Source organism: Melanotaenia boesemani, chromosome 14, assembly GCF_017639745.1.
Source record: "Melanotaenia boesemani isolate fMelBoe1 chromosome 14, fMelBoe1.pri, whole genome shotgun sequence".
Lineage (NCBI taxonomy): Eukaryota > Metazoa > Chordata > Actinopteri > Atheriniformes > Melanotaeniidae > Melanotaenia > Melanotaenia boesemani.
The window spans coordinates 23,928,185-24,072,363 of NC_055695.1; the positions used below are offsets into that span (position 1 = coordinate 23,928,185).

At 38.9% G+C, this 144,179-nt stretch overlaps 4 protein-coding genes across 7 annotated transcripts in view; 1 reads left to right on the top strand and 3 right to left on the bottom strand.

Moving 5' to 3' along the window:
* Positions 1-5,168: 5,168 nt before the first annotated feature.
* fgf22 (fibroblast growth factor 22) lies at positions 5,169-29,452 on the bottom strand. 2 transcript variants are annotated; one of them, XM_042006574.1, is made up of 4 exons: positions 29,371-29,431; positions 28,557-29,282; positions 7,163-7,266; positions 5,169-5,894 (listed from the first exon to the last, which is right to left on the bottom strand). In XM_042006574.1, exons 2-4 carry the CDS (start codon positions 28,927-28,929, stop codon positions 5,700-5,702), a joined length of 672 nt encoding a protein of 223 aa, XP_041862508.1. In that variant the 5' UTR covers positions 28,930-29,282; positions 29,371-29,431; the 3' UTR covers positions 5,169-5,699. The 2 variants fall into 2 exon arrangements, with proteins under 2 accessions (XP_041862508.1, XP_041862507.1); XM_042006573.1 differs by having other exon boundaries at positions 28,557-29,452.
* Positions 29,453-39,155: 9,703 nt separating this feature from the next.
* On the top strand, positions 39,156-90,910 carry polrmt (polymerase (RNA) mitochondrial (DNA directed)). 2 transcript variants are annotated; one of them, XM_042006647.1, is made up of 21 exons: positions 39,156-39,357; positions 40,536-40,634; positions 40,858-41,702; positions 41,886-42,019; positions 52,457-52,643; positions 55,120-55,269; positions 58,401-58,568; positions 59,061-59,231; positions 62,120-62,359; positions 64,231-65,016; positions 65,233-65,355; positions 65,999-66,121; positions 67,035-67,214; positions 68,247-68,333; positions 71,969-72,082; positions 80,794-80,846; positions 83,302-83,400; positions 83,643-83,715; positions 85,235-85,326; positions 87,276-87,352; positions 89,344-90,910. In XM_042006647.1, exons 1-21 carry the CDS (start codon positions 39,216-39,218, stop codon positions 89,391-89,393), a joined length of 3,993 nt encoding a protein of 1,330 aa, XP_041862581.1. In that variant the 5' UTR covers positions 39,156-39,215; the 3' UTR covers positions 89,394-90,910. The 2 variants fall into 2 exon arrangements, with proteins under 2 accessions (XP_041862581.1, XP_041862582.1); XM_042006648.1 differs by having other exon boundaries at positions 87,279-87,352.
* A 4,214-nt stretch (positions 90,911-95,124) lies between these two features.
* On the bottom strand, positions 95,125-141,421 carry hcn2b (hyperpolarization activated cyclic nucleotide-gated potassium channel 2b). The gene is made up of 8 exons (XM_042005459.1): positions 140,359-141,421; positions 137,789-138,212; positions 134,140-134,301; positions 121,667-121,885; positions 109,129-109,275; positions 107,860-108,100; positions 103,503-103,667; positions 95,125-100,212 (listed from the first exon to the last, which is right to left on the bottom strand). Exons 1-8 carry the CDS (start codon positions 141,213-141,215, stop codon positions 99,242-99,244), a joined length of 3,186 nt encoding a protein of 1,061 aa, XP_041861393.1. The 5' UTR covers positions 141,216-141,421; the 3' UTR covers positions 95,125-99,241.
* An 897-nt stretch (positions 141,422-142,318) lies between these two features.
* Positions 142,319-144,179, bottom strand: part of bsg (basigin) — a 15,438-nt gene continuing 13,577 nt past the window's right edge. The window contains exons 6-8 of one of the 2 annotated variants that reach the window (XM_042005461.1): positions 143,751-143,763; positions 143,592-143,664; positions 142,319-143,465 (exon numbers count right to left, since the gene is read on the bottom strand). In XM_042005461.1, coding sequence (XP_041861395.1) covers positions 143,604-143,664; positions 143,751-143,763 — 74 coding nt within the window. In that variant the 3' untranslated portion in view covers positions 142,319-143,465; positions 143,592-143,603. Of the gene's footprint in view, positions 143,466-143,591; positions 143,665-143,750; positions 143,776-144,179 lie in introns of both variants that reach the window. The other variant, XM_042005460.1, reaches the window with a different exon arrangement.

Below are 144,179 nucleotides of genomic sequence, written 5' to 3' on the forward strand. Positions count from 1 at the left end.
TTTAATTGTCTGGTATGCTCTTTTTTTTAATCATGCACCTTTAAGGTTTTCCTCCTTCAGTTTTATTATAATTGTACAATGACGATAAAGTCATTCTGATTCTGACTTTAATTGTACGTTCCTGGAGCTGTCATTGCCCTACAGTATCCCAAGACTGAGAAACTGCACTCACAATTTTCTTTTTCCAGCCTGGGGCATCACGAGTCATTTGTGTTTTGCATAATAACACCTTACATGCCAGCAACTGGATTTCATTACAATATCCATTTTGAATGCACATTGTGGCTGATTCAGCAAAGAAATACAAAAGGACATTGAGGAGGACGTGTCAAATTGGCTTTCATTATAAACAGACTTTGGCTAAATTTGGTTCAAATGTATTTAGCCGCAGACCTTGTTCATAGCATAGCTAAGCTCCTGATGGTATTTATGTCTGATGGTCCTAACTGAGAGTATGTTGAAATAGATTGACTGGACAGATACCTTACATATGACCTCTGGTAGCAGGAAGTGGGCAACTATAGATATACAGATCTGTGTGTTATCAAGTTTCATCAAACTCATTCGCTGGTTGATTTCAGAATTCAGCCGACGACTTATTTTCTATACCTACAGTTTATCTTCTTCTTGCTCTGCTCTGTGTATTTCTATAAATTAAAATCATAAACCCCCAGCACAATCCTGAGTTGAGCCATTTTTTGAGTGCGTGAACAGTCTCCCTGTGTCCCATCCATTTCAAATAAATGTGTCACTTTCTTCTTTTTTTTAAGTTTATTCATTTCAAAAATATGTCTGAACACAAAGAATTCAACTGTATCCATAGAGATTTAAAATTTACAATTCAAATCACCACCTGTGTTAAACATTTAAAGTAAAACATGTTATTATAAATGGATTATTCAGTGCATCTATGCTTCTGTCACAACTTACTTTTATAATGAGCAGGATTCTGAATTTGATCATATGCATAGTGTATACTTAATAACCAAATACACATGCACACATGCTCAAAAACTCACATCCACTCTCATCCATCATCCACCTTTCAGTCCATCTATTCAACATTATAACTTGGGCTGTTTTTGTAACAAAACAAGCCCTAATCCTAAATTCAGGGAGCTGTGAATGTGCCTCAACAAATGGCAGACAAATGAGAAGGATTAGCAAGGGCCTGTGAAAGAGTGAAAGGTTTGCCATTGATCTACGGTGGTCCTGTTCTCTTTCAGGGCCACTCGGTTTGAAAACCCCACTGAGTAAGAGCATACAGGGCCACTCCAGAGCCCCCTAGGCCACCGAGAGACACACAACAGCCACAATTAGTCTCAGAAGCTGTAATGGCAATTCAATAAGCGCTTTAAAATTGTGCCTTAGTCCGTCTGCCACCCTGCAACCCCTCCCATCCCTTCCATTTTCGTCTACATACATAAGATTGGTATTATGAGTGGTGAGGGGCTCTTTTTTCTTTCCCACCCACCACAGTTCTTTTCAGTCACTGTGAGAGAAAATGACCACACAGGGTTTCAAAGGTTCCAGAGGCTGCGATTTGTTGTCGCTGAAGCAGCATGACTTGTGCCCCTGTAGATATTGGCTGAGGCCCTCAAAATGGGCTTTTGTTATTACTTTTTTTTCTGTTACTCAGCTGAAAATTATTGATAAAGCATTCAAAGTAACTTTTTAACAAAGACCATCTCTGTTGATTTATACAGAATCGTTCCTAAAATATGGTCATAAACAGTAATTTGCAGAAATGTGAAGACACAACCTGTTGTGTAGTTTCGCAGGTGCAGCCTCGCAGACATTTCAGCCACATCACTTCATGAATCACTCCTGATTTTATCTAATGCAGCAAAACACCTGTGCAGGTGACATTAACATGTCACAACAGAAAATGAGCTAAGGCTGTATTATGGATAGCTGTCATGTACATTTACCTGCACCCTCTGATTTTGAGACATTCCACATTGATTTTGCACACTGTTTAGGTTTTTCCTTCTGCTTCATGATCAAAGGCCAAAGCTTTTGATGAGGACTTCCAAAGGATCCCTCTTCACTGGCGAGCACACTGACAGTACAGTGGTAGAGCAATGATAATTACAGGTCCCATTTGCTGTCCTCCGGAACTGGCACCAAAAGCCAGGCGCACCCTCCGAACAAGGAGAAGGAAGAGATTCTTGGATGGTTAAAAGAGGAGAAAGAAGGGATAGAGGACAAGAGATGGGGGACATTGACAAAGAAGCGAATCAGTTGAGAGAACAGGCAGAAAATGGGATTACTTTGTGGTGTGCATGTTTTAGTGTGTTTCTGCCAACCAAGGGTCATGTGATGATCATATGTTCAAAAGCACCTGTAAAGTTGAAATGCACAGTATACTGCAGTTTTGAGTAGTACTTTCATACAAGAAAGGAAAGTGTGACAAGTGCAAAGACTTGTGAAAACTAGCCCAGCTGTCTTAAAAGTTAACAAAATCCACCTGAACTACATTTATAAAGTATATCAGCTGTGTTTTCATGTAATTATCAAGCAAAATTATAAAGTCTTGCAAATGCAGTTAAAAGAAAAGGTGATTTGGGCAGGATTGTATTGGCTTGTGTAGAGTTACAAAACATGGCTGCATAAGGCTATCAGAAAGTATTGTATATAGGCTAGCCTTAAAGTAAAACAGCATTAAGCACAAAAGCCTAAATAACCTCTAGTGTAAAGAATTTGAAGGTATTCAATGCTGAGCTGCATGTTAGTATGCAAGCCGTGTCTTGTGAGGGATGCTTTGGTTTGATTTTTACTAAAAAAACTGGCAACAATAGTCAAATTCGATGGAAAAAGGGTTAAATGGAGATGAGAACTGAAAAGGAAAATAGGCATTAATAAAAGAACTTGAAGCACACTGCTTCAAGGAACAAAATAACCAACTTAAATCAATAGTGGACAGGAATTATTGACTCTGATTCTTACCTCTGCTTAGATTTTCTCACACTTCAATATTTTTTACCCATGAGGTTAAACATTACAAATGCAAACACTGATAACTGTAAAATGTACTAATTGATAAACCAGTGTTGTGACAAAATCAGATTTTTTTTTGGCTTGTTCAATAACAAAAACAAATTTAGCACTTTAATACATTCAGTTGTGTGATCACAAGATGGAAAGTTATTTACTTCATAAGTAACTATATTATGAAAAAACTTTGCAATTATCTTGGAACTAGTTACAAATGTGGACACAAATTTCTTCGCAGTAGACATCTGTGAAAGGGGCTAGCAAGAAATTTCCTGGTTTTGGATCTCAGCTGAGTTTGCGTGCTCTCCTCATGCATGCATGATCTGTCTTGATACTCCAGCCTGGTACTTCCACAGAACAAACACATGCATGCTAGGTTGATATTTCTTTCTTTATTTATATATATATATATTTTTTTAATTGACCTTAGGACTGAGTGTGACCCTACCAGGTTGTTTGTCACATTAGTCTAGTCTGTGTCTGTGTTGGCCTGGTGATGGACTGACAACCTGTCCAGAACACCTCTAGCTCGAAGGCAGCTTGAATAAGCCTCAGCCCGGCTAGTTTGACATGTTTGTGTTTTTCCTTTCTAGATCTAAATAGCATTGTGTTGTCGTGAAACTAAAGTGGAAAGCGAATCCTTATTTTCTTAAAGTTATTACTGCAAAGTAGTGCACAGCTGAGGATGAAGACATTTGTATGGCAACAGTATAACCAGACTTCCCATGCTTTGTGTGCAGACCTTTGGAGCTGAACTACAGTGTGAATTCACAGCATTCTGTCCAGAAATGTACCCAGTCACAGTAATTTCACATTATGACAGGCTGAAAGGTTAGCCTTTATTCACCCCAAGCAGTCACTAGTCATTCATGCCTCTCCTTTCTGTTCACTGAAAAGACCGAGCGGCCTCGTGTGGCACTGGAGGTCTCGTCTGCTTGTAAATGACGTTTATGCTAAGTTGCATAGTTCATAACTGCAGACCTTTCACCAGACAGGAGGTCCTCCGCATCAACATCTCTCCTGCTGTGACTTCTTTCATGATTATGATGAGGTGGGCTGTTATGTCAAGCAGCTCTGATGGAGATGTTACAAATACTTAACAATCAGTGCCATGTGTGCCATGAGATTAGCATGACACTATTGGTTTCAGAAAATTATTCAAGTAACACTTGTAAGCAAGAGAGCCATGACTCATGAATTCTCCACATTTTATTGAGGTTTAACAAACTCAGCATGGACCAAGGCACTCAAATGACTTAGCTGAAATGGATCTCAGGACTGTTTGTTCTCAGGAATGTGGCTTTATACAGTATACAACTGGCTTTCAATGTCCAGTAGCAGTAAGCTGTGTATGATCACAAATGTACCAATATCCAGTACTAATACCTTACAAACTGAGCTGAATATAAACTTGAATACAGCTATTATTTCCCTACAATCCAACAGAAATTTCAAGAATAAACACAAACATTAGCCTCAAACAGTTATAGAGTAAAAAATGTTTTAAATTAAATGTTTTAAATGTTCTGTTAGCAACATGTTTTCTAGTGTTAGCAAGTCTTGACAGAGAGGAAGTATGTCTGAAAACATTTACTACTGTGTACAAAATGAATGAAACTGCTGACATTTGATGTGCTACAGCTGCAGTCATATAACTGCATGACTTAAATGTGGAAACCACTTTAAAGACTAAAGACTAAGTAGGCTAGGTAAGGCTAGATAAGACACAATGCATGTTTTCTGGTACTGATTTCTCACCTATTATCTGTGGGGTGTTAGATGACAGGAGCATGCACAAACATACAGGCGACTTCTTAGGGAATCCAGCTCATTATCCCAGTCATTAGCTTAGTTTCTGTTGTGTTAATATAGACTAATTCAGATGGAACATTTCAAAGATCAATGTATTTAAATTGGGGAATATTCATGATTCAGTTCAGCTGGACAGTTTATTTCTGCATAGCTGCATTTAAATAACTTTAAAAAAATGCTTACTTATATGTACTATGTGACTTTATTTTATACTGTATCACACTGTGTTGAATATACAACATTTATACGTCTTAAATATTTTATTTTTCCTAATAGAGTATCATTATTTATCAAACTATACATATATGTATATATATATATATATATATATATATATATATATATATATATAGGGTTAATGTGCAATATTGTGTTTTTTTTTACTTTAAAGAAAGAAAAACTGCTTAAACAATATTTAGTTGTTCATTATGACTCTATATAAGAATGTGACCTCAGCATCTTCAGGTGTTTTAATTTTGATTTGCAATTATTTTGATGTCACAATTTTTAGACCCACTGTTTTTTAAATCTCTGTCCCATTTATTTCCTCTTACAGCCTTATAATACCAACTATACAAATTTTTTTATACGTATTTTACACACAGCTGGATAGTGTAACCTCTACTGATATTTCTTTTTTCTTTTTTCTTTTTTTCTTTTTTACTGTAATCAACTGCACGGTATTATATTAACATCATAAGAAAATGCAGAAAATAACTTAAAAGCAGATATCATACTAACTACAAATGTTACAGACCTCAGAAAATGTACATTTATGTGACATAAGGATGGAAAAACAAAAACAGACATTGCTATTGCAGCTGGATCAACACTAATGCGAGGTGGCAGGTGTGCCATCCAGCTGTTGGTCAGAGTTCAGACTTGTGCACTTAGGAGGGGAGCATGGGCAGGAAGTGAGTGGATGGGTGCCTTCGTCGAGCCTTGTGACCTCGCCGAGGTTTCCCGCGCCCGTTCAGCGAAACAAACATCTGTCTGCCGCCGTGCTTCCAGCGGAGCGAGGCATATGTGTTGTAGCCGTTTTCCTCAATGCGCTCTTTAAACTTGCAGCTCGGATTGTACTTCACCTGAGATCAGACGGAGGAAGAGGACATTTTAGGGAGGTTATAACAGATAAGTCTACAGCTATGGACTGACTACTTTTCCTGCTGTGCTGTAAAAGGTCGGCTTCCAAGAAATGCACAAAGGTTAATGTCTGTTGTTGCAGTAAAAGATTTTCCAGGTGTTTGTGGTTGTTACAGTGGGGCGCGTTTTTCCATCACATAGAATTCTGTTTATTTAACCTTCTAAGGTCACAGACATTAGAAGTGTGGTGAAATCGAATTACAAAACATTTATCTTCAGTCGTGTTTTCCATGGAAAAGATTTAAAGGAGATAATCATAAGAAATGTATATTCTATCAGCCCGGTAAAGTTAATGAAAGTGCAAGGACACATAACAATTTTCTCCTCCAGAATTTTCTGACTTGAAGTTAACCTGAAGGGTAAGTTTTCCTTGGCAGGGATCTTTAATCTTTGGCTCAAGATGATGACAGTGAGGTCTGTGAACTATTCTAAGGATTGAAGATGATGTTCTTGGAAGAACATTCTTTTAATCCAACATTTAGCTCACAGCAAAGCCATTTTTATATGGGTGTTTACCATTTCTTATCAGATAGCCAGAGAATCATGAAAGATATTGTAGTGACAAGAGATATTCTAGATGATTATCGTGCCGCCATAACGAGGCCCTCTGCATGATAGCATCAGGATAGTGTAAGCCTTCAGTGATTCTCTTGGCATTTTTGTGTGAGTTTAGTAAAGCTTTGGATTCTCCTGTCTTTTTATGTCTTGTTGTCTGTTTTGAAAGCTCTTTTCTTATCATTATTTGTTGAGTGATTGCTTGTCCCTGATTTCACTTCCCTTAAGATGTAAGTACTTGAGCTAGACACCACACACCTCCCGTCTGATGTTTGTCTGATTTTAACAAAGACAGGTGATTTCTTTTGAAAGCTTGCTGTGCAAAGCAACAATTGGCAGATGGCACGCAAGGACCTAAATGAGCCCAGCTGGCTCTTTGTCATTGCTGGTTGGGTTTATTTTCTCATTCTCTCTCTCTTTCTTCTCATCTATTTTGACAGTAAAACAATCCAAGTCAAGCTGCAGGTATCTTCAGTCGCAGCCCAGGTGTACAACCATGATTGATAGCAACACTCTGACCTCAATCTGGACTTTCCAGGAGAAGATTTCACTTCACTTTAAAATTACATATATATTCTCCCACCCTCACCAACTTCTCCTCTCCACTCTCAGTGTCTTGACCTCCAGAAACAATGTTGTCAGGTTGTATACGCACCGATCCAAAGAGTGTGCCTTTCTTGGACATAGCTAAGTACAGCCCTGTGCTGACAGATTTGATGGCAACAACTCCCACACTGACAGATCGGATTTCCATCAGGCCTGGAAAATAAAAGAGAGGACAAGAGTCTGGGTTAGAGACTTCAACCATTGTCAGTTTTGCCATCAAAAGCTGCTGTATGCAAACAAGATAAGAAGAAAAAAAATCCCATTCACGATATGTATACCAAAACCTACCTTTGAGGGAGCAGGACCCACATTCAGGGAATTACAAACAGGTAAAACTTTGACCATATGAGAACTTTTAAAATTTAAAATTATTTCAGTTTAAGTGAATCCTGAACAAGAGTATTCTGATTTTTTATCACACACTTTCACAGCAGACAAACACAATTTGGACCTGCACAGTCCAAGTCTGCCCTGTTACATGCATCCATAAAAGCCTCCTGACTGCAGATGTTACACTCCATCCTGATGACACCCAGTGTTGTTTAGTGAAAGACACAAAACCCGTGTGCTTGCCACTTAAGTGGCCTCTCCAACCCACTTAACCCCATGAAAAAGCTGGCAAGCTTATAAGATAATTGTTTCCTCTGGGCTCTGATTGCAAACAAGTCCCATGTGGCACTCTCCTGATCTGCTTTTTGTCTGCTTATAAAAATAAAGCCACACACCCTTTGTCATGGCAATGACAGGGAGATGTTTTGGAGATGACCTGTAGGCATACTCTGAATAGGAGCTAATTGCTGAAAATGAAGGCCTTTTTTGGATAACAATTTTGCCTTCAGTTTTTTCACTTGTGCCTCCAACATCATTTTGATGTGGTCGCCTATCTGATCAGAGTGTGAAACCCGTCTCCTCACTGAAAGGTAGATAGTTGTAAAAAGGAAAACAAGTCTCACGGGTCCATCATGCTTCTAATAGTATACCCTGATGTAAACAGTACAGCAGATAAAATAACAGATGGCATTAACATCATTTCAGATAAATTAAGCCACTATCTGCTTCTTTCCACAGCATGTTTGCTAATATCATTGGGCTATGTTCCTGGTTTTAAATACAACATGGGAACAGCTCCAGTGATTCAAAAGAAAGAAGAAATTTTAAAAAAAGAAAAAAAAAAACGCATCTGCCGCTCCCACTGCTTTAAGCTTAGAGCTATTTCAAACTTCTTTCCCCCCTGAACATCACTAGTCATGCCTACCAAGTGAGGTCATCTACTTTAGGCACCCACAGAAAGAAGTACAAAGTAAAGCGAAGGAAAGAAAAGAAGGGTAAGATAAACAAACACAAACTCCTGTTGTGCGTCTTTCTTCTCTGACAGGAGTGTGTGAATGAAGCTCCCCTCAGTCGCACACAGCTGCAGGAGAGACGGGCATGCCTTATTTTAGTCCGTCCAGGTATCAACCCAGCTGCACCCCCATCATTCCTGCGCTGCCTGTGATCCTCCAAGGAGACATTAACACTTTGAAGGCTGCCTCCTTTTTACAAGCTGTGTTTACAAACACCAGGTGTACTCTGATGGCACCTGGAGCGTGCAAGGGACTCGTAAGCAATTAGCTGAGGCTCTGTTGGTGATTGTGGCGCTCCAAGGGTTTACGGGGGATTAGTCCAGGCCAATGAAAACCGCTGGTGCCTGAAAGTGGAGCCAGCGGTAATTGCCACCATTTGCTGGTTTGAGTTCTAGGATGTGATAGAGTTTGTCACTGCAAGGATTTGAGTGCAAATAGTCACGTTTTCTTCATAACATTTCCCAATTTGATTAGCTGTTTAGAAAGGATGCATTTTGCAATCATTGTGTTTGCAAAACGTTTTCATTTAATTTTGTAAGCTACTCTTTCTTCTGAGTCTAATATATCCATGTTGTTGGAACAGTCTGCATACACAAGATCTAGACATGAAATGGGGATTTCTAGCTGTCCGAAGTGATCGCTTAGGATCTAGCTACTTGATCACGATCCAAAAATAATATTTTTCATTTTTAAATATTTCATGATAATATTTGTGATTATGTTAAATGTTAAGGATGTCCTAAAACTTTTTTTACACCACTGTATAAAGACAAGATTGATCCATAAAACTCACCATCCTCCTATTGAAAAGTCACACCATTGTGTTTTCAAGCTGTTGAGTTTCAAATATGACTTCATTAGAAGCTTTACACTCACTAAGACCCTGACAGTTCAAGTTTTCCACCAAAAGGTTACATTTATTTAGAAACTATTTAATAAATGATAAGAGAACTAAAATCTGGATTGTCATAGACATTTAAGACCCATTTTTGCTTGACTCAGAAGATGGACAGACATCCATCATTCGTGTCGTTTATATGATTGGTGCATTTCAGGAGACTTGCGGGTCCTTTGCTTGACGCAGCTAATGGTACAATACCACGAGAAACCGCAAGGTCCGTGTTGTGCAGTATAGCTGGCACACGACCAGCGAAATGAACAAACCAGAGAAGGAGATGAACAGGAGGAAGAAGAACATGATGATGAGGACAACAACTGTAAAGATGGTGTGAGCTTTTGAAGAAAGGCTGTGTGAGTGTGTCAGGTGTGTTGGGTGGTTGCAAACAACTTTATAGCGGAGCTATACTGCCACCAACCAATCTGAAGTCAGCACTTCCCTCTAGTGGATTAATTGACTTCATATACATGGAAATGTAAAAGGCACATGGAAGTATAAAGTGCAATGACTTATGACAACGGACATACCTATTACGTACATAAGAGCTTATGCTCTTATGTACGTAATAGCCTTTAGGCCTTTAGGCCTCTGAAAACCAGTCGATTTCCAGTGTTATAGAGTATTTTTAACATTTAAAAAGGTTATTCCAGTGTAATAAAACACAGTGGTTGTGAACGATATGGACAAATTAACTCTGTCACTGACACATGAAGTTCACTTCTTCACCTCGTTCTGCAGAGCTAGTATCAACTGACTGTCCCATTGAGCAAATCCAAAAAGCATTTTTGGCTTCCCACTTGCAGTTGGCAAGATCTCTTAACCTTTGACATGTTTTGGCTCGGGCTGTCAATAAGCTCAAGCTGGCATTACAAGCAAATCCTGCACCATACATGTCTAGTCAACTGTGGACTTGCCATTTATTTTTCTTTGGGATTTTTCAAAGCATAGAAAAAGTCTTTTACCCAATCTCACTTTTTTTTTTTCTTCATTTACTCTTTCTTTTCTTTCCATCCCTGTTTTTTGGACGCCAGCCCATCGTCAGATCATTCAAGCCTTTTCTGACCTTGTAGGAAAAAAAAAATGCAGAAAGGAACGAACGAGACATTCACTGGGTTCCCTTTTGTCAAATTCATGGTATTGGTGGGGGGGGGTTAAGGAGGAAGGAGGAGAGGGAGTAGAGGCTGAAGGTACTGGTAATAAGATGGTGGCTTTGGTGGTGGGGGCAGGTACTTCTAAAAGCCGCCCCCCATCAAGTCTTTGTTACTCACCTGAGAGGTGAAGAGCTGGACAAGATCTTATTAATGTCCAAGTGTTCTGAATGAGGCTCGTCGAACTGTGGCAAAATACCTCCTTCCATCACAAATTTAAAGCAGAAAAGATTGAAAGACTGAGCAAAGGGGAAGGGAAAATGAGATTTTTCTGCTCTTTTCCTCCTGTCTTCTTTTTGTTCCTTTTTTCGGGAATTTAATTTCTTGTGTTGCCCCCTTGAGCAACCCTCCATGGCTTAGTGCTCAACCAGAGCAAAGCCTGGGAATCTTGGAGCTCCCGCTGTGTTCCTGCTCTTGATTGACATACCTTTTCAATTATTTCACAGTTTGCTTGCTTTTTAAACGAAGAGGGCCCTGTTGTTTTTTTCCTTCTGCCCTCCTTTTCAAAACACAAGCTTTTCATGTCGGGTTTGGGCTGCCAGGCCTAATGGCTGTGACCAGCACCTTTGATCTGCCATGACCCCCTCGAAGGGTCTGGTACTGGGCAAAAGAGCCGCCTGTGTATCGGCACAGACAAAAGCTGCATCACTCACTGTTACTTTAAACACCTTGAGAGATTACCATGAGAAATGACACTCAGTGGAGGCTTTCGAGGTGCTGTGTTATGGACACTTGTATGTTAAACCTTTAATGTACAGTAATGAAATTAGACACTTTTGGATATGTTTTGTCTATTTCTAGAAGTAAATAAATAACCTACAAACAAGTCATATGCAAATTAATTAATTATCTTACCTTTTAACCCACCTTCAGTTGTGGACACGTAGCTGCCTCTAATGTACAAAAGACAATGAACTCCTGGACAAACAAATCAATAAAGTTTCACTGAGCCAGAAGGAACATAGCTTCTATGTAATTTATCAAATCATATAGTATGTCTCTTTTAGGGGTCAACTTATGTGACAATGATAGACCTTTTCACTCCAGCAAGGCGTGCTGGTTCCCAAACTTAATTTTGAAACAGCTGTCTGTTAAAATAAAACACAAGGTTGCTTTGGAACCTGTTGGAAAGTTCCCAACTTAAACAAAAAATATTGGTTCTTGTTCATAAATCATGACTTCATCATTGGGCAAAGTCTGGATTCACCCAAATGTCAGAACACATAATCAGTAAGCTAAAGAAAGTGAAGAAGGAATACCACAGCAGTAAAAAAAATATTCACTTTTTAAGCTGCTGGACAACATGATGGGTCATCAACCAGCAAGCCAGGTAACAAGGACATAGAATTCAGTCAGTGCAGCAGCAATGATGTCCACTGAAGTGACTAATTCACAAGCTACCATTGTCAGCCTTGAACACACCAGGAAATATGGTGTCCACTCTATCAATCAATCAATCAATCAATCTTTATTTATATAGCACTTTTCATACAAGAATGCAGCACAAAGTGCTTTCCATGGTTAAAACAACCCCCCTCCCCCACCCCCACAGATAACCCCCTCCCTCCCCGCTTGTGTACAAGCAAGCATACACATACACATACACACACACATACGTCTATGTCTATGGACTCTATGTATAAAAGGGTTAAAACAATAGGATGATTACATGGATGAAAAGTTTGCAGATAATCAACATGATCTACCACTTTTCCTCTGCATTTACTTCCCCAGAGTAAATTCCTCCCACTTTGGTTTTAACTGGTGTGAATGCAGGCTGGTTCACCAGACTCCAGGACAGAGCCGGAGGTGTAGCCAGGACCAGAACCAGGAAAAGCATCAACAATAGGCAAGATTTTAATTTCTAATTTTAGCCATCCTTGTTTATGCTTCACATATCCTTCTTAATCACTTTTAAAAAACTGAGAAACTCACTATAAATACCATCGACTGCAGTACACTACAGTTCAAAAACTGTTTTTTTTTTTTCATAAAATTTGGACACAGCTTTTGTTTTTCAGAGATATTGTACACTCCTGTTACTGAAGCCATTTAGAGGAGGTGTAACTAACACACTTTCATGGCTGATGTGTTAAACAAGCTTGTATTTAGACCTAATTTAAAAGCTGTCACAACCCCAGGTACCTACTTTTGTAACTTTTTCTGAATATCCTGACATTTAAACTTCAAAGAGTTAAAGCATTCTCAGAAGTTGTTCTTTTTTCTCCATTACATAAAGACAAGAAGGCATTATTATGAAACTGATTTGTTTTACATATGAGGTGAAAATAACCTGTTTTGTGACTTATCTGCAATCTGAGAGGAAAGCAAAAATGAGTAAGCAATATCTGTGAATTAAGTTGGTAGTAAAACATAACCAGACTTTCATTCAGGGCAGAGGCCAGTGTTTACACCTTGACACCAAAACTATGATTATGATTGTCAGATCAAGTCAACAGGTGAGTCAGCACCAGTGCCACTGTCACTGAGTGGGTCCAAGGACACACAGGAAGCTTGAGATGATCAAAGCTCTGTCTAAAAGAGGCAAACAATGTTGATTATTGCTCCGTATGTCCAAGAACTTCACCTTAAAAGTTGTCTGACAGATTAAGAAAAGCCATGTCAGGGGTCTTATGTAATAATGTCCTATCTTATATGTGACACTGCAGTGAGGATTGGTAATGAGTGTATTCCCCTTCTTTGCACTTGAAGCCATTTTAATGTGTTCTTTACAATTTTTGAGGAAGATAAACAGAGTAGCTTTCAATATAAGCCTCGACAGTTAAGCTATAACAACCTTCTTACATATTTAGGCACCTCTCTGTGTTTGCAAAGGTTCAGAAAATTAGGAAATGAAACATAAATCATTACCTTTCACGTCTGCATTGCTGTGTCACACCTTCACTGTGCTGTCAGTGTACTTTGCAACATTTACAATCATACTGACTATAATCTACAATCGTAAATGCCAATAAATGTGAATACAAATATATACACCAAGAGGATCCATATCCACTGTTTGCATCTTTGTTTCTTTGTTTGTTGTGTGTGTGTGTGTGTGTGTTTGTGTGTGTGTGTGTGTGCGTTTTTTCTTTAGAGTTTCTGATATCTTAAACATTTTGGTTTAATTCCCTTGTTTTACCAGAGCAAAGGACAAACGCAGTCAGGGAGGTAAAAACTTACTCACACAAACACACTCAAATCCGGTCAACACAGCAAAAGTAAACATACATCATCAGTGGTTAACTTAAAACTTCCTCAGGTTTATGCAAATATAAATATCTCAAGTAGACTTCTATCCAATGAAAATCACATACACTACCGTTCAAAAGTTTGGGGTCACTTCCCTATTGAATCCCATGGCAAAGTGCCCCAAACTTTTGAACGGTAGTGTATAAACACAATTTCATGCTCACCCTTACACATGGGGGTTATTAGTCTCTTTCTTTATATATATATATATATATATATGTATATTGTGAAAGTGCCAGACAAAAGAAGAAGAAAAAAAAAAGAAATTTCTCCCCATTTATTCTTGGGTTGGGCTTTAAAGGGGTTTATTAGGTATTTCCTATTCATGAATGCAAAAACACCCCAGTTGAGTTAATGTTCAAGAGGTTTAATTCACAGGCTGATGAAATGATGACATTTATTTTTGTCTGAATTTGTGCAATCAAGTCCAAAGTATAAATGATGCCATGCCTTGGACCAAACAGTTCTGGACAGCTAAATAAAATTTACAGCCTTTTTAACAAGGACTCTGAGTGCCTCTCTGGCTGCATGAATGTTCGTGCACTGATGTATACACCATATGTGTGTGTGAGTGGTTTTCTGTTGCAGAGCAAAGCAGCTGCTGATCTACAACATCTCTGTGCTTTTCCACGAGCTGTACTTGTCTTTCTCTTCTTTGCCTTTTCCCTCCATCTGCCAGCTTGCTTTCCACTGTCCGTCTGTCTCTTACATGTTTGGTCTCTTTGGCTCATTCTAGCTATCTTCCAGCCTGGGACAGCTCCCCCCTCATCCCTCCTTAGACTGTCTGTAGGTCTCCGGACATGCATCATACCTATTAACTCTCACAGGAATGGGATGATTTATTCATCTCATACCAGCAGCTATGAGGTATTTCTGCTATGAGCAAAGCAAAGCAGTGCTGGATGGTTTTCGCATAAATGTTTTTATTTATTTACTTATTTATTTATACATACATACACGGAAAAAAAGATAGGAGAAAGGAGGAAAGGAAAATGATTTCCATCTGTAAATGAACTGACAAAGCCTTCAGGTTGATCATTCAACACTTGTCATCCGAGACAGCCCATCCAGAGTAGCATGCTGAATATTTTGGTCCTGTATTCTGATTCTGTTCCTCAGATGAGCTCAGACTGTCTGGAAGTCTGAACAGTGTTTCACTTTCATAATTTAATCCTGAATTCCAGGACAGTTTGGAATCCTTCAACTCAAGTTGTGTTAGCTTTGATCAAAGAGCATCTAATCAAATAAAAACAAGGGAAATTAGAAACAGGATTACATTTGTGTCCTTTTTAGCCATTTCCCTTCTTTCCTTATATTTGATTTTTTGCAGATCTAAACATTCTGTCACTCTTGTAATCACTGCACAAACTTGTCTATAGATGCTGTCATTTGTCACTATACAATGGCTGCTCTAAATGCTAGAAATAGGACACAGGGAGAGCGGTTTGCATCTGTCCGTTGTGTCTGGGTGCATTCCCTTGCATGTGGCCCACCCTGTTAAAAATAAGGGAGGTGGATAGAAAGAACAGGAAGACAGGAGAGAAAAGACTGGAAGAGGGCTGATCCTCCCTGCCCAAGTATCACTTGCTGTTCCCACATTCCTTTGAAATCTCTGGAGAATGACAGCAAAGATGAGACTGATAAAATTTCTTTCCCCCTGTCTTTTTAATCTCATCTTTAGTTCGTATTCAGTGACCATGGCTCTTTGTCCAATATAATAATAATTATTATTGTTGTTTTTATTTCTATGGACTGAGGTGGATAACATCTTGCTGAAACCTTAGTTTTCTTGCTACTGGTTGTCCTCCGTGACTGGGTATTTCCATGATTTGTATTACTGGATGAGCCATTGTCACCCACGAGGAAGTACTTTCACACAAATTACAGAATAAGGAAACAGTGTTAAGTAGTTTAAGGGTATTTTCCTCTGTCTGCCAGACTGAGCAAGTGAAGGAGATGTAAAGCGGAGACAAGTTACTTCTGTACAAGTCGGGGCTCAGTTTTTATGAGCCTGTGAACAAGCCACATGGTGGTGATCTCTTGAAAGCCGACTCCTGTGCTTCAGTGCCCTGGCCCCGGCCGCAAGGGGTGACATTCTCTCACGCACAATCCAGAGGCTGGTCCTCTTTCAGGACTCACACTCGGCCCAGTTACCCCCACCTTTTTATACGGTGCTGCTGGGAGAAGTACCCCAGGGATTAGCCCAACTAGGTCTTTCAAAGGCCATTAGAGCAAATTACAGGTATCTTGTTACCAGTACGCTGGGACAGGCCAGGTGAGGGGCGCAGAGGCCAGGCAGGAGAGCAGGGGTCAGCTTGGGACAAAAAGACAAGGCCACCCTGGGCCCCACTCTATCGGAGTGTCTACCTGGCTTCACAAACTGGTAGACCAGCATCTATGAATGGCTCACTTGATGGGACCTCGGAGACATTGTCTCACGACCGTAACTTTAGCCTTTTTTTTCTTAGTTCACCCTCTACCCCCACACCTCACTCTCCCAATGCTGATTTCTTGCCTTTCAATTGATGTGGACATGACTTTACTCTGATAAATGATCACACAAGATGATGATAAAAATAAGAGCAAAATTCAGTGAGACATCCATCAGATGCTAATCATAACTACCATAGTATTGATGGTACAAATAATTCAACAGTGTGTGATGCAAAAAGAAGCACTGCCACAGGTTAAAATTAGATTTGAATTAAATTAATTATTTCCAGCTGAAACCTAAATTTAAATTGGAATGGCAGCTGCACAACCATTAATGTGTGGTCTGTCAATGTATCACCATGCTGCAGGCATCATGAGACTGATGCTGCTGATAAAGTTGCGTGGATGGCCATAGGGAGTTCCGCATCCTGCCATTTTCTCTAAACTACACAAGCACACACACACACACACACACACACACACACACACACACACACACACACACACACACACACACACACACACACACACACACACACACATATGCTTCTTGGACACTTGTGCTGGCCACACTCTCGCAAACACACACTCATGCCTCACCCTGTCCCAATCGGTGGATGACAATCTAGTGGAGGGTGCTGCGGAAGTGTTTCATTAGCCAATTACCGCTGGTAGATAAAGCCCGCGTTCCCACAGTCCTCAAGGCCAGGGGGGTCAAATGTGACCAATTATGCCCCATCCCCTCACAGGACAGATTAGTCTGTCTGATTTATCCCCAGACAGGCTGACCCAGTACTCCAGAATCACCCTCCACATCTGGATATCTGTGCATGTGTGGGGGGACAGTTCTGTGTGAGAACAATTTCACTGTTCTTAAACACTGCTCACATATACAGGGTCTACATATAATGTTTATTCACAAAAAAAAATTCAGTTTGAAATGTGAAAGTTTCAGCAACATTTCACATTGTCCTACACACAAATTCTTGAGTTCTGAAGTTTCTGGCATGTTCTATCTACATGCACTCTGTAGTCATTGTACCACCCAACACGAGTCTCATTGGCTGTGCTGAGCTGTGATTGTATGTATGGGAACATCAATCAGCTCATTAAGGACCTCCAGGATGTTAAATCAGACCCTCTGCTCATCAAACCCCAAATTTACAAGCCCAACGGGGGCAAGCCGGCCAGAAAATGTAACACTAGAGGACAACTTAAGGAAATGGGTGAGTGGTGGGGTGGAAGGCTGATGTTATAAGATTGGGGAATAACAGAGGTGAAAAAGGTTAACGAAGCCATCGGCATGCACCCTGCCAGCTTGTCTGTGCCTGTGTGGTACTGAGGGGCCGCAATCTTACCGACCAGGAGGCTTTCTCTTTAATCAAGGAGGGAGAGCAAGGAGGGCAAACTGCCTCCAAATTATGCATCACATCCATAACAAGCAGACGACAAGCTATCAAAGGTTTCACAGATAGTTAAGAGAAGATCTCCCCCGCCGAGAGCTTTGTGACTCACAGCCTCTGCATTTCGCATTAGGGAGGAGCAGTTAGAATGCAAGCTCCACATCAAACTGAGGTCATCCCCTGTGCCACTAAATCATAGTAAGCAGGCTTGGTTAGTTGTCCAGACCAGATTCAGTCCGACAGAGTGGAAACATAATCAGGAGAAAGCAAAGGCATGGGTTACAGTTTCCTACCTCATCCTCACAGGACAAAACCTCACATGAATCCGAACCACACATAGAGATTCTGTTGGCTTGAGCAGAACCAGTTTTTGCCTATTCCCCAACAACCTAAGTTATATATATCAAAGCTCTTATTTGATCCCCCTCTTTAATGATAACAAATAAGCACTCTCAAATCTCATAGGTTACTTGCATGCAAATGTGAGTCTGATAGCAATGAATTAAAATATGCTGTGTGTGCATTTAGCTTTGAATGCTAATGATCAGTTATGAAAAAAATACTATATTCCTCGAAAATAAAGTCAGTACAGTTACAAGTTTCCAACCATTAGATAGTAATCATTTTAAAATTCAATAAGTTATTATAAATCTTTCTCTACATGCTTGTTTTGGTTTTTGGTTTTTGGTTCTACAGGAATTACGGGTAAACTAAAAGCTTATGAAGTTCCCTAAAGCAAAATTGTGCTAAAATTAATTTAATTCTGCACAGCAAACTATTACTATTCCACTATGTTAATGGTGAGAATGTATGTTATATTTTTATTAGTAAGTTTTTTCAAGAACAGAATTCCGTTTTTGGTCATTTCTAGAGTTTTTGGTCAGTTTCTGTGCTATTGAACACAAAAATAACTGAACAGAAGAATCAAGTATTAAAGAATTTTGTAAAATTTTCACGAAAAAAAATTGTTGATCACAGTTAACAGGCAACAAAATCTGAATTCAGAGGTTGCAGAGACACAATGGCTCTCAGTTCATAAAACTAAGTTCAACTATGTATTCTGCTAAAATACATCATGCTGGATGGTACAAATGATATGATAAGTCGTTTATTTTTTAAATTGATTTATTTTTAATTGAATTTATTTTTTATGTTTCTTGGCTGTTTCACCTTTTCCAATAAAAACTCCACATTTGGATAAAATGCTGAAATTGTAGAGTGATACTTAAAACCTGATGATTGGACAAAAATATTTAAAAAAAAGATCTCCGAGCTCTAATCTAATTATGTTATTAATATTATAAAGATAAAAACAGCACACTGATCAGAAGTATTGAATCAAGCACACACTGACATGTGGAAAAAGTATATTGACTTAGTATTTTAGAATTTTATTCTATTCTACTGGGATTCTATTTTTGGAGCCAGTGCCTTCTATTGCGGATTTTAAGTATGCACGTGTGGCTCAGGTGTGCAGAAGGTTTCCAATGACTGAGCACCAGGATACAGAATATTCTCTGTGGCCTGACCTTGCCCCATATTTACATTATTAAAATGAGATAGGCATACAGGAGGTGACAGAAGGCACAAGAGTAATATCAGGGTCCTGTCAAAGCTGTCATTTGCTCCACTGGCCAAAGGGCCCTGAACCCAATCCTATCCACTGCAGGGGAGGAGAGGTGGGGAAATGGAGAGAGCAGTGGGACTGCAGCTGAAAAACTTCTGCTCTGACAACCACAACCTCTACGAATCAGTCAAAGTTAGGTGCAAAGTATCAAAATAACCAAGAAGAAATTTGCTGAAACTGTTAGAACAAAAAATTTCATTGGTCTGATTTATAGTGAGGACTGTGCTATCTCAGCTATGCCATTGCTTTGTGCCACCCTCTGAGCTGTAATAAGGAGCATGGCCTCCCAGATGGGGAAAACATCCATGTGTGCACAAGCTTGTACATGTTAGTGTGTGTGAAAACACACACAAACATGTATGTGCCTGAACTGTGTGCATGGTAAGGTCTGGTTCATATTAGCCATTAGGGAACGGAAACACACATCTTTTTCAGTTTAAGGTCTACTTCATGCTCCCACAATGGCACAAGTATAAACACAGACACATGCATTCTAAATGCACATGCACATTCACAACGCTCTGACATGATACTCACATCCTGCTCATGTTCATGTAGTGAAATGGCCTCAGCAAATATAAAGCAGGTACAATTAGATTTATGTAATTTAGCTCAGAGGACTGTTGATGTTCACTGACCTGTACTCGAGTGACTGTTTCTTATTTTCTCTCATACATATGTTACAACATCAAATGTCCATATTAAACATGGTCAAAGTTTCAGTTTATGAGGAAAACATATGTAAAAATAATCTTTGTGGGCCTAAAAGCATATGTTTCAGACATCTCTAAACACTCAGTTTCCAACAGTTTTTCTCTGCAAGTGCATTGAACTGATTTTCTAATTGAGACTTAATTGCAAATTTACAATTTCTTGCATTGAACTATTCAAGAATGGAAACTGATAAAGGGGTATCTCTCTTTAACAAAAACAAAGAAAAGTTATATCCTTTTCATCTTCTTTCAGTGAAAAAATACTTTCCTTTTCTGATATAGCTGTGTCATTTATGCTCAGAAGATGCAATCACTGACCATCATTACTGTGAATCATGATACTGAGCTTGTGAGTTCAACGAGCATACAGACCAGCTCACAGTGCTATTTTTTGACCAAATTTTTGGTGATCCTCTAAACTTCCTACTCAGGTAAGAACTTGATGATTTTCTGGACAATTATAGACTGTATTCAAAGGATGGATATACTGTTGTCATTTGGAGCCAGATGTGACATGTAAAGGATGGATTTAACAGAAACCTCAGGCTGCAGCATGACCTTTAGGTAAACTGTTTTCCACCTAAGCATCACCACTTCTAATGATGCATAATTCATACCTTCATTCATTTTCCATACCTATTCAGAGCTATTGGGGGGAGCTATGGGGGTGGTAAGCTGTCCAGGGTATGTCCTGGACAGGTTGGCACTCCACTGCAGTGTCAGCACAGAAACAATGACTGTGCATGTTCTCATTCACCCCTACAGTCAGTTTTGAATCACCAGTGTTTATGTACCCAGGGAGAAACTACCTTCTTGCTGTGAGATGACAGTGCTAACAGCATATCATCACACAGTCCATGTTGCATGATTTTCTGTTTAACTCAAAAGAATGAATAAGATGGGGAAAAAAATAGAACAAGTGCATGTCCTCCACCTTCAGAATTGTGCTGGAGTCTGACTCTTTGTTGAGGCCAGTTGGAGGAGTTTAATCTGATTGTCAAATCCAGCAAGGCACTGGGGATAGATGACATGACAGTGAACCAACAGTGGTTTCAAAGACCAAGTTGAAATAAAGAGTCATGCATCTGGCTAATCTGGACCTCACCTAGGCACCTTCTGGCACTTATGGCTCAATAATGTACTGTCAAGTGTTATATGGCCCAAACGCCCCAAAGAACTACAGATTTAGGCAATAAAATACACAATAGAAGATGTACCAAAACCTTTTTATGTTCCATAAAAATGTGTGTTTAAGTTTGGTTTTTTTTGTTTGTTTGTTTGTTTGTTTTGGGTGTTTTTTGTTTGTTTTTTTCTGCTGCAACGTTTCACATTGCAACCTGGGGTTATGTGGAGACTGACTAACTTTTAAATCCAATTTTGAGTGGCCATTAGAGGACCTGCAGTTTTTGGCACTTGTGTTGGTCTCATGTTTTTCTACCAAGGCTACCACTTGTTTCAGCCTTTAAGATCTACAACTTTAAATCTTGAACAACAATTATTGACAATCTTTACTTTCCCAAAACTGTATTAAATTCCTGGCTATGATTCCTCTGAATTCGGATGATAAAAAAAACATTTCCCTCTCAGGCCATGTAAAAATCAGCATGGTCACTTACTTGAAGTAAACATGAGCTTTCCAGTCTATTAAACATGACTTATGCATGCTATGATATCACAGTCTAACAGGAAGTCCATATTCAGCCTTTAGCTTGACAGGGCAGCGGTAGTTGTTTTGTTTATGCTTGTGAGAAAGATTAAAGTCTATCAAAAGTCTGTGTGCTTTTGTGGCTTAAACGTGGAAAAGAAGGGTGGAGGACGTGAATGCCACCTATTACAGACTTCTTTTACTGCCTTGCATTGCTCTCTTTATGATCCAGACCAAATGCTACAAGGATGGTCAGGTACATTACATCCCCCAGGCTTGACACAATTTTAGTTTAAACTTGTACTCCTTTATACTTTTCTAACTGTGTCAAGTCCAATAAGAAGTAATTATGTTTATGGATGCTTAATTTTTCCCCACATTTTCAGCTTCTTAATTTCCAAGTTGATGTTTAAACACCCTTCAAGATATGATGTCTGGCTCAGTTCAAGCAGGAAGGTGAAAAGTCTCATTGGAAGGGCCAAAACAAAACTATTAATATCCTTTAGTCTACTGAAGGCTGAGGCAAGACCTGTCTCTTCTGTCTCAATGGGATTACGTCAGTGTATATAAATTTGTCCATGTGTACAGTTCAAAATGTGAGTGACAGCTGCTCCCTTAGGACTATTTCTTTTGGGGAATGTTTTCAAACGTAGTGTCGAATGAGTAAGACTTGCTGCTCCCAGCTGATCTAATTAATACCTATTTTACACCTTTCAAAAAGAGCACACACAGTAATAACAGCAGATATGTGCTCTCATTGAGGAAAAGGGCAAACTATTCCACTTTAAAAACTTACTACTTGGCTGTGACTCCACTCAGTTATGCCACTCTACTGTAATTAATTGTTGCTCATTACATTCGTGTTTAAAGCTCCTAAATCATTGAGGCAGTAGCTTTTGGACAGAGCTGCTTGCGGGAAAATCCTGCAAGCTTAAAAGGAAGCATACTACGTTTTTTCTGGCCAAATTGATATTCCTTATAATTGCTTTCTGACATTTTCACTAAATCATTTATTAGAAGTTATTATCTGCTTTTTAAAAAAATTTAAGAAAAGCACTTCAAACATCTAAAATCATTAGATTCAAGCCGCTGGTTGTTGGCACTGTGAAGTCTTTGTGCTGCCTTCACACCCACAGGATGTCCAGAGCTGTGTGATGTTATAAAGGAGCTGGCTGCCAGAGCCAAAGTCAGACTCTATAAACCTGCTGATGAACCCAGTAAATCCAAGAGAGGAGCCAGAGCCAGACCGCTAAAGGTTGTTAGCTACTAATTGCTACATTTCTAGAGTCCATTCAAGATATCAAACCCTGGCGGCAGAGACCAGGGATGCTTGGCTAATTAGGCTGACACTGACACTCTTGTCCCAAAAAGTTCCCAGGATAGTGATAGTGTGTGCAATTGTGTGAATGATTTCACATGCATGTTCAACGGGCATGCATGTGCACATAATGTTTAATTTTATTTTCAAGCTCATCATAACAGTTGCAGCTGGCAAAATGTTAGTTTAAACTCCTCCCCAAACAGGCTGCGCTTGTGCAGCGCCTTTACTTTAATAAGTGCATAATTCCTGGGATTTTACCCTCCTACTGCCATCCCAAAATGTCCACGAATCCCCTCTCAGTTGAGACAACCCAGAAGAAACCTTAATGCCTAATGAGCAGCGGGAAGCGCTCCAGCACTCCTTTAGGCTTTAATTTCCACCTCAATACTAAGCAGAGCACGCCCCAGTCCTTCTCATTAACATGTGTATTCTCCAGATTCAAAACACCAAAGCATTTCCTTCAGCCAGGTGCTTCCCTCTTTAGCCCCTGCATTGGTGCAGTTGATTCAGTCCCCGTCTGAGTGCCACCAGAATTAATGATGAGTCATGGTGAGGATGAAGAAAGGGCAGGCAGAGTAAACTTCCTTACATCTTGAAAACTAACGGTAGTGTGAATTAGACACTTTAAAAAGTTTTGCTTTAACGTATAAACAGCATCGTCCTCAAATTGTAGCTTACAAGTAACACATGAGGTGATGAACAGTGGAGATAAAACTGTGTATGTGTAGACCTTAACAGTTCAATGTGTGTAAATATAATCAGGACTTTGATTTAACCCCAAATCAGTTTGGATAATGCAAATGAAACAAAATGCAGTGATTCTTATCTTAACTTTGACTTTTCTTTTACTGCAGATAGTACAAACACAAGTTTTGCGCCATCAGTTTCATATGTTAATATGCATCCATTTTTGCTTTTCATGTATGCAACACATAATAATAATAATAATAATAATAATAATAATAATAATAATAATAATAATAATAATAATAATAATAATAATAATAATGTTTGTAAGTAATTGTAATCACGATTTTGCAGCATTCTTGAAAGAAAAGTTCTTTAAAAATGTGTAAGAAAATATTTTAATTTTAATGCAATGTTCCTTTGTGTATTTCTCATTCTCCAGTGATATGTTAGTAAACTATTCTAGTAATCTGGAGAAATGTGTAAATGCAAGTTTGCAAGCTAAAGTTGGGCAATGCTTCTGGCAACATTTCATCACTTTTTCAAGGATGATGCAGATGAAATGAAGTAAAGGACCATCTAGACTGTTATCAGCACCAAGTCTAAAAGCCAGGCACTTGTTTACACTTCTGTAATGAAGGTATCTAGTCAGAAAGAGACTTTGAAGCAACATGTGCTGCCTTTAAGATCACATCCTTTCCAGGGACAATGATGTATTTTTCAACAAGAAGAAGCAAAACCACACTCTGTAGACATTACAAAGACATAGCAGAGGAAGAAGAGGGTGCAGGTAGAAGGCTGGCCTGCTTGCCTGCCTGCAGTCTTCACCTGTTTCACCTCACCTGATTGTTTGTAAATAAACAATTGAGCACGTGTGGAGAATTTTAAAAGGGAAAATGTAGCAATGATGACCCCATACTGTTGTACACCTTAAGATGTGTTTGGAGGAGCAATCAGACAAAATGATGACTGAAACTCTTCATCACTTGGTAGCCTCACTGCCAGACCTTCTTTTAAGCTTCTTTTTTTTTTCTCAAATTTGACTATGTTGCAGGCCTAGAATGCAAAAATGGATGCTCATTAGCAAAACAAAATTAAACTGACGATGAAAAACATGGGATATATTTAGTTTATATTGTTTGAAATTAAAGAAAATATATATTTTTTACCTTTGTATTTTCCATACCTTTCCAGCATCTTTCATATTTGGGCGGTCCACCATAAAAATATCTGAACAGTCTGAACTACGCTTTTGTTTTTGTTTTTTAATATCAATAGTAATGACCATTTTAACATTGTTGACTACTACTCCATGTCATCTTCTTTATTTTCATTACTGCTTTGATCAAAGCTGAATGAAGTCACGTTTGTAGCACTCCTCCTTTCTTTTATAAAATCTACATCACTCTCTCCTTCTCTGATTGACAGTTTCCCCTGTCTAAAACAAGTTTGAATAATTTCCACAACATATTTTAGAGGGGTGTACGATTTTCTCCCCAGGGTTTCCTTCCAAGTCAAATACACTCAAGAACTCGGAAAACTCTTACATCAAACAGGAATATGTGGCACACTGCGGGAAAATTGGTAAATACAACACACCCCGGCTGTGAGAGAGCTGAGCGGCTGCTGAGGCAGAGTAACGCAATAGTATGACTGCAGTGACTTGTGCAACTGTGGCAGTGTGGTGAGGCGACCTTATTTCCTACGGGTGAATTGGCTGACACCACCTGGAAGCTGCACAAGCTTTTGATGCCATTAGCCACACACACCCAAAATTTAACAGTCCATCCTTTTAAGATGTGTTGAAAAAAAATGAAGCTCAGAATAAACTATCTGCAGCATTGAGAGCCAAAAAGACTTTCTGAAACAAAACAGAAAGATGAGAATAAATGGAAAACAAGCTTGTATTGAAACTGCACAATTTCAAGTAGCTTTCATCTGTTAATTGAATTTGGCTGTTATGACTTGAGCATTGCTCCCTACTGCACTACTCAGCATTTGCTGTTGCAATTGATCATGAAGCAGTTGTTGGGTGTGCCTGTGCAGCTGTTGTGTTGCAGCACTGTCTAATTAGCAGGCTATGACCGATGACCCAGGACAGGATATGATGCGTACCTGCCTCTGGAGCTTTTATAAACACTTGGGTGTGTTTTTCCCCTCGATTATTTTCTGCTTTGCCATAGGTCAAAAGAAAAACATGTTGGAGCCCTCCCTTCTAGTCCCTGAAAGAACTGTACTTTGTGTCTCTGGGTGACTACTTCAACTAGTTATTTATAGTAACTTTTGTGATAAAGTGGCTTGCAATTATGCATGATCAGCTCTATATTTAGATCAGGTTGAAGTCAGACGGTAGTCTGGACATTTAGCTTGATTTGTATCTCTCTGGTTTGATTAACAAATACTTTCCGTCGGAGGTTAAGTAAGTTTACAACTTCCTTGACTCTGATAACAAACTTTAGGAATGGATACCTTAGTGTTTGTCTTTGAGTGTGTGATTGTGTACATTGTGTACTCTCAAGGCAGAACCTTTTTCTTGGAGCACTTTGGGAGAAATAACTGATACTCCGTCAGCCCTGTTTGGTAGTGACAGCATTAAATTTCATTAATCTCCAAAAATAGTATTCAACATTTTTTTCTGTGCCATGATCCCATCTGGATAACCAATGACTTGAGAACAATATTTCATGCTTTACATGTTTTATGTTAAAAGCAGACTGAAGATCAGCTAGCAAAAACACATTTTTCTATCTCTCTTTAACCTTGTCCAAGTCTAATCCTTTAAAACCTCCATCCATCTAAGTCAGCCTTTCTCTTTCTCACCTCTTCCCTCAGCTGTTCCATGCCCCTGCTCCACTGGGATTGATACAATATTTTCCAACCTCAATTAGCAGAGAGCCTGTTGACTGATTCCAACTGTTTTTGCACCTGAGAGGGAGCTGGGAGTTGGGGCTGGAAAAACTGAGTGGGGTGGAGGTGAGGGCCGGGGGCTGGGTGTAGCAGGCTGAGCTGTCGGGGCAATATAGCTGTGTCGACAAGAGCAGAGTCCTGGGCAGGCTGAGGACAGTCCTGAGCAGAGCTGAATGTGCTGGGAAATGTTATATCCTGCAACAGGATAGTGCAAGCAAAAAAAACAACTGCATCTGCAACATTGCACATGACTGTATTTGTGTTGGACGATTTATGCTTTATTTTCATTGTATTTTTGATCAAAATTTAATTTAAAAAAAAAAATGCCCCAAAGAAATTAAAGAATCCTAATTGCAAATATGTCCTCTTTGCATTTCAGGCTTTATGGTAACATCACTTTCTAGCTTCTATGTCACTTCTCATGTCATTAAATATGTACGACTTGCTCCTTATCCTGCCGCACTAATCTATTCTCTGGGTCAAGAGGCTTTAAGTCTGATTGAAAGCCTCCCCATGTGTCTTACACAAAAAATAGAGTCCTCAAACCAGATCCATCACACTGTGAGGCGCAACCACAGAGTAACCACAAGATTCATTTTGTTAAATTTAAGGCAAAGCCCACATGACCGCTTGTTTGGCACTGTGCTCAGCTCAGGGTCAGCTACACACCCTCACTCTGTGTGAGCATAGAAAGAATCGTTCTTTCCAGCAAAGGAAATGAGAAGATGATGGTTGAAGTGTATACGGACATTACATGCAAGGGGACTGCACTTTTTCACAGAATGCTGCTGCAGCTCTCCAATCAGAGATGACATTAGCAAAGCAAAAAAAAAGCATGAGCTTTCCAATCGCCATCACCTTTTTTCAAGGAACTCTTATATTTGACAGATGCCTTTAATCACACTGTCAAATTCAAGCATTATTTGAGTGCGTTTTATGGTTGACAGATACTACCTTTAATGAAAGAATAATATTACAACTTGGATAAATCCACAAAACCCAGCTATACACAGCAATAATTTATCTCAGCTAGAATTTATACCAGTGTGTGTGGCTTGTAAAAATTTTGCTGGGCTGGTAATCCCGGCAGGTTAACAAATGTCATCCAGTCTGCACTTTAAAGCTCATTGAAACAGTGGCAACAGACTGGCTGGCCTGTTGGCTGAGCTCAACAGCTGCTCTTCCCCCAGTAGCTGTGTGGAAAAACTGACTCACCCACTTGTATAAAAAGGCATTAACAACCAAATACATAAATATTACCATCAAAGGCTAAAAGGTTTCTAAGGGCTACCCAATCAGGCAGTTAGCCAGTGACTAATGGAGTGGGAGGTCATATCGTGGCCAGTATCATTTCATCTGACTTAGTTAGGCATCTAAAAGCGGTCCATTGATAGACAAGCTGAAAAAGCATACTTTCTGCAGGACTAACCTCTTTGGAGGTGTCCCTAAAATTCAGATTGTGTTGTGTCATAGATTTACACACAGAATAAAGTGCTATGATGAGCTCAGCGAGTTGGAAAGTGGTATCAAAGCTGAGCTGAGGAGTGTAATGTGTGTTCCATGGGAGGACCGTACTGGTCAAGAAAGGGTGAACCTGTCCACACACAAGGACATACGCACATGAGGACATGCATCATAGGATAAAGTCTGAACAGTAAAACTGAATCTGTGTTCGCATTTTTGGAAAAAGTGTTCTTCAGTGTATACCTGCTACCCAAGAGCGATGCATTTTCATGCAGTTTAATTCCCAGTGAAACTGAGACTCTTATCAAAGCCCAGTTTGCCCCACCAACTGATGCTCAATACCTTTCCTCTGTGCCTCTTTTCCCGTGAGTCTATATCCACTCTAGGGTATTCCCTTCTTACCTAGCAACGCCTCTCTCATGCTCTAAACACAACACAAATAGCTCAGCAGTTATATAACTCAAGGATATTCCCGTGAGCTGCTATAAAGGTGAACAGATAATAAAGTTCTGCAATAAAATGACGAGTAAGAACGTCATAAGGCATCCTGACACATTTGAGATACAGAACCAGGTTTCATTCTGGCTGTGCCAGCTACTTACTGTCAGCATAGTTTTTCCTCCGAGTGCCATCCACTTTTCCTGTTTTGTCAATGCAGAGGAAGAACTTGTTGGCAGAATAAAGTCGCCGAAGTCTGACATCACCCTCCAGGTGATTATAACTGCGTGTGTGCCTTTCCAATGTCCATGAACAGTTGATGCCATTCCCCAGCACCTTCAGGGGTTCATGCCCTACACGAGGAGGACAGGCCCCTGTGGCACAGCCAGTGGTGACCAGGAGCAGGGTGAAGCATACTAGGGTGAAGGAGGCTGCACTGGGCAGGGGGATGAATGGCCCAGTGAAGGCTGCAGTAGTGGTGGTGCTAAAGGCGGATTCAGGACAGAGATGAGCTACGGACGCCGTCCATCTGCACATGGTGGGTCAGGCTCCCAAGGTGCACCTTGTGCAAGCTGTAGTCATGCTGATGATGATGAAGAGATGTCCCTGTAGAGGGTGGGAGTCCTTAAACAGAAGGGAGGGGAATGGCACTCAGCAGATCCCCTGGATGTTACTGATATCCAGTCTTCACTTTGGGTTGACAGTGGGCCTTCCCTCCTATAACAGCAAAGTTTCTCCACATGTCATCTTCAGTTTTCCTTTTAGTTTGTCTCCTCCTTGCTAGAAGTCCACTTTTTAAAGTTCCTCCTTGTATCCGCTCCTTCCTTTCCTCCTCCAAACTTTTGTCTCCCACGGCTTAAAGTCTTCTTCACTGGTCCACAGATAAGGTCCTGAAATGTATAAAAGTGCACATGTGTGTATTTGTGTCTGTGTGAGTCTAAATAGACAAGTGTGTGTGTCTTATGTATGTGTGTGCACCTTGCGATGCTCTGCTCTTTCCAGCTGGATAGGAACAAGTTGCCTGTCTGAGCTGCTGACCCGTGGCTGAGAGGGAGTTGAATGAGGATTGGTGACTGACTCTGCGTTTGTGTATGTGTGTGTATGTGCAAGTGTGTGATACTGAGAGAGAGGGAGTGAGTGAGTGAGTGAGTGAGTGAGCAGGGGAGGGAGAGAGCTGGTGTGTGTCTGCGACAGCAAGAGAGAGGGAGGCAGTGAGAGTGTGTCTGTGTGTGTGAGCGGCAGCAAGTGTGTGTCAGCTCGCACAGGGCAGCAAAGCAGTGAGCGAATGGCCTGACGCTCTGCTGAGTGCAGTCAGTCAGTCAGTCAGTCAGGCTCCTCTGTGCAGGCACCGGCTGAGTTGTCCTGCATTTTATCCTGGGCAGGGTCAGTATCTAGGGGGTTGAAGGGAGAAGGGTGAAGGAGGGGGGATGGGTCTGCTGCATTTATTTATAACAATGTGAACCTAAAAAGAAAGATTAAAGTTTTTTCCTGTTCTCTTTCTGATGAATTTACTCTGAGAAAAAGTATTTTGCTTCTTACCTTTTGTCACAGACACCTGGACTAAACTTACATCCTCTTCCTATCCCATGACCTCTGCTGTCTCCCCTTGATGTGACGCTTTTTGTAACACGGTCAAATCAGCTCCATTACTAGCCAGTGAACCAGCTACGAGGCCACTTTTTTTACACCTTCACGCTCATTTCTTCTCTCTGGCCACATGGGGCAAATTAAGCGAAGCCTTTCCTTTTTCTGTTTTTTTCTTCTTCTTTTAAACAGCTGCTGGTTTGAATCATCAAGCAGTCAGAAACACAGAGCGGGTTGCAGGAGTGTTGGCAGAGCTAGTCCAGATGAAGCATGGGAGGCTTTTTGATCACCTGTGTTAATATTTCAATGAAACACCCTCTCTGATCTTTGTCGTTTAATTTGGCCGAAGAGGGCGGAAATGATGAACACCTTTTTTGTGACTTCCCACACTCTTGTCAGTGTTTTTACAAGCTGTGTAATGAACCTGATTAGGACACAGACAGCCAGTCCGTTTTAGTTAGCTCATTATTGGCATTATATTAGCATTGATTGTAATGTAAATAAAAAAGAAAAAAAGAAAAAAGGAAGAAAAGAAAAGAAAATAGAAAAAAAATGATCTTTTTAAGACTTAAAAAGAAAATATTGATACCTCCTTTACCTAGATACCATATATGGTATATACAACCTAGTTTAGTTCAAAGACAGTAAAAGTGAACAGTCTGTAATTTTCAAGAAGGAAAAGAGACGATGCAAAAAAATCTCCAGTGAGCTCCAGCAATCATCTCCTCTTTTAATAGAGTCCTTGTTCCAATTATGACTCCCACCCTGGGGCCCCCCTTGTCCAGTCCTGGAAGTGTGTTTGAGGACTTCATGCTTAGAGAGTGTGACAGTAACTTCACACTCTTTTAGCTTTTTAAACACCCCTAGAGATATGCTGTCCCCATAGTCTCCCATTAAACTTTATCATCAATTAAAGAGAAAGAAAAAAATGCCAAGAGATAGAAACCAGTCACATCTTTTGCCAAATCCCCAGCTTACACCCCCCAACTTAACTTCCCTTTGTAAAAACCACAAGCTTTCCTTACTCATTTAAACCATGCTGCCATGTTTGTTAACTTCCTGCAACTTTAACTGGCTTTCCCTCCCACAGTCCCCCAAAGCCACTTCTTTGATTAGTTTACATGCAAGCTTAATAACATGGCTGGATCATCTAGGGGTCAAAACAAGAAAAAAAGATGAGCTAGACAGGCACAGAAAGTTGTGACATTTTCTGTTAGTTCTATTATCTATTTGGCTCAGTAGGTTCAAAATTAGGTTCATTATTTTCTCCATTAGTCCAAAAGTAGTGTAAATATGCTAGTATAGTATGAATAATATTGTCTGTTAAATGATAAAGTGACCTGAGCGTAACAATTTCTTGCGTACAGCCTTGAGTTAATCTAAATGATGAATCAGTTAACTTTGGTGGTGCAGGTTACATTTTTATTCCTTTTTGTCTCAAGCAAATCTTCTTGGTATTAAATGTAACTTCTAGTATTTAATAATGGGGCTCTCAACAATAACGTTTAACAATAACAATAACTTTGTTCCAGCAATAAGGTTGCTGGTTTGAGCTTGGCTGGGGGGAGGTTCGTACAGTGGCCTTTCTGTGTGGAGTTTGCGTGTTTTGTATGTGTGGGTTCTCTCCAGGTACTCCAGCTTCCTCCCACCATCCAAAGCCATACATGTTAGATTAACTGGTCACTCTAAATTCTCCATAGGAGTGAGTGGTTGTTTGTCTCTAGGTTGGCCCTACGATGGACTGGTGACCTGTCCAGGGTGGACCTTGCCTCTGGCCTGCTAATTGCTGGGATAGGTTCCAGCTTTCCCGCTCTTTATGTATGCATGTTTAATATGCATTTGTTTTAATTAACGCGCTCAAGTTTCTGTTGATTTGCTGTCATCTTACACATTGTCAGCAAAGCTGCTGATAATTTTCTAGGGTCAAAATGCGTTCATTCAGTAAATGTGTTAAAATGTAAATTCAAAACAACTAAGATGTACACCTGAGCACAGGTATTTTGATAGCTGCAAATTTTTTTTATGGGTTTGCCAAAAATTCATATGCACAGGGGTGAAATTATATATATATATATCACAAACACATTTACATGTATTATTGGCAGGGTTACTGCCAAAAGCATTCAACTACTTCTGTATGCAGATGATACAAACATCTCATATATGGACAGAAAGTTCTTCTATCAACCACAAAAAGCAGCACATGAAGTGAGCTGGTTGGGCTGCTCATGGCACACAAGAAACAAAAAGGCAGCTTTCTACGCTGATGAAAGAAATTAAACGGGTCCCCTGTCTTCAGAAAATTTAATGTATGGAATAAACACAACACAATTTTCTGGTGTGTTCATGTACAGGTGTAACAGTTTGTTGTCTGGTGATGGTGTGGATTGAAGGGTTGTTCCCTTCTGTCTGTGATCTTTTTGTCTCCTTTCTTCTTTCACTTTTGCTCTTTTTGCTATTTTCCATCTTTTTCTGTCCCCTCCGGTCAGGTCCAGTTAGATTACATAGATTCTGTGATTCAAAGTAAACAAATAAATAAATGAATCAGATTATCAAGAGGAGCCTTACCCATAGGCATCCCCTTGGCAGAGCAAATTTGTTTAGCACGATACAGCAGCCAGATTATTATTTTGCTTGCTATGAACAAACAAAAAGGAATAAATACAACGCTGACAAATTAACACGATTTTTTTTATTAAAGACGCATCAGGATCCTCATGTAAAAATTGGATATAAATTAGATATAACCTATAAGTGGACTATTTTTAGAGCTCCCCTAAGTGTGTCAGGTGTTTTTTTTTTTTTTTTTTAACATTTTAAAACTCAAAAGAACACAACGCAAGTGTCACTGGTTTTAAACCACACCTTTCTTGATGGTGGCACAGCTTTGAGAACATTTTGATTTGTGGCTGTAAAATGGCAGATCACTTATTACTATTAGTCCACTTATCACTTATTTTTGAACTCCACATTTGTGTAGGCAACTGGTTCCGTCGTAAGTAAAATGTTCCCACGCCTGCGTTGTGTACTACAATGATCCCTGTAGGATTCCACCAGTGGGAACATTAGAAAGCTAAGACTGGACAGATTTGCCAAATTTATAGGGTGTAAACTCAATGATAAACATGGCAACAATAGAGGAAGTTAGCATTTGGTTTATTTTGAAGTCACATCAGAAGAAAAAAAAACAAAAAACAAAACAAAACAAAAAAAAAAACAGCAATATGGTAGCTAGTATGTAAGGCCCCTAAATCAAGCATGCAGTGTCTTGTCTTTGAAAAGTTCCATAATTTTTTCCACTGCCGATCATATGATCTAATACCCAGTCAAAATTGTGACTACATTGCTCCTACTGGTTACTCACTTAACTTGAAAAATGACAAACAATTGCAAAATACATGTGGAAGTCATAATAAACACGCATGAACATAATTAAATGAAAGTGTATACTCAACCTATGTTGGGGCAGTTTGTTTATCGGTAAGCAGTTGCACATACACTTGGCTCACTGTGTATTTTCATGTGGACAAAAGTTTTTGAGGGCAGTGGTAAATGAAAAGACCTTTTGTTTGTGTGTTCTTTACCTTAGAGCACATAGATTTTTGTACACTGTCATTTAATGCAAATTATATGTACTATATGTACTTTATAATCCTAGAAGTGGGATAACAAGTGTAATTTTGCATCGCCTGCAATGGATCGGGTGTTAAACAGTTACATTTTAAGACTTAAAAGAGTCAAAATAAAATAACCTAAAATAAATATGATCTGCAAAAGAGGAGCCCTTCTGCCAAAACAAATACATCAAACAAAACAGAAGGCTAAAGAAGGAGAAAGCAAAAAAAATGGTGAAAAAGTGAACAAGCAGAACCGTCAGAAAGGCTCAGTTTTTCTTCCTTTGGTGAAATTTCCTGTAATTAAATTCATACAATCATTCTATATACTGAAGAGCTCTCTAAAAGTCAGCGTGCCTTCTGAGGTCAACAACAAAGCTCAGGCTTCATGTGAATGTCAGATGTGGCAGCAGATTGCTTTGTGGTATCTTGGAAGCAAATGTTTGGGCTCTTAGCTCAGTGCCAGAGCAGAGACAAAATAACGTGTCTCTTTTGTCTGAATGTCGTAACATGCAATCAATGTCTTGCTGTTTTACAATGTGAAAGTTTGATGTTGTTAATTACAACATGATAAAAATACATATTGAGAATTTAAGAAATTTCTAGTTAACTCTACAGTCAAGATAAATGTGTAAATTCTAATTTCAGAGACCACAAGCAAGTACTATAGGAAAACAAGCTAATGCTAGTAGCTCTTTGAGGCTGTAGCATACTAAAGTGTGAACAGGCTGAAATTTCTGCATAGACATTTTTCTCACTCAATTATTGGAAGCCATATTGTTCGAACTAAGAAGCTGAGAAACTATATAATATTCTAAATAAGAAGACTTTATAACAGTAACACTATTAGCATGCTACATCACAGAGCATTCCTAGATGTAGGCTGTAGCTTCAGTCACACTACAACGTTGTCAACCAACACTACTTTTTTTTGTTGTTGTCATTTTTCATCTGAGAGTCAAAAACTGTAGAATAAATAGACAAATCTAGCAAACGCTTTTATGTGTTCTCACTTGCTAACAGTGACAGCAACAGAGGTAGCTGGTTTGACCGCTTTGGCCCCAGTTACTGTTGAGGGTATTTCAATCAGAATCTTAACATTACCAGTTTTTATAACAAAACCCAAACACACACACACACACAAAAAAAAAAAAAAAAAAAACTTGGACTTTTACAAGGTCAATGTTCAGATTTGGTGTAAAAATTCAACATTATCAAAAGTTAAACATCAGTCCTGGTCAATGTTAGGCTGCCAAACATTACTGTATGTCATGGCCCATGCTCATTCCCACTCCCTGCTTCCTGCTGACCATATTTGGATCACCAATCATCACCGCTATTAGGACGGCGCAGCTGGAGGATATCAAGTCATCATTCTCATCCCCATATAAACCTCACCCGGACCTCCAGTCATCGCTGGATTATACTACTCATCGTGGTAAGCAGTCGTGCACATGATCTTAATCGTATTGTATCTGAACCAACCTAACTTGTACCCTCTCTCTTCCAAGAACCGTACCTGAACCTCGTCCACACCACGGAGAATCCTGTCTGCCCGCTCCAGCCCGTCCTTCCAGCGAACCCTGCATACTGCACTGTACAATTCTAATAAAGTGTCTTTGATCATTCTCCGAGCGCTCCTCTCCTTGGATCCATACACCCAATCCGTGACACTGTATGCATTCAGTTTACCAACATGAGGATATTGTGGTCATTAGATTGACCACTGTGCCACTAGGATGAGTAAGATTTTTGTAGGATGAGTGGAAATTAACTACTGTTAAACAAAACTTGCTGGTCTATTGCTATTGGTCAGAGATTCCTTTCTGTTACATCTTGACTAACATATGTCGAACCTCTTGTTCCTCTGTGTGCCGAGGGAACCTAAGTAAACTGTAAGGTCTCAGACAGTGGCATGCTTTGTGAAGAAAAGGGATGTGTTTTATGCATTCAAGTATTTTCCACACATAAAATTTGTCACAACTGGTTGAGCAGCAAGAAGGTGCTCTTTGGACCAAAATAAATACATAAATAAAATAATGTTAATAATAAAATAAAATTGGCCAAATTAAAATATCTGTGACAGTGATAGAAAAAAGCTTAAAGATATTATCACAACTGATCTTTAATCAGGGTTTAATGTGTGCAAAAAATGGATGGCATTCTCTCAAATATTGTAAAATCAAAAGATTTAAATAAAATTCACAATGATGGTGGATACAGGTATTAGGGGAAATGTGAGATGTCATTAATGATCCTTTCTTTGTCATGTACATCAAGGTGAACTGACTAACTGCTAGACCATTAATGACATCTATAAAAAAATAAATGGTTTATCCTGTATCTGTATCCTCTGAGCTGAGTTAAACTGTGTTGCACTGAATTGAAATGTGTTGACCTGTGCTGTGTGGGTGTGCTGTGAACTGAGAACAGCAATCTTAGAGCCAGGCACCCAAGAAGGATGTTCTCAAGTGGAGGAACCTAATCTTTCCCAGCAGGGATCGAAGCAGCTCTGTAAGTGTATGAATAGAGATAATATCTCTATAATGAGGCCTGTTTTGTACCATCAAAGTCTTCAAAAGGGTCGGAAACCTGACCTCCTTCCTAGCACTGACAATCCCACGATAATAGCTCCCTATTATTAATTGTTTTGCCTTCCTGTTAAATCCTTGTCTCGCTTTTTCTCTTGTATTTGTGTTTTAGCTGCTCATCCTTGGTCTATTGCTTTATTATGTCCTCTGATTATGACTTTACACTGCCTTCCCTTTTTCTTAGATAACTCTTTACGATATTTTTTTCAGTTTTATTTATGAAGTCAAGTTAAAAAATATTCTCATGATTATATAAGGAAATTATGTTATTTATACCACTCACAAGCACTGGATTCCCATAATTTCTAATATAATGTGGCTTATGGAGTCAATACTCTCAACAGATTTTAAGCAGTCATTTAGTCAGTTCAGACTCAACGCAGGTGTAGCTGGTATCTTTGCGCTATGGTTGGCAGATAAAAGTCCGGATGTGGCTAAAGGAACAAACCAAACCACCAATCATACATGGGCATATTTGCATGTCATGATTCATGATCATTGTCCATTGTCAGAAGCGTTTTGATAAATGGTGTGCCTATCTGATGCCGTGGAGAGTTCTGAGGGATGCAGTTCAACCTATGACAGCAAGCCGAGATCCAACCATATGATAGAAAGTGATAAAAAAAAAATTGGGTTGCCAGGAATGATTACACATCTGTGCACAGCTAATCTGATCTATCAGAAGCACATTGAAGTGGACACAAATAGAACAGGATGCAAGTGCAGTGTTTAAATATGCTGACATGGCAGTTCTTCTCCCTCCTACTAAAACAATAGCTGATTGCTGCCAACATTTACAGTAGGTTTTCCTGGGTTTTAAAGGTCGGCCTTTCATTTAGGCATGCAGGAGGCATGATTAAGATATTTCTACTGACTCACTGATCATAGATGCATGTGTGTAGAAAATGTCAGTCACTGTAGTTCAGTTAAGGCCTTTATGAAAAGATCATTGAAATGACTAACATACTGTAAACAGTAATGGTCAGCAAGATTTGCTTTGAATGTTTGTAGCTGAATAAATAAAAATATAAATATCCCAAAGGTCTCAGCTTGAGCCCCAAAGTTTGATTTAACAAAATTCTGTTTAATTTTTGTAAATGTGATGCCGAATATCGTTCTCTTTTTTTTTCTTTTTCTTTTTCTTTTTTTTTTTTTTTTTTTTTTGGAATCTCATTGGGAAATTCCATTAGAGGCCATCTTGCCCCTAAGTGATTCAGGATACATATGCACAAACAACAGCCTCACACGCACTGACAAACACATGCCAAAGGCATTTAGCTGCACACACATCTCACAGAGAAGTATCTCCATCAAGTTTCCTTGGCCAGGTGAAGCAGTTTCAAAAAACAGCCCTCTCTCCATCTGTTAAACAAATAAGAAGCCCCTACAAAGGTGTGCAAAAGAATCCACATGATCAAAGTGTATGAGAATGGCAGCCTTGTCCTGGCCTGGCCATTATCTGGCCCCATGAATGGCTGTCTTCTCCTCTTTTGTCGGCTAGGGCATTGACAGTCAGTCACCCGGCAATGACTGTCACACCAGCGCAAAGAGCCAGCCGCCGACAGGGGCCGACCACATCAAACAAGGCTGTCAAGGGGCCCCGCTCGTGAACCGTGGCAACAAACACCTCCTGATCCTCACCTACAGCTCAGCGGCAGACACCCACCGCTGTGCTCTCAGCCACTGCCTCCACTGAGAAAAGATGTACTGCCCGGACCTCATTTCCTTCCCTGTCTTCCCCCTCCTCCTCCCTTGTCTCTCCATCTCTCTGTCAAGTAGTGCTTGTGTTAACCTCCAGCCGGCCAAGACACAAAGGGCCGCTAAAGTGTTTAAGAATGCTTTATGGACGCATGACGAGGGAAGGCTGGCACTGCTGGGGGAACAGAAAGTGTACAGGATGTGAACGAGATAAATTCAGTTTTAGTTTTAATTTGGGACACAGTCACACTTGATTTGAAGTGTATGAGGTTTGGCCTTCAAAAGTCAGCTAGAAAAGAAAAGAAGCTATATCTCAACAGGCCATAACAAGTAATTTGGCCTGTGTAAAAGCCAACTTCGGTTTATATTACTGGTCATAAATAAAACCTTACATATAATCACTTTACCTCACTTAACAAGAAGTTAAGATTAAATGATAATTCCCATGATAACAATGTTGAGGTAAATATGGTACAAACCCTGTGAAAACACACATTTGTTTTATAATTTTATTAGCCCACTTTAAGTTTGAAACTGTTCAATTGACTTTACATCTTTCATAAACATAGCATTTGCAAAACCTGATATAAAATTATTACAGTTACTTTCTACATCTTTAAAGTATTATTTGCACCGGGAATAAGAAAATGATCAAGATTACGACCACTACCAAAAAAAAGCCATCGTTTTGACATCTGAATTCTAAATTAAACATGTTGTACATGCTGGAATGCTATACCAGATTACTTTAAATATAAACAAGAACAATATTTCACATCTAAAATGCCTTTTAAATTAAATTTATGTGGGCTTTATAGTAATATGTAAGTGAAAACAAATATGACAAGAATAACTATGACATTACCCATATCATTGTTTTAAACCCATTTATCTTATTCCACCTTGACTTCTAGTTTAATATTTGTGGTGAGACTGCCACCTGTAGGCCAACATGATTCACGTTTATTTAACATCACTGCATAAGCATGAGTTCTTGCAGTAATGTTAAAGATGGGAACATTTGGAAAAGCAGCTGACATCAATTCTGTGCTGTTTTGCATATGATATAGAGAAATACTGAAAATAGATCCATTGTGACTACAATTTGATTTATGCATTTTTTTATGTTTTAATATAATTGTAATATATTTTTTAATCCACCCATTCATAGGTTTAATAAGGAAACGATAAAACAGCCCCTTATTAAACGTCCATCGATTTATCTGAATTCCTCTCATCAGGTCTGACAGAGCGATTATCGCTCCGCTCAATTAGCTTAGTCTAATCTAAGATGGCCGCCTAGTGCTCTGAAGTAACGCGGTTACTACATGTGAACATGTCACTTCTTAGAGTATGTTCTTTTGCCAAATGTTTGAGTCGTCATAGTGTGTTTCAAAAATGTGCTGTCCGCGTGAGTTTCGCGGACCGTTGCCCGGTGCGTGTGTCGGTGAGAAATGGCGCAGTCAGACGAATATCAGGTGAGCAGAAGAAGGACACAGTCTGATTCCTATCAGTTTAGCTGAACCGTGATGGACTTATTTACCAAGTTTTGTCGATGATTCTTGTGTTAAAAAGTTAATGTAATCACATATTAGTTTAACCTAGTGTTTGACTAACACTTATGTGATGGTCATTAAGCACCTAGCTTAGTTAGCTATCGTTAGAGGTTGTAAAGGTGATTTGTTTTGAGTCTACCTTGGGGTGTTTAATAAGACAACAAAGACAACCAGCCATTTATTATGTGAAGAAAAAGCACCTTTCCTCGCTATCATGACAATGAAAATGGTGGTTATTGATGCTTTAACACTATTGGATTCCGTGGAACAAGTTGACAGATTGAAGTCGAATACCTCTCTGTCACTGAGCAAAATTCTGCATCTCAAAGTTAAATTTATATATATATATATATATATATATATATATATATATATATATATATATATATATATAGAATGAAAGTCAGAGAATAAAATATGGTTAAATATTTTTTTTTTACTTACCATTACTGGTAATTTTTTTTATTTTGCAAGCAAAGTAAAAGGCCCACTGTATATATTGGTACAACTTAATAAAAAAAGTAAAGATAATTCATGAATTCAACTTAAAAGGGTAAACTAATATTTCAACCCATTACATGCAAAGTGAGATATTTCAAGCATTTATTTGTAATAATTTTGATGATTATGGTTTACAGCTAATGAAAACCAAATAAATCTAAATTCCTTCTGTGACAGTGATAGACGTTTGAGTCAGTGATGCTTTTCTGCAGGTCAGCAACCCTCCCCATGATTGTGAATTCTACTGAAATAGACTGATAGACCATTTAAATGCTCAGGAGTCCTTTGCAGGTGTTTTGGATTAATTAACTGATTAGAGTGTGGCACTTAGAGGCTACAACATTGAACCTTTTCACACTTTTCTAATTTTCTGAGTTTTTGATTTTTGGGTTTTTATAAGCTGTAAACCATAATCATCACAATTATAACAAATAAATGCGTGAAATGTCTCACTTTGCATATAATGACGCTATATAATATGTTTACCTTTTAAAGTTGAATTACTGAAATAAATTAAGTTTTGCATGATATTCTAATATTTGAGTTTCAACTGTATATTTCATATACAAATTAATCCGGTTGTTTTTTTTTTTTTACAGAGTCGTGTTTGCACATTCCAAGAAGACAAATTTCATCAGTAATCCCAAAGTCGGAAGATGCCAAGAAACGTATACTTAAACAATCTCAGTTGTTAGACGGTATGTTGATTTATGGATGCTGCAAGGCTAATGTATTTCCTACTTTTATTATTTTTAATTCTTCTAACATTTGCTAGATTTCTGTTTTTTTTTATATGACATTTACCTGGTCAAATCATCTCATACAGTATTATTATTTAAAATTTCCTTATACAGGTATTTCAGTGTGTTACTTATAAAGTGTTCTCATCAAAGATTCCTTTTCTTTTCTTTCTCTTGTCAGTGCTTGAGGCCAGAATCCAACAACTCCAATCTGACATCATTGTAGATGTCCAGCATGCAAATGTACAGTTTGTTAAAGTTCCTTCTTATGGGAGAGGAGCTTCATCTGGTAGAGTTCCCAAAGGCTCATCCAAAGAGAAAATAGACATTTCTCAATCTGGACAGACTGTTGGGAAAGGAGTCTCTAAATCCAAGCCTAGCCGTTGGATGGAAAAATTGACTCAGGAGAAGAAAAATAAACAAAAGAAACAGCAGCCCCTCAAGCAGAATATTCATACAGATGTCAAAGAGAAACCATCATCGAAATCTAAAGGCTCCAAAAGCAACTTAATGGCCATTGGAACAACACATAAAACTATATCCACTGCTGCTAAAAAGAGCAAAGGTGGCACGAAACTGTCAGATGAAATTCGTACGGCAGCTTCTTCAACTGCCACATCAACTGCAGTTACTTTAGGGAAAACAGCTGCACCACAGAAATTTTCTAAGCAGAAAAGGAAAGACTCAAAAAAGAAGGATGTTGGTGAAGAGGTAAACAAACAGGTCAGTATTGATTCTCAGGCCAGGAGTGAGCTGTCTGAGGTGGAGGAGCTTGAGAAGAGACTAAATCAACAAGTAAGCCAATGGACCTCCTCAAGTTCCCCAGAGAGCTTGCAGGACAGCAGCGAAGAGAGTGCATGTGGCAACATCCAGCTTAGCATCCACTCCTACTTGGAGGCATGCGTATTTATTGGGGACATTGAGCGGGCGCAGTGTTTTCTGCTCAGTCAGCACAGAGTTATGAGACGACGGAAACTCCTCTACACAGAAGTTTACAACATCATGATGAGGGCGTGGGCCAAGAAGGTGACTATTAAAAGACATCTTAGTTGTATTAAAAATTAATATATAAGTAAAATATTAACTGCAGCTACTTTCAGGGCTGTGTCTTGCAGTTTCATAAAAACACGGAAGGCTTGATAAACATTTGACTCCTTGGTGTCCTCAAATGTTGCATTTTAATCATGACTCTTATGTTTCCTTCTACAGGGCTCATTAAAACAGATTGGCAGCATCTTTATTCTGTTAGAAGAAGCTGGTCTTAAGCCAAATCTGGGATCCTACTGTGCTGCTCTGGAGTGTATGGGCCGCAATCCAAACTGTTTCTCAAAAGTCATATCCAGGTTTGTTTGCATACACAGACACACACAAATACACAAACAAGGTTCATCGACAGATATGTTGTTTTCTAAAATGCATTTGAAATTTTTACACATTTGCAAGCTATTATTGATTTGAATGAAAAAGATGTCAGTAGGTAGGGATGGGAGTTGATAAGATTTTATTGATATCAGTGCCGTTATCAATCCTGCCTATGGATCCAGTTCTTTATTGATTCCTTTATCCTTTACCCTTGGTGATATATTGAGTATACTCGATGTATCTCGAGACGTTTTACATAAGATATATAAAATGGTTATATTGCGAACATTGAGTATAAACTATCACAGTAGCGTTTTAAGCGTCTACGTGGGTTTTTCTTCGTAGCGCTCTCTCTCCGCTGGTCGGAGTGAAGCTCACCACACGTGGCACGCCTTCTCTCACTCACAGCAAACAGACAGCTCACTCCCCCGTCCCCATCCAGAAAACTCCTGCGAACATGTGTGTTGTTGTTTCCGGGGTGACAGGAAGAAGAACGGAGAGTATGCAGGTAGCTATCTAGCTAGTTTACAAGGGTTAAAAGATGGAAGCTAAATGTGAGACGTCCATTTTAAGCAGTAATACGCCTCAGAAATGACGACAATGACGAGGAGACTGATTGTTCAGCTGTGCATGTTTTCTGATGGACATGGAGTTCTTAGTACACCGGAGCACGAAATTCCTCCAGCTGCTCTTTTGAGCAGACGTTAGTATTAAAGCAGATATTTCTGTCTGATTTTCTGGTGGTGATGCAAAAATTTCTAATGTGCAAGTGTGATTAATTTGTGTGTGCATGCAGCATGTTGAGACATGATGTGACATAGTTACATGTCAACATGAGAATAAGATTAAAAAAAAAGGTCAGGCTGTTTACATTTTATAATAAAAGGACAAAATATAAACATGTTCTAGGAAAAAGGGGACCTTAGATTACTCTTTACCTACCTTAGATTGTGATCTGGTGCCAATGAAACAAACCTAAATAATAAGATAATATTTGAATATAAAATAATAAGAATGGAAAAATATATAAGATAATAATTGAGTAATGATAGAACATAAAATAAAAATGATCTTCTAGTGGTGGTGAAGGTTGAGGTTTGGAGGCTGGGGCACCCCTCTAATATAATGGTCGGGGAAACGCAGTTTTTTATTAGGTTTATGAGTGCAGGGATATCAGTTATAGACCAAAAGTTACAGTGTCAAAAAAAATGGCTATTTAATATTCCAAAAATGAGTAAACTTTGAGTTTAGAGTAACTCCACACAAGCAAAATTTTCAAACTGTTATGGGTAACAAAACTACAGATCTGGTTTGAAAAAGGGAAACTTAATATCAAAACTATGTGGATGTTTACATTAATTTAACCAAGAATTCAATAAAAATCAACACTGACCCTTGTATTGTGATGCTTTTGGTGCTATACTGCCACTTTAAATGGAAACAAATTTACTGTGTGAAAAATAAGCAATGCATAATTCTAATATCTGGCTTCTGAATGCATTTCCAGGACAGTGTTTCCCTACAGTTAAATTATGGCGGCGCCTGCTTTTAGACCGAGGATCACCAACTCCGGTCCATGAGGGCTGGTGTCCTGCAGATATCATATGTTTTCCTGCAGCAACACCTGATTCAAATGAAACATTCAGTACCTGCAGGACACTGCCCCTCGAGGACTGAAGTTGGTGTCCGCTGCTTTAAACCTGTGCTTTCCTTCAGCACAGGTTTATACTTTGTCCTTATTTATTTATTATATAATGTTAGTATGATGTTATTTATCTTGTTTACACGACTGTACGTTATTTCTCCTCTGCTCTCTGTATAGCAAATTGCCAGATGCGCACACAGAACGCGCAATGCAAAATATGCCCCCCGCCCACTATAACTGTTTCAACAGTTCACCCACAGACTGGCTTTCATTAATAATGTGGACAACTACAATGGTGTGAGAAAGTGTTTGCCCCCTTCCTGATTTCTTATTTTTTGCATAAATGTTTCAGATCATCAAACAAATTAAATATTAGTCAAAGACAACACAAGTAAGCACAAAATGCAGTTTTGAAATGAAGGTTTTTATTATAAAAGTAGAATAAATCCAAACCTACTTGGCCCTGTGTGAAAAAGTAATGGACCTCTAAACCTAATGACTAGTTGGGCCACCCTTAGCAAGCAGCAACAACTGCAATCAGGCATTTGCAATAACTTTCAATGAGTCTTTTACAGAGCTGCAGAGGAATTTTGGCCCACTTATCTTTGCAAAATTGTTGTTATTCTGCCACATTGGAGGGTTTTCGAGCATGAACCGCCTTTTTAGGGTCATGCCACTGCATTTCAATAGGATTCATGTCAGGACTTTGACTAGGCCACTCCAAACTCTTCATTTTGTTCAGAGGTGGACCTTCTAGTGTATTTTGGACCATTGTCCTGCTGCAGAACCCAAGTTTGTTTCAGCTTGAGGTCACAAACAGATGGCTGGACATTGTCCTTCAGGATTGTCTGGTAGACAACAGAATTCATGGTTCCATTTATCATAGCAAGTATCAAGTATTCTAGGTCCTGAAGCAGCAAAACAGACCCAGACCATCACACTACCACCACCATATTTGACAGTTGGTATGATGTTCTTTATCTGAAATGTGGTGTTACTTTTATGCCAGATGGAACGGGACACACACCTTCACAAAAAGTTGAACTTTTGTGTCGTCACTCCACAGAATAATTTCCCAAAAGTCTCGGGGATCATCAAGATGTTTCCTGGCAAAACTGAGACAAGTCTTAATGTTCTTTTTGCTCAGCAGTGGTTTTTGTCTTGGAACTCTGCCATGCAGGCCATTTTTGCCCAGTCTCTTGAGGCAAGTGAGGCCTACAGTTCTTTCGATGTTGTTGTGGGGTCTTTTGTGACCTCTTGGATGAATTCTGGTTGGCCAGTCACTCCTGGGATGGTTTAACACTTTTCCATGTTTTCGCCATTTGTGGATTCACTTTTTCACACAGGACCATGTAGGTTTGGATTTTTTTCTCCCTTAATATAAAAAAAAGAACAAAATCCTTCATTTAAAAACTGTATTTTTCGCATACTAGTGATGTCTTTGATTAATATTTAAATTTGTTTGATCTGAAACTTTTAAGTGTAACAAATGCAAGAAAATAAGAAATCAGGAAGGAGGCAAACACTTTTTCACACCACTGTACTAAAGTTTCCATCAAGCACATATACACCCGTGTCTGCAGGTAAGCTAATTGCTAAATTAATGAGATATATATACATATAGCAGGAATATTACCACTAGTAGGAGAAAATCTCACAGTTGGTTAGTGATGAATCTCATCACTGACTGATTGCATCCGCAGAAAGCAGGAAGTTATTCTATTAGTTTGACTTCTGGAATGAATTAAAAGAAAAAAGATATATTGCACCTGCACATCAGGAAGAAACTCCAGCAAGTACTCTTAATTCCCAACTCTGGACCACTATCCTGCTGACTTTCACTGTCTCCCTGCTTTAACACACCTAACTCAAATTAATGGCTTTTTAGCAGACTTGTGCAGAGCTTGTCAGAGATCAGTTTAATTTGAATCAGGTGTGTTGCAGCAGGGAGATATCTAATACCTGGACAGCAGGGACAGGGAGGACAGCGGGGCTTGAGGACCAGAGTTGGGTACCACTGCTCTAATCTAGTCACATAAGGAGCAGAGCAGCGATTAGGCTGTGGACTCTGTGCAAGGCTACAGATCTGTCATATGATCTGTTACTATTATTGGTCTTTCCAATACAGGCATTAGAGCTTTTGCCATTGTCATGTTTCTCAATAAAATGCTGCACTGCTCTGGATCGCCTCTTCCAGCAACAAACAGACACACGTGTCCGACATTGTTTATTTGAGTCAGTAACCTGGCCAGCACCTGTCGGCACTAATACAGGTATTGATAAGCCAAGTGGCACATGATTCCAGTGCTTTGAAAAATTTGGAACTGGCTCTTGTGTTTTTGATTCCCATCACTAGATATCAGGGTTTGGCTCTAGGAAAGAGGTCAGTATGAAAGAACATCAGGAGTAGTTCAGAGACTTGCCACCAGGGGTAATGAAAGATTAATTTTTTACACTTGCACATGTTCGTTCCAGTAGAAGCTATTTATGCTATTTATATATGAGTGTGGTCATGGTTTACTGTTGCAGTTTTTAGCTTAGTAATGGTGTTTATGGAGTGGTGTGTCATTAATGTTGCTGGTTATAAAAAACCCTGACATGAGCAGATAAGGGATCTTATCTGAACATTTTTGATTGTATGTCGTTCATGTAGTATTTCTTCATTTTGCTACTTGCTAAGATTGAAGTACTAGAAGGAAAAATAACTACTGAAACACTGAAGTTGATATTAAAAAAAAGAAAACAAAGAATAGCATTAAACCAGTTCCCAATCTTCAACAGTATGTAAAATGTTTCATGAATCCTATTCTTTGCATGATATTTCTGTGAGTCTTGTCTGTTGAACATGAGGTTTGATGCTACAATGAATTAACAAAGCTTTTGCTCTTTATAGCCAAGAGGTCTCATTTATAGGTTACCTCTTAAAATACCAAGTTTAGAAGATGCACTAGCAGACATTTGCTCATGTTCTTTAATACTGACTGACATTTTAATTTCAAAGCTATTGTGGCGTTACAGTCTCACTAATGAAAGCTGAGAGCTGTAACATTGCCAACGCTGGTTCAGTATCGGATTCACCCCTCGACATAAAAAGGTCCTGGCGAGATGTTTAGATGTGCAATTAAAATCTGTCATGTTGCTGTTTTCTTTCATTGGATTTTGTGCTGCATGAGATTTTTGGGTTTTACCCCTTTTATTTTCTGTGTATGTGTGATGTTTCAGGCGAAGAACATTTTCACTGGGATGATTGAACTTCTACTTCACCGTTACTGAAACATCTTGTCTAGGTTGTTGTGAAATCCAAAGGTGTGTTCTCTGTCACTTGAGAGCAAATCAATGCTTCACATTTCAATATAAACACATTTTAGTGTTCCTCTGTATAAAGCTCAAAGCTTGTATCAGTTTGTATCTAATTTAATCTGGCTTACCCTCAGTGCTGATGAAATTTTCAGCATGAACTGATAATTAGTATACCGGTGAGCATGAGAAGAATTACACCTACAATGGAGCAGGTTAGCCTATGTGTACACTTAGTTGACAGTCAACTATATTACAAGCTTTAGTGAGGTTGGCTCACATTAATTTTTATCATTACAAAGTAGCACTACTAAAAAACTAAAATGGCATCTTTTATAATTTATCTTTTTGTGTAACCTGTCATCAGTGACAGTCTTGACACCCCATTACTGTTACAGCAGTAACTGAAAACATATAGCTAAATATCATCATTAAAAATCTTGATTTATTAAATCACATATGGAACAAATAAACTTACTGGACACAGATCATGGTTTAAGAAGACTACATGTATTATAGCGTGTGCGTCTGTTTAATGGCAAGTGACACAAAATGCAATCAGTTGGTTGGCTGCCCAGGCAGCAGACAGACCTCATATTGGATTTTTTTTCTTTTTCAAATTGGCCTCACATTAGTCTTGAGTTATAACAGAAAAGGCTCTTACGAATAGTGGATTTTCAGTCTGTGGACATCAATGCAAGTTGATGCATAGCTCCAGCTAAATATATATACTCTCACAAGGTCCAGTTCTGAAATATACAGCATAAACTGTCCTAATGCTGTCCTACTACATGGATTATTATTTTGTTGTCTTTTTTTTAAGAACATAAGTAATGCAACTTGGTCAACCATGTCTCAACAATCAGTCCCAGACTCCCAGTGTGTGTTAGTCTGTGCTATGTGCAGACTTTGCCAACTTGCTTCAAATAAAAATCAGTTAAAATCAGGTATATGCACAGCATCTACAGTGGTCATGTAGAAAGCAGTAAACAGGAATTCACTGCTAATACACATGACTGGTTTGTAAACAAGGGAGTTACAAAACTGTAACTTGAATGAATACATAACATGGAGAATAAAAGAAGCCATTTTAAGAGAGATGGACAGTGTACACAACTGAGACAGCCGTAAATGTAACCTTTATTATAAAGTAAAGTTTAAGGCCTCATTTTTCAAATAGAGAAGGTGGAAAGGAGTTGATTCATTAGAGCCTCTTTGCTGAAGGCTCTGCCTCCCATTGAAATAATATTTATCTGGAAGGTATTTGCTGGTTAAAACTTATCAGGATCATGATGCATTCCCAATTTCTTGACTATTAAAGAAAAATAATTTTCATGTTTGAATTTCTGAGAATGGTTGAGCTAAAAAGTTGACTGTAACTAAATGTACAACTTGTTTTATGATGTCAGGTTATATGTTCAGAAATGGTGCTTGAGTTCTCTGAATTGGCAATAAAATTAGATCACCCCCTCATGTCATGTGGCTTGATGAGGTGTTTTCAGACCAGCTCTAGTCAAGTGCTGTTGCAGTAACCACACATGAAGATTCTCCTTTTGCACCCTGGGGACATCACCCTATGTGGTGAGGTCCAATAGCGGGGCAGATGGCAGGGCAGTAGGACTGGCAGTGGATATCTGGTTGGTGCATCGATCACTGTAAACTGATGCGTATATGACATTGTTGTACTGCAGTGGTGCACTCTCGCTCTTTTGTCTCTTTCTTTACCTCCCTCATTGTCATTCTTTTCTGTCACTTCATTTGTTTGCAGTCTGCCAGTTCCTTTTCCACTGAGATCGAGATTAAGTCACCTCTACTTGACCTTAGTGTACCCATTTACTTCCCTCTTCTCATTTTCTCTCACACATGCACTCTTCCACTGAAGTTTTTTCTTTTGTAAGTTCTGTGTCCTCCAGAGCTCTAAGTTCCCTAGAGAGCACCAGAGCAGTCACCAGGCTGATTATGCTCTATCTGTCAACCTTTCTACCCTCTTTGTTCATATGGACCACACTCCCAGCTCTCAGACTAATCCTGTCTTTGTTCGTGGGCTCTCTCATTTGCCCAAATGAAAATTGCACATTTCATCACCAGAGACTCAAAGTATTGGTGGATAAGGAAAAAAAGAAAAAGTGACCTCACTGGCTAACTTTAGAGGTATTTCCAAACAAGCCATTTTTATCAATAGATACAGTTGGTACGGAAACTACTCAGAGCCCCTCATATTTAACGCAGGTGCTGTCCATTTCTTGTGATTATCCTTGAAATGGTTCTACACCTTTTATTGGAGTCCAGCTGTGTTTAATTAAAATGATTGGACTTGATTAGGAAAGCCAAACACTTGTCTACTTAAGAACGTGCAGATCACAGTGCATGTCAGAGCAAATGAGATTCTTGGGGTCAAAGAAACCAGGCGAAGAGCTCAGAGACAGAATTGTGGCAAAGCACAGAGCAGGCCAAGGTTACAAAAACATTTCTGCTGCACTTAAGGTTCCTAAGAGCAGAATGGCCTCTATAATCCTTAAATGGAAGAAGCTTGAGACGGCCAGAATTCTTCCTAGAGCTAGGGCAATCGGGGAAGAAGAGGCTTGATGAGAGAGGTAAAGAAAGGCCCAAAGGTCATTGTGGCTGAGTGCAAAAGATGCAGTGGGGAGATGAGAGAAAGTCACTGCAGCCCTCTATCAATCGGGGCTTTATTGCAGAGTAGACCGACGGAAGCCTCTCCTCAGTGTAAGACACATGAAAGCCTCATAGAATTTGCCTAAAAAACACATGAAGAACTCCCAAACTATGAGAAATAAGATTTTCTGGTGTGATGAGACCAAGATTGAACTTTTTGGCCATAATTCTAAGTGATGTGTGTGGAGAAAACCAGGAGCATCTCATCAACTACCCAATACAATTCCAACACTAAAGCATGGTGGTGGCAGCATTATGCTGTGGGGCTGTTTTTTAGCTGCAGGGACACGGTGACTTGTTGCAATTGAAGGAAAGATGAATGTGGCCAAGTACAGATATATCCTGGAATAAAACCTTTTCCAGAGTAATCAGGACCTCAGACTGGGCCAAAGTTTCACCTTCCAACAAAACAATGACCGAAAGCACACAGCTAAAATTACAATGGAGTGGCTGTAAAAGTTCAAAAGGGTGCTTCTATTCAATACTGCACAAAGCGTCTGAATATAGTTTTTATTTTTGGATATATTTGCAAAAATGTCTACAATTCTGTCTGTCAAAATGTGGTGCTATGTGTACGTTAATGAGGAAAAATCTACTTAAAAGATTTTAGCAAATGTTTGCAAATTAATAGAGACTGAAAAAAAATGAAGGGGGTCTGAATACCTTCTGTATCCATGGAATATGACTCAGTCTTTTCTCTTGGTTTCCTCAGTGATGTGCAGATCTCTGCTTGTTTCTGATTAGACTTAATAGGTGAAAGCTGCTGAGCTCGGCTTTCCTCTAGATGCTAAATAGCAAGCTGTTATTTATAATTGGCTTGAGTAAAAGGTCTACAGGGTGAAGCAGAGCTCTGTTCTCTGTGGTCGATGACAAATGAGTTTACTTACTTTTGAATCTTGGCTTTGTCATGTTGGCCTGTAGGGGGCAGTGCAACCAAACATGCCCAACCAAACCCACTCAGTTCAATTGTATTTATAATGCACAGTTTAACAGGTTTTATATGTACTGTATATGTATCTGGATTAAATTAAGGCATGTGCAGCTGACTTACAATCAGAAAGTGTCTTTTTCCTTTTAAATTTTTGCATAAAATATAATCCCTGTGTTTTTTCTATTTTCTTTTCCTTTAGACTTTGTAAAGATACAATATAAATGCAGTTTGAACTCTGGAAAACTATCACTGTGCTGTCAAATAACAAAAATCCATATATAATCAACTGACCAATTTTATACCACCTTAACCCTTTAAGCCATCTAACAGAGAAATAGAGAAATAAAGATTTATTAGACTGAAAATATTCATTCACAGGCTATTAACATATATTAATGTTATGGAGTAATTATATCATTACATGTCTGGTTTGTATTCCACAAAGCAATTGCTCATTGGCATTATCGGTATTCAGCAGTCCAGTCATGAAGACTCTGCTCTCTCTGGGAGATCTCTTGGAGGTTCTGTTCATATCAACATTTCACTGATGTCATCCGTGGCCATCTGCCTCTGGATCAAACTGATACTTTGAGTCTGACAGAAGGCCTGTTGATGCTAATACGTTAATTGATATTCTCTGTCGATCAGAGTAGGGGGCAAATGTGCACTGATCCTGAACGCAAAAGATTTTTTTTCTTTAAGCTGCCATAAGAGACTTGATATTTTATGATTAAGTATTATTGTCACATCAATAGGAAGGTCAGATGGTTTTGAACTCCCAACTTGTGATCAGACTTTAAACTCAGATCTAACTTAATAACCATAATTCTCCACATGAATAAAAACCCCATCATGTGCTGCGATAGGTTGGTATTCTGACTAATCTAATGAAAAACGCATGTATAATAACTGCTATCTGGTACAGAATAGGAATTATTAGGTGTTGTTTTCCTAATCTGGAGTGTTAGAGAGATTGCATTGCATTAATTCAATTCAGCTTTATATGTACCAAATGCTCATACAGTACCAATTCAGAGAGTAAATGGTTGCAGTTCCTAATTGTTTTATAATATATTATTTTTTAACCCCTTAAATTAAACCTGAAAATGTGCACTTCAATTACATTTAAGTTTTTTTTGTTTTTTTTTTTCCGAATCCAATGTGGTGGCACACAGAGCCCAAATAATGAAAGTTGTTTTTCTATCCCAAGTATTTTTTTTTTCTAAACTGTAAATTCCAGGATTATATAAACATGTTTTGATTGTTTTAATTATAGGAATCAACCACCAGAGCCAACACAGAATGATAGATCTAACCAGTTATTTACTGATGTCAACATCACAGCAAACTCAGCATCTGTTTTTCCTTCCTGTTTTTTTCCCCTTTTCCTTCTCTGAGCTCTTTCCAGCACTACGAGCAAATCTGATGTTTGTTCTTATTTTGTGTCTTCTTTGAACTTTTTTTCTCACTTTGTCCTCACTTTCTCAATGCCTTGGTTCTCCTTGCTGTATCTGCTACTTTTGTTTTTCCCCTGCAGACAGTTTTTTTTTAAATGGCGACAATAACTCTTTCTGGGGAGTGGGCTAACAAGGTCGGTGTACTTAAAAAGAGCTAAAAGCACATAGTTTGGAGGCTCTTACAATTCTTTAAAAGCCAGAAATCCTTGGATAAAATAAATGAGTATCTGTGTTGGGAGTTCTGTGAGTAGTGCTGTGACCTCACAGATATCACCAACTGGAGGAAGGAAAATAAATTAAATAACATGAGAATAGATGATCATCTGCAATGATAAAACAACTTTTAAAATTTAATAAAATAAAAAAAAATAAAAAAAACTCCTCTCATATTGACTGTATGCGTTTGTATATCCAGGTGCCTGAACCACATGGAGGAGGACGGCCTGTCTGTAGATGATCTGTTTAGCCAGTGTATGTTCCGACAAGATGAGAGGGACATGCTGTTGAAGGCCATACGCACTGTAATGCCCGACTACCAGCCCAGACTAAACCTGCACACCAGCCAGTGCTCTTCAGCACTGGCTCAGGACTACTACACACAGGTATGATAGGCTAATCTCTTTGGGTCTTTGTTAGATCTGTAGAAAATGAATGGCCCCTGTTCTGCTGACTACATTATGGTGAGCATTATGTAAATAATGTGTTGTCAACTGTCCTCGGTTAATTTCCATTCATTTTACTTAACCTGACAGTTACGTGCTAGTGTATGACAAAACAAAATGCCTCACTTTAAACTGGAACACTTTTTTTAAACTGGAACACATTTATGTTTTTTTTAAAGAGCTGATTTACACATAGAGTTAGGCTTTATATTGATGAGAATAATTATTAAAGCTGACTGTGGTGTATGTTTTGCCAGTTGAGGCACTAGAGAGCTTAGAAAGCTATCAGAAGGCTCCAGCGTGGCTACGAAAGATTTGATTGTCACCCCTTCACAGCCAGACAGGCACTGGCCTATTTATAGTCAGTCAACTCTCCTTTCTAATGGGTCCTTTCTGCTTGTGTGGCCTGTCTTCCTCTCACCTCTCCTCCCTTTTCCCACCTCCCTCTTCCTTGTGATTCTCACATGATTCATTAACAGCTTTTTGTACAGTTGTAGTATTTTTAGCTTCAGTCCATGTGCTGTTTTTTTCTTTAGTTTCCATCTGAGTGACATATTTTTGGTCCTCTTTGTCTTATTGTTGGTCTTGCTGCATTCAGTAAACCATATCTCTTTATCATGAGGTTATATGTGAGACTTGCCTTCTTGTGATTGGTGAAACAGGTCAAATGTGACTGTTTCATTACTTCTTGCTCTGTTCGCATTCATAAAGGTGGATGGTTAATTATCTGACCGTAACTTTGAAGTTTTGGCAGTTGACCATGGCTCTCCAAATAACTGCTCCACCAGATAACAGAGTAGCAGACTGGATGGTCTCTGCAGATTTTTTATTCAGTCTGCAGCAATCTAATTAGGACATTGTTTGTTAGTATAAAGTAGAATTTTAATGACGCTGTAGATTGTACAAAATGCAGTTTGATCTAGTTTCATCTTGTCATCAGAGAATGTCTAGTAGTCTCTCCTTTAATTATTTTTTTATCTGGAAACTGGCCACTGTTTCATTTAATAATGCTTAGCTTGCAGTACTGTGTACTAAATACTACTCACTTTCCTGCTCAAACTTTCTTTCTTTTACTTAGTGAAATCGATGTTTGTTGAATTGAACTAAGAAAAAAGATGATGGATGACAACTACTGCATGGCTGTAGAAAATATCTTTGCAATTTGAAAAGTTTTGCTGTATAATAACAAAACTCTACTTAAATGTTGTGGTGCAGAGCACTTTGCTTTCTTCTCTACAACAGGAACTGCTGCTTTTATTCTTTTCAAAACTATGGCAACAGTCCATTGCAGGAATCTCAAACTCCAGTCCTTGAGTGGAGTTTGACTGCTTCTGGGCTCCAATACACCTGATTTAAATGAATTAGATCCAACATATTGTTAAGTTCTACACAATGACCCATTAATTTGGGTCAAGTGTGTTGAAGCAGGAAACATCAAAACCTGCAGGTCAGGGGAGAGCTAAGTAGCACCAGATAAAAATCATAGGAACATGACTATTTTTGTATAGGTTATTAATTATAGCCACAAAAGAAAAAAAAAACAGTTTGCATGTTTGCAAACTTTAGAAACACTAGAAAATAATTAATTATTGTAGACCTAAACTGTACAAAATGTAATCTCTAAAAACAATATTGTAACCCTGATAAGGAGGTTGAATAACTCCAGTATACTCCAGTCAACTCAAATAGGCACATGCTTAATTCCCATGTTTTTTTGTCTTTTTGTATCTTGTAAATCTGTAAAGTGTAATTAGAATAATACGACTGAATTCCCAATGAAGCTTCCTTCATTCATATATTTTTTGTTTTTTTTTGTCAAATACCTAAACACATTCAAAATTGTGACTGAAAAGCAGCACATAAGACAGTGTGTTGGTTCTGTCCAGTGATTTTCAGCCTATGAAGATATAATTAAATACAGAAAATATTAGAATGACTTGTGCAGGTTTTCATCCTGCACATAATTCAGTCATTATCTGAATTCCCCTCTTGCACATGTATACTGGTGCAAAGATATATATGATACATATGTATATGTAGATTGCCAGGGGTACCTTTACTACATGAATAAATGTGCAAATCAGCCAAAATATTAAACAGTGATTAGGTAAAATAAATAAAAGTGCTGATTTTGTTTCAGTACAAAATCCTGCTATAAAAACCTACATGGTGACATAACATGGATGTTCTTTTAACCTTTTAAAGTACTTTGCCGCCCATCTAAACATTTCTTTAGACTGGTTGCAAAACGTTTGACTGATTTACAGATTAAAGATGAACTGTTTGCAGTAGCTCTGTTACCAAAGCTTCTAACACTGAAACTCAGATTATCACTGTCTCACTAGCCTGAGATGGCTAATCCGAGTTCTTATTATGGTATTTGGTCTTTCTTTGTTTTTTTTTTTTTTTTTTTTAGAGGGAACACCACACCTACCCGAAACTTGACTTTACTCAGGAGGAGCTCCAGGAGCGTTTCAAACTTCAGCTCCGTGTGGAGCAGGCCTGCACTGTCACCATCGACTCTGTGGAAGCAGCCAAGCCAGTCACTGAAAACATGGCCAAAATGGTAAATAAACTTACCCTCTGCACCTTTTCATCTTAAATGGTGACTGCTTAAATTCCTAAATCAAACAAATGTTCCACAAAAGCTACAAGAGCTTTCAACTTTGTAATGTAATTTTTCGAATGAAATGCATTTCCCAAAAAACATTAATCTGTGTCACAAAGACTACATTTCTTTATTTGTGATGGATAAACATAGGCTTTTCTTGCTGTTCTGTGCTACAACTTTCTACCTTTTAACACCAGAAGACACAACGTCCTGTTATTTCTTGGGAATAATATGCTATATTTGGGGTATTTTAAGTATTTTATTCTTTTTTCTCTGATGTAGAATTTGAAATAATATGCATTCAAGCTTGATTTGTTAAAGCATGAAATACTCTATTCTTGTGCCGTGCCTCTTTCCAACTCTGGCATTTACATTTCAGCCTGGCTTGTCTGCCTTTGCAGATGGACTATGTGGGAAGTGAGCAGTCTGAGAGTCCCTGGTGGTCAGGCAGCATTTACAGACAGCCAGGGCTGAATAATAATGTATTGTAATGGAGGTCTCTGGGGAGAGTGCAGAGTCACCTCTCCATCCACAATCCAGAGTCTGTGCTTCAAACTATTTTAACTATAGAGGAGAGAATATCAAGCCATATACACAGTTACACTTTTTACTTTATCTAAAATACCTTATTCCAGCAAAGAAAATATTTAAGGTATAGTTTAGATATAGTTTTAAAAATGTGACAGTACATTGGTTCGGATGGCTGTTAAATGACAAATGGGGAAAGATGATATAACTAAATGTGTGTCCCAATTCAGGGTCTGCACACTTCGAAGTGCGCAGACTACGTAGGCTACAGAGTGTTCTCCGTAGTCTACACACTTCCAAGTCTTCTTAACGTTCGTGAAATGGGACAGCCTACCTAGTCTACAAGAATTTCCCATAGCAACAACACAGGACGTTGAATCACTTAAACCTCTGAAATTACTCGTAGGAAACATCAGTAGACGCTGAACACGGAGCGGCAACACCGACAGTAAAAAAAAGAAAAACACGGTTTGAGGCTCTGTTGTTTTCCAGCCGGTACACACTTAATTAACCCCTTAAAAGTCATTGAATATCAAATATTACCTAATTTTAATGTCACCATTTAACAAACATGCTTTAAATGTACTTGCTTTTGTAACGTATATACTAAAGTGTAGTTAAAAAAACGTACTTTTTTTTAAATAAAACTTTATTTAAACTTAATACGACTCTTCTGAGGTTGCTGATTCGCCACCGTCCTGTGCGCAATGAATTGTGGGAGAAAAGAGGCCGCGAAGGATGCATCACCAGCAGCCTTCGTTTGAGGCCAAACGAAGTGCGGATTCGAAGGGTGGATTCGGAGGGTCCTTCAAATTCTGTGAATTGGGACAGTACTTCGCGCACCGCGATGACGTATGTGGCCGACGAATCCGCACTTCGAAGTGTGCAGACCCTGAATTGGGACACAGTCACAGACACCTCCAAAGCTGCTGTGAAACTTGAATAGAAACTTAAATTTAGATATTTATAAACTTAATTGATGGATTTATTTCAAATAGATCAATCAAAAAGACACAGAATGAGTCATTTTAAAGCAATAAGAATAGCTGTTGCCTAAGTTAGCAAGTAAACTAAAGTTAGCTTAGCTTAAAGTGCCACCGAAAAAAAGATTGACTATATAAACTATAACTATATAAACTGAAAGTTTTTATTTTTTGCTGCTGTGAAACTCTTGATTTAGCTATATTTACAAAGCTGATAGATAACTTTATTAAATATAAATTAAGGCAAACAGACCCCAAAATGTATAATTTTATAGTAAAAAATAAAAATCGTTGCTGAAGTTAGCAAGTGATTAGTTAAGCTAACATTAGCTTTGCTTAAACTGCCCATGAAAAAAATATAACTGAGAAACTGAAAGTTGTTACCTTTTTGCTCTTGAGAAGGTATACATTTAGCTATATTTACGAACCTGATAACTTTATTAAATCAATACAAATTGAGGCAACAGACCCAAAAATAGATAATTAACTAAGTTAAACAAAGCTTAGTTTTAAATTATGATTAGCTGCAGGAAATCCAAATTTATTGGTTGATACTTTCTGTATAGCATGGCTTGCTTATACTGTAAAATTAATTGTTTCCTCAAAATAAATTGATTAGATATGACATAAATGAATATTTTAATGCAAACTTAATTTTCTATAGGCTGACTGTTTATCAGCATCGTTAGTCACTTTCAGAAGCAAAGAAAAGCTGCAGTGAAATGAATTGCAGTATACTGTACCTGTACAGCTCTTTACATTTGTTTGCATCTTTCCTTTTTTCATTGCTATGATATATTTAATATTAATGCATCATGATAGCCAGTTAAGCTGGTATCATTTACATATTTTTTCTATTGTCAGATGGGAAAATAAGCTGGAAATGACTACTTGAAATCAGCACTTTTACACCATGTTAATTCAGTCACTATCAAAGCATTTCAAAACCGTTGCTGTGCTATGAAAAAGTCCTTATTTCATAACTGTATCATCTGCAATGATAAAACAACTTATTTTTAAATTACATGTTAACCACATAAGCTGACTACGCCCTAACTGTAATTTCGATCCTTTTTACATGTACAATTATTACGTATGTTTCAAATCCTTGTAATACTCGAGCTTCCTTTGAGTTGGGTATCAGTTTTCTCATCTAGCATTCCACAAGATAGCTCATTTAATTATTGTTTTTCCAAAACTGCTAGTTACTTACTTTAATCTACAGACACTTAAATTTGAATAATGATTAATCATTCATGAATTGAACTTATTCCAAAACCCATTTCTATTAAAAAGCTCTGAGAAGCTAAAAAGTGTTAGTTTTTTAGTTATGAATGAACAAGGCCCATGGCCCAGTTGTTTTCTCTTGGAGGAATAAAATGTGTGTTTGTCCCTTCTTTTTTCCCTCATCTGTAGACATGTACAGAAAACAAGTCTAACTATCAAATGGAATTCATATCTGCGTTACACAACTACATAAACACAAGCTGTAGAATTGTTTATTATTTTTCAGTCGTTTTATTTTTCACACTGTCTTTTATGAGATGGATGACTCCAAGCTGTGTTGTCTTTCAGAGGGAGCTGCTGGCAGAGCAGCGAATACAGTGGCAGAAGGTCCTCCTCCAGGCCCTGAGGGAAAGCAAAATGAACCTGGCCAACACCAACACCAAGGACTACAGGCTTAACCTTTATCCCCATCTCTCCCTGCTGGAGGATAGGGAGTATGTTGACATTATGATACAGGTAATACAAGTCACCAAGATCAGCCTATTACTCAGTAAAATTCCAGACCAAACTGAAGGTGTTCAATAGATGACAGATTTATTTTACAGACATTGTGTAGTGGTGTCAGTGTTATCTTTTTCACTGTTTTCTGCTTTTGTGTAATTTGACACAGCCAGTCTGGGAAATCACAAAACATAAATCAGACAGCTGACAGTGACAACAGCTGGCAAAGCATCAGGTTTTGACAGCAAAGCAGAACATGCTTTGATCAGATACCTTTGCTTTCATCATAGACAAATACACAGGCTATGATGCTAATTCTGAAAAGGCTATTCTCATAATGATGCCCCCAATGACAAAAGGTCTGTTTTTCAATAGCCAGACCTTAAAAAAACCTCAAACTATCATAAATTGTTTTTTTTTCTTTTGTTTGTTTGTTTGTTTGTTATTCAAGTGTCACTCACGAGTTTGTGTGTCTGACCCTTTGAACTCTGCTGTACTTTTGTCCAGAGTGTTTCCAACATGCCTCCTAGTGGAGAATCACTGAAGATTTTAGCCAGAGATCTGGGGAACAGGGTCTACACCATGTACTCTGTACGGCAGAAACACAAGAATCAGACCGTGGACAAGTTGGAAAGCATTTATAATGCTTACACAGATCTGCTGGCCAAAGACATCAAGGTAAAAAAAGTCATCTTTTTATCTGATTGATAAACACTGGTCCTTAAATGTGTTTATTTCTACATTGGCCTAAAACTGTGTAAGTAATCAGACTCCTATACACAAGAATGGACATACAGGCTTAGCAGTTCATTTTAAAGTTAAACTACAGTCAGTTGTTTTTAGGTTAATGGGATAACCATGAGAGTTGAGTACATGCTATGTTCAGTAAAACAGAGATACAGGTAAAAAAAAAAAAAATGAAATTTGAATTTCACACAAAATTTTATTTATTTCAGTAATTCAACTTAAGGGAAACTATTATATAGACTCATTACATGCAAAGTGAGATAGTTCAAGGATTTGTTATAATTTTGATAATTATGGCTTAAAGCTTATGAAAACTAAAAAATATAAATCTCAGAAAATTAGAATACATGAAATCAATGAAAAAAAAAAGGATATTGAACACAGTAATGTTGACCATCTGAACAGTATAGTCATGCATGTGAACTTAGTACTTGGTTTGAGCCCCTTTTGCATGAATTACTGCCTCAGTGTGGTATGGATGTTATCAGCCAGTGGCCCTGCTGGGGTGTAATGGAAGACCAAGATGCTTCAATGGTGGCCTTCAACTCTTCTGCATTGCTCGGTCTCATGTGTCTCATCTTTCTCTTGGCAAAGCCCCATAGATTTTCTACAGGGTTCAGGTCAGGAGAGTTTGTTGGACAGTCAAGCACATTCATTCCTTGGTCATTGAACCAGGTTTTGGTTCTTTTGGCAGTGTGGGCAGGTGCCAAGTTCTGCTGGAAAATAAAGTCAGCATCTCCAAAAAGCTTTTCTGCTGAAGGAAGCATGACGTGCTATAAAATCTCCTGGTAGACGGCTGCGTTGACTCTGGACTTAATAAAACTCAGTGGACCAACACCCACAGATGACATGGCTCCCAAACCAACACAGACTGTGGAAATTTCACGCTGCATTTTAAGTGTCTTGGATTGTTACCTCTCCATTCTTCCTCCAGACTCTGGGGCCTTGGTTTCTAAATGAGATGGAAAATTTGCTAATCAGAAAAGAGCACTTTGGACCACTGCTCAACGACCAGTTCATTTTTTCTTTAGTCCAGGTAAGACGCTTCTGACGTCTTTTGTTCAGGACCGTCTTAACAAGAGGAATACGACCTTTGAAGTCCATGTCCAGGATCCGTCTGCGTGTGGTGGCTCTGGAAGCACTAACTCCAGCCTCAGTCCACTACTTGTGAAGCTTCCCCACGTTTATGAATGGCCTTTCTGATGATCCTCTCTAGGCTGCGGTCATCCCTGCTGGTTGTTCCACCTTTTTCTTCCACAGTTTTTCCTTCCCTCAACTTTTTATTAATGCTCTTTGATACATCACTTAGAGAGCATCCAACTTCATTTGCAATGACCTTTTTAGACTTTCCCTACTTGTGGAGCGGGTCAGTGGTGGTTTTCTGCACAACTGTCGGGTCAGCAACCCTCCCTATGATTGCGAATTCTCAGGAGTCCTTCGCAGGTGTTTTGGATTAATTAGCAGATTAGAGGGAACTCAGAGGCTACAACATTGAGCCTTTTCACACTATTCTAATTTTCTGAGTTTTTGATTTTTGGGTTTTTATAAGCTTTAAACCAAAATCATCCAAATTATTACAAATAAATGTTTGAAATATCTCACTTTGCATGTAATGAGTCTATATATTAGTTTCCCTTTTTAAGTTGAATTACTGAAATAAATTAGGTTTTGTGCAAAATTCTAATTTGAGTTTCACCTCTATATCCAACTTTACTACCTTTTTTATGGAAGTACATCATGATACAAACACAACAGTCCTCAGAAGCAGAGTTTTTAATGCTCATCAGTCTGGAAAATGCTACAGAGCTATCTCTAAAGATTCCAGTAATCCCTGTTCAGACAAATTGTAAATAAATGCTGCTTTGCACTGAATAACTACCCACACCCAGTCTACCAGACTCATCTCCATCCTCCAGTCCACCGTCCCTCAGTGCAATATTTATTGATTTTCATTTACTATTTATCCACTCACTTTATTTATTTGTAGCTTGTAAATATCTTTATATTTTTATGTTTTGTTGTATAGACTCTTGTCTTTGTATCTTCTGTATATGTCTGTATACTTTAGTTTTCACTTTAAATCTGCTGCTAAACTGATTTTATTTTATTTTTTTGACAATAAAGAGCTCTAATATAAAGTGGTTATTCAACACAGATCACTTCAAGAACACGATATGTGATAGTCAACCAGGTTTGAAAGAGCCCATAGTTAATTCAGAGGGATTAAAGTCTCTCTTACATTCATTCAGGACAACACAGAATAATGTATCTCTTAGCAACTCTTATCTTTAGTTTGTTTAGTTGCATGACTTGCTAAAATAATAGTTATTTATTTTACTGCTTAGGTCAAAAAATGGCATTTTTATGAAGCTCAACATTACAGTCACAGCAGTCATGTTTTTTGGAAGCTTTGTTTCCAGTCTCCAGCTTACCGACATCCTGCTGAGTCCTTTTTGACTGTGTTTCATTAATGGATACAGTTGGTGTCACTGACAGTGTTTTAATGGCTGCAGTACACTGAGGGAAATGCTAATTTGATCAAGATTATAATGAGCAAGAGCTTATTAAACTTCAGGAGTTAGTTAGATGAGAAGTTAGGTAAGGTGCTTGTTTTATGTCTTTTATATGCAGCCTTTGTAGTTAAAATCATGCCTTTATTATGGTAGCTCGACTAAATTTTCACCTGCTTGTCTAAGTTCTCACTTCACATTGTTAATGTTTTCATGCATCAGTTTAGAAGCTAAACAAAACTTCCTGTCAGTTATGGTCAGTTGTGCTTGTACAGATTGTAATATTGATGCTGTTGTGTTGTGCTCTAGGTGAACAGCATCCTCCCCAGGGAGCAGTGGTGCAAGCTGGAGATGGAGCAGAGTTCAGGTCCCACACTACAGGGGGGTGAAATAAGCTGGCCATACACAGTAACAGTGGAGCTGGGCACCTACTTGGTGGACATTATGGTGAAGAACCTCAAAATTAACAGCGACATCCTGAACCCAGCCTATGACAGAAAGGTCATCCCCATCCTCTACCACATGTACGCCTTCCGCAGCACCCGCCAGGTACGGCTGATGATGAAATCTTTACAGGTTCTCCCTAGGTGATTCACATAGGGTATTATAAAATCACATGACAGGGTGCAGATTTTTACCTACACTGAAGAGTTGTGACTGCTTATCTAGCTTCTTTGGGTCCTTTTGGTCTTTCTCATAAAACCATTCACATCCCGTTTTTACAGACTTCAAATACCTTTTGTAGCGTACTAACAGGATTTCTGAGCATTAACTCTAACCAAAAAGGATCCTTTCAACTTAGATTTATGTGGAAAAAATATGAAAGGACTAACATTACAAAATAGCAAATGTGTTCATTTTGGGAGCACTTAACTAGTAAAAATAATTTATAATCACTCTTAGTATAATAGTACAACCATTTCTTGATATTTATATATAATTAGTCTGATTATTTTGTGTAACTGATGGATCAAGTTCAGCTTAATCAGTAATAAAGTTGACATGCTCTTTAATTAAAACATTAAAACACTTGACCTTCACTTTGGTCACAAAGATTGTTGTAAAGCCTGTTACCTCGAACGCTTGGGCGTCCTTTTCTCCAGCATGAAGCTCCACAGACTGTGATTTACAAAAAAACATTTCCCACTGGTATAAATTGGCAGCAGTAAGAGTTGAGGAAGATGAATAGGTTCCAGGCTAATCCCTTTTCTTTAGTGTCCCTTTAATTGGCTCACTGATTTGCTGCCATGGGAGCCTGCAGGAGCGTGAGGTGACCACTTCAGGAGAAAGAGACAAAACTGTGGATCATTTGAACTTGTGCTCTGACAGAGAGGCATTTGGTTGTAGGATTAAATTCTTGTGTAATTATTTATCTTTCTTATCTATCTCTTATTCTTCAACCCCTTCTGTCTGTGGTAGTTAGCCCATCAGGGGGGATCCTAATGATTTTACAGCACAGCATGAATGTCTGACTCATTGGAGCAGTGCTGAGGTGTTTCTGTCAGGTTTTTGTCAACAAATGATAGCCTTTATGTACAGTCCCATGTGCTGTAAGTGTTTTAAGGTCAAACTAAACCACAGTAAGTATTTAACATCAAAGCTCTGGTTTCTGAAAAATCATTGACGTTGATCCTCAGGCTTCTGACCAGGATTTTACATATTCAGTTAAAATTAGGATGTTCCACCAGATCACTTGACAAGTTTTTTATAGTGGCTGTTTAAGATGAATTAAAATTATACACAGATTAAACTTAAAAAAATCACGTTTTTCAAAGTCTCACAGAGCAATTGTTGCTCCTTCCTTTGTGAATGTTTATTACTGGAGAATATTTATGGATTAAGGCTTGTATGGAAGAGTGTGTAACCCAGTTGCTTGGTTCTGTAATGTATTGCTCCACTTTCTGTAATTATTTAGACTTGTGTTAACAGATGAATGTTATAATTTCATAAATTTGAATTAGTGCTCTGTTGTTGTTAACCTTATTTAAAAAGCATACTAAGCTAGTACTTTTTATGACATCAGCTGTATTTCCGCCTAGATGAGTTGCATATCTTAACCAGAATTCTCGATTAAATGAGAATCTGTGCATAGATATCCACAATCTTCTATGATGTTATTGTATTATGGTAAATGGCACCAACCAACAGAAATCATACACTGTGAAACTGAAATTAGAAGTTTTGACAGCAAATATTTAAGCTACTTGCTAAAAAGAAAGATCTGCTAACAACCCTGTTTGCACGTTAGTCAAGGGATTTCTGCACATCATCATCTTGGTAATTGTGCCTCGTGATTTATTTTTGTTTCTATCCAGCTATTTTTATTTGTAAACTGGAAATGTGCTCAAGAGGTGATAGAAACACATACTGCAATTAAATCAGTGTTTAATGAGCCTGTCTAATGATTTGCTACTCACCAGGTTGGCTTCATCAAGCCCCACCCCATCTTGACTCAGATGCAGCAGGAAGCAATGGAAACCAAGCTGACCTTTGACTCCTATGTGATGCCGATGCTGTGCCCTCCGGTGCCCTGGACTTCAGTCAAGTTTGGAGCCTACTTGCTCACACCAGCCAAACTGATGCGCACAGTGGAAGGGGCCATCCAGCACGAGCAGCTGCTGGAAAAATGTCAGAATCTTCACGCAGTCTTTGACTCACTCAACCAGTTAGGAAACTGTGCCTGGAGGGTTAATAAACCAATATTGGACATAATTATCTCAGTCTTCAATGATCGTGGTAGTGATAAGCTGGACATCCCTCCACCCATGTCAGAAGCCCCCAAAATACCCCATTTTAACCCCCAAGACCCCACTTACACAGCTAGTGAGAAGGCCCACATGAAAAGAGAGGTAATTAATGCCAAAAAGAAGTGTGGTGAGATGCACAGCTTGCGTATGGATGCGCTCTATAAACTCTCTATTGCCAACCATATGCGGGATGAGATCTTCTGGTTCCCTCACAACATGGACTTCAGAGGACGCACTTATCCATGTCCACCATACTTTAATCATCTGGGAAGTGATGTCACACGAGCGATGCTTGTGTTTGCAGAGGGGAAACCTCTTGGTCCCAAGGGACTGGACTGGCTAAAGATCCACTTAGTCAATCTGACAGGGTTAAAAAAGAGGAGCTCCCTACAGGGTCGACTGGAGTACGCCAACACCATTATGGAGGACATACTGGATTCTGCAGACAACCCTCTAAATGTGAGTCTATCCTAAGTTGTTCTTTGTTTTTATGTTGCTGCTCTTTTAGTTTTAAAATAACTGGTTTCAGTTGCTAAATCATGCATATTGATAATTAATCTTATTCCTAACTAGATGAGCTGTCGGTTATCTGTGGCAAAGTCTGTAAGCAACATAAGTATGAAAAAAGGAATGTTTGTGTAAGCAGAATAATGTGCTTGTGTTTGTCTTTCTTAGGGTAAGAAGTGGTGGATGAATGCAGATGAGCCATGGCAGGCGCTGGCCTGCTGCATGGAGATAGCCAACGCTGTCAGGTCACCTGATCCAACAGAGTTCATATCTGGTTTTCCAGTTCACCAGGTATTGTAAAAAGATTCAAAGAATAATAGATTTCTTTAATGATTTTATGACAACCTCCTTTCAGTTTCCTACCATTTCAGATGTAAATTACTAGATCATTCAGAAAGCTTCATCTTCAGGACTTTCAGGACAGTTCTATACTCTGCCATGACAGCACAGCTTCATTCCCATCTAAAAATAAAACATGCAATTCGGTCATGTTTTTTGTGCTGCTTTAGAGGCAGAATACAAATTAAAAAGCTGAAACCTTCCCAGCAATCTGGGTTCGTCTTTTTGTCATCTGCCATAAACTGGAATAAAATGCCTTTATCTTCTGACATCTTGACACATCATGCTCCAAGATCTGACATCTGACATCCTGCCTTTCCCTGCACAAATTAAAGCAGCAGAAGAATCACACAGATTAGTGTCATTGTTGGACATTTACTGTATTTACAAAACCATCTGCTTTCTGTGTGCAGCTTCTCTCTTGCCAGATATTCTGTAAGTTGTACATTTTTAATTTTCTGTGGCAAATGATATAAAAAATGACACAGAACATCAATGCTGACGTCAGCCAATCTATGTTGAAGTTTGTAGGTCTATCTATTCAGTCTTTCTGCGCTGTGCTGATATAATCCTTGTATCTCCACCTCTCCCTCAGGATGGCTCCTGTAATGGTCTTCAGCACTATGCTGCTTTAGGCAGAGATGTTATTGGTGCCACATCCGTCAACCTCATGCCCTGTGATGTGCCCCAGGATGTTTACAGCGGGGTTGCTCAGCAGGTGAAAACAACTTGACTTCTAAATGTGATTCTGCATTGTTTTGTTTCCTATTCTTTAAACTGCAAAAAGTTGCTGCTTTGCACAACGGTTGCAAAGCACGTTGCAGCTTCTCAGCTGCTAATATTCAGATGACTCATCGAGTCTCATAGTGAGTGGCGGGCTGAGCATCAAGAATATATTTGAAGTTTCTCAGTTTAGGACTTGCATTTAGAAGTGCTCAGCTTACCGTGCTCTGCATCAAAGTTTAGAAAGAAGAGGCAGCTTGTATTTAAAAACTCAAAGGGTATTTGAGTCTATCAGGCATTAATGGATCCAGTTATCAGAAATAGTTAAGTTGCGATGTTCTGACATTTCAGTACAGGAGCACTGGGAGTGAGCCGAGGACAACAGCCTGCTCTTTGCCTTCCAAGGGCAGTGGCTGTAACTGCAGAGTGTATGGTGTCACTTTCATTTTGCTGCAGGACTGTATCTCTTTGTGGTTTGTTTACTTCTAGGCATTACAGTTATTATTAGATGATACCGTAGATGATATCAGGTTGAGAAATTGTGAGCTACCTGGGTAAATAAATCTTGTTTGCTCACAAGGGTAAGATGCACGTTCAGTAAATCTGGCCATAGCAGTGTTATTTGAGACTTACAACTAGAACCGAAGCTATGAGCTGATGAATCAATCACGTTCTCCGCCTCAAACTGGCTGCTAGCTGACTTGCTCCATTAAATGTGAATGCCATCTGAATATTTGAGGGTTAGAAGATGTTATTTTAGATTCTAAAAAGCCACAAAGGATCAATTTTAAAAGATTAGATTATAAAAGCTAAAAAAGACATTACACTGAGTGAATGATGGGATTTTAAGTAAACTTATAGTCTTGTATTTAACATTTTTCACATGCAAATCTTTCTGTGCATTTAAGGTGGAGGAGTTGCGAGCTCGGGATGCACAAAATGGCATGAAGATCGCGCAGGTTCTGGAGGGCTTCATCAGCAGGAAGGTGGTCAAACAGACGGTGATGACTGTGGTGTATGGGGTCACGCGCTATGGGGGACGCCTCCAGATAGAGAAAAGGCTGAAGGAGATTGATGAGTTCCCGAAGGTACAGCAGCAGGGGGAGGTGGCGGTTAATGAATGGGGGGGGGGGGGGGGGGGGGGGGGGGGGTTTCCCCCCACACACAGTACTGTTTTATTTTTAGCTTGAAATGAGCTCGATGTGACTGGACCTCTAGCACAGGATCTCCTCTGTATGGAACACCTCCTACACCCTCATATTCTAATGCATGTAATCAGCTCAGTACGCTGACAGTGACCACACACAGCCACCTATCAGTTGATTATGCAGCTGTTGTCATTTTTGTATCTTTAATCTTGACATATGGAGTAAGAATACAATGAGAGCTCTTAAGTGCACTTTATAAAAAAGATTATTTCAGTGTTTATTTATATAAACATAATTCATAATAATTCTGTGAAATTAGATATTGTAAGGTTGATGTAGGGAGTTGAAAGTGTTATCTAACAGAAGATATATATTTGATATCTTAGCCACTCTGTATCTATTTATAGTTCAAAAATCACTACTCTTTGATTTTATTGGACAGTGGAGGATCTTTTTTGGCCGCGCCTGTTCTGTTAAATGACACCATGGCAGAAGAGTGGAAGTATTTGTTCTTCTTAGAGCGCTGTTGTCCTTGTTGTCTTTCTGCTTTATAAATAATTCCTTACACTACTTGGAATTAATCTCATGGTCTCAATTGATGGCATGAACATGAATCTGCTGTCACTGCTTACACAATCCCCAGAGCCAGAAGATTGTTGTAAATTACTTCTGCCTAATATCCCTAACCATTTAAATAAGGAGTTAGATGGATGTGTAATTTGGAGTGATTGCAGGAGGAATGGATTGGAAGGATGACGCAGCACCACTGTGTAGGTGATCATATTACTGTAATGGTATGAGGAAGAGACCACTCTGTCCTGCAGTCTGTGTTGTTTGCATTACACTTTTAATAGAGTAATAATGCTGGAAGTAAACAACTGATTGCTTTGATTTAATCTCAATTTAGGCATGCAGAAGAACAAAATTGTGTAAATAAATGCTGATAATATATAATTATGTTTACTTTTCCAGGATCATGTATGGGATGCATCCCATTACCTGGTGCGTCTGGTGTTCAGTGGCTTAAAGGAGATGTTTACTGGGACCAGAGAGATTCAGGTCAGTTCCAGTAAAGACAAACAACATGCATGACATTATCAGGTTTTAATAAGATATCACCGGCCTCAACTCTGGTTCAATACTAAATAACAGTGTTGCTATTAAAAACAAATATTTTTTCACAAATATCACGTAATGAAAAAGTTGGCAGTTACTCTGAGCTCCTGGTTTGATATGGGGCACGCTGGACCACTTGCTTCATTTTATTCCTGTAGCAGGGGTGGTAGGAATCCAGCACCGTGCCGGAATACAGTGAAGTGAAGTGTAGTGAAGGGAAATTATAAACCCATTCTAAAATACAAATCAGAGCAGGACCTGCTCTAACAAGGTAGTTGACAGGTAATAGGATTTACAGAGGGGCAAAATAGTATTTGGCAGCCACCGATTGTGCAAGTTATCGCACTTAAAAAGATGAGACGTCTGTCATTTTCAATATAGGTACACTTCACTGTGAGAGACAGAATGTGGAAAAAAATCAGGAAATCACAGATGACTTTTAAATAATTTATTTGTATAATGGTGCAAAAAATAAATATTTGGCCAATAGCAAAAGTTCAACTACAATACTTCTTAACCTCCCTAATGTAACCTCGGCTGGCAGTGACAGAGGTCAAACATTCCCTGTAGTTCTTGACCTGGTTGGTATTTTGGCCAATCTTCCATGCAGATCTTTTCTAGAGCTGGGATGTTTTGGGGCTGTCGCTGGGCAACACAGACTTTCAACTCCCTCCACAGATTTTCTATTGGGTGACTAATGGAAGGATGTTTTTGCCCAAAATCTCACGATACATGGCACCATTCATCCAGTCCTCCAAAAAAAGACCGGTTGCCCTTTTTCCTTTTGCAGAAAAGCAGCCCCAAAGCATAATATTTCCACCCCTATGTTTCACACTGGTTATGGTGGTCTTTGGATGCAGCTCAGCATTCTTCCCCCTCCAAACACGGGGAGTGGAGTTTATACCAAAAAAGTTCTATTTTGGTCTCATCTGACCACATGACATTCTCCGAGTCCTCCTCTGGATCATCCAGATGGTTACTGGCAAACTTTAGACGGGCCTGGACATGTGCTGGCTTAAGCAGGGGGACCCTTCGGGCGTTGCAGGATTTTAATCCATGACGACGTAGTGTGTTACTAAGAGTAACCTTTGTGACTGTGGTACCAGCTCTCTTTAGATCATTGACCAGTCCCCCCCCCGTGTAGTTTGGGGCTGATTCCTCACCGTTCTCAAGATCATTCGTACCCCATGAGGTGAGATCTTCCATGGGGCCTCAGGTTGAGGGAGATTGTCAGTGATTTTTATTTCTTAGATTTTCTAATAATTGCCCCAACAGTTGATCTCTTCTCACCAAGCTGCTTGCCTATTATAGAGTGGCTCATCCCAGCCTTGTGCAGGTCTACAAGTTTGTCCCTGGTGTCCTTGGACCGCTCTTTGATCTTGGCCATGGTGGAGATTGGAGTCTGACTGTTTGAAGGTGTGGACAGGTGTCTTTTATACAGATAACGAGTTCAAACAGGTGCCATTAATACAGGTAACGAGTGGAGGATAGAAGAGCTTCTTAAAGAAGTAACAGGTCTGTGAGGGCCAGAATTCTTGCTTGTTGGTAGCTGACAAATACTTATTATATGCAAGAATTTACAAATAAATTGTTTAAAAGCCATACAGTGTGATTTCCTGGATTTTTTTTAATCCCGTTCTGTCTCTCACAGTTGAAGTGTACCTATATGAACATTACAGACCTCTCTCATCTTTTTAAGTGGGATAACTTGTACAATCGGTGGCTGCCAAACACTTTTTTGCCCCACTATGTATGCAGGGGTGGTTCTAGAAAAGTTTGAAAAGGAGGCCAGGAAAAGGGTGGTCCAAATGAGAATTTATTTTTCTTTAATAAGGCCTAGCTTTTAGTAAATATTTAGCTGATCATTACAACTTAAGTGGTTACCAGATGTTAAAGTGAGAAAAAACAAACAGCCGATGATATTTAATCAAAGACCAGGGAATCACAAATATTTCTGGTACTTCATAGCACAAAGGAAAGTACAATTGCTGTCAGAATCCACCACGACATCCCACCATGCTTCTGCAGTATTATCAATATGTTATTTATTTGATTTGATTTTTTATATAGTTTGAATGTGCCTTTTATAATAACTATTTGTGTTGATGGGGGGAAAACTGACTCACAGGGTGGTTGATTGTACATTTAAACCAGTCCTGAAGTCTGTGTGTCAGTGTAATTACAGCTCTCACATTATATTCTGATTCTTATAGATAAATCATTTCACTTAAAACAATAATAAAATAACTTTGATTCTCTTGGTTCAAATAATTGCATAATTGAGATCTGATATTACCCAAAACTTATTTTATAGATTTGCTGAAAATGTTATATATTCTAAATTTCTAGGTTCTTTGGTGGAGTCCACCTCATAAATCATCTGGAAATTACAGATAATTTATAATGTAGTTTCACACCACTGACCTACTGCTGCAAATGGAAAGTGATTTTATTTTTATTAATGACTTGTGTGCTTCACTGCTACCCTGACAACGGCCCACATTTATCACATATCTATTAATAGATTTAGGATGTGCACCTGGTAGCAGATTGTGTAGAAAAGCCACAGGTGGAGTCTGCTGAGCTGATAGAACCACCACCCACTGCTCATGTTTCTGTGTGTGTGTGTGTGTCCTTTGGGGAATGTGCAGGGCTGACCCAGTCTGAGAAGAACAATCCCTTTCGCATTATACCTGATGTTTGTGTCCGTGTGTGTTTGCACCTGCTTCTCTTATATAGGTCACATCCTCTGGCATTTCATTGGGAGGAGGTGAAGGATGAGTGAGAGCTGATCAATCCTCAGCGCTGTCATCTCAGACCTCCCCTACGTTCTCTGAACAGCTCCCTTTTATACTGTCAACTTTGCTATTCTCTCAAACTGTGCTCCCACTGACCACTCCTCATGCTTTCCATGTCAGCCTCCATCAGTCTGTTGACTGATCTGTCCATGTCTCCAGCTACTTAGCTGCCTAATCTCTGTATTCTGTTTCTTTGTTCTTTCCTATTTTCTTCATTTAATTGTGCTCAGGGCTGTTAGGAGAGGAGTGGTGATAAATGGCACAGCTTTAAGTCCAACTGTTAACTGGTTTCTAGGGCATATTTGTCTTTCCTGTGTAATTGCATGAGGAGGTGCTTATGGGGCATTAATAGGGCTTCCTTTCTTGGAAAACTGTGCCTCACACTTTTGCAAACAGCCCTGTTGCCCTTTTTCAAGTGAGCAACAATTCTTCACCTGTTCCACAGCAAGTCTGCAACTGTTGGTGACAGCTCCTTGAAGCAGAACAGCCAGTTGAACCTAAACACAAGATTATCTGTTGATGCTGTGATCTGTAGTTCCAAATATACTATGGAATTGTCAGATTTTTAACCTAATTTCTGGAAGTTTTATCCAGCAAAGCATGAAAGTGAATTTACTGATAAGCAAACATCCATAACACAAACATGGTGACATGGACACAAATGTACACACGGGGTAAATGTGCAGATATTTGCACTTTTGACTAATCCAGCTGTTTTTTCTGAGCATGCTCATCAGTGTTTGCCTGCTCTTTACCTCTGCTGGCATACATCTGTTGCAGGATTGGCTGACAGAGAGCGCCAGGCTCATCTCCAAGTCTGGCCACACTGTAGAGTGGGTGACACCCCTGGGTTTACCTATTATTCAGCCCTACCACCGCAAACGCAGCCAAGTGGTAAGTTTCACCAATACAACATGGGGCGGGGGGTCTCTGCTATCACGTTTTTGTATTATTATTACGCTTCAGAGCTTTCCCATGATTTAACTGAAAGATGGCCCTTTGAAGAAGCTGAATTATAGGTTTTCTGCTTCTGAACAAGTAGCTGAGGTGTTGTTATGGTTAGTCTTTGCACAGACAGAGAGAATCACACTATGAATGTGCTTTAATGTGTTTGACAGACAGCTTGGCCAATTAGCCAGCCCACATTTGTCTGTGCTTTCTGAACTTCTTCAGTCGACCTTTTATGATGTTTTTCACTCTGTTTCAGCTTTCACAGCTTTCTCAATATATTTACATCTGACCTTTTCATACAGCACACTGTATACACTTTCCAAGCTGCATAATACAAAAAGAAAACCCATTCATTAATGTCTCTAAACATACTATTAATAGAAAAGATCTTTTCTATTGTCCTATTGCTGTTGCAGTATTATGTGGGACTTGACACATAATTATCTCTTTGTTCTAAATATTTCTATGATGCAGAAAAATGCTTTGGGTCATCACTATTTTGATAATCATCATTCCACATGGTCTTTTCTACACATTATATTTGATTAAACATTCATGGAATTTCTTATGATAAATCACAGCAGCAAATTAGTCATGGACAGTATATGCTGTAGTGCACACATATTACTTCAGTGAGTATGTCACTTCAGTCTGAATTACAACTCTCAACTACTCATGGGCTCGTTTTTGGGGGGTATTTTTCAAGTCCTGGTAAGTAAAAGGAGGACAAAAGAGAATATGGAAAACTTGAGTTTCTTGACCCTTTTGTACAAAGTACTTTTACATTGATTAAACCAATTAAAACAGACTATATAACAGATTACAGTTGAACATAGTTTCCATAAGGTCACCCCTTGTTTATTTACCTGATTTGAAGTGTTAAGTTTTATCATTTTAGCACCACATTTTAAATTAATGATTAAAAAAAAACCACAAGCACGTGCACACCCATACAGCTATATGAATGATCATGGCTCAGCTGGGAAAATGGGTTGCGCACTAATTGCAAGGTTTGCATTTCAGTCCCTGGCCTCTGCACATATTACGGCTTATTTGACAAGACACTGCACCCCAAGCTGCTTCCACCATAACAGATACCTTGCAAGGCAGACATGTATCAGCGGGTTGAATAAGAAAAACACTGAAGCACACACAAATGTGGAATCAGGAAATTAAATATATGTAGGAATCCCAGGACTCGCCTTTCTCAAAGCAAATTCAAACAGAAGAGTCCTGCTACTCTAACACTCTTGCAGTGTATGTCCTCTGTGTTGGAGGGATTTTTTTTTTCATCTCCCAAGGAGATTTTTTTTCTATCAGTGTGAAACTACCTCAAGTTAAAACTGAAACCTTCAAGACTTCTTCAAATTTAATGTGACACAAAACAGAACCTGAAAGCCTGAAAACACTTTTCTCCTGATTTACGTCAACTTAACACAAGCTAGAAATCTTGGCGCAAGTCTGTTGTCCTACGATTGATGTTAAATTTGTGCGCTCCAGTTTTAATAAGCATAACAAAAATTACTTGCACCCACAGAACACAGCTTATATTTAAACTTGACAAAATGCACGGGATTCTTCCTGCCTAGCTTCGCCACCTGCTCTTTATTTATCAGAAACGCTATGATCAAAAAACACTTTAACAAGTTTTGAAATTATTGAAAATATTATTTTAAAAATTGAAAAGGTGTGAATTTTACATATTTAAAGAAGAACCATATTTTATACACTGCTTTTCATTGTAAGTAATCATTTTTTTAATTGATTTAAGTTTGTTGGTCTTGTAGTGGCAAGACCCTGCCAGTAAGTGGTACTGCAGTCCCTCTTGCACCACCTACTTTCTTTGTCCCACCAGTTTTATTCACCTCTTTATTTTTAAATCAGCTGTCTCAGTTGTTGTCATTAACTCCACAGGAAATCTGGCTCGAAATAACATCCTTGTCTGGGACTTCTTATATGCAGGACAGAGGAAGAGCAGTGGCACTTTAAGCACTGGTTGCTCTGTACATATGTTCTGGCAGGGCCTCACAGTCCCAGTGGGTTCGGTGAGTTACACCACTGATGGTGTGTTGCGATTACTGTGAGTGGTCCAACTTTAATGGAGCTCAACAACACTGCTGCTGTTGTCTGTCACCATGGAGATCCTCACAGTAACACATCTTGGAGAGATAATATAATGGCCGTGTGCCAAAACTTATGCAGATAACACGGCTTTATGTGTGCGACCAGAAAAACAAGAAAGAAATATTTTATGTTTCTGATCTTCTAAAGTCTGATTTAAACTCTACGCTCTTAAAGGTAGAGACAGACAGGCAGAGTAAGTACTATAAGACAGCTAGCTCGCAGGCTTGCCCAGCCGGCATGTAGCTTTGCTCTTTTAGTATGACATCAAGCACAAGGTTGGGTTAGAGAGGAAGTCGCACCTCACAAGCAGGTGCTAAAGAGTGAGGGTGACAGATGGTAGACCCCCTGAGAGCACATCTCTGTGTTGCTGATGTAGTAGGGTGCGCTTATCCGATTTGACCTGCTTCTTTTAATGTCCAGCAGGGACGAGAAAGGTGATTAGCTGAGCTTTTTTTTAAAGGCTGAAAAGAAATAAATGAAAGGATGAAGACACAACTCGAATAAGGCTTTAGCTTATGCTTGACAGATAACTTTCATGATCCTCTGCAATAATTCTCTAATCCAGTTGAATCACTGAGCAACAAATATGAAACCGGCTTGCAGAAAGGTCACCTTTTTCAAGCATAGCTGGATTAAATTCAATCTCCCAGTCCCCTCTTTGCCTCTTAAATCCAAGGCCAATGTGTTTCTTTGAGGGTCGTTGGTAATTAGACACTTGATTGAGTGGAAAGATGAAGTGATGCACAGTTCAAGGAAGGCAAAGCTTGCTATGTGGCGTGAAAACAGCTAAAGGAACATCACAGCAGACGACAGTTTGCATGCATGTGTGTGGATCTTTACACTTTTTGTTTATTGGTTGTTTTCATTGTGCACATGGAGATGGGATACAAATGCTGACCTGTGTAATGAAGGATTTTCCATGGCTGAGGGTAGGTGAGGAAATTAGAGTCAGACAGAATAGCTGAATGGAGCATACGTTAGGGAGGCTGCCTAACAGGATTGCGAGACACTAATCCAATCAGAGGTCACTGGCTTAGATTCACTGTTTATTTTTTTATTCCCTTTTTCAGACAGAGCTATAGTACAATCTCACTCTCAGCGGATGGTAGCATGTGAGAATCATCAGCTGGATTTTGACTGGATTTGTGTGTTATAGCATTACTAAAAGCCTGTGATCTAACTTTCGTTATGTGGAAACAATCAGGTTACTTTGAATTTTGGGGACAATTGGTGGTTTCCACAGTTAGGAACCCTGCTTAATTTCCTCTGAGTACATTAAAAAAGTAAAGTGCAGTAGATATCTGTAGCCTATGGCAATACAAAAATAGTGTGCTGTTGATAGATAATTAAAGAAATGTGCTATAAGCCTTGAAAGTTATTAAAAGTTTAACAAATCCTATTACTCATTTTGGCTGTATTATGAGCCATTGGGTCTTTAAACACAGACACACAAAAGCCCTCTTCCTAAAGAACAAGACCCATCCTTACAGGTGGACCTTTAGTATCTCAGCATTCTTGTCATTTCTCTTTGTTGTCATGTTTTTTTTTTTTTTTGTTTGTTTTTTTTGTTTTCTTACAAATCTAGTTGGTCATTTTGCTTCTTTTTATGGTCTTCTGGCTCTGTTGTCGTTTTTAATCCATCCATATCGCTTATGTAACCACCTATGTCCGATTTTTCGCTCAAGACTGCTGTTTTTACTTTATAAATAGAAGATTTTTGCCCAGCATACTTTTCTTTTGAATGGCTCTCCATTCAAATTCTGGAGGGCTTCCTATCTCTAAATGTCGATGCGATGCCCTCCGTGCCTCCTCGTGCTTGGGAACATGGACGAGCTTTTCAGCAGGATGTTTTTTTGAACTCACAGAATCTTGTGGCATTTTAGCTGAACTAATCTATGCAGTTTGGGTTTCAAGGACACCGTACAAAGTTTGGAGGGAAAGGATCTGGAAAAGGTCAGTTTAAGTAAAGTGAGACACAAGGTTGGTGTCATCACTTCGAAAAAAGAGGTCAGATGATCCTGAAAGGTGTATTACGAAGTGATGCAACTCAAATCTATTGTGGTTCTGTTCCCAAGCGCCAGTTAATGGGGATTCCCTGATTATTTATAGCTGCTGTATCTTTGACCCTCTGCACTGCAGCTAAAAGGTGATTTACTACTGGAGCCTATTTTTCAAAGGAAGGCAAGCCACGGTTCCATCATAGACTCAGGGTTTTAATCAGGTCTTACACATAGATCATACACACATGCATTATAATGAACAGGGTTACGGTGTGCTGCAGTAACTTCATTTCCAGCATGGCAATTCATAATTCACATCAAAGGACGGCGCCATTTCTTTTCACCCTCACGTTTTAAGACACATCCACAGCTTTGATCCACAGAGTTGATGTAAAGAGGGAAAGGACGGATCCTCCCATCAGTCTTCCTCACACGATGATGGATGTTCCAGCAGCCATGGCAGAAAGTAATGGGCTTTTATCACACTGTGCCTCTTCTCTGAAAGCGTTCATTGATGACGTGTGACTGTCGTTCTGTCAATTGAATGCACCCACCAAGGCGAGTAACTTGATGACCCCCCAAAGCGGGACTTAATGTTCCTCCATCCATGTAGCACCTGTCATTTAGTTTCCTTTATGTTCTTGTTTTTGTTTGGTTTTTTTGGTTTTTATTTGGTGCTTGTGATCATTTCAATCTACACTTTTAATTAAAATAATAAATAAATAATTTATATTTGTAGAATTTTAAACATTATACTGGTTATGTTTGCTTTTCTTATTTACACTAAAAGCTAGCACGTAATGTTACTGGGATTTTGAGTCACTGATTTTAAAAAAAAATTGAAAATCTGTTGGCGCTTTGTGTTAATTGTACAACTATCATAACGGTGGAAACCTTCCAACTATTTGGTCCATGAAAACAAATCTAGTTGAATAGTCCTGCTGTGTGTAGATCAGTGGTGTAGCAAGTGTAGCTTGATGGCTTTTTCATTGGAGAATGTTCCACTTCTTTACCTCCAATCACTTCTGGATTAGTTTTGCACTTTATTTGGGTTTTTTTTCCACCTGTACAGTGAAGTGCTGTTCAGTCAGCTTTGCTGCATTTGGCTGAATATGATCCAACTAGTGACCCAGTTCTAAAGCATGCACAGCCATGCTATCACACCCCCTGCATGTGTTTTACAGGAGATTACTTGGATAATGAGCTGTCTACTTCCTGGAGACTATATTTCACTTCCAAGGAAAAAAATGGTGCGACCATTTGCTCCTGTCGTGTCTCTTGGAGGTTGAAGTGGTTTCACTTTACCAAACTTCATCCGTTTATTCCACACATTGTAGCAGACGTTTTAATTCTCCGCTCTGAATGTTCCTGCCATCTCTCTGCTGTTTTGGGAGGTGTTGCAGCCTTCGAAAGCTCCTCTAACAGCTCCTGTTGTGTGTTAGGATATACAGTTTCAGATAGAAATGGCACACCGGTAATCCACTACAAACCTTATATTTGCTCTTAAATAAAGGAATAATGAATGTATAACCCACACATGTGCATTAATCAGCCTTTTAGCCATATTTTAAATTGCATTTGAGCCTCTCTCATCAGGTTTTACAAATCAAAAAGCTGTAATTCTTTAATCCTCTCACCAATTTGGATGTGAATACCTTCAGGTTAATGCTAAGAGTGTACTGAAAAATTGCCACATGAACATGTTGTATAGATTTGATAGAGAAAATAATGTTTTTTAAAAGATTATAACATGACAAGATGACAAGACTAATCTGAAATTAATATCACGCAAAAGTTCAGTAACTTTATCAATATGACGGAGGAAAACGCCTCATGTAACGTCATTACACGTAGAGGTATTGATGCTCAAGGTTTGACCTTTTTGTGGCTGCTGACTGTTTAAATCAATAACTAGAATCACTAAAATAGTACAGTGTACCTTTTGCTGAAGTGTGTAGTTTTTCCTTTTTATGTCCCCATCAGGGCCTGCAAGATATTTTGCTCTTGTTAAAAAGCTTCACAGCACCCCAGAGAGCTTACTACATGAAATGTTTGGTTTCTTGTTTGCAAAATGGCTTTTGAATGGGAAATGAACAGCATGTCCTTCAGCAAACTTTTGATTGCTGAAGGGATTTTTTATTTAATTTAATTTTGTTTTATTTATTTTTTTTTTTTTGTAAGGCTGTGTACTTATAAGTAATTGATATCCTAACTGCAGTCAACAGCAATTAGCGAGCTCTCTATTTGTAGAATCCAATGGTTTTCCAACAGGCGAGCTAAAGCTAAAAGCCACATTGAAGGGGGACACCAGAAAAGCACAATGTGCACTTTCTAAAACAACTCAGACCAAACCTAGACTTTGCCTCAAGTAGTCATGCCAACGTGCTCTTTGTTACCACGTAGTCTTGTTTATTGAACTGCTTTTAAACACACTGTGAATCACGTACAGGATTCACAGGATGACATTCGGCAGTTTAGGGTATAAAAAACAGTCTGATGCAGAAGTTACATGGAGTAAATATCCAAAAAGAAGAAAATAGCTCTATAGATGATGGAAATGTATCTCTGCTAATGACCCCTTTCCAAGTAGCTTTTAGCTTTAGCTTGCTCACCAGCAAAGGCTCCTATTCTCCAAACTGACCGGACTCTGCTGCTTACTGCTGATTTCTGATAAATAATAAAAGCAACTCCACTTCAATAAAGATGGAATATCCCTTTAAAGGTTCATAATGCTGGAGGGCTGATTTGTGCTATGAAAGATAAAGTGGACCCCATCCAGAAACAACCTCAGTATTACTGCCATTTAGCAGCTGATCTCAGTTAATCCATTAGTTGTCTTTCAGCTTGTCCAGAACCACACAAACAGAGGATGTGTAAACCTGACTCATCACTGTGCCACCATGCTGCTTAATACAGATTTATTATCGTCATTTCCCTGTTTGTAAGACAGCTTGTTGCATTTGACCTCAAAATCAAAGAAATGGGTGCAAATGAGTCCTCTGTAATCAGTGAGAAGAAACAAACACATTTCCTGTTCATTCATGATGTTGTGGGTTAATCTAGTTCTTAACCATCATAATGGTGTCTAAAAATACTTTGATTATTCACATTGTAGATGATTGTATTTGCAGCACTCCAATTTAATTGGACACATCAGCATCAAATAATCATTCTGACAGTGAAAGAAGAGAAATGTGTTCAGGCAGAGTAACAGAAACACTTGGGTACATTAGAGGAAAGTAAACACAATAATGGAATGTGCTTAAATTAACAAGGGCTAAGCAGCCTGTTTCCAGCCATATCTCTGTTGTGATAATAGTCTGTCTTTAGCACCCTGGCAGAGCTCCAGAGGTCAGAGAAAGACTGGCTTGATAGGCAACTGACTGTATGGACCCTGAAGGCTCAAGAAATAAGTGTACCCCCTGCTTGAGAGAGTGTGTAATAATGATGGACCAACAAAAAGAGCAAAACTCAAATCATTGTTTGCCCGAGGTCCTCCAGCAGTGCATAAACTGGCAGAGCATGCTGTATTTCTTTTCCTTTCATAGTGAATGATTGTCTTTTATTAGCCACTTCCTATAGTTCACATACTTGAATGAATGAAGTATTAGAATATTTGACTTGTAGCTGGGTGTGTTTCATCTGTAAGGACTAATGAAGCTTTTTGCTATTTGCTAAAAATGGACTAAAAAGATCTGACTCACTTCTGAGGCTGACTCAGGTGACTTTGCTTCTATATTTATTCACTAAAATGGTCAGGACAGAGAAATTTTGTGTTTGCAAAACTCTGCACGCTCTTACCAAATTTAACGCATCCGTGTGCAAATGTCCTGTGTTCTCACTTTTAGACTCCTTCTGTGTTCCCACAAAACTCTCTGCTCTCTTTTCAACATGCTCTTGGGTTTATGTTAAGAGGCACTTGTTTAAATACTTAATCCAGCCAATAAAATACCAGATATGGGTGCACTTGCTTTACTTTTTTGCATTGTGTATACACATTTTTAACTTAAAAAAAACTGAAAGTGACATTTAAAATGAAGGTCCTGAAACTGCAGAAACTCCAAATCTTGGCTGTATAGAGACAGGAATTACTATCCAGGTAGACTGAGTAGTCTTTCTCCTTTCAGATACCCACATATAAAGGCTTGTTTTGTTTTTAACATCTTCTTTCAAAGAAACCATTTAGCATGTTAAAATAATACATTTATTGTACAATTTTGTCCTTGATATCTGATGTTTTGAAGCTTTTGTTATCCTGTGATGCTCCAGATGTGTTAAAAAGAAAGAAAAGAACAGTTTCTCAGCTTGGTAAACATGAACTTATACGACTCTTTTCCTTTTTATTTCTTGCAGATTAGACAGAATTAGTTGCACAGCGATAAATAAATATATAATATGCAAAAGCAGTGATTCATCATAGATTGAAGGTTTATAAGTTTCAAAAGCAAAATATTTTGTTTTTATTTTATGTTGGTGATTATTTTCAGGTTATTAACAGAAAGATTTCTTTGTCTTGTTTTCCCTCTGCAGCTCAAGAGTTCCATGCAACATATAAACCTCCAGATCAGCCATGACACTAAAGAGTAAGTCTTCCAGCTGAAATAATCTCTCCTCCTTCCACTCCTCCACTAGTGTACCCAGTGCTGGTAGATGTAGCGTTGCCACTTCCTTCTGTCATGACTTCCTGGACTGAAATGACACCAGTTAGCTTGATATTTATGACCCGGAAGAAGAGCAGAGGAAAGAAGGTTAAAAGCAAAAGTGTTTACCAGAAGTCTTTTTTTTTTTGTTCTCCTCAGAAAGTCATGTTCAAGAACTTCAGATACACTAAAACTGTCTCCTGCAGATATTTTCACTAATTCTTGCTCAGACCTTGAAGAGGTTTGTTTATTCATCAAAGGTAGATTTTTATATTTTCATTCACTTTTTTTTTCTCTCAACTGAGATTCCAGTGCAGTTATACTTAACAGAGAGATTGACTTATCCATACAGACAGTTTGAACAAATAATGTTTACTTACTGTTAATGAATTAAACATATGATAAATATTCTTATGGTCTTTTAGATATATGTATATATTTATCTGCAAGAGATAGAAATATATAGGAGAAAGAAGACGAAACAAGAGGAAGTTGTAAAGCAGAATAGAGACAAAACGAGGAAGACAAAAGAGTGACAGAGGTGGAATGCAGAGAAATGAGAGAGTGAGAGCACCAGAGATGCAGATGAGGGAGTCTGACAGCCATCCTCCTCAGTCTGACATCCACAGTGCACCACAAATCCAACTGCATAAATGTGAAACACCAGCCAAAGTGGAGGCAGGGTAAGAGGAAGTCGCAAGTTGAGCAGGAGGAAAGCGTTGCGCCTGAAACTTGAGGTTTGCTGTCAGTGAAAACATCAGAGGCTGACATTCTGAGTAAGATGCGACAACATCCCCATGACTTTTTTTTTTGTCCATTTACTTTGCAGAAGCATGCAAACTAATGGTAGCACACACACACATACACAGTTGCACAATAATCCCTACAGAATCATCCAAAATGTAAGTTTTTTTTAAGTAAAAACAGGTGTAATGAGATCTTTTAATGTCGTTCTTAGTCCCTCTTAGCTTTAGAGAAGAGCTGATTATCCAAGTCTAACAAAATGCATTAAATGGTAAACCCTAAACCAATCTGTGTGATTTATAAGGAAAAGAGTGTGCCCATTTATTACCTCAGTGTTCTGTGTCTTATCTGACACAGAGCGATACCCAGAATAAGGAAAAAGAGAAGAAAGTCCTTATTATATACATCAATAGCCGGGCATGCTTGCAAATAAATATCCAGGAATCGTGTTTTTGCTCAGCTCAGTCCCAGAACAGCCGAACTAAAAGCACTCCGATAAAAGTCAAACACTACCAAGCCAAAAATAAACCGGACAGACGGAAAACAGGAGTGACAGACAGGCGTGGTATGTGCCTGTGTGTTTGTGTTTCAGCTTTGGGTTTAGTTGGAGCTCTCTCAGCTCTCTTTGCATTTCCATTAGACCAACGTTCTGGTCTGTGGCAGCCCAGAGGATTTGAATGGCACAGGCTCAGGGTAATGGGAACACAGGGGATTCAGATTGGCAGGATGCTTTTTTACTGCCATTTCCATCAGCAGAAGCAGCAACATTGCATTTATATGAATAGTCCTGGATAAAAGTACTTAGACCCTGGTATGGTAAATACAGAATGTGTTCTATCTTCAGAAATTTAAAGGAACATGTTTTGTATAATGAAAATAGTTTAATAAATACAAAAACTAGTTAATACTTTGCTAAAACACACAGATTAGTGACAGCATGGGCTCATCAAGAGCAAGCAGAGTAGAGCTGTATTAGATGCAACAGTTTCTTTATAAGTGATTAAGTACATGAGCACTTGTAGTAAAGCACGGTAGAGGTTTGATCATGCTGTGGGAGTGGATACCTGAGGCATTTTAGATTGACACTTTGGTGTCAGGAAAATAGTTTTGAGTTGATTTTTTTTGGGACTCTCAGCAGGACAACTACCTGAATCCAACATCTAGTAGCGTTAAGGATGAAAAGATTAATTATTTTCAAATTGACTGCAGTGAGTTCTGACCAACACTCAGTCCTAACGAAAAGGTTGGAGGGAGCTGAAATCTCATAACACTAAGGACTGCCTCAGAGGTTTTCCAGCAACTAAATATCAGGTGAAGAGTGTAGTTAATTATGACAAGATGTAAGTTGTTTAGAACTTAAACGTGCCAATAATTAACCAGGTCTTTATTTTCATGCAACATTTGCAGAAGAGAATGGGGATTAGGGAAAACTTCACGAATTACACAAACTACGTTTCTGGTTGCATTCAAACCTGCATTTAGGAACGTTGAAGTGATGACAAAAAAAAAATAAAAAATCTCTGTAATAACTAGTCTATTGCATATCAGATCAGTGGGCCCCGGGTTTCAGCCACAGTTCCTGTTTGCTGTAGACATTATTTGTAAATATCATCTCCAGTTAATTTCTCTGCTTGGGTTTTTTGTGCCTTTTCAGGAGACCAGACACAGTTAAACAGAAAAATGCGTTCCCACCAAACTTCATCCACTCTTTGGACTCCACACACATGATGCTGACTTCTCTCTACTGCTACAGGTATTATTTAACTCAGCTTGCAAGGATTCCTTGTGTACATCATCTTTGAGAAAGCATTTTTTTTCCCTAAATAAAGTTATCTTAGATAGGCTTTGTACAGATTTGACAGGTGTGAGCTCTTTTTGACTAGGAATAAAAGCTGACTGTGGTTTGGGAAATTACTGCCTTTCTTGAAAGCTTTTCTCCTTTTAACGACTTCTTCCTTTCTCATATGAACCTTCCTCATCCCCTCACCCTCCCAGCGCTGGCCTGACATTTGTCTCAGTTCATGACTGTTTCTGGACCCACGCTCTTACCGTGGACACCATGAACAAGGTATTACATTACAGCCGTCTCGTTTCTTCCCCTTCTCACTTTTCCTCATCCTTATCATCCGTTCACAGCTGCTTCCATCCTGCTTGATCATCCCGTCTTTTCCTGACTGATAAATCTAAAGAAGACACATGTGATTCAGTGCTTTGCTCTGACTTGACTTGATATTGAATTTTCTTCTTAAAATAATGTATTATGTGTCTTTGGAAGTACTCAGAAACTAAGCTTACTTTAGTGCATACACAGACGATGCAGGGGATCAAATCATTGAGTGCTGCTTCCATAACTTGTGCTTTTATAACAGGTGCTCTTGCATAATGATGCCACCGATGCAAGCTTTCCATTTTCACCGCCTTGGGCATTTCCAGGCTGCAGGTAGCAGACAGAGCCCGTTGTGCTGAATAAATAACTGCCTGCTCATGACTGAGACATAGTGTAGAACAAAATGGATCAAATTACCTTAAAGCTCCAATTTTCTGTAGACGCAGCCCCAGAGCACAGCTACTGTCTTATGTTCTCACCCAATCTCAGAGATACTATAACCAATGAAGCAGTTTCCTCTCTCATATTCTTCTCTTGATGTGTGAGTGTATGCCATCCTCATTACACAGGTAATTGAACACAGCAGCATAGGAGAAGGTTATCAGATATTATAGTCAACATCTGAGCACATAGAAATGGAGCCTTAGTTTAATGCTAACCGATCTGTCCCCTCATCCTTTCCCCCTCATTTTCTTCACTGGCAGCCAGTCTGGAGTGTAATCCTGAGCGGGATTTACTGGGTGATTCACAATCACATCAGAATCATTGAGAATTTATGAGAAAAATTTACTAAAGCTGCATAAATCATTAAGGTGATGCAATGAAAATGTTCAGGTACACCTCCCTGATTGCTCTGCTGATAAAGTCACAGCTGCGGATTTGAACTAGTGGTTTCGTGCATATAGACGCTGTTACAGCTTTTATTCTGCAACGAATGATGTCACTGTAATAACCTGTTTGTCTCGAGAGATTCTGGTCGATTTTTCCAAAAGCTGTTGAAGATTCTGAATTTAAAATGATGGTTTTTCTGTTAAAGAGTCTGTTTTTCTTTTAGGTGTGATTTCCTATAAATTAAGTTTTGTCCTGATAAAACTGCAGTGTTACATTTTCTGAGCCGTCTGTTGGAGCTCACTGTCACATCTACCCACTGTGGGGAAAAAAAAGTACACAATCTTTTTATTTTAGCTCTTTTTTGATTTGTAAATAGTACAAACCATTTATACTAATATATGACCAGAGATCATATATTATATATACGTGTCAGCAGTGAAAGTCTTTTTTACTTTTTAGCGTTGAACACAGTCCATCTTTATTGCACAAATATTAAAAGTAAAGCGATCTGGTGACAGAGCTGTGTTTGTCTTCTCTGTTCTCTTGCCATCTCCTTTCTTTCTCCCTTTCACCTCCATCCATCGTCCACCCGATCATCTGGTCTGAGCATCTTATTGATCAGTGTGACTTCTCGTCTTCCTCCTGTCAGATCTGCCGGGAGCAGTTTGTCGCCCTGCACAGCCAGCCAATCCTGCAAGAGCTTTCCAACTTCCTGCTGTGGAAATACTGCACCTCAGTCCCGTGAGTTTACACACCCACATGCAGGAACACATACACAAACCGATTTCACAGGCAACTGGAATCGGATACAAAAAAGAACTTCCAGACAGCGTCTTCGTTTTCATGCTTAGTTATACAGATTTATAACCTGTTTTTGTTTTTGATTTTTCTCACACAGCAAACCATGTCTGCTACCAAAATTTTCATTTTCCGCCTATTTTTATAGATTTTTATGCCATCAACAGAACAAATTATACGTTGCAATTTTTTCTTCAGTTACATACAGAAAGATTCTCCTTTTGTCTGTCTTACTGGCCTCAGGCTGGGTTACAGTCGTCACCTGCTGGTGTTTTCTCTCTTTGGGATAACTAGACATCTTTTCAGCTCCACAAGAACCCTCAATCAGTTATTAAATTATCACTATTATTACTAAACTTCACAAAAATGTCCTCACAGAAAAGAGGACATATGGAGCTACAAAGACACTGACTGGGTTGTTTGTTACAGTATGGAGCAGGCTGAGAGTTTCTTGAAATATCAGGAGCTTAAATTGACCGGGAACACTGGGGGGGGGGGACTTATCCTAAAGGCTTCTTCATTTGTAAGCAGTTGGTGGGGCGCTTTGGCTTATAAACGTTAAAGGTGTCTTTATTTGGCAAGGCTTAGAGTCAAGAGAGTCAAGGCAGCACTTCAAACCTTTGGATATCCTAACCTGGCTTTCCTCAGATCAGCTCAAAAAATCTGGGAATAACAACACAAACAGTGTAGGCGGAACAGACTCAGGAATATCGTGGCAGGAGTTTATGAGAAACAAATGTGGCATTCTGGTTCATTTCAAAGCAAACAGCACCCACAGACAGAAGTTGTGGAAAGACCAAACAACCGCTTCATAAACACATGGTACAGAAGAGCGAGCTCTACAGCGGGGATCTTGGAGGGGCCACTGTCCTGCAGGGTTTAGATGCATCCCTGCTCTAACTCACCTCTTTACAGCCTGTCAAGTTTTGCATAATTATTAATTAATGAGTCAGGTGTGCTGAAGCAGGGAAGGATCTAAAACCTGCAGAACTGTGGCTCTCAAGTACCGGAGCTGAAATGTCCTGCTCCAGAGGATACTCTTTGGAGGACAGTAATGTAAAGACAGATGGTTTGAGAGGGAGGTGTTGAAGAAACGTAAAACCATCTGTAAACTGAGGAGGTGGTCTCACCTTCCCAGCGCACCTTTGACTCCTCCTACAGGAGGTCTCACAACCATTCACACATCCGACCTTGTGATCCAAACTGTTTTAATCATAAAGGTAAACAACCGAGTGGCCATTTGAATGAGTGACATCATGTGACCTAATGACTCTTAACCCTTTGAAGTCCTGCTCTACAGTTTGGTAGAGCAACTTTCATGGACTAATGAATTTTATTACAATATTGTGGCAATAAACCTGCCTGAGCCATCTCTAACAATTACTTTTAGCATGTAATACCAAAAGTAAATGTTCGTTATTCCAGTGCTGTTTCAAATTTTGACCTGTCTCAACCATTTGCTAAGAAAACATTTATTCTTAATGTTCTTGTCCAGTAGAAAAGGAAAAATGCAAAGAAACATTTGTTCTCTTGCTTTTTTCTTAGTGTGAACTTTAAAGGGTTTGGATGAATCTTTCTTCAACCTTATAAGCCGAAACTCCCCACTGTCTGGTTAGAAGTAAAGAAGCCTTTCAGATGAGAAGTGAAAACATCTTGAAGAACCAGCTGCTTTTATTTAAGCTCTTACAAACAACGATTCCTCATACAAATTAATTCTAAAATGAGACAGACGAAGTTAAACAGCTCCAATATGACAGCCAGGTGTAAGCAACATGCTGAGATTGAAATCTTTTATAAACCCATGCACCACTTCTCCACTTCATGTTTTTACATCTTCTAAGAGTTTCTGAAGTCTTTACCTTTTTTATTATTTTATCTCTCCTCTTATGTGGCAGGACTGAAGCAAAGAGCAAGAAATATCAGGAGTACAGGAGGCTGATGTTGCTGCTATCCAGTGTGCCCCAGAAAGGTCAGTGTGTGTGTGAAGCTGCTCTCACTGAGGGGAGGGAAGGGGGAGAGGGGGGTGGCAAAGTGGATAGTTTTTCCTCTAATTGGGTTGGTCGTTTATGCCCTTAAGAACTTTGAGGTTAACAGTGTATCTGACAGCTGAAGGAACTAGTTTCTTGTTTCTTGTAAAGTCAAATGTTTTCATCTTTTTCTATAACTATTAATTGTCTTCCATCTGCTGTCTTTATTTGCTTTTACTTCTTAATGAAAGAGTGAAATCTTGAATTTGGCTAACATTTTATTCTCAGTTCATCATGGCGATGCCTCTCTGTCCATCAGGCAGGTGGATGTGGGCTTTGCTGTTATGCAACCCTTTCTCTCCATCTCCGTTTGTACTCGTACTGTTTGCTTGGCAATGACAGCGGGGTTGTATAAATTGATTAATGTTAATTGTGTCCCTCACTTGCATAATCAGCTTATGTCGCTGTGACCAGTCAGGTGTGCATCTCAAGAGCATGACCCTGAAATCCCACTTGTTTTAACAGCTGACCCACCGAATGTGGGCTTAAATCCATTTAATCTTTACAACAAATGATCCTGGTTATTAGTATTAGAGTGGATCAGGTATGTCTCTCCATGTAATTCAGAATATCAGCTGAGGTCAGGGTTAAAAATAAAAGGCTGGAAGGGAAACAAAAAATGGTTTCTGTACAATACCTTATTGTAAATACTGTAATTCATCCAGTATATCCTCTGTGTTTAATCTTATGCAAATGAAGGCATGTCATATTATAATCGATGTGTTTGTGTTTGTGTGTTGCTACAATAACACATTTTTATATAAAGAAAAAAAGTACAAGAGGAAGAGTTGATTACAAAAACACGGTCTTAGTACTAATTGGATCTTCCTGTTACTACAGTTAATTATACAGCTGCATATTAGCGAGGGAAAAATAAATAAATGAAAATTTTCAGTACAATCTGTTATGTGCAATTAAATTAAAATGCTCGTGTCAATATTTTGTTGCTACTTTAAACTTTTCAGTCTTCACTTTTTAATGTTCGTTCCTCAATAATTCACACTGCAGCTCCTGCTGGTGAACACAGCTGTCAGAGAGACGAAGAGCAAACGAGGCAAAGCAGAGGGCAGGACAGGACCTCAACCTAAAATTACTTTTCAAATGGTGTATTAAAGTTCACAGAGAATGTACTGATGCTCACTGAAACTAAAAGCCGGTAGCTAATTAAAAAGAACTTCTAGTTTCTGAATTTTACGCTGTTATAAAAACTTACGCTGCTTAAGCTGGTGCATGAAAACTCTTCCTAAGGTCAGAGTGCTATACAACATATGTTTTGATGTTTGGTGTTCACGTCACCTCTTTATGGAACAAATAAAGCTTTTTAGATGTATGTCTCATTTCCAACGCCCCAACTCTTTACTTTGATGCACCAAGTTTGACAAGAATAGTTGGTGATTATTTACCTAACTCATGCCACAGCCTTAGCCCCAAAAGAAAGACATGTCTTCACGTTTTTTAGAAACTCTTTCACGATTCTCTTAGGAACACAATGAGGTTCAAACTCCCATTATGTTTTGTAGACTGGTTTATGATCAAATACCAGCTAAATTAATGTGTGCAGTAACTGGGAAGTGTTAGCAAACACACCAAACCGATAAGCCTGTCATAACAGCTGCTCAGATTAACCTTAATGTAAGTTATTTCATTAGCTTAAAGCTTCTGACTTTGTTCCTGATTAGATGTTTACACTCCGTTATTCCACTGGTTAAGTATTTAACATGTGACATCACTCAACCATAAAGGTTTAATCATTTCTAGAAATAAATGGTTTGGTTCCCATAGTTCCCCTTAGTTTCTGAATCTTTCTGCCAAGTCTGTTGCTACCATAGCCATCTTGTAATAGTAGGAGGAATGTGGAAGTGCATAATTGATGGTCTGTAACCTCTGTCCACTGACTAAACTTGGTCTGACACTTTGTCTCTTGCCTCTCCAGGTGATTTTGATCTCCAGCGGGTGAAAGAATCCACATACTTCTTCAGCTGAGAGGCTCATGAGGGTGAGCCAGCAGAAAAATTTGAGTGGAATTGACAGAATGCAGCAGGGGAGGCTGCAGGCCTGAGATTCCTGACCAGCTTTGCCTCTCACAGACATGAGGACATTGATCCAGCCGCGCCCTGCCTGGCTCCCTGTCCATGGACCAGCTGCACGTTTACACACAGTGAACTTGGCTGATTAACCGACTTGTAGCCTGATGGAAAAGGTGGGTGGGATAATCACCCAGGCGAAAAATGAGAGCATCAACATCGGATGGGAGCGCTAAGACTTCAGTTACAGAAGAAATATCTCCTATAGCAGATGCTTTCACCATATTTCAGTATGTGTGTGTGCATTTGCCGCAATGAACCGTGTGTGAACACTCGGAACAGACTGAGTAGAAACTTTCTTACAAATAATATGTGTGTGTGTTTGTGCATGTTTGTTCATTTTCATACTGTAAAGACCTCCAGGGAGTGCTGACCCACCTGTGCGACCATCCCACCCAGTCATCGATCTAATCACTCGCTGAAGGGCACAATGCTCAAACATCTTAACTTTAAATGAAAAAAAATGGGTGGAAAAGAGACTTTTCAGAGGAAATGAAAGATATGCTTTACTGAACAGGGGATCCTCTCCACTGAACTCTGAGAAAGAGACATGAAGAGTGATGAGTCAGGGGTTTCTGAGAGAGGGTCCTCTTGACTCTGACCTTCTTCGAGTAAAAGAGCACTTGACACTTGCTTTGAAATAAATTGTTTTTTCTTAAAATGTTTCCATCTTCATTCAGGTCAAAAAAAAAGAAGCAGATATTTTTATTAGTGTGCTTTAATGGGATGAATGAAGCAGCCTGTTATTTAGTTGTATCTGCATATTTTAATCCTATTGTGGATTGTGAGATGAAGGCCTCCTTTTAAATGTAGCACAAAGGGTTTGCAGGCTTCACTAATCAACTCAGATCTTATTTTTCTGGGCCAGTGCTGCATCTAGAAGTAAAAATAGCAGAAGTGTTATCTGATCATAGCTGGAAATGTTACAGCAGTTTCAGACAAAAGGTGTTGATGTTCAAAGGCAAACGTAGGCACCGCCAAACAAAGCTGGCTGAGTGACAATGTAATAAAATGGAAATAATCTTTGAGGGGGCATAAATAGTGTGATGATGAGACTGTAGGTTTTCAAATGATTTGCATGGCAACATGCACACAAAGAGGTTCTCTTCATATTTTATGGCATGCATGAGATGCGACTGATCAGTAATATTATTCTGGTTAAAAAAAAAAAAAAAAATTACCCATCATCATCTGGCTCAATTTTACAGTGAGCTGTGTTTTCAATCCTCACTTTGCTGTCTGAGGACCAGCTGCTAATATCGCAAAATTATCAGTGCTTTCATTGTCAGAAGGTAGAAAATGAGATTTTAATGTAAAAATTTGATTAAAGCTGATTACAAGACCTGAATTTCTTTCACATAAAGAGAATTTTGAAAAGGATGTTGATATATTTGCACTGGGTTATAAATGAGGTTGTTAGTCTGTGCAATAAAGCAGAAATGCCTTATTTAATGAGTTGACAATTTTCTGAGGTATTTGGTCAAAATACTACAAAGAGACTACAAGAGGTCCCTTTCGTTAACCCTGTCATGTCGTCAGCTGGTTTTGAACCTATTTATAGAAAAATAGTGGATTGTCAGTTTCATTTTCAAATTTAGCTTCTCTTCAGATCAGGTAGGAGCTGAAGTTACGTAACGACTAGTCGGCAGGTGATAGATGATTCAAATGACTTCATAAAAGTTATGGATGGATTCAGGTTCATCTTAATTCTTTTAAATTACAGTTATTCACTTAAATTGGTTAAATAGCGTAAAAACAAAATCTTACAAATTATACATGTGTGTGTCACAAGCTGATTTTGTGAAGCATTTGTATATTTTCATAAAGAGGTGAGGTGTCCTATCCAGGGCACGTCCCACTGGAAGGAGACGCTAGTGAAGGCCCAGGACATGCTGGAGGGATGTCTCTCAGCTGGTCTGGGGATGCCTTGGAATACACCCTGGATGAGCTGGAGGAAGTGACCAGGAAAAGGAAAGTCTGGGCTTCTCTGCTAAAGCTGCTGCCCCCAGAACCCAACCTTGGATAAGTGTCAGAGGATGGATGGATGGAAAAACGTAAATAAAATCAAGCAGCTAATTAAAGTTAGGTTTCACATATTCCACCAAGCCAAGGCCTCCTTCCAGCAGGCTGCTGTTAAGTGAGTCTTTTTCCCGTGGAGACATTTGTCAAGGATGGAGCTCTTCCCTGTGATGTGCTTTTAGAATACTTAAAGCGTATCACATTTCAAAACACATCTGCTTGGAAAAAAGATGTTGTCTGACTGTAGCACCAAGGAGTGCTCTTGGATGGATGCATAGACGGTCAAAGTGGCTTACTCGCTGCTGTCGGTGTGACTCGCAGTAGATGGAAAGAGGGACGGCTGACTGCCAGTTAACTTTAAAACACTTGGACTACAGCACTGCACTTAAAATGGTAAAACAGGCTGGTGTGAAAGGCAGGTCAGGGGTAACTGCGGTACATATGTTTTTGCTGTAATGATGTGTGTTGTTTTAAGCTACAGCTGACTTTGGCTGAGGAAGCACTCAGAATATTGCTGTTGATCCTGATGGACCTGTATTGGTTTTTCTGTAGGTGATTCTAAAAATCTGTGGCGTTGCACATGAGATCTCTGAAACCTACTGTAATGGAACGCATCTTCTAGCGGGAAATGGTCAGACAGCTTCCATTATGGCTGCTCCCCAGAGATAAACGTGTTGTCGATGGTGATTTTAGTGCTTGTGGAGGTGCTGATTGGAGAGTAGGTGTGTTTTTCAATTTGACAAAACCTTAGCACAGATGCTTTTCACAAGAAATGAAAATTATTCAGTCCACTTCCTTATGCTACATCTTAATTTACCTTATTTTAAAATCATAAGTAAATATTTCCGGCTACTGTAAATTGGAGATTTTGATTTTCACTGGAATTGAAAAAGTCTCTGCCTGCATCTTATGTGATTACATCCATCCATTATTTCATTTTTATTTTTCACTTGAATGACACCGGCTAACGGGGTAGCACGCTTAGGAGAGGGAGGTCTTAGGATATCGTTAACTGCCACCTCCAACCCTTCCACGGCAACACTGGGGCATTCTCACGCCAGCAAGTCCTTCGCCTCCCAAGACTTCATCCCATTAGGAGATGTCTGAAATACATTTCCTGAGAGGCATCTGGAAGGCATCCTCACCAGATTTCTGAAGCACACCAGCTTGCTCCTTCAATGCAGAGAAATATTGACCATTCATGGATGACTGAGCTCTGCAGCCTGTTCCTCCATTATTTATTTAAGGCCATATGTGACTCTTTACAGTCTGTCAGGGCTTTGCATTGTGTCAGTGCTCTTTTAAAGTCAGATGTTTTTGTATTTAAGGATTTGTAAATAAAACAAGCTTTGTAGGTGGACACGCTAGAGTACCAATCCAATTTTTCTTCTTCGACATTCTCATTCTTCTGTGTTTTAACACGTATAAAAACCTTTAATGTGGTAAACATTAGATTACAAGCTTTAGGAGGCACCTTGTGACAAAGTGGAAAAACTGGTACTGTTGTTGTTGCTGTTGAATTCATATCTGACTGAATGATGGTATTTTAAATTACAATGCAATGCACAGAATCTCCTTCAATTTTTGTTTCACACATCACTTTAGTGTTTTACAATTTAAATGTTTGCATTTTGTTGAGATTTCTTCTACTCTTTTCAGAATAGCTTTACTCTCCAGACCCTTTGTGTCTCTGCTTTCTGCTGGCAGTGCAGCTAAATGTGCCTCAAGTGGAGGCTCTGAAGTGGTCTTAAGTGTGATGGTCTGCGTTATGAAAACGATAAAGCGACGGCCTGTTCGGGGTGTTTCCCTGTCTCACACTCAAGACACACTGAGATCATCTCCAGCCGATCACAGCCAGAAATACAATAAATATGGCAGAGAGTTAATAAACCGTTTGATATTAGCAAGCATTTGCTACAAGAAGTTTATTGACATATTTGATGATATGATAGCATGTTAATGTACCCTGTGATACTGAATGATGCAACATCTGCAGGGCTTTTAGCAGATTGTTCCAGGAGCAGGACCATGAGAACGTGGACACTATGGAAGTGTTGGTCGTTATCTGCCAGACATGTCAGAGCTGGAAGCCACTTTTCGATAGTCACACCACTCACTCTCACTGAGGGGGACTTTGATTTCCTTGCCAGGCTCCTGGGTTCTCCCGGCGTATCTGCTGCCCCGTGGCGTCATGAAGGCCTGGCACTCAGCAGCACTTGCAGGGAAGCAAAGTACAGACAGCCCTGGAGAGAGCAAATGGGACCAGAACTCTTCAACAGCAGGGGAGAGGAAGCAGGAGGCAACACAGTGGGGAAGGACTGTTAGTGCTGGGAAGAGCGAGACAGGTGATACAGTGTTGGCAGGTGTGTGTGTCAGGCATGTCAGTGTGTGGTGCTCTGACCTTTATCTTGACTGACAGATAGTGATGCCTTGATTAACAACAATCAAACACACACACCTGGCACCTTATACAGTGATTCTTCAGCGACCTGCAGTACTAGAGGGTTATCCTGTCTGAATAATGATGGTAGAGAACTAAACATATGAAAACTAAACTTGAAGGTGTGAATTTTACTCTTCATTTGTGAGAACATATTCGCCTACATGTCTACTTCTGGGTGTTAAACGTAGACAGTGAGTGTCTGAAATTCGTTCATGTCAGTAAGTGTCATCTTCTTTTCCTTTTCATCTGTTCTTTTCATGGATTGCCACAACAAATCATCAGCCTCCATCTTAACCTATTCTCTGCATCGTCTCCTCATACACCAACTAATTTCATGACTTCTTAAATCTGCTCTTTGGCCTTCTTTTAAGCTTCCTTCCCAATAGTTTCAGCCTCAGCATCCAACAGTATTTTCACTATCTCTGTCTTTGTCTCCAAAACATCAAGCATGTGCTGCCCCTCTGATGTACTCGTTCCTGATCCTGGTCATTCCCAAAGAGAACTTCAAGTACTTTCTCCTGTCTTTTCCTCAGGCCCTTTGTTAGCAAATTATACAACATTTTTTTTATTTCAATCAGCATCATATGCAGCAAAACGGTCAGCAGCATCTCCACGTAACAAAACATTTGCTCTCTGAGAGGTCTCCAAAAATGATGGAAGCCTGCTGTGTTCACTTAAATTGCCCTTGCAATAACAATATTAAAGCACACTCTACGATTGTGATTTTCCTTAAAGGGGCAAGAAGTACTGGTACTGGTGAAAGAGTACCATAAACTAACTCTACCATACTGACAGGAAAGATTTTGGTATTGCCCCTCCCTAACTACATCCCACAAAGTGAACTTATTTTCTTCCTACTCCACAAGTTATTGATTTGGAGGCCACATAGTTCTCTATATGTCTTCATTTTTATTTAAATGGAAAAGTTTAACTATATTTTCAATATACATAAACTTCAACTAGGTCTCCTGGGCAAGTTTCTTGAGATGCCAGTGTATCCCACTACTACTCGATATGACATTTTTGTGCATAAAAATAAATTTAAAACTTGTAAAATCAGTGTTTTAATTTATTTTCTATTAAGTTTCTCTTGGATAAAAGGTAGATCGAAGAAGTTTTGAAAGATGAGCAGTGAAATCACAACAGTCATTCACCATCACGTCTCTTTATTGCATCAAGCAGTTCTGCTTCTATAAAGATGCTAAACAATGAACCCATAACCTGTTTGGGCTTTTCCAACATGATAATCCCAAAGTAATCATCTGAACAGGAAGCAGTGGGATCATACTGTATTCAAATACAATTTATTGGTCTTCCTTTTTACACGTATTGCGGTGGGATATAAGTGACAGTGATGTTTGCATTATGACGAGCTTGCATCTTTATAGCCACACACACACACACACACACAAAGCATACAGAACATGATGGTGGAGTCTACGGTCTCTGCTAGGCACTGGGTATGCACAGTTATGGGATGTGACAGCTGTAGAGTGGCTCAATAAAAGAAAATCAGGTCCCTGACACAGAAACATGTGGACTGCACTGGTAATGTCTGATTTCCCAGAGGGGGACTGCCTGAGATCATCTGTTTGTTTCACAGGAGTTCAAGGCAGGGAGTGCATTAGCAAGTTAAACCATTAGTCTGCAGTGTCAAGATAAGGACTGGCATTGGCTTTAAAATAGGTGAGTTATTGTATTCTTGAATAGTTACTCAAGCTTATAAGTCTATGATGCGAGGACAAAACTAGAGGATATAAATAAATACAGTGTAATATTGAATTGTATTGTTTTGTTTCTTTAATAAAAAAGTGCATCATGTATTTTTAAGTTGTAGTTCTTATCCTCATTAATGATGTGAATCCTGTGTGACGTTAGATTACAAATTACAGCCTTGTTCAATTCAAGCAGCCCTTAAAGATAAACATTTCAAATGGTCTAAATCACCACGTTTTATTTTCATCAATGAACCCAAAGACACATCTGAAGAAAAATGGAAATTATATAAACACTGTATCCTTTATCTCTGGAGAAGCTGTGGCACTAAAGACAAAAAAAAAACAAAAGAAAAAGTGAGGCTTTGTAAAGAAAAACGGAGTAAAAAAGAAAAGCAAGCACATAACTTAACAAGTACAGATGCCGCTATAAATGTTGCTGTAGCCGTACATGCGAGTGTGCATGGCACAGATGTTATCCTGACCAAAGCCTTGAGAGTGTACTGACAGAGTTGAACAGCTGAGTTACTGTAACATTTACATAACACTTAACATGTTTGTAAAGTTGCTGGAAGAAGGAAAGATACTTTTACAGAGTTCTGTTCATTACATTGATGAGGTCTAAGAGCAATGAAAAGAAAAAAAGGATCTAAAAGCAGCATTTTTGTTGTCTTTTTCTTTTTTAACTGGATCTGGGTGTGAGAGTATAAAACAGGTAAACAAAAAAATATAGACAAAAGGAGAAACCATGCAGACCTCAGAGCGACTGGATGAGCATTATATACAAACTCTGGGTGGTCCTGCAAGCTACTGCAGAAAAAAGAAGCAACACATCTTCTGCGATGCAAACTGATTTCTTCTGCTCTAATTATTATGTTCAAGTAATATCGGCTCATAACAGATGATAATATGCATTGTCAGTTTAAACTTAGAACCCTTATCAAAACATTTTCTTGTTTTTTAGAAGGCCTACATTTAAAGTGAGCAAGGCTACATAAATAAATAGGCTTGGTTCACATGATGCACACTATGTTTACACATAGAAATAACCATGCAAATCATTTGTTTTAGGGAAGATCAAGGTTTAAATTTGAATATATGCAGAAAAAAAATATTTAAAAGTCATTTTAAGTTAAGTTAGGAAAATCCATCTAAAGAGAAGTATTGCTAATGCTTGAAGAATAAAACAGATCATCATCTGCATAAAGGTACCACTCCCTCTTTTATTGCTTTGTTTCATGGACATCACATTCTGGCAAAATAATTGAAGGAATTTAGTTTATTAATGTCTGATTTGTGTTAAGTCATTGATCTGAAAATTTCAGGGATTTATGTAACAAACTACCAAAAAAAAAAAAAAAAAAAAAAACTTTGCAGCTTTGGTATCACTCTCAATTTTTGGCTTTTATTCAAATTTCATGCTTTATTTCAAATTGCTACAGGTTACTGCTACATAACAGTGATTTGATTTCAATCCTGAACATTTTTGCAGTTAAACTCCATATTTGTTTTCCCTTTCTTTCACTTTCACTTATTTAAGCAAATTTCCTGTCCTGTGAAAGTAAACCCTGCACACAAAGCACTATAAAATAAAACATTGTCCTCATAACAAGCCTGTGTTAATTATGTTTGAGCCAAAAAAGGTCTCCAGTGGGGCATAATTTGAGCATAAAACACAAACACAAAGGACCTCAAAATCACAGTATGAAAATACTTATAAACTATTAACTTGGTCCACTTCAGAACTCTTAAGGTGGACGCAGAAGCAGAAGCCAAACAAAATGAAAATGCAAAATGATCATATGAGAGGAACTCATTATTGGCACTGTATAATGAAATCCAGCCGAAGGAGGATAATAACGGTTCCAAACGGGCCCAAGGGAGTCCAATTTCCACTCTCATTACCCAGTAATGGTTCAGGCATTAGTGAGATGAGGTGACTAGAATGTCAGGTCCAGGAGAAAAGGGTCCGCTTCTAATGCTTTCGGACACGAATCAGCAGCATCCAATGAATTCTTACCGAGGCATCAGTGACAGAGGCACACTGCAATATACGTCCTGCAAAGTATCTGCGCTGTCCTTGGCAGTTGATCAAAACTGTGGCGTTAAAGGCAGGACTGAGCTCTGCTGGAGTTTCATTATTCATGTGAATTGACTTTGCCGTTATGACACATCACCCAAACTGCTGCTGAAGGAAAAATCAAGGATTTGGAAAAGAATGAATTTACATTTTGATAATGGGAATCTGAATTTTGCAATTAAACTTACATTAAAAGTCTTGTGTTAACTGACAAAAGAAATTTTAGAATAGTTTCACAAAGTGCAGGGTAATAATACTTAGATAAATTTCTTCATGTTTTTGTGGGTCTTAAAGCTGCATTAATCATTTCTTGGACATGTAAAGACAGATGTCTGTTCATTCACCAGCACGACTTGAAGCTAAGGTCATTTTCTGGCCACCCCACTGAGCTTTGGTTTGTTTGTGAGGAAAAATGTTTCACTTTAATCATCAGAGTTGCAAAAAGTCTTCATAATTTGTTGTAATTTATAGAAACATTTTTGGCTGACAACACTTTTTTGCTTAGAGTAGAAAGAATACTGTTGAAGCCTTCTTTGTGCCATATTTTGTGCTTTGGAGCAAAAGCAATGAGCAAAAATTTGACAAGTTGGTGCATATACATGTAGCTTTGAGTGTAGGCTCAACTTTGCATCTGTATACAGAATTCCATAAGTCCTCTCGAGGTCCATTATGATTAAAGTAAACTGATTAATGGAGCTTTAAATTCAACAAACATGCAAACACTTGCTGTAAAAATTGATGGCTTAGCCAAAACCAGATGATTTGCCTTGGGATTGTAATTCCAGTAAAAAAGATTTTCATTATATATGATCTTCATAACCTGTGTATGGTCAATCAGAACAAGGGAAGACTTATAAATAATCTATTGAGTTTTATTTGTCATCGTTCATTCATATCAAGAGATGGGGAAATATGGCTTGATTTGTTGTGGTAAGATTGGCCAAATGAGTTTCTTTTGTTTTATCTCTCATTTAATTTGTGTGGTGACTAATTTGTTTATTGGATCTGTTAACAGGGATGGCAGAAAAATAAAAAACAGCCCACTTTCAATTAAACCACAATTATATTTTTACATGGAAATATTCATTCGCAGCTTGTGCATCCCAAAGATGCAGTAGGTAAATCCCATTAAAGTGCCAACTAAAGTCTGAACTAGTTCCCTGAATGTCTTTTAGTCCCATCCAAACCAAGTTTGCATTAATAGAGGTGAAGGGGGGATAATGAAGCATATGTTGTTAACTATGTTGTGAAAGAAGCTACATTACCACTACCGATTTGTGCAACTACATCTGTGAGTAGAAACATCTCGATGCAGTTTCAAACATCCACCATACAGATTCTTTTTTGTGTGTGTTAGAACAGTTTCTTCTCAAGTACTTGTCGTTCGCTCAACATTCATACATTTGATAGTCAAACTGAGGAAAAGAGAAGAGAAACATGTTCCTGCCTTCATGTTCCTCATTGAGTTGCTCTCCCAAAAAAGTTTAAGATCACAAGTTTGAGGAAAGCCTGGATCTCACTTTGATGTGGTCTGTCTCAGGAAGGCTAACTATAGAGTCCTTCTTGGGTAGTCTTGAGTCCCCCTGACCTGTTCCCATCCCCCCCGCTACCAGCCCTGTACCAGCAGAAAAACCATGTGCAGAACCAGGCAGTGACGCAACAGGGAAAGCCCCCACTGACATTTGGTGAGGGAGTACCACCCTTTGTGGTATAGCACTCCGGACACTTGTATGACCTGATGAGGTCTGAGGGGGTCCAATTGAAGTGGAGGAGACTCGCGTAGACTGAGGTGGACTAGGGGCACCTGGCTGCACCCCTTCGTGAGGCAGTGAGGGCTGAGAGGCTGACAGTGCCCTGGCATCTTGGCTCAGGCTGCCCAGTTGCAAGGAATGGGTGCTCTTATGTGTGTTGGGTCGATGTGCAGGGCTGGCTATGTGCTGCTGGGCCAAGGAGAGCTGGGAGCCTGAGATGGGACCAGCAAGGATACTGGATCCATACTGGAATGATCGTCCTCCAGCTGCCAGTGGGCTCTGGACAGGGGGACTGGACAAGACCGGAGCAAAGGCACCAGAAGCAAGGAGCTGGGACTGCAGTGGAGAAGCTGAGACAGGACTGGATATGCTCTGCATCACCTGGAATCTCCTTACCATCCTGGGAGACTGCAGGGTCCCTGCTCCCACCGAGCTCCCTTGCATGGGCGGACAAAAGTTCATGGCCACGGCCTGTTGCAGAGTAGCGATAGCTGAATCTCGGGATTGGTTGGAGGAAACCGGAGGAGTAAAGATCCCACCAGGCAAAGGAGGCGTCATGGACATGGCTCGCGGTCGTGGCACATCCACCTGCTGAACCATCTCCCGATCGTATTTCACAATCTCCTGGATCATCTCATTCTCACGGTTGTTGAAAACACCCGAGTTGAGATCATGCTGAACTTTGTGCATCAGGATTGAGTTCTTCTTGCCTGTAATGATATGGGAACAAAAAGTAGCAGTGTTGCTGAAGGTATAACGTTCTACTTTGCCATTATCTTTAGCAATACTGGACGTACTGCTTGGATATAAACTATGCATACACACAGAACTCAACTACTGACACATAGAGAGGTGGGGTTGTGGGACAGAAAGCATGTCAAAAGAATCGTTTACTCTGTTGCTCTGCATGCAGTATCCTTCCAAGAGGAAAATGATCATTTCCTTCATGCAATTATAACTATGTAATGGAGTATGTGTGTATCATACAGGCATCCCTCCCTACCACCAGCTGCACCATAAGGGATAATTGATGCATCTGTTGCTGGATAAGGAAGCAGCAAAACTGCACACAGAGGGCAACTATTGGAGAAGGAAGTCTATGTCATGCCTATTCTGACACCCTGCCTCTGAAAAATGCTGACCAGCTGCTTGTCTCATGGAGGTGACACAGGCAGATTCAAAGAACTAAGTCAGCTTAGGTTTATTATGTGCAACAAGATGGAAGCAGGATTGCCTGCAAGGCACGGGATCCAGCTTCATCCACTCAAAGCACAGCTGGATGCAGAGGCCTTAACTTTAAAGGCAGATGCACACGTCAGTAAGTGTTACTTCGGTTGACTTGACTGTGGCAGCCATTGTTGGCATAGGAGGAAAAAACGGGGGCATCCGGCGTATTGGAGTAACAGACTGTAATGTCTCCAGAAATTTGAAAATTAGGTCAGAGAGGGAGAGCAAACCCCAACATAAGGGAAATATGTCCTCTGATGCACCAACGAATGCACACAGCATGCAGTATACATCAAGGGGCTGGAGGAATGTCTGGACACGAGAAAAAAATAAATCCTGATCAAAACTAAACCATCTGTGCCGTCCTAACATGCCTTCATGCCAGTTGATACCTTAGTTTAGATGTCTCTAATGACTTATATGCAGGCCATGTCACATGCCCTGCAGATGTCTTGTGATTTCAGACTGTGGCGGACTCACAGTTAGCACTACTTTTCTCTCAAAAGTGAACTTAGACTTAAAACCCAAACAGAGTCCCAGTTTCCTTCTCACATTTGAGAATAGAGATGGGGATTAGCATAAGGCACCAGAAAGCAGGTGACTGTGGAGTAATCCCACTGGGTCCTGGCAAAGATATCCACATAGCTATAGCTAGGGCAGACAAATTTTCAGAAAGCAGGTGTGCATTTGAGCAGAGGGTCCAGTGGGGTCAAGTTATAGCTGTAAAGATCGAAATAATGGGATTGCTAAGTTCACACCGTTGTCAGGTCACCAAGATAAGTTTAGATAGATAGATAGATAGATAGATAGATAGATAGATAGATAGATAGATAGATAGATAGATAGATAGATAGATAGATAGATAGATAGATAGATAGATAGATAGATAGATAGATAGATAGATAGATAGATAGATAGATAGATAGATAGATAGATAGATAGAAGTACTTTATTCATCCCAAGCTGGGAAATTTAGGTGTTGCAGCAGTACAGTCATTTAGCATATCAGGTATGACTTTGACAGTTTTGTCTCTCTTATATTTAATAACCTGGAAGGAGGATAGAGAAGCTAAACAAAGCTTTTTTTTCTGTATAAAGAGTCCAGTTCTTTATACCAAAGCAAAGAAGGCACTTCTAGGTTTGAGGAAAAGTAACCAAGGGTGAGATGAGGAACATAAACCCTCAATATGTCGGCTCAAAGAGATTTACTGCTTGCAAGGCTTCTACGGTGCATGAATATGATTAAACATTTGCTGTTTTGCAGAAAAAAGTGGAACTTATAAAATGGGCATATAGAGAATATTCTGTGTGCCTTCAGAAGCATATAAAATACTGTGCAAAAGTCTTGAACTATCCCTTTTTCTATATCATTATGACATTAGGAAATCAGTCCATTATTTTATTGCTGTCAGAATACACAATGCAACTTCTCTCTACTGTTCATATTGGCAGCCAGCTTGGTTCTTCAGTACTGCACGTGGTCTAGAGAGCTAGATGATTAGTCAGAGCAACAGCCTGAGAGAAACCCACAAAGCAGAGAGGTCGGTAAAAGATTATTCCTCATCTAACCTAGCCAGCTGTCTCATCATAAGGTGGAGGCAAATTATGACTATGGCATGTCCTGTCCATCATTTGCATTTTGCATGGGTTGCATGTACAAAATGAACTTAAAACAAACGATATGGCAGTTAGAGCTTAGAGATCCGTTCATTTCTTAAGGACTGGAGGGACAAGGCGGAGGAATCCCTGTTTGCTGTACTTCATCCTAGAAAAACCTGGTAGTGCTGAGTGTTCCTCCTCAAGAAACAGCTTTTCTTTAAGATGTGGTGCCGGTCTTTGTCTGCCTGGGAAGGTTCAAAACTGGCAGAGGAGAAATGTAGGCATCAGACAGTGAAGTGCTCATTCAGGATAGTCAAGAGCTGCAAAAGATGCTGCAAGTGATGACAACTGACAATAACCAAGCCAGGAAGACAGGTGCTTGCAGAAACTAATTGGCGGTTGTGACACCTTTGAAGCAGCTGGTAAGCTGAAGCTTCTTCAGTTGCAGGACTCAAAAGCACCCACATACATAACAGAAAACATCACACTCATTAAAAAGTAACACTATCATTGTGTCTTCAATCACAGTTCAATGGTTTCTTAGGTAGTCATTACAGCGATTTGTACAAAACAATGCATGTGCACAAGGTTTCACTCCATCTTCTTGGTAATAGCCAACTTAAGACACTGCTCATATCTGAAATGTCCCATTAGCTTAATGTCTGCTTAGTGGGTAGTTTGGCACACCTTGAATGAAAAATGAGAAACTGTCTCACACTGCACCATCATAGTCAGGCCTTTGAGTTTCATTTTTCTGTTTGGCTCGGTGTTTTGGGATGGGGGGTGGGGGGTTTAACCCTGAAGGTTAACAATCACAGTTGAGCTTTGACTTAACTGATATTGGATAGGCTATGTTAAATAACTGTTTTCACAGTGGCATATTTCTACAGGATGCATTGAAATGCAGCAAAAAAAAAAAAAAAATCACCCTCACTTCCCACATCATTCATACTGTATTTCACAGCTCAGTGTTTTGACAGACATCACATTCATGAATAAATACACTTCCCTTATGCTTCATTGCATCTTATGAGTGACTCATGATTATGGAGACTGCATATCTGTGCCTTTTATCAGTGATACATGGTGTAAATTGTCATATATATCACTTAATTGCATGCTTATGTCACATAAAAGCAGATGCCATCTACCATGAACATGGTGGCAGTCTTACCTATCCTGTCCAGTCTGTCGATAGCAACGGTCTCAAAGGCCCTCCTCATCATGGGATACTCCTCCAGGACTTCGTTGAAATTGTCCACAGAGAGTGAGTACAAGCGACAGTAGGTGTCTGCTCGCACACTGGCTGTCCGCCTGCCACGGGTCAGCAAACAGATTTCTGTTGGGGGTGACAGAGAATGCAGGTATAACAGACCAGAAAATGGCAGGATGACAGGTTTTGGGCTGACAGGCAGTGACATGGAAGACAACTAAGTCCATGAAGGAGACATCTGTGAGCAGTTGTTGCTCCCAAAGGAAAGTTTGGATACAAACCTTTCTTTATTTATTTTTTTTCCTTTTTTCCTCTGGCCTACACAAACTGGAGGTGCCAGGATGACAGGCAGTTGTATAGTCAGTTTGAGCCACTGACAAAAAACACTCGACGCTGACAGCTGTTTGGAGGGAACAAAAAAACTATATATAGAGATGTGCAGCTAAGCTTCATTACATTCACTTGTTCCCCTACCCTTCCTTTAATATCTGTTTTTCTTAGCTTCCATTTTAAAGGGATGGGGCTGGCTGTTGTCTTGACAACCATATGCCCTCCTTTTCCCTCGCCTGGGAGGTCGACCTCCTCTGACTCTGCGGGAAAGGGAGAAAATAATGAATCCGAAGGATACTCCATTCATGCTTTGCTCTGGAATTGACTGCAACCAGCTGTTTTTTACTAAACTGTATCAACAGCAGGATTCAAACGCATTAATTTATTACAAACAACCTGCTACTGTGTTATTAAAAGTATAGTTAGCCAGTCTGGAGGTTTGCTAGTTTACTTTATTATTCCTCAAGGCTAGCTAGCATCCAGTTAGCTTAAACAAACTGAAACGGTTTGTTGCTTTTATTGCTTTCTATATTATTTATTATTATCTTGACATTTGGTTTTATTTTTGTACATTTTTAATCTTTATCATGTTTTATTTCTTTTTTTTAATTATTTTTGTACCATTTCACGACATTTTTTGTGCTATGGAGCACTTTAGGTTACTCTTATGCATGTGTTGCAGTACAGTATAAATTTAGTTGAGTCAAATTGAATATTGCTATAAAATAAAAATCTATGTTTTCTGAATCAATGACAGAAGGTGACAGCAAATGTTAAAGATGTGTTTGTTCAATAAAGCAGTGTTATATGCATGGCGAACCAAAGTACAAAATATGTGCAGACAAGAAACTAGAGTAGAGGATTCTGTAAAACCGAAAAATGGAGCCATTCAGCCACTGATTGATTAATGGTCTTTTGGTGTGTTTACTTTGCAGTATGAGTAATATTTAATTCCTTCCTTTTCTTTGTGAGATAAAGGACTTTGTGTTTGTAATCACAATTAGCTCTTTTTCATAATTCATATCTTTTATAATATTCTTTAAGAATGCAGAGACAGAATGTCTTTAAATGCCACAGATTCTTTAAAAACAATATTTTTATTTTAATTGTACAAAATTAAAAACTTATCAATGCAACCATTGAAGCTATTATTATTATTATCATCCAGCAAAATAAGCCTGCAAACATAGTTTTGTTTTTGACAATGAAAAGGGCTCAAAGCTTATTAAAGTTTTTAACCAAAAGTTAACAATGACCCTGCTTTGCATTGTAGCTAATTATTGGCCATCCCATACTAAGGCTGAATCCCATTTCACCCCTTGGCCCTACCCCTTCTAGCTCCGTTTTAAGGGGCAAGGGGTGAAATGGGATTGGGCCTAACTTATGTCTAACTTGGCCACCCCATTAAAAATTTCCTGGATTAATTCCATTGATTATTGGATATGCACGATTTAAGCTAACAATGTAATCAGTTCCAGCCTTTGTCCCAGACTATTTCTAAGTTAGTATGTCCATGGCTTTCCGATAAGAATGTCATTGAGTGTTTTTACATAGTGTTTCACAAATATTTGTCCTACAAAATGAGGTCAAAGTTTTAATGTAAAAAGGACAATCTTCTGCTGTTCTAGGTAAAGGACCTGGAATTGTTGTTTGAAGTCCTATTAACGTTGGTAAAGTCTTGGTAAAGTTAACTGTACTGTGATTTCAGAGCTTGGCTCTAACAAATTAACTGGCATAAGTGGTTGTGCACACACCTCTGTGATGACATTGCACAAAAAAAATATAAAATCTATTTTCTCTTAAAACTGCACTGCCTTTTGCACAAATACCTTCAAACACACACACACTCATTGATTTATGTTGATGATGAACAGTGTGGTCTTTTGTTATACTTTACATGATCCAGTTCAGATTATTATGAAGTTTTCTGAAGATTACCAAGACATGATGGTTAACATTTCTGGTGCTCCACTTTAGTTAGAGTTGTGGAAAAACTCTCAGCAAACTGGCCCAGACATCCTTTTATAAATTCTCTCTTGGGATCTTGCTGCTTATACAGAAGACAACCATTTGCATATTGCCAGCATCATTAGTGGGTAGTGGGAAGTGTTGGAGGAAGATAATGATGCTAATGAAACCACTAGGGCTGAATAAAAGGGCTATTCAAACCATCGGATGGCCATGTGTGGCCTGTGGTTTCCTCTTTAAATATGATGAGGTGTACAGAGAAATAATGGGTGGTTAATGTGAATTTTAGAAGTGAAATGGATGTTTACTTGTATTTCTTGGACCCATGTTAACTTGTTTGTTTTAGTAGGCAATAAAAAGTCCAGAAATATTGTTTTAGAGTTTCACTGGCTGATGAATTCAAAGGAAAACTCCTATTATTAGGATTTATGGAGACATATCCCTATCCCCATTTTGCACAGAGGAGTTGAATCATTGCATCATGCAGTTGTTGTTTAAAATCTTTGGTCAATTCTGATAAGATAAACTCAACTATGTTACTCGCCATATCTCCAATTGATCTTAGAAGACTGCTATAGACCATGATACAAATTGGAAGCAAAGAAACTGGAAGAGGTGAGGTGTCCAATGGGACCTTATCTAAATATTATCTTCAGTTGCATCTTGGAAAGAGTTGGATAAAGCTTATCTTGTACAGCAGTTCAAGGCATCTTCATCTCTACATGCAGCCACATAAGGAATTTCAAGCAACTGACCTTTCTCTGGGTGTGCTATCTGTGGTGTCTGGCAGTGGGACATTGAAAGAAGATCCTGTTTGTCTTATGATGCACGGTTTGTGGATTCTAAGTTTGGAATTTGGTTTATATCTTGGGCTCCTCCGCAGTATGGTGTGGCCCATTATCCCACTAGTGGGGAACACTGTTTGTTGACATCAACAATGTTGAAGTCAGACATAGATGCTCCAGAACTAAACAGGTTCTCAGCAGATCATTGCTTTGTAACAACATAAGTTATTGATTTTCACATTGGAGCCAGTAAATGTATTTGTCAGTGGGTAACATTTTGCATAATTAACAACCATTTTGACTAAATCAGTTTATGGAAAATGCTTCAAAAAGGGGAAGTAGCTGATCAAGTGGGGGGCTGTAAAATTAGTTTTCAGAGGATTGCCTAACTGTAGACTTAGCAGCTATTAAGCCAAAGAAAAAAAATATGCACACAGGTTTGTCCTTTTTAAGATATATAAAATCTTCCACTTTCACTTTGTGTAAGATGAATGTTTTAAAAACCATGCCTTGGCCTTAAAAACTTGAAAAAAGTAGCTTTTTAATAGCGGTTTATCTGATCCTTGTGTGTTCTAAGTAATACCTAAAACCAGCTACTGTACACTGTACCAAAGATTGGTGGGGATGTTTAACTGCTCACTAATTCAGTGATTATACCACAAATACACACAGTGAAGTAGTAAAACTAATCCAAAGATTTTACCACAGATAGAGACAGTGAAGCATTAAAATTGTGTTTGTCCACCAGTTCAAGTAAATACATGCAAAGAAGGCTGTGACTTTCACCCTGGTGTCTAGCATTGCTTCAAACTGTCTTTGACATCGCAAATGACTCAGTCATCACAGTTCTGCTGTGCTAACTAGCTGTTATTATTTGGTAATGTGCGTGCAATAGCATGCTGAATAGTTGTGCCACTATACAGTGCTCTGGGCAGCTGGCACATCATCTTTTACCACTGGGGAACTGTGGTCCGCTGTAGAGGGCACCCAGCGATATAAACCACAGGATTGTTGAAAGTGTATGGGAAGGCGTGACAGTGGATGCATGTGTGGACTATGAATGGCGATGGCAACAATTTCACACAAACACAACTGATGGGAAAAATGTAACAGAAGAGGCCCTAGGGCAAGGTTGCACAAGCGGCCCAAGTAAAATGTAATGTTATGTAATTAATGTAAAATAATTGAAATAGAATAAAACTGACCATGCTACCATGAAAAGGACATGAAAATACCTCCAAAGTAGGACCCATCCATGAGTTTCATGCCGATGTTTCCTTTGGTCAGGACGCTCACCACCCCGTGCTGGATGAAGTACATCTTCTTGCCAATGGTGCCTTCTCTGATGATGTAGTCTCCAGGCTGGAAGACTTCAAACCTCAGTTTGGTCAGCATGGCTGTCACAAAGTTGGGATCAGCATTGGCAAACAGTGGCATGGAGGCCACCAGCTTTCGGCAGTTGAAGTTGACAATTTCCTAAATGGCAAGGGGAGAAGGTGAGGGGCTTGTTTTGGGGGTTTATAGCCAATGATACAACTACTGACTTCTTGATGGATGCAAAGGGTTTATTTGCCATTTTTTAATTTCTAATGCAACAAAATGTATTCCATCAACAGTTTTTAAGGAAATTTTCTCTATTTGGCAAAACAAAATATAAATATTTATAACAGAAGGACTGTAGGCCTAAATTTGTATAATTCATTTGGTAGAATTTAGGAAGCTTCTGATTAAAACACCTGAACTAAATCAGTTTAAGCATTGTTAATATTTTTTCTTGTCTATGATAAGTCATATTTGAATAAAAAGAAAAAAACTAGGATGTCCTTTCTAAAAGTGCACATCTCCACATACCTTTCACAGCATGTCAATTGCTTAAATCCAGCACCTTTATCACTAACCCTATGGGAGATAGAGAAGTCTCCAGATACATAAATGATGTTTATTTGTTTCACACACTTCTGTGATAGCAGCAAGCTTAATGAAGCATTTCTAGGAGAACTCAAACACTGCTGGTCATGCTGTGTGTATTTAGCTACATTCAGTGATGAATTTTATTCAGATCTGACCTAAATACGTCTGCTGTGGCTGAAAACAGAAACTGATTGGCTACAAATGTGAAAGCCTGACTTGCTGATAACTAATAACAGCATGTCCATATTAATTAAAGAGTAAACATTATCTTTTCCCCAACACCCTCTGCCACTTTTAAGTACATGAAACAATTGTTTTTTTTTTCTTTTTTAAATAAACGTATATATTGGAAAGTGGTAAAAAAAAAAACATATGATTTACTTACTCACTTTTCAAATATTTAATTAATAAGGGATTTATCTGTAAGTTGCACCAGAGATTGCTGGTAATTATGTATCTGGTCTCTTTTATTATGTTCTCAAAGGAAGAAACCAAAAAAAAAGAGCCTGATAATGACAACACTCCAGTGTAATTACACCTTGTGGAGATAATAAAGTTGTGTGTTAATGGGTGACTGAGTGTTTTTTTCATACCTCGCGCAGGGGCTCATTAAGCTCCTCCAGGATGCTCTCCTCATCAAACATCTTGCCCTGGTACCTATGCTCGTAGTAGTCATGGATTTTCTGTCGGAAGTCGGCCGGCAGTTTGTGGAACGACATGTACTGCTCCACTTGTTTGTACTGGAAGACAAAAAGCGTCGTGCGTGACGGGGTTGAAGCAAACAGACATTAATAATACAAACAAAATGCAGCAACTGCTTTGTTAACTGAATCTGTTTGAGAAGTGTCTCTCTTTGCTATTTGATTAAAATGTCAATTTTTCAGATATTTACCAGCAGTGTCAATGCTCAAGCTCTTGAGGTGTGCACCTCTGCTCACATGAGGCTCCTGTGACACATTTCTGACTTGTGGCTATAAGGGGGAAAAACTGTGATGAAGCTGCTGAGGAAATGTGACAGCTCTGTACAGCCCGTGAGGATTCATCCCGCTCTGCTGTGTTTAGAGAAGAAATACACTAAGACTGTATATGAAAACACAGCCAGTCCTTCCCTCTGACAATACTGCTTTATTAAGGGCTTTTTTTCTTGTATGATAAATGCACAGAAAATATAATCCAGCTCTAAATGAGGAAAACTAATCTTGTCCCATGTTTCAACTCTTCTATGATCCATGAAGACGTAGGTTAATAATTAAATTGAACCAGTGGGCATTTGTGTACTTACATTTCTATTCAGAGAGAGATATTTGTTATTTATGTTGTAACTGATAAATATGTAACTATGCAGAAAGAAAAGGAGAGCAGAAAACAGTTCCAGCACACTGTGTTTGCTCTGGCAGGTCAAATTAAACCCAAGAGATTTGCATCATCACATCCTCACTACTGTTCCTGTTATCTACATCAAATGCATCCAGAATGTCTACTTATCTTAACTCAACCTATTGCATTTCATGCCTGGATTCTCTTTGGAAGCAGCAGCTCCTGGATTTCATACTATATGATGAAATTGCACAGAGTCAGAAATCATGTTATTACTACTTGTTCACTAAACACTAATTTGTTGAGTTTGATTTTTTATAGACAAATTATGTGTTATCATTGCGGTTTCACATGTCACTACCTTCCTGTAACTGCAAAATAACTGATTGTTATGCTACACACACCACAACACTCTGAAGCCATGAAAAGCAATCGCATGATTTAGCTGTAGGTCAGAAAGATAACCCCTGAAACAAGCGGAGAGATGACAACTTCCTGTGATATCATCGGCAGACAAAGATGTTGTAGCTATAAATACACACACGCGAGCGAAAAGTTAAAATTCCAAATATTGAATTAAAAATATATCTTTCAGGGTCAGAGTGGATCATGCTAATGGAGCATTATGTGAGTGAATCAAATGTTTTGAAGAAGCAAAAGCAAGAAAATCTGCTTTAAAATGACGATCAATACGGGACAACAAGTGCAACAACTCCACGTGGGCCTGTGGTTGGAGTTGTTTTAAATGTTACATAAGGTCTTCCTCCTAAGTGTGTGTGTTTATGTGTGCAAAGCAGTGTGAGTCATCGCCCTGTGGAAAAAACTGTCAGTCAGAGGAAAAACACATTTTAAGCAGCAGGGTGCGGGAGAGCCTTCCCCATCCAAACAACAGGATTTAAAGGCTGCACCACGTAGGAAGGAGGAGGTTGGGTCGGGTGTGTTTCTGCATGTGTGTGGAGGGTGGGGCACTTAAATGACCTTGTATGTAGCAGGCAATGTCACATGAATTGGTCGGGATCGCTGGCTGTCCAGGAAATTACATTTTGTCACACTGTAAGGTGACATATGGCTTAGAGAATGAAATGGAGGCTTGACCCTGGTGGTGCAGGTGACACAGCAAATCACAATACAGCACAGACCACCTGTCATGGAAGGACATCAGTCATTGTGTTTCTCTGCTGTGCAGGAAGAATTTCTCTTCATAATATAAGGTGAAGTAAAAGTGTTTAGTTTTTTTAACAGAAGTGACACATGATTAAATTAGAAAGGGGATTTATAAATAAATTCACTTAAACTCCTTTCATTCTTTAAATTTTATTTTTACAGCATTGTTTTTACATCATTCCCCTTCTCTCTCACTTTCTTTTCCCAGCTCACAGTCCAGTTTGCCTTTTGGTATAAAGACCAGTGATTCCAGCAAAAAAATCCTGGCATAAAATTGTAGTGAACAGTATTCCCATTGAATGTATAACATGCATGTTCAGTTCTACATATTTAAACACTTTCCACAATCCTGGGAACTGGATTTAAAATAAGATGGGTCTGTGCTGTTGTTTTTACTAGAGGGTTTCCACAGTTTGACTTAGCTTGTCTTGTAAATTGTAGAGTTTTTGCTGCTGGATATATGATGGTTAACATTATCATTTTGCCAAAACAAAGTTACCAGAGGAAATAAGGAAAAGAAGGAGAGAAAGTGACAGAGCAAGAAAAATGAAAATGGGACTGACTTTTACTTGTTGGAGAGAGCTCAGAGAAGAGGCAGAATGCAAGATGGATGCTGAATAAGCCTTCATTAGAGGCGCCAAAATGTCTAAATCTTTTCTTAAAGGAAAGATCTAAATCTTTCCTTTAAGAAAAGATCCCAAAATCCTAGAAGGAAGGAGGGGTGGTTGGATGGTGGGGGTAATAAGAAGTACTACTTTCAGTCATTCAGTTGTGCAATAAAACCTGTTGTTTCAATTATGACTTCATTTATTAAAACAACACTCCTGGCACTTTCGTTTTGGGCTTAAGTAAAAATATGAGTAATTTCTTTTTGTTTTTGTTGGTACAAATTAAGATCATTATTGGGGCTAATTTAATTCTTTTAAGAATGTGAAAATTAGCTTTGTGGACATGATGATGTTTGAACGTAAGTCATTCTGGGATGCATGAGTGTACAAACATCCAGAGATACATGTGGGAGATCTCATGAGGAAGTTAACGGTTGTCTTCTTTAGCTAACCTCTTTAATGTCCAACATCCCCCAAACCCCTAATTCATTCTCTCCAGATTTCTAATTAATTAATTACAGAGGGGACCCCCCCCCCCGAAAATAATCTACCCTCTCAAATCCCTTAAACCTCTCTTTAGAGTCAACTCATTTTACTCCCCCAGTTTCTTGTACATAATTTATGTGTAATGTTCATGGGGACCTGCAAGATCCTTAAGTTCAACTTTAGATACATTTCGTATAGGTTAGTTTTAAATATTTGGCTCTCAGACTGAAAAATACATCATTTTTTGAGATCCTTTTGCAAGTCTTACTAAATTATTCGCAATGTGTTGCTTACACATTCACACAAACACTCATAGACAGCAATCTGAGTTAATGTTCAATTCATAATATTGTTTCCTACACCTATAGGCCACTTTATCAGCTAAACCAGTGATGACCTTTGTCTTAGTAGATGCTGGCAATGTTCTGAACTGGATTACATTTATAGATCCTCCTGATGTCCGGATATTTTAAGTTATGTGTGGCCATAAGTTGGACCTCAGCAGTAAGTCTGCATGGTTGCCACAGTGGGAGAGTGATCTATAAACTCAGTGAAACTTGCCAAGTCCTCGTATTTGCCATGTGTCAGTAACGATAAAGATGAGGCCGACTTCCAGAGTGTCTGGCTCATTCAGTCAAGCATGGGGATAAACTGGGAGGCTCCTATTAAGTGTTTCCTGCCTCAGGATTCGGAGTGTGACAGTCTCAATTAAACTGGAATGACATCTCTGTCTCGCTCCCTCGGTGGCGGGTGGTTGGTGAAGAAGTTGAGCTCTATTGACTTTTTTCGGTATTAGACTCAGATTAGTGTCCATGTCACTCATAGCCAGAGGGTTGACAGAGAGACTTAAGAGACCTCATGTTAAAAATAAATGCTAATTATTGAACTACAGTATCTAGATTTTTGTTGTAAGAATAATGATCAGAAATGATACTTTAGAATTACACGAGTGTTAAACAGAAGAAAGATGGGACAGATGGCCAGTGTGTATCACTTATTTTCGCTTTGGGTAACCTTTATAAAAAAAAAACTTAAAACTTGTCAGCAAGTCTATATTTGCAGCTAAAGATACACATCTACAGGGAATATTTTTTACTTTTGAGTCTCAGCAAAAGCAAAATTGTCCATATGATCCTGAGATCATTGGGGAAAATTACCAAGAATGCAGCATCATCTTATGAAACTTCCTGTTCTCTTGTAAAACTAATAAATGCATTTTGGTAAATTAAATCTGTCCCTCTCTATCTGTGGGCTTAATGGGAGGCTGAAGTATCAAAGAGGTTTTTGCTTTCTTTTTCTAGGATATAAAGCCCCTAGTTGGTGGATTACAAGCATGATGCATGGCTGTCACTGTAAGCTACCACAGAAGGAAAGGAGAAATTGAATTGCCGCTCTTATTAATGGACCATGTTTTGAGCATCATGGCTAAGGATGTGATAAATCTTATATGTGTCTGTGAGGTCCTGGGACGTTTTCATAATCTGTTAGTTTTCTGACTGCCCAGCACGGAGACACATTATTAACTGTGTGGCCAGAATGTGTGCAGATTAATGATGTTAAAATGGCTTTACAGAAAAATAAAGAGTTGAACTTGTGTCATGAATGGTGTGAAGCAGGAATGAGAGTTTAGAACTTGTAATTAAAAACTGTAAATAAACAGTAAGTCTGATGGACTGGAAAGCAGCAAGATGGTCATGTATTTTTTGTTACTCAGAAGAAAAAAAATCTATTCGAATTTGCCACAAAGCCAGAGTTTTGACTAAGAAGGTCAGAGGAAGATCACCAACTCCTCCCACAAAATGCTGCATGGCTGCTTTGTGCATAAAAAAGTTACTGAAGCTGCTGAAATAAACTGTTTAATAATAGTTCTGTTTGTTTGTGTCTCATTAAATCAATCACAAACAGACTTTATTAGTGCATGTGCTACTATGATGTTTTTATGTGCAAAATACAGTGTAATGTCATATAATTAACTTGTATTGTTAATAAAAGGCAGCCCAGTCAGTGAGCAAATCTTACTAGTTTTCTGACTTAAAACTGGACTTCTGTGAACTCAGGTGTGATGCCATTACCAGTTACCTGGAACACAGCATGGGACTGCAGGGAAAACCCAGCAGGCCCACTCACCATTTCACAGTTCACTGAAGTTTCACAGTGTGCATGCCCCCCACATGGCCTCTAACATGAAAAAAAAATAAAAAATAAATACACTGGAACATGATGTCAGGATTTATCATTACAATAATAGCAATATTAGAGATTTCATAAATATATTGAAATGAAAACAATTAAGGGGAAGATGTGAAGACAGAGTGGCAAATATGTTGGCACAATTTTATGTTTTAAAGGAGTTTAAATGAGGGTTGCATCGAAGCCGAGAACAGCAGTGCCTGTATTTGTATCTGATGGAGTCATCTCAAGATCATGAGCTATTTATTTCGGTAATTGTTATAAATGGTCAGAATCTATATCAGTAAGTTAAAGCATGTACATTATTCAGTTTGCTTTGTGAAAAAAAAAGACCCCATTGTTTTATCATAAAAAAATAATGGAACTGTTTTCTTAACAATGGCTATTATTTTGAGCAAGTGAGATAGGTAACTTCTAAAAAAACTTAAAGAAGAAGCTGCTCTCAGCTTCTGCAGGACACAAATTAAGTTAGTTTTTTTTATTATACACAGGCTGAAAATACCCGAAGCATGTGTTACTAAATTTATAAACAGCCCTTTTTGAATAAGTATTTTCCAACAGTTATTTAATTTCAATTTTAAAGAGTCAACTGTGGAACAACAAATAAATTTGGAAAAAAAACAAACAAACAAAACTTCATTATTACTTTTAAAGCTAAGATGCAAATTCTTTTCTGTTTGATAGCCTGAAGTCTGTTTGTGATGCTATATGGTTTCAGTTTCTTCAGCATGTTCAGTTTAATTGAAGTTCGGTTCTTGACTTGGACATTTAACCCTTAAAGTCCAACCCAGGAAAAATAGGGGAGAAAAAAAGTCTTTATTTGGCCCTTTAATAAAATGTGATAAATAAATAAATAAAAATTTACACTTTTTTTTTGCATATTTGCCATTTATTATAGTGATATTTCAAAGTTATTGTAGTTCAAAAGGTATCCACCAGGGGGCAGAAGACAAGTATCAGATTGTATACAACAGGGGTTTGAGGAAAGTTTTTACCATTAAGTGATGTAAAAGGTCTTAGAAACTGTATGTATCAACTATGATACATGTGGCATTAAAGGGTTACAAGTAAACATTTTCTTTGCCTTAAGAGGCTGTTGTTCTGCTTATGCAGTATATTTTGTATAGGTGTCCATGTCCCATGAAGCACGGTTTGATAGTTGGTGTAGTTTTTGATAGACGAGCCCTCCTGTTGACTCTTTTTTTTTTTTTTTTTACTCATCTCTGGTAAGTTAATTAAGTCTCTGTTTTAGCTGGAAAAATCTTGTACCAGGCTTTCATTCTGACATTTCCATCAAAGTACTGTCTTGCCTTTCAGCCTTGTGTGTGACCAGAAGCCTAATTTTGATCTTCAGTTAAACCATCTGGATTAACATCTTGACAATCTTTGACAATACTTGAGTGCTCTTTATTTGTCTGGATGTTATGAAGAGGTTCTTTCTAAACTCCCCAAAGACTCAATTTAGATATCTTTTAGTTGTCCTCAAGGCTTTTTGGTGTTAGTGTGTTCATCTGCTGTAATCAACTTCAGATATTTCATGTCCTTAATCTATTTCTCAAGTGAGGAAACAGACCATAGAGGCTTATCAGTCAATAGTATAAATACTTTGGTGAAAATGAAAAGGCTATAAAAAACAGCTGCAGGATTTCTTGTTAAACCTCTCACGTCATGTCCTCACTACAACTAAACCTTTCATTAAAGCTAAGCGTCTTCCCCTCTATGTTATGATTGCTTCACTTTAACTATTGCTGCAGTTTACAGGAGTAAATTTACTTACATTTTGACTGTATCTAACAGTACACACACCGTAGTGGCTCCAAATAAATACATTTTGATTAAAATAAGAAATTATGTGGCAGAAAATTTGCAAAACGATTCAAAGGTTCTAAGTAAACATCACTTGTGTCCAATTTTAGATGATTTAGTTAACTGATGAAATGTAGTGGAAGCCAGGCCTCAGTGAACAGTCCCTCAAGTCACAGTTTGATGTGGCAAGGCCAAGTGCATCAGTGTTCACCACCGAAGGCCCCAGGGGTCATATGTCACTCCTCTCACAGCTATTTGGACATCTCTGCTCCGGGGCTCTTGAGGGGGAAGAAAAAGTGGGAGTGCAGTTACATAATGGCTGATGCCCTCTATCTGTGCACAGTGTTCACTGGCAGATGTTGTATTGCCCAGCAGTGCAAGGGCAACCAAACCCTTTTCAGTAAAGTTTGCCTTGTCATCTTGCTACATGGTTTTAAACCACCTGCCTGCTGGATGTCATTCGCCAAAAAGTCTATGAGTAGCTACAACTACCAGCAGGTGTGTTCAAGACCCTTTGAGACGGAAACATTTATGGGAAAGATTGTCCAGAATGCATCTTAAATTGGTATATACTTGTCTTTCTTCTACATCATTCAAGTTTTACTTTCTGTTTTGCTTTATTCACCGACAGAATATATAAAACTATCTATCTCTCCGTCCATCTACTGGTCCTAGGTTGGTTTGTGGGGGCACCAACTTAAATGGACTGTACTTATGAAGCGCTTTTCTAGTCATGTTGACCACACCTCGGTGTTCACACACACTCATACAGCACTTCTATTGTTGCATACTGTGCTACATAAGTACTTTGCTCTAACACACACATTCATATCCCGATAGACAAACCAGGAGGCACCATAGGGTTCAGTGTCTTTCCCAAGGACGCTTCGGCATGTAGTCAGGGAAGCCCAGACTTCCCTCTCCCTGGCCACTTCTTCCAGCTGATCCAGGGAAATCCCACCAACTTAGAGACATAATCCCTTCTGCTTGTCGCGGGTCTCCTCCTGGTGGGATGTGCCTCATCCAGGAGGCATCCCAACAGATGCTCAAGCCAACTCAATTGGCTCTGCCTGATGTGGAAGAGCAGCAACTCTAATTTAAGCCCTATTTGTCACTACTTACAGCTCAGTTCGTGTCCATATGTGAAGGTAGGATGGTAGATCATCTAGTAAATTGAAAGCTTCACCTTTTGGCTCAGCTCCTTTTTCCCCATGACAGACAGCTGCAGAGCAAGCATCACTGCAAACTGCTAAGTTTTTTATTTATTTCTGTAGATATGTTCTTGAGCTTCAAGGCTGTCAAATATTGTGACCTGAAATGTAGAAAACACAGTGGCGCACATCAACCTGAATGAGTTGTAACATTTCCACCAGAAAGTGCATGAAAACTAGCAATAAAGCTGGCAGAAACAACTAGCTAAAAGTACAGTAGTGAATACTGTAATAGCAAATGGTTTGAATAGTTAAGATAAGGATAAAAACTGGAGAGGATCATTTAAGAATAAACAGATTTAGATCTGTAATCAGATAATAGTAATGAATGGACTTAACCAGTGTGACATAAATAAAACAGATGATTAAATTAAAGAAGATAGCTGAATATAATAGCCGGTGTTGTTGAAGAGGCTGTTGACCCAGTCTGTCAGGAATATAAATAAAACTGAAAAGGTTAGGAATCACAGCTCACCAGTGCATCTCATTAACATTCCTCTTATAGTTACTGTTCCTGTTTATATTCTTGTCCATACACCTGTTGAACACAAGCAGCAAACCAGCACATATCGAATCAGATAAAGCAGAAGAGTGCCGATATGGACTGTCTGACTCAAACCTGCAGCTAACAGCCACCTCAGGTCCACCTCTGTCTTTACTCATATAAACACAAGATGCCGAGTGCTGCAGCTATTTTGACATTTCTGTCTTAACACAAATGTTATGCTGTGTCTGACAGTTTACTCTGTATTAAGTCAACACAAGTCCATGCTGTTGCCAACATTTAGACTATCACAAGCAAAGAGTGTGTTTGTTCAGCGAGGCTAGTTCCAACCCATAGCTCAGATTCCAGTCTGGTGGCAGAAGTTGTTTGTGGACTGTAGTGCTACACAGCTCAGTGCAGTGGTAAATGATAAACAGTCACCATGCACTGGGGATCTGTGGGATGCTGGATGAGTTTTCTTGGTTCAGCCTTGCAGGATGTTATATTTCTGTTCATTATTTCACTGTTGTGCATCATGCAAGGACAGGAAACAAGACAGATGACAGGAACTGATTGCTGCAAACGTCACAGCACTGTCAGAGAACGGCTACATGTAACTGACAAAAAACAGACTCCACTATGGAGTCAGCTGTGCTTTTGACCCCCCTCACCACACACACACACACACACACACACGCACACACACGCGCACACACACATACACACACACACACATTTCAATCTTTTTTCTTGAGTCTCTTTTAAAAGCAGAACTGTGCCCACTGCAGAGAGACCTCCTAGACTTACAGAAGATCTGTCAAAGAGCTCAAGTGGAAACCAATTACAGCACAATTGTGTGGCAGCTTTTCTTTTCCTGGTTCAAACAATGAAGCTTAAGAACAGTTTTAAGAAAAGTTGAAATGGTGTGAAGTCTGTTGAAGCAGAAATCCTAGAGGATCCAAAAAAACTAGAAGGAACTTTCTGCACCTTGTGTACTCCCAAAAAACATTGTGTTTGAGATTTGTCTATTAACAGATTCAAACTGGCCAAATCAATAACAAAATCTCCTTTGCAGATATAAAATGGACAACACAAATGAGGAACTTTTAAAGCAAGATTTGATCAAACATAGTTGACTAAATTCATTACAAGAAAGCAGCAAGGCAAGAATGAAATAAGGAAATACAAATGAGTGAAGAATAAAACACAACGAGGATAAAAAGTCGTGGATGTGATCAAAAGAAAAGTAACTTTAGGGAATGAAAATAGATTTTAAAAATGCATGAGCAGGCATTGCAAGGTTAAAAGTTGGCAAGATCAAAAGGTAATTACATAAAAGCGAGTTTCTGATAGCATATTTTGAGAGGTGGCTTTAAAAGATGGTGCTCAGCTACCTGCAGGGCAAAAGCTTATACCAAGAATTTTTCATGTTTCTTTTAGTTAAGTTTTGATGAAACGGATGTCTTCAGCCCACATCAATGAGGTGAAGATGAGGCCTGTTATGTTTATACAGTACACACAGTTCCATTTGCTTTATGATAGTAGATGACATACTCCAGATCCACTGACAGTTTGTCCTGCTGTATTTACAGTAACATGCTCTTGAATTTGGTACATACTGTACACAAAGCAGATTAATTTCATTTTAAAGACTTCTGCAGTCACGTGACTGTCAGTCCTTATTTAAAACCATCATGGATGCTCACACAAAGCAAGCTCACAGCAGTGTCTCTCAAACAAGGTGCACCACAATCTACCAACCAAAGAAAAGGCTATAAAGAGAACCTGGTCATTACTGCTCAGGGATAGTAAAATGTAAACATGCTTTCATCTTAATATTGGCCAGGAGCTTAAACTAAACATCCAAGCTAGGGTAATTACTCTGATGTGTGCCTTCATGGAGGTATACAACGGGTTGCAGGAGACGTCTCCACATCACCAAGGATCTAAGGAAGCTAACAAGCCACAGATCACCGATGATAACATGGAGTTATAAAGCAGAAGCATGTTCCCCTCCCCGGCCAGCAGACAGGAGAGCTTTGATCCGCTGTTGTACAAAGACGGCAGACGTGCCAAGTCTCAGCAAGCTGTAGTCATGAATATCGAACCAATAGAGCAGATGCTGTTCCTGTCAAGGAGTGTTTGGATCAAATAGGTTATCCTTCCCTATTAATATCCATCGTATCCACATTATGTCGTTATTGTGTTTTTGGCCAAAATAACTGTTTAAACAGTGAAAATCTCATAATGTGACAACTCTATTTGCTATCCAAGTTTGCAAGAAGGTGCTAATCCACTCCTTTGATAATGTTTGTGGCTTTTATGGATTTATCAGAAATGTTCTTGATAAAAACAGCAGCTGCTGGAAGAAAAGTGTCATGAGTATCAGAACACTGCAGGCAGGAAAATAAAAAGTTAAAGTGAAATACAGAAAATAACAGTCTGATGCTTTTTTTCTACAAAAAGAAATCTTATTGCCTATGTCCCATTATGTCTTGCTGTTTTCATTGTAAATGGTACATGATTCTTGTAGGGTGTTATGGCCCCAGGCCTAGGCATGCTGGGTTTTTTTGTGCGTATTCAGATTATGTGTGTGATCACAGACTGGTGATTTGCCATTCTGGCTGTGCTGGTTTGGTATGAGGGGCTGCATGGTCTGCCTTCTCCTCCCTTTCTCTGCCAGTTGGACTCTTCAGCCTTCTGTTCACCAATCCCTGTGGCTCCTCGTCTGTTTAACTTCACTGCTGACTGTTTTTGAGCAGCTCAACACTAGAGTAGTGGACTTTTGAGAGTTTTGCTGTTGTGTAATGTGAACACCATCTCAGGTCTACGATGAACACCGTTAGGAAAGGTTACACTGTTTGTATCAACCCTCAGAGCCCTGTTTCTACTTCTTTAGGCCTCTGCTTCAAAACTGCAAACCCATAATGAAATGAGTATATTTTTTAAACCACAAAGTCTATTTTAATAGTCACACTAAATCGTACTCAAGGGAACAGTTGTGAGATTTGTGTTACTAAAGAATAAATGAATATGCATATCCTTTTGGAACGATGCTGCATTCTAAACATCGAACAAATCATTATACATTATGTGAACAACGTAGGAAATTAGGAAGATTTTACAACAGACAGTCCAGGCATCGTCTCTAAAATGGCCTTTTTAGCATCATCTCTTCTCAGTCTTTCCTATTTGGGGGACCTCATGGTTTAAAAGTGCAGCATGTAACAAAGTCAAAGGCCAATGAAAGAAAAATGTTTATATCATGAAAAAAACTTTTTCTATATTGGTATCTAATCACTTTACAAAAATAATTTGTTTGTATTCCCTTGGAATGAACCATTTATATCTACTTCCTGTAATAACAAGTTTATGTCTTGAAGAATTTTGGCCACTGATGGCTACCCTTCATACAAAACTGTGCTTGGGATTGAACGTAATTGCTATGCACATCTTTACTTCTAGACATCAGTAATTTTTACACAGTGTGCCTTTAAAGATGCACTACTTAACTTTTGCCATTTTCTCAGTGGAACGCCCTCTATTCATGGCTAATTCGGCGGCCATCTTGCATCCTACCTGCACTGTGAGCTCTTCAGACAGTAAAAAACAGTCTTATGTGGACTTTTTTTCTTATCTCCTGCTTTGTCTCTGGCTCTCTTTTGTTTCCTCTCTTTCTCTGACAATGTCTCCTAATGTTTCTTTGCTCATCAGCCACAGTACATGTTTAAAATGCCCAGTTTGTTTACATCTGCTTGCTAGCATGTGACGCATGCTCAAAGCAAAACTTGGCTGCCCCTTTTTCCTTTTCCTTTGGGTCAAAATACAGTATATAAAGAGAAGCAAAAATGAACCAGATCCTTACCTTTTCCTGGTACTGCCGCCTGGATGAGTCCAGAGACTGGATAAGGGCGGTTGCGTGGCCAATGAACATGGCATAACAGGTGGCTCCTACTATCATACTGAGCATGGTCAGCCAGATGTCCGACATGCTCTCTGGGGCTTGTCTGCCATATCCAATGCACAGCATGTGGCTCATGGCCTTAAAGAGGGCAAAGGAGTAGAGCTCGCTCCATGAGTCGTTCTGCAGAAGATATGAGAGTGGGAATGACAGAATAGAGCAAATAAAATGGGTTAGATAAAGAGAAAGTAAGGAAAACCAAGGTATCTTTGAATACCTTTATCCTTTCTATTTAGTAATTGTTTCATACTAGCACTATTTAGATCTAATTAATTAAAATGAAAATATATATAAGTGAAACAAGTTTCAGAAGAGAGGATAAAATAAGGAATGGGAGGTCTTAAAAGGAGCACATTCCTGGTGAAGTCTACGACCTGTGTTTAAAGTTTAGTGGAGGGCCTAATCATCATCACTGAGCAGCCTTACCCTGTCTTGGCCGAGCAGAAGGAGAGGAGGAAAAGGAGAGCAGTTAATGAGGAGTCTGTACATCTGCCGGCTCCACTCTGCCTTTGATTGGAGCCTGCATACTCAGTAAAGCCTAATTCTCCCATGTTGGATTCATTAGAAAGCCCTCCACAGGCACAACTGCACCTCATGTCCCCTCCTTGAAACAGCTGTGGGTAACATCCCGCCACAGTGTACCACTGTGCTCGTGCATGTGAGTGTTTCCTCTTAAACCCCTGTTCCCCTCAGCCACTGAGTGATTGGGTCGACACTTAACTGATTTGTATTTCTCCAGGATCATTTGCATTTAATTTGACATTCAAATTTGGTGAGGGCGAACTCACAAAGGGCCACCATCAGATGTTTGGAAATGAATGTTTAGGAAAGCAATTTGGAGCACTGCATAGAAAGGGTATGAGACTTCACAGGCACTTAGCTTCAAGCAGCAGAATAACCAGAAACTCAGTCGTGCTGTCACTCTCTGTGAGCTTGGCTCCAACTCCAAGCACTGCTCACAGGTTTGTATTGGTTTTGAGCTGTCAGCTGAATAAGTTGTTTTGATGTGTTTGAGGAAAGAAGCTGGGTTTTTCTCATCATATGAGAGAAAAACAGTCTAAACAGTTAAGATAATAAGATGAGTGATGCTTCTATTTTTAATTGTTGTGCAATGCTGTCCTTGTCTCAATATCATCCCTGACTATATAGCCCTCAATAACCATTTTAAATGTGGAGCTGCCATCAGGAGTAATATCCATTTTAAAAGCTCTAGCTTGTCTGTGATAAAATGGCCATCAACTACTGCTGCATGATATTATGACATTTATAAGATGTGATTACAGTAAATCTCTGTTGCAAGCCAGGGCTTTTCCCCCCCATTTACTGTCTTCACATATACAGAAGGTGACAGTATAACTCATCTATGGGTCGAAGATGTATTACCCTCAAAGTCAGCCTTTGTGGCTGTAAGATCCCACAGGAATAAATCAGCTCACCTCCCTTTCGTATTCTGAGAAACGTTATGTTGACGTCAAGGCCTGTGTTGCTGGAAAGTCTCTGCTTTCTGCGTTGATTTTCGGAGAAACGCGTGACATGGACACAATAATGCATCATTCAGAATTGTTGGTCAAAGCTTTTCTACTGGAACACACAGCTGCATTCAAACATTGCCAAAGATTACATTTACTTTCACTGGACAGAGCATTTTGGTAGCATATTATACATTTTTATTGGTGTTTGACCATTTTGCCTGTGTGTCATGCTCTTTTTCAAAGAATAAAAGCTCCACATTTTGGCAAAAAGACCAGGTATATAAACAGGTATATTTTCCCTGTTGCTAACCTGTCACGTTATGTGTGACAATTTAAGCAGGAAAACTCTGTAAGACAGAGATAACAGACACTAATCATGTGCTGAATTTTGAAGTAAAAGCTGATTAAAACTGACAAAGTGCACAGCTGTCTCTTACTATTGGAAATGACAAGCTTCATAGTAACACAATAAACTAATTCTACAGAGATACCACTCTCTGTGAAGGCAGAGGGGAGGGCAGAGGAAACAAATAAAATTAGCTTGCGTTCATTTTATTTGCTATCGTTCTTCACTGAGCTGCGCAGATGATAGCTAATTGTACATAATACATTTAGGGAAGAACACAAAGGGAGTTTGGGACATCGATGATGCATGATGGCGTAATTATAGAAGAGTGAGCGTACGTGCATGCTGGCACACCCTTCTGGGTTTACATGCTGTGTGTGTGTGTGTGTGTGTGTGTGTGTCTGTGAGTGTACGTGTCTTGGGATGTCTGTGTGTCATCTTCAGCATGTCTGAACCAGCACAGAGTTCTTTGAGAGTCTACAACTGACAAGAGGAGTTTGATTTGCTTCAAAGGACAAACATTTTCAATTTTAATATGTAAACTTCCATAAAAGAGCAGGCAGCTACGTTAAGATTCATTATTTAAAATCAGCAGATTTCAATTTGTTTTTTTTTATTTTTCAGACCAAAAGCTGCAAGATGATTTGGGGTCTGCTGAAATTACTTAATATCAATTAAAAAAAAAAAGTGACCAGAAAATCAAATTTTACTTTGATTTAAGAAGCTTTTGCAATAACTTTTCTGTAAAGCTTTGAGTGCCATAGTTAAATAATGGACTCATTAGCTAGATGTTTTGGCATTAATATTGTAATATTTACAAATCCCACATGAGGACAAATTAATTAGTAACTTAAAACTGATGTATTTCCTCTTATTATTATTCTCAAGTAAATGCCTAACCTTTTATGCAGTGAAAGAAAATAATCAACCTTTTCAACACCTATTTTCAGACCTCTCCTGGAAAATTGCATACACATAATGAAATGAGCATAAATTCTTCAACCAAAAGGTCTGTTTGAATACTTTTTGTCTCATTAAAATGAGTAAATATGAGCTTTATTAGCTAATGTATCAGTTATAATGTGTTACTGGTGAAGAATAAAACAATAGCACATAGCACAAATGAAAAGAAAAATTCAGGCTTGCCTGAAAAAACAAAACAAAACAAACAAACAAACAAAAAACACTTTCAGGATTAATACAAATATCTGTTTGCAATGATGCAGCAGTAGCTGTAAAAAGAGTTGGGCCGATACCAGCAACAGAAATACTCGCCGATCCTGCCAAAAGTAAGGGGATCAGTATGGGCGAGTATTTCTGTCTAAATACCGTCCCATACCATGGAAATTAAATCATTATTTTTTGTTTTCTGCCCAACACAACCACACACAAACACAAGAAGTTTCGCAGTCTTGTGTGACTGTTGTTTTGAGTTGGTAGGAGAAGCAGCGACATGTGAGTCACTGTTGTGTTGACATTTAGCATTAGCGGTGGGTTAGCAATTCGACATCATTAGTCATTATAAAATCCCACTAGCAAAGCAGCGACATGCCTAATATGCAGGGCTGAAGTTTCCAGAGGCGGCACAAATGCTGCCAAATATACCACCAGCGACTTTATAAAACATTTAAGTTGTAAAAGAGCACGAGTTTATTGCCTTAAAGGATTCCAGTTTTGGAATTTATTGTCTTGGATTAGCATCTCCTGTCCTTTTTGGAAAACATTCAGTGTTGGTCCAATTTTAAGATAGTTTTTAGTAAAAATTATTTGATCCGAGTTTATTTTCTCAATAATGTAAAGAGTTGTGTGGCAATCATGGCTTTCATGTGTTAATAAAACATGAATTATAGAAATAAATATTAAGACTGTCAACGCGTTTACAGTGGTAACTTTTTTTATGTAAGTAATTACGTTAATTTTTTAAACAGAATTAACACTCCTTCATCCCCCACACTTTTCCCAATGAGAGGATTCAACACTCGCACTCCTTCATTGAAAGAATAAAAAAGAAAAATCTTTTCCCACAGTTCTTTACGCCTTCTCCCCCTCCGCTTCTATCCTCCTGCTGTTCCATAACTGGCTGTTTGTTGATCAGCTGTTCTGTTGCTAGCACTGTCTCTCTTGTTGCACTTGTTTTTCATTCAGGTGATGAGGAGGAAACTGGTTCACAGTTCATCTTATATTTAACCCAAAGTATTGCTACTGGACATCCTAGCAATAGCAAAAAAATTTTATTCTCATGTCAATCAGACCCATGTCACTAACACATAAAGCTGAAGAATGAAATAGAATTTATAGACATCTTAATAAAACACAGATACTCTGTATCAGCAGATACCCAAATCCCAGGTATTGGAATCAGTATTGTACAGAAAAAAAATGGAATCACACATCCCTAGCTGTAAACCTCTATCAAATTGTAGTAGCCTACAATATGTGAACATTATGTCTGCAATGGCTAACTTTTATTGGGTGAAAGAGAAAAAAGTAAAATGCTGGACAGATTTTAGTACAGGGTTAGTTCAGGTCTCGAAAAGTTTTTTTTTTTTTTTTGGCACATTTTGGCCATCTGTTCTCTACCTTCTTCTCAGTCACCATCTCAGTTCAGCTTATCGTATTAGTGATAATCACTGGTTATAGTTTACAGCTGCGGCTGAAATCAGTTTGATTACTTGGCAAGTGTTCTGCCAAAATCCAATCTGTGGATGCACAAAATCCCAGATATTTTGGCCAGATAAGTGAGAAGCAGATCACAAACACATTGTGGTTTATTGTCTGGGAAACATATAATAGCTGCACAAAATCCATTTACAGAACTATAAATGGTCTTTACACAACAGCATTTCCTTAAGCCACAGATCTGGGAAAGAAGACAAGAAAACATGTGCAGCATTTAAAGGGCCCACAAGCACAGCAGCTTCCAGCATTCTGAAATAATGGAAGTTTCAACCCACCAACAGGCTTCCTGTCTCTGAACAAAGGGACAAGAGTTGCAATTAAAAAAAAAAAAGGCAATGGTTGCCATTTATGAATCCATGTTCTGAATGGCAGAACATTACAGAAGAACAATCATGCAGGAAGTACAGCTCTATAGCTACTTATACCATTGCCCCAACAGAAATCATTCATCACCAAGAGGAAAATGACAGGCAATTTAAAAACATTAAATCATTTCACAAAACAAAAGTTGAACTATTTGACCACAATTATCAACAGTGCTTAGGCAAGAAACCAAGTCCTGAGCATCACCTTACAAAAAGCTATTCAAATTTTTGTCTGCTACCACATTGACTTCTCTAATTTATCATCTGCATTTGGATCAAAGCTTGAATGGTACAAAAAAAAGGCATAAGCCCATCATCCCTGCTCTTACCTCTGCACTGGCTTTCTGTTTACAAACTTATGCTTACCTTTAAGGCCTTAAATGCCCTCACTCCTAAATGCATCACTCATTGTCCTGGTATATGGTATATAAGGGTACAATTTAGGTGTCCATAGTCTGAATTCAGTCTGAACAGCGGTTCTTCTCAGGGCTGTGTTCTTTGGAGGATCTGAGACACTGGACTGGTAACAGGAACACAGCTGGAAATTTACTGCTGCTGTCATGCAAACATGCAGTCAGACATTGCATTGAGTTCATGTAAGCTGTGGAAACGTGAGTCAAATTCAAAGCATCTCTTCTACTCTAATAATGCCAAAAACAGGGCAGGCCACCTCTGATGTATTAGAGAGAGAAAAAATCCACATTGGTTTCCAGCAATTTAAAACTCTTAAGTCTCATTTAAATTTCAAATCATGAGTTGCTCTATAGTGGTTGGCTGGTCCACCCTTTTGGCAAATATCCTTCAGCTTAGAGTTGCTTTTAACCTAACATGACCTGACGCCAACATATGACAGCACCTGTGAGCATGGCTTTATTCCCATATTACAAAATAATTGTAGCTGATGCTTCTCACCAAAAACACAAATTCACTGCATTTTTAAGCATGGCTAAAAATGACTTGACAACTTTTCTTCTTAAAATGGGGTTGGTTGCACAGGGGCAAAGTGCCCCACAAAACCTGCAGTTCCAATCAGTCTGTGAGGCTATTTTTTCAGCAAGCTTCCACATGACTTGACCTAGCAAAACAAAAATAAGCTTAAATGAGAGCTTTTAATCATCTGCACCAACCATTCATATTAATGGACAGCACTGTAACAGTCTGTTTGACTTATTCTACTTCATTTCAAACATAGTTTATTATCCAAAAGCGTCAAAGTTTAAAGTCAAATAGGAAGTTACTGGTGTGCATATGTGTGCTTATACAACCCTAGTTCTAAAAAAGTTGGGATTGTGTAAAATGTACATTTATAAATAATTAAATGACTTGCAAATCTTTTATTTTATTCTGGTAAAGAGCTGGATGGTCCTTCTCCTCTTTAGTAAAGGACATGGCGCCTATGATTTCCAAAACTAATTTCAAATTCTGATCCGACAGAACAGGTTTCTTGTTTGTCTCAGAACATGTTCCTGTCGAGTCAAGAATGATCCAAAACTTTCTTTAACTGCAGAGAAAACCTCTTTAATGTTGTTTTCTGAACTTGAAATTTGGACTTTTCCTAAAGTAATGGCAACATTAGACGAGGGGAAACTTTACCTTTCCATGGAAGCTGTGCAGTATTTAGGTACAAATTTAGTCTTTGGGTCATTTTTGACCCTGCAGTTAAAATCAGTCAAAGAGTCAGATACAGACTGAAAAAACACACACAGACACAGATGCACACATACATACACCTACTCACAACCACACATTCACACACACACACACACACACACTGCTGACTAATCTTAGACAGAACTAAAACTTTCTCATGCAGGTGTAGCATCACCTTCCCACAACCCCATACACAACTGTCAGAGATTGGAGTTCAAGCAATTTTAGATGCAACCATTAGGACGTTGTTTAGTTACAATTCTATATTCAGTCTTTAAATATGCTGGAGATGACAGAACCTTTCTGACAGAATATGTCCAGCAATCAGCAAAATACCAAATATTTTACAGGATCTTGGTGGTCTGTGATGAACAATCCGATGATAGATACATGGAAAGCCAAACAGTGGAGGCCCAGAGAAAAACTAAAGGATGCAAGCTGTGTTTGATGTGAGGTGGTACAATGTTACATGACAGTTTCTTCTCCCATCACTGCTGCTTGCACCAGAGGAGAGGGACCTTCTCATCAAAGTTTCCCTTTACTCCCATCACCATCCAAGTTTCTTATATCCCAAAGAAAAACAAAACATAAATTCAAAGAAGAGAGCGCCTCTCCTGCACCATCATTTGAAGTGTCTTCACTAATCTGAATTCAAAACTGATCTCTGCATTTGTGATACTTTTTGCTGATTAATGACAAGTTGTTCTTTCATCCAAAATAAATTTAGCATTAAAAATAAATTAAATAATTTTGTAGAATATTTCGATGATAATGTACACTGCAGATGGTCCTCACAATTTCATGTTGAGGATTTTTTTTTATTTTTAGATGCAGTTTGTTTCAGATTGGTGAATCTCTGCCTATCTTTACATCGGAGTCAAAGGATTTTTTTTCTTTTTCAAAGTTGGCTTGTGTTAAGTAATTATGGGATGTTTCTGAGGGTTTCTCCCATATAGATTAAGTTTTGCAAGCCACTAGGCTGCATTGTCACGTATATACTTCATACCACTTCATATTTTTCTCCTTCACAAATGAACCGTAACAGGCAGTTTATTTAAGTCTTTACTAAATTTTTTAATTTATTTGCTGTCAAATCACCGACACACCAACACCTCCACACACACTTACTGTCCATTATTCTCATGTGCTCTGACAGGTCTGCCTGCCACTCAGATCACTTTGGTATATGAATGATTAGAGGATAGCCTTATTAACTCTTCAAACATGAATGCTTTTAGGTGTATTTCTGTGCAGTGTGGATGCATAAATAAAACAATAGTAACTCTTCTATAGTAAATTTCCACTTTCAATCTAAATAAAAAGCACAGCAATGCAGTTGAGGCTAGAACAGATAGAAAGGGGAGAGGATCAGTTTTAGTTTAATGTCATTGATCTAACAGCTAGTCAGGCTGGGGGAGATGGGACAAAACCACCTGTCATCATCCACATAACAGAGTCATTTATGTAACAGACAATGATGATCCAGTCTGTTTTCTTGATTGTGGTGCAGGAGCCGGATTATCCAGCTTATGATAGACACCAGTGTCTGCTGCAGTTTTATCTTTTACAAGTCAAGGTTTTGTTTTTTAATACATGAATACATTACAGGGAATAAAGTAGTTACAAAGAGTCACAGTTACACAGACACAACACAACAACATAAAATAGTTCCTTCTGAATACACAAAGAAAGCACATGCTGCTGTTAGAGCAGTTATATTGCTGTTTTTCTGAGATCTTGTATGCGCATGCTTTGTCAGTAAGATGGAGTCCAATAAATGTCCGGTATAGATATGCATTTGTTTTGTCTGAAGTGAAGCATGAGGACAGGATCATTTAACGCTGCGTCTTTCATTTAAAGCAGCTCTGAAGAGGACCTGACCTTCATCATATGGCAGCGACATCACACACCGGGTGGTCACGCCTGCATGGGTGCTCGCTGACATTGTGACACTGAGCTTGAAAAATAGCATAAGGGCACAAACAATGCATACTTTTTTCTCTGAATTTATACTCTTGAGATAATTAACATTATCCATACAAAAGTCCCCGTTTGGTTTAGAAGCTGACCTTTCTCTGACACTAAAGACACGTCAGCACAAAAAAGTGATGCTAAAATGGAGTCTTAGCCATCATTTCCTTTTATTTGCCACTGTGAAGTTGTCTGAAGGCTATGAGCTGGAGTAAAGTGGAGAAAAGTAACATCTAAACTTATTTCTCCAAAATGCATCGTCAACGCTTTCACTGATGTTTACTTCATTCGAGCCAAGTGAGACAAACTGCACAGAACTGGCACAGCAATGGGCTTCCTCTTGGCCTCCACAGAGAGGGGGAAGGCACGCATGATTGTTTGTGTGTGAGTGAAGAGAGAAAAGAAAGGGGGAAAAGGATGGATGAGCAGAGATTAAACAAGAAAGAGAGAAATTGACAGAAAAACAACAGTGATGTCCCTAAGAGGGTCAATGGATGAGATCCATCTGTTCCTGGAGATCTCTCACACATGCGTGGACACACCTACCCGGACAAACACCAGTGTGCTATAGTACACTCCGTTTTTTAGGGGCCTGGTTGTCACAAATCTATGTGCCAAAATTAGAAGGTTGCTTCTCAGCATGTGAAACATTCCTCTGAGATAGCAAAGTCAGGCGGCCCTGAAAACAGCCTGCGTCTTACAAAAGCATGAAGGAGGAATGATCCTGTCTGCTGCACTTCCTTAGATAGGAAAAGATGCAATGCCCCCCTCAAAAAGAAGCAAGCTGCAAGACAGCTTCAATGATGTGAGGTTTCTGATTACATAAATAAGCAGCAGTGAACATATTTTGGCTCTTGTCACAGTGATGGGCTGGTTTATGTTGCAGATTATCTTGATGTCAATTAGGAAGCTGTGTCACTCCCCACAGATACCAATTAGATCTCCTTACCCGAGTCATTTACAACAAATTGTTCCTACAATCTGCCTCTAACATCGATGTAGACTGTCCCATATAACTCTATTTATTCCATTAGTGTAAACAGCTTTCTCTCCATGGTTTCATGCTTGTCATTTCACTGGGGTGAAACTTGTCCTGCACTAATCATCACCTTTTTGCTCTATTTTGATCTGCACCCCAGGATTTATTACAAAAGTATTGAATATAAATTCCTCACCGTTTAAATACTAAAAGTTCAAACACAGGCGACACTGCATGATTAAAGATCATTAATCTTTCTGTTTGTGCCGTGTTTTATAATAATGTGTGAAAGTGGAACATACTGAGTGACAGGCCATGCAGGCGTACAGTTTACCCTGCTCATATCTTCTGACTGCTCTGCGCCTCCAGCCATGTCAGTCATCAACTTCCAATCTGTTATCTCCAGCGCAGGGTGACAAGTCAGATTGGATGGGAGTGTTTGGATCCAAAGCAGATGAAGATGACTACTTAAAGTGCTCTGTGAGTTTGTGTTTTTCATCTATATTTGTATTATTCATGGCTTATTAGAGATATTGAACAGCTTGTGGGAAAGGTGGGATGGTTGAGATGAAGAAAATGTTACAACTTTTAGATTATTTAAGTGAGCGTTGCAGTTTAAATAAACTACTGTTTTTATTTTTGTTCAGGTTAGGTTAGGTTTAGCTTTATTAATCCCCAGAAGGGAAATTGGGTTGCCATGGCATTCACATACATTACAAATAGAAACAAACAACAAAAAAACTCAAACTGGACTCTGCTATAGACCTTTGCAACAACAATGCCACAACACAACTTTAAAATACCATAAATATAACAATAATTTTCAACACCAAATTCATACACAGTGCTTATTGAAAAAGCGAAAAGCATTTCTAAGGGGTTCAGTTGAACATTGGGGCATTACCAATCGCCCACTAAAAGAGCTTGAGTTCATTAAAGTGGAGAGGGTGGTGCATGAGAGACCGAACAGCTTTAAGTTTGGTCATCATCCAGTGAGTCCAGACTCACCACTGAGTCGGCCTTTTTCACCAGTTTTTGTTCTCAACAGTAATGCTTCAGCCCCAACACAGTACAGCATAGAACAACACGCTGGCAACAACTCCCTGATAGAACACATTCAGGAGTCTCCTGCCTATATCAAAAGATCTCAGCTTTCTCAGAAAAAAACTAGTCTGGATTGAGCCTTTTTCACAACGTCAATGTTCATTTTCCAGTTAAGATTACGATCAAGATGCACCCCCAAATACGTATATGTTTCAACTATTTCAACAGCATGACCCTTAATGATCAGTGGAGTTTTTATTTCTTTCTAAAGTCAATAAAAGTTTAAAAAAAAAATTGGTATCACACCAGTGAACAAGAGTCAGCTTCTTCTCTGTAAGCCAGGTCATCATATAAGGCCTAGTAGGGCAGTGCCATCTGAAAACATTTGCATGTGACAAGATGGAGAACTGTGCCTATAATCAGCTGTGTACAATGTAAATAAAAAATAAGATAAAACTGCCCCCTGTGGCATGCCGGTTTTTGTTAAAATCACATCAGAAAATTTGTCCCCATTCTCACAAACAAAAGAATTGTGCAGTTTAAAATACACCAACTTGTTTGCTAAAATATGTTGTTAAAAGATGTGGCACATATACAGTAGGGCATCATCCACACACACCTTCCCTGTGAGCAAAAGTTAAATCTTTTTCAGCTTTCTGATTATATGCTTTCAATGATTTTTCATTAACTATACAGATAGATAATAGATGAATAAGGAAATTCTCTGTCTAGACGTTTCTATATGCTGCTTTCTAGCAGGAAGTAAAAGCTTCTGAGAAAGATTAAGCATGTAGGATTTCACTGAATAAAACGTGAGTTTTAGGAGTTGGGGGATTCTGCAAATGAAAAGCAATGCCTTGTAAAAGAAATGAAAACATTTGAAAATTCATAAAACTTCAAGCAAAATTGTCACCCTGTTTTAAAAAATGTATGTAAAATTCCGAGAACCCGAATTGTTGAACCGGGAATTGTTCATTAATTCATTTCTGCACCAAATGTGCTGCACTGGATGGAGATCTGGATGGCTGGTGGATGGTCACCATGTCCCAACAAGGCTGTAATGTCAGCAAGGTGGTGGTGGAGTGATGATTCAGACTGGAATAGTGGGGAGTGAGATGGTAGGCCCCTTTAGGGTTTTTGAGGGTGTCAAAATTACTTCTGCAAAATGCATGACCATTTCCTGGTATTAGAGTAAGAACTGTTGCTTCTGCAATAAAGATGACACACCATCCCATGCTCCAAGAAATACCACTAAATCTTTGGCTGATACTGGCAGAAATGGAGAAAAAGCAGTATATAATGTGGCCACCAGCATACCCTGAACTCTACCCTGTTGATAACCTGTGGAGCAGCCTAAAAGGAAGATCTATGAGGGTGGGGAGCAGTATAACTCCAAACAGCAATTTTAAGAGACAATTCTGGTTTCTTCAAATAAGATACAGGCAGAAACTATCCATGGACTTCCAAGTTCAATGGATGAAAAAGTTCTCAAGGTGATATCAAGGAAGGGCTCCAGTATGGTCCTGAAAATATGTTGGTTTTTTTTTATTTGCTTTTACAAAAATGATCTTCTGCATAAAGCAAAAAATATGAGAGGTCTACATTATCAGTTATTTGCAACCTATTTAATGTTTTGAAAGTGTTATGAAGAATATTGAGCACTGTGTTTTGAGTTATTGGCAAAAATGCTTTTTTCATCTTTTGCATTTTTGTTGTTTAAAATCAAGATTGTTAAATAACCTAATATAATCTTTGACTACTAAAAAAAAAGCCTATTGACTGTCATTTGCATTGAATATTTGGGAGAAATGAACAAAAACAGCATATGCTTAAGAATTCAGAGCACAGTGTAAAGAGAGCTGCTTGCTTACCACCATCTTGTTAAGCGAGACCCAGCAATCAGACGGAAATTCCTGCAGCATCGGAACAAGGAACTGGAGACAGCCATCCCAGTGGCACAGCAGCAGCATCATCCCGATCAGGTTGAATATTCTCATCACAGCGCTGGCCAGGTCGTAGGTCATGTGGAAGATCTGTCAGCGGGAGGCGAGAGAGAGAGATGAGAAGGAGAGAGGAAAAAAAAAAAAGATGTGCTCAGATGTGACCAGAATAAAAAAATCTCTTTATACAGCCAAAACTGAATGAATGGTAAACACCACTACAAATGTTTCCACAGCCATCACAGTGTATTGTTTTGCAGAGGAGAGGCCTAGAGACAGTGTCTTTGGGGATATTTTAAAGAATCACAGCTGTCAAATTATTGATAATTTCTTCAGTATGTAAATTCTTAACACTCGGACTAAATCTTAATAAACCACAAAATATTTAGTTAATCTTTTATCTGCAAGATAAACCACAAATGTATGCATGCATATATTAACATAAAATTACAAGGGATACAATTTGATACTATAAAAGGCAGTACAGTGTCACTAATGGGTGACACAACTGAAGAGTTTTGCAGGTGTGCCATGTGGAGTTCCTTTTAAGGCCAAGTCTTCTCATTATAACCAAACGTGGGAAGAAAAACAACTAAGGGACACGTTGTTTGTTCTAATGTGCGGTGAAACCTAAACAGAAGTTGATGAAGTTTTGATTAGCAGCCTGAACCTGCCTCTTGCTGCTGTTTCCTAGTATCACTAGCCTCAGGTAAGAATGTGATGACAGCCTTGTAAGCACTGCTCACTGTGGTTTTCCTGGCAATAAGCCAAATTGTGTTACCGATGCGTGTTTGTGTGCGTGTGTGGGGGTAATTTTACATGCCGTGAAATCCTTGCTTAACCAGGGTGACTTCATGCTTCATTAAATCATCAGTAAAAGTTTATTTCCCTTCCAGGGACAAGAGAATTGTCATACAAGGAAGGGAAGTAGGCGAGACGCTGTACTGTAAGTCTGCTTGAAGACTATATATTGGGCAGCTCTGCTTCATGGGTCCATTTGATGGTTTCTTAAATTGCAAAGATGCTTATTTCTCACTTGATATTTCATCCTACCTTTGAACTACGTCAGATGTGTGTTTAGACACAAGCAGAGTCTGTTTTAAATTTCCAGCTTGGCAGCAGGCAGGTCGGAGTGTTCTGTAACTCATCTCATCACCTCCGAAGCCTCCCTGCCCTCAACCTGCAGCTCATTGGATCATCGAAACCTCACACCCAGCTAGCGGATATGCATGGGTCTAGCTCAAACAGCTCTGAGCCTTTTCTTACGGGCTGTTTGGACAAAAAATCATCGGTTGCATCCTTTTTTTTTTTTCTCCCATGTGTATTTTTAACACTGAGTATGCAAATTAAACTCATATTTAACATAAGGGCTACAGGGAGCTGAGAAGAATATGACACACCTTTCTCTGTGTGCAAGATACTCTTTTCTCTCTTTTCTTAATTCAGCATCCATATTCAATACTGGCTTTTTCCAGAGGGTAAACACAGTGTGAGGCCCTGCCCTGTGATTGGGAAGCATTCTCATCATGATTAATGAGACTCCAGGACTAATGTTCTCCCTGACATCATAACAGCACCTAGCCATGTGTCACTGTCAGACCACAATCTGGGTCAAAGCATATTACTGTGACCCCAAGTTGCAGCCTGAAAAACGCAGATAAACTGTTTTCTATTCTTCCATCATCAAATACATTTAAATAAACAAGTGAACATGATGAATATTAGCCCTGTCACAATACCTTACCCACTGCTGTCTAGCTCATGAAAAACACACCAATACTAGTTTGCTGCCTTAGGATTTTTCTCTTGATACAATGGTTGTCTCTTCCTTTGTGTCAGAGGCAGAAACAAACACACACCAGCTCATTCCTAGATCGGGACACACTGCTAACCTGCTCGTTTTTAATCGTTTTTTCTTCTTCTTCTTTTTCCAGCATTCACGTCTGTGATGAGTGTGGTGAAATCATCACAACATCAAGGTGATTTTATAGAGAACCATGCTGCAGCGAGCGGACTTAAGCTGAGCTGAGCTGGGCAGAGAGGAAACAGAGCCGGCCACGTCTGGATCGAGCTGAGCAGAGCAGAGCTCAGCTGAACTAAGCGGATCAGGGCAGGGCTGAATCAAAGCAAAGAGGCCATTCAGTGGTGTGTGTTTAAATCAGTGATAAGGGCTTTCATCAAAGTCAAATAACCACTCTGTAATCACAGGAGCGGTGGTTATTTTCAGAGCAAGAGGACACATATTTGATCATCAGATGTTTGGTTAATTAAACTACTTGTTTTTTCATTATTATTATTATTATTATTATTATCATTATGGACAAAGAAACACATGCACAGAGTAAACCAGGCTTAATTGTGTTTATGTAGCAAGGAGCAGCATATGTTGGATGATAATGCATCTTTCAGTAGATAAGCCTCATTTCCTGATGTGTATGTAGCAAATAGTTTTTTTTCAGCCTGCTTGTCAGCATTCATCTGCCACTTTTTAATGCCTTATTTGTTTGAAATGCCATTTGACATTTTTTAAAATACAGGAAGTGGTAGTTCTTAAGAGAAAAAGGAAACATTTTCTCCAGTGTTGGTCCTGTAAGTCTCTTTCCACCTACCCACTCATAAATACAAATTATGCTTTACATGCAGTAAACCAGGTCATGAAAAGCTATTATTTAGCTATCAGCTAAACAGAATCGCTTGTGTACCGATGTCAAAGTCTACACTCATATTCAATATTGTATGATCAATTGGCAGATTTTCCTTTATGAGTGCGACTAGAAGCTGCAGTCATGAAGTTCAAATGGAACATTACTTCTACAGCATGATGATCAATCCACTGCTGATGGTATTCAGCTAATGAGCCCTTTTGTTGGACATTACATTTCAGAAAATGAACTACTGTGTGAAAGTTTTGATACTTTCTGCACATGGAGTTAATGATGATCTTGTATCTTGTTATTAAAAGAAAATAGAGACAAAAATAGAGTTTTTTTTTCCTTTTAAATTATCTCTTTTCAGTAGGCGTTCTTGCTCTTTTATTGTTTTTCTTCAAGAAATTAGGTTTCATGAAGGTGATATAAATACACTATAATGTCATATATAGTAAGGACACAAATCACATATTACTTGCACTGAAACTTGATAAATTAGAACTTGTTCAGGTTTTGTTGAGCATTTTTCTGCTTTTGTTGAATTTCCAATGTTGCATCCATCTTGCATTGACTGCTGTTTAGCTGTAACATTTCATTCTTATAAAAAAAATATGACACATCAGGACACAAAATGTGTGTTTAAGTTAATTGTTCAAGTTAAACAGAAGCTCATCTTGCATCAGACTGCAAAAAAGTCAGGAAAATACTGCCTGAATTTAATGCACAGCCTAAAACTGGGCAGACTGATACTAACTCTACGTGCCACTGCTGTTTTCTAGTCCATACTACATTCATTGCTGTTATTTTCCATCTGATCTAGATGTATTAGTCAGTAACTATCCAGCCTAACCTTTGATGGTCAAAGCAACACTCCAGCCCTCCTTCCTTCGTTATGTTTTATACTGTATAATAAACTTTGAAGCTCAGCATACCTCCTCCCATTGGTGGATGTAACGGATTAGTCTGGACAACCTCAGCAGGCGAAGCAAGCTGAGGATCTTGGTGAAGCGGACAATGCGGAGTGCCCGAGCTGTCTTGTACACCTCTGAGTCAATCCCCTTCTCCACGATGAGGAAGATATAATCCACAGGTATAGAGGAGACAAAGTCCACCACAAACCAGCTTTTCAGGTACTTCTTCTTGATCTTTTTGGGGTCGAGGATGATCTCTGTGTTGTCCTCGAACACGATGCCGGTCCTGAAATTCAGCACTAGGTCCATGAGGAAGAACGTGTCCGAGACTACGTTGAAGATGATCCAGGGTGTAGTGGTCTCGTCCTTGAAGAAGGTGATGCCTACAGGGATGATTATCAGGTTGCCCACCATGAACATCAGCATGGTGAAGTCCCAATAGAACCTGAGTGGAAGATAATCACACAAAGCAGAGTCACATGCAGCTAACTGAAATCTTAGCCAAATGCAAGACAGTTGGATAACATAGTAGAGGGTCAAATGTTTAAGCAGAAAAAGAAAAACAGATGTCTAGATGCTCACAGTGGTGCTATTTGCAGGGGATATCACATGCCAGTAAAGATGCTGATTCTGCTACAGTGATATTTCAAGCTTTCTCTTTACCATCAAGTGATGCACTCTCAAAGGCAACACACATTTAGAAAACAGCACCAACCCTCATCAAAGATGCACAGCTGATATTCTACAAGATGATGCCTTCCCTGTGTTAACCTACACCATCTGGCTCAAACCAAGGACACACTTTCTGAAATCCTTTCAAATCTAGGACCAACCAGACAAAGGTGCATAAATAATATAGCAACAAAGTATGACACAATCAAGCTGTAGTTACAGTATTACAGTTTTGAGCTCAATCATCCATCCCCACCAATTACTTGTTACAGTTATTTGTCCCTATGAACTCTTAAAAACAGCCAATCATGTCAGAGAAGAAGGGGCTGGATGATGAGGGGGACTCCTGGGTGCTGATAACTGATTCATTCTTAAGATTTTTTTTCTGGTCAGACAAAACTTGGAAATGATGTTTCCCTAACTTTCAGAAAGCAAGCAAAGTCTCACCAGTAATAGAAATGATCAATTTCATGCAATTGTTTAACCCTTAGACAGGCAACGTGCACCAGGAGATACATATTCTCATACTTTATAGGGGGAATTAAAAGGACTTTAATTCATCAAGTTTTCTTTTAGCAATAGTTTTGTCTGGCATGAGTATGTGGGTCACTTGATTTGGTTGAGGTCTTCTGGCATCGTTTAGTGAGACTTGACAGAATCCATCATGGCTGCCAGTGGTGCAGGACATGCTACACAGAGAGTAGTCATTACTTATTAATCATACTTATTTCCACTGAAACAAAAATTTAAACTTTTAAAATAAATTAGACAATTGTCTTAACATGGTCATGAGTAAACAATGCAATTGTTTAAAAAAAATGGGTAATATGGGACCTTTAACACGTTATTTTTGACAGCCTGAGTGTAGGGCTATACACACACTCCCACTCACATACACACACACACACACAGATATATATCTGACACGGGGTGTCAGTGGAAAGGAAAAAAAGCTCCCTTTTAACAGGAAGGAAAAACCTCTGGCAGAACCCATATATATATATAAATATAAATATATATATAAATAAATATATATATATATATTACCCAAAGAGCAATCATCTATAAAAAAATGTATAATTTTTTCATCTTCAAATAAATGTGTTTACCATTCTCACATTCTCACCTTACTTAATGTATCCTGGGAGACACAACTCATAAAATCCAAAACATACAATATATTTAATAAATAACAATAATAAAGATTTATTCGGATCTTAAATAGCAAAATAATAACATTAAATAAATAAATACTACTTCTCTTTCACTTGTGTCTGTTTAAGGGTCATTAAGCCTTAAGATAAACTGATCAGCAAAAAAAAGTAAAAAGGAGATAATTAACAGTAAAACCACTTCCAATATTTAATAGAAAATAGAAAAATTTTTGATGTCATTACGAAGAGGAAAAGGCTATAATAGAATAAATCTTTAGGTTTATTCCACATATAGTTTAAAGAACTGTCCTCGGTGCTGAAAGTGACGTTTCTTGAAAAGTTTAACTTTCTTCAACTTCACTGTGCCTATCCGAGACCACTAAAATATCCCAAACTAAAGTGAACGCAACATTTTGCCAAATAAGCAAATGATGTACCAAATGCACCATTCTAACCAAAATGTCTACAGTAGAGCCTCTAACTGGTCATTAAAATGATATTTATACCCTTCCTTGAACTGCACACCCCACTCTTGGCTGTCTTAGTAAAGTTTCGACTTTCGAATAGATTTGTAATTAAGAAATGCATTCTATTGTTAATCAGCAGTTTTCATTTTTTTATTCTGTTTTTATTTATACCTGAAATGCATCAAATATTTCTCCATATGAAGTGGATTTTGCCTAACGGAGGAATGATCTGACAATAAGAACAGACTTCATTCAGCAGCACGAGCTGTTCATGAACTCATCTGAGTTTGACCCATACCTGAAGTCGCTGTATGGGTGGATAATCCAGTTACCCGCTGACTTGACGCGCTCTTGTTCTTTCTCCACCGCCTTCTGGCTGCCAAACATGCGTAGGGAGAATTTGTTAACTCCGGGCTGAAGCATGGAACTAAACTGCCGTTGCATGTACGTCTGATTATTCCTGGAGTCTCCATCATCCGGCACTATCTGGGGGCCATCCTCCGCTTTGGTGAAAGTAACAGAACTTATTGGCTGCTGACCAGGGTTCTGTCCTTTAGTATTTGGGGCGTTGGAGAAGGAAACTCTGGAGTCCTTTTTCTCCATCGCCACCGCGCTCCTGACCTCGACCCCCGGCCCCTGTGTCAGGGACCCCGCTGAAGTGACAGAGCCGTCCATGCTTGCAGCCTGCCCCTTGCAGTCCTCACTTGTTACAACTCCATCTGCCTGTTTCTCCTGTCTTGAGATAAGAGAGGACAGGCTCCCTGAACTGGCCGGGTCCCTTCTACAGTCGCCGTTTTTGTTGCATATCATACCGATGGGCCCCTCTGCTGTCACACCTTCTTCTGAGACTGTGTCCCCCCTAGTCCTGTAGTCTGACTCCGAGTCGCCCCGGTCGACAACAGCATCCCTCTGGCATAAGAGAGCAGATGCAGCGCTGCCAGTGGCACTTAGACATGCAGACTCCTCGTTTCGCAAGAGCCAGAGCTCATTGTTGGAGTTTTTGCGCGCAATGGACACGGCCCCGCCTCCGAGCGTAAATTTCTTCATCTCGGTTCCTCCGCTGCTCCCATGATCCTTGCATCCTTTCAAGCTGGCGACTTGAGGCGGCCAATGCTGGAATTTGGACTCCTCCTCGCCGTCCTCAGCCTCGTCCATCACTGGCAGACAAACACTAACTAGACGCTCCCGTACTGGTGAGACTGGGCGGCGGCAAAAGGATGGAACGTGTAGTTCAAAGCAGGAACAACCCTCTGCTTTCCATTCACAACACTTTGGGTTATCAGCGCGCTGTTGGCGTTGCTATGGCTGCAAACTGGTTGCTGTTATTGTATGTTTGTAAAAGAGAGACGACAGCATTACCTTTGGGGGCTACAACCACCGACAGGTAGAGTATAAAAAATACTGAATGAAAAGGGGCGCAGAAAAGGAAACGCCCATCTTGACAAGTTGAACTGGAAGGACAAAGGAAACAAGTCAGCTATTAATAAAGACACAAAACATGATTAAATATCTTCATTAACTCACCTGATTAGAACAAGGCACAACTGAATAAAGATGAATAGGGAAGGTCACATCAACTCAAGTTCAGCTTCTTTTGCCAACCACTGCTGATCTACATCTCTATCGCTCAGAGGATACGTTCGCCAATAATAATTTCCTCTGTGGTCAGCTGACCAGTAACAATACCAACCATTATTTAGATGAGTTTTTAATTAGGCTGGGAGGATAGCAAAAACGCCCGCCTGTTGCTCAGTAGCTGAGAGCCTTCCCGTTGGGTCATGGCTACACTGGTCAAATGGCTCCATCTTGTGGGCAAAATAAAGATTGCATCATTTCCAGCTGAGGGAACTTGAAAACTTTCTCTAGGGATATGCATATTTAATGGACCTAGTAGAGCATATTCTGTTTACATAGCGTTTGTGGTAACACTTAAACTTTGTGTGTCTCTGTGTTGATACAATGCATTTTATAGCCTTAATGTAGAAGCATAGAATACATTTTAATGAGTATCATGGGGTCTTTATAAACTTTCCATTAAAGTGGGCAGATCAAGACATTAATGCCTGTAATTTTTGTTTTCAAATTAATGTGTCATGTTCCTGAAAACAGAACCTTTAGAAAGATTTAAACTACTAATAACATGGCACTATGCCAGAGATGTGAATTACCATGACCCTTCACAAAAAAATCTTTTAGTCTTTCAATACTTCTTACTCAGCCTTTAGAGTAAAATAAATTAACTAAAATAAAGCAAACAGTTTTTATTTCAATACCTTTATTTCAGTTTGTGCAAGTTGTACAACAGATGTTATTCCATGTTTGTGGAAAGTACAACAATTTACACAACTCTGGCTAGGTCTTCATTTCTTTAACTCTGAAATGGTAACATCCAATCACAACACTACTCAGGTTAAATGGAACATATGGCTTCTGAACTATCTACAAAGTGAAGAAAACAGAGACAACCGTTCAACAATCGCAACAGTTTCAGTTCACAATGAGTGAAAATAAAACTAAGTCCACTTTTTTCCTTCAGCAGTTTCAGACATGTTCAAAGTATTAAAGTTGCCTTCTACAGAATCAACAGTTTACTTCTCTTGCACGTGGTCCTTTAGAGTTAATTTACACTGCGGGTGTGACATAGACAAACATATTGACTAAAATTTCAATTTAAAATGTAAATAGGAAAAAAAAGCATTTAAAAACATTCCTATTCAAAACTTAATTTCTTGAAGCAAACAAAAAAAAAAAAACAAAAACAAAAAACCTAGACAAGTCTAAACCACAACAATTTCTGTAATTTAAAGCGTCAGAGATAAGTTTCTAATGAGTAACTGCAAGAAGACAAAAGAAATGGTGCTTGTTAAGGCAAAGTATACAACTCTGCTAAAGGAGGTTTGTGGTGAGGTTGAGACAGATCAAACAGGTGACTTCAAACACGCTCCATTCTTTCTTATGAGAATGGCAGTGATGCATGAGGATCAGAAGTCGTTTTGGATCCTCTGAGATCTTGTGCTGCTTCACAAGTGACCATTTCAGATCGAAGAATATAAAAAGCAAAGAGTGGCAACTGTGAGGTCAGTGCAGGAAGCAGCAGCACTAAAAGATCGTCACAAACTAAGCATTCCTCACATTTACATTTCTAAAGATTTTACAACACACATTTTGCTAAAACAGCATATAAACTCATGCAATATTTGCCCAATGGCCTCAAGCAGAAAGTATTTCACACTATGAAGTTTGGCGCACAATGTGAAGAATATAGAAGAAAATTAAAGGAGGAAATCATTTTTTCTTTAAACATTAAAAACACCCAAGCACAAAAAGGTACTTATTAAATTGCAGGGTGCACAGTATGATGTGCCACACAACAGCTGAATCCTGGAGTGCCATCTGGATGCCAATCTAGAAATAAAGAAGGAAAAGAATGACAAACCTTTTCTACTGGTTATTCTATACAATGCAGACAGAGACAAGCAGCCCAGTGTCACTATTTTTTCAGCTTCATTCCTCATGGATGGTTTTACGAACCTCCTTCAGCTTCTAGTTAGAATTCCTTTGCCTCACATTCTTGTCTTTGTGGTTTGCATTGGAGTTGCTCTTCCTGAAACACAACACAACATGAGCTCTGCAACAAATGGCAAAAATGCAAAGAAGCAGTAAATGCAGCAAGATGGTGGCTGTACTTACAGAGGAGCAGATCCTGAGTCGTCATCTGTACAGATGAAGGGAGGAATAAAAAAAAAAAAAAGTTAATAGCAAACTACCTCTGACAGAGAAGCATGCCTCCAACCTTCCAAAATATGATGGTAGTGAATGTTATACAAATTCAACTCCAAAAATGTTGGGACATTGCATAATTGGTAAATAAAAACAGAATGCCAAGACCTGAATGTGACATCAACCAACAATGTTAAACGTGAGACATTATTCAGTCTCATTAAAAATCAGCTGGAGAAACAAGTTGCAGCTTATGACGTTCATTAGCAACAGGTCAGTATCATGGCTGGGTACTGAAAGAGCACCTTAGGATGGTGTCACTGATAGACACAGAATATGGAACATTTATACATTTTTAAATTATAATTTAACTTATTCTATTGACTGTGTGACAGGAGT

Excerpts from the sequence above, each read along its gene's own strand:
- fgf22 (XM_042006573.1), bottom strand. The coding sequence starts at position 28,929 with ATGTGCAGATGGACGGCGTCCGTAGCTCATCTCTGTCCTGAATCCGCC. Across the intron at positions 7,267-28,556 it reads GAGGAAAAACTATGCTGACA|GCCTGATGGAAATCCGATCT; the intron begins GTAAGTAGCTGG and ends TTTATTTTCCAG. Across the intron at positions 5,895-7,162 it reads AAGGCACACTCTTTGGATCG|GTGAAGTACAATCCGAGCTG; the intron begins GTGCGTATACAA and ends GTCTGATCTCAG.
- hcn2b (XM_042005459.1), bottom strand. The coding sequence starts at position 141,215 with ATGGACGAGGCTGAGGACGGCGAGGAGGAGTCCAAATTCCAGCATTGG. Across the intron at positions 121,886-134,139 it reads TCTCGCTTAACAAGATGGTG|AACGACTCATGGAGCGAGCT; the intron begins GTAAGCAAGCAG and ends TATCTTCTGCAG. Across the intron at positions 108,101-109,128 it reads TTAATGAGCCCCTGCGCGAG|GAAATTGTCAACTTCAACTG; the intron begins GTATGAAAAAAA and ends CTTGCCATTTAG.
- polrmt (XM_042006647.1), top strand. The coding sequence starts at position 39,216 with ATGTCACTTCTTAGAGTATGTTCTTTTGCCAAATGTTTGAGTCGTCAT. Across the intron at positions 58,569-59,060 it reads ATGTTGACATTATGATACAG|AGTGTTTCCAACATGCCTCC; the intron begins GTAATACAAGTC and ends ACTTTTGTCCAG. Across the intron at positions 66,122-67,034 it reads ACAGCGGGGTTGCTCAGCAG|GTGGAGGAGTTGCGAGCTCG; the intron begins GTGAAAACAACT and ends TGTGCATTTAAG.